The 105,344-nt window shown below is 43.8% G+C and overlaps 1 protein-coding gene across 5 annotated transcripts; it reads left to right on the forward strand.

Annotated features, from left to right (window-relative positions):
* The first annotated feature begins 50,601 nt into the window (after positions 1-50,601).
* Positions 50,602-97,852, forward strand: GLRA1 (glycine receptor alpha 1). 5 transcript variants are annotated; one of them, XM_032703113.1, is made up of 11 exons: positions 50,602-51,544; positions 66,908-67,038; positions 70,984-71,051; positions 79,573-79,796; positions 82,190-82,272; positions 82,924-83,061; positions 83,836-84,050; positions 84,711-84,857; positions 87,785-88,095; positions 88,732-88,864; positions 91,203-97,852. In XM_032703113.1, the coding sequence occupies exons 1-11, from the start codon at positions 51,489-51,491 to the stop codon at positions 91,275-91,277; spliced, it is 1,581 nt and encodes a 526-aa protein (XP_032559004.1). In that variant the 5' UTR covers positions 50,602-51,488; the 3' UTR covers positions 91,278-97,852. The 5 variants fall into 5 exon arrangements, with proteins under 5 accessions (XP_032559004.1, XP_032559000.1, XP_032559001.1 ...); XM_032703109.1 differs by having other exon boundaries at positions 88,732-97,852; XM_032703110.1 differs by having other exon boundaries at positions 87,809-88,095; positions 88,732-97,852.
* The last annotated feature ends 7,492 nt before the right edge of the window (positions 97,853-105,344 follow it).

Here is a 105,344-nt window from a genome sequence, read left to right on the forward strand (position 1 = left end):
TTGGCTCCCAGTAATACATAAGAAATGCAGCCTATCTTTCATGAGCTCATGGCACTAGCTCTCTAGAGATGAGCATGAATTTCCTGAGATACTACAAGTAAATCCATTAATTGTTTCAAAAGCTGAAATTAATTAAAATACAGCCCTTAAAAGAAATGTAGCATCTGCATGTCTTCTCTTTGTTCTGGATGATCTTGAGAGTGAAATAACAGAGTCTACAGATTTTCTATGTAATGAACCTTAATTGGAATCTTTTACATTAGATTGCAGTTGAAGAAAACCTGTAATTAAGTCAGGTTATTAATGATTTTACATTTCATTATAATAATTAGATAAGCTAGCATTAGACCCAAGCTAACTTTTCTGGGAGGGTCTGAGATATGAAAGGTAACCCGGCACATCTCAGCATCCCTGCGAGCTCTGCAATCACAGCTCCGCTGCAGAGGAGAGCAGGCTGCAGTGATCCCTCCTGGGTGTCCTGGGCTGCAGCTCTGGCTGTGGAGAGCATCTCACAGTGCTGTTTCTCACCGTGGGTACCTCTGGATTCCCTCTTCCCTCTTTTCCCTGGAGATGTGGTGCTCCCCCTCGTGATTTTGATAGCTGCAGTTCAAACCGTCCCCACTTCTCCTTAGGAAAGTATTATAGGCCGGTATTGAAACCACTGTAATTCCCACTGACATGTGCAAGTGGGCCCATGGCGTGTCACTTGGTGTTTTCCACTTCATTTGTTTCTGTTGAGTCACCTTGTTTAACAAAGTTTTGTGATCTCTTTTTTAAGGTTGGCCTCCCACATTTGTGCGCTGCTGAGAGGAGAGGTCAGGGCAGGTCACAGTGTTCCTCCCTGGAGAAAGCCACAGGAAGCACGAAGATGGAAGTGAATTTATGAAAACTTCTTTGGAAACAGAGTCATGATGAAGCAGCTCTGCAGCAGCACTTGGCGGGGGACAGTGAAGCCAATGCTTTCTGATGGGCAAGAGAAACACAAAATCTATGTATGGTTTCACTGCAACTAAAGGAAGCAACCAAACAAACTTAAAATTCAGAGCATGTAAACTCCTCATTAGTGGTAGAATTTAAAAGTTTTATTCCCTTCAGGGGACTTTTCTCATTTCAAACACAGGCAAACAAATTTAACAAATCTTTTCAATTAAATCTTGAGACAGATCCCCAAATCTCAGAGCACCTTTCTGATTTTCCCTTTAACAACAGTGACAGGTAACAGAGCATCCACATGAAAAATGGGCAAATAGCAGATAAAAGGACACATCTTTGAGCAAGTGCCCTGGGCTACGGTAGAAGCACAGAAGAGATGCTCCAGCTGCATCCTGATCCAAGAGTCCACAGCATTCTGGAACCTCATATCGCTCCAGACTGGATTATGGCTAAGGACAGGCAACTGTTAATCTCTTTGGATTGAGAGCTACTTTTTGGTTAGTACTTCATAAAAACAGTAGCCAATTTTTTTTAAACTGATCTTTGAAGAAGTTGGCACCCCTAACTCAGCTTACAGAGTCCCTGTATGGTGCAGGTCAGTTCCAAGGTCAACTGTGTTGCATTTATGACCAACCAGCTGGAAAGAGCCTTGATTCATTGGAATAAAGCTTTGTCTGGTTCTCAGATCGCCATTGCTCCCCCTGCCCCTCACACACCACTCCCCAGTGCAAACAAAGCACCAGGAGGGGATGATCAAGAGAGTGCCCTCAAAACAAGGCCCCTAAAATTTTAATGAAGGCACACCATGAAAGGGCTCTTTCAAGGTAAATTGGCCTCAGGTCTCTTGGTCTCCGATACTGAAGAACTGGTGAAATTTCAACTGGTATAAAAAAAAAGCAAAATCATTTTTCCCTCAGGAAAGAAGAGGTAATTTATGCAGGTTTCTCTCTGTTGAAACGGCACTACTGTGGACTTAAGCAAACATCCAGTTAGCAGCAGCGTACACCAAACAGTATATTACCATGTCTCTCTGGATCTTGTAAATCTGCCATACATTTCCAACAGACCTCAGCAAGTACCTTTGTTAAATGGATGGGAAAAAGTCGCACATCACTCGATGTGCTTTGGTCCTGGCTTGCAGGACCCCTTTTCTGCCAAAACAGAGCATCATTTTCTACAGCAGCTCTAGTGCACAAGACAGCCTGCAGGTTTCCATGACAGCTGCAGATACTGTTGCAGGCTCAGCCGTAAAGCACACAGCCCTGGGCTGTGTAGTCAGGGTTAGCCAGGGCACAAAAATGCTTTTTTCCTTGCTAGCAAACAGCAGCAAAGCTCTCACTGTGGCAGCCTGTCTGCCTGGCCATGCGTGGCCATCGGGGCTACAGGGTGAGCCCCGGACTCCAAAGCAAGTCAAGTCAGTAGTTACTTTCACAGCTGGATTACATCCAAGGGGATTTTAAGTCCAAGCCTATGTCTGCCCAATGCAGGATATTCAGTCATGGTTTTCTCATCCTTCCTGGCCTCATTAGCTCAGAGCTCCTGCTGTGAATGGGGTGGGGAGACAAACAGCATGTGGCAAATACAGGAGCTGTCTCTACAGACAGCAGCGTTCAGATACCCATCAGGACCTGGATGAAATAAATTTAAAGCACTTCAGTGGCATTTGACCTCAGCCCACAATGGGTGAGGATCTGCCTTCAGGATTCGCTAAGGGGATGGTTTCAGCAAGAGCCTTGAGGTGACTGATGCACTCTGTGTTTGCCACTGGCAGGAGACCATCTGTACCCAGCTTCCCTTACAACATCCCAGTTTCATAAGCACGTCACCATTGCATAAACACAACCCATAAACCAGTCTCAGAGATAAAGCTTCCCTTCTCAGGTGCTTTTATCATTCCCAATCCTGTTAAGAAAAACCATGAAAAACCATTTTACCCATCAATTTGGATTATATTCTTCTTTTATCAACATCTTTTCCTTAATGACTTTGGCCATTTACTTTGCAGGTCTGCTCAGATACCAGAGAGCTGAGCTTTCCTCACTGAAAACTTCAAAACACTACTGAGAAGAAGGAAAATTCACCAGTCACGTGCTGGACTATTGCAAGAGAGTCATCAATTATGCAGGTTTTGGAATATGTTACGCTACCCACAGCTGTTTGATAGCTGGGTGATATGATTTATGAGAACAGCCAAGATTCAATTACTGATTTCCCATAAATTAGCTATACAGTCCTTTCATCCTATGCCAGGTTATGAAGGGCTCTGATGAGCCGAGGGGGCTGAAGACGGGGGTTCTCTGACCATGAAACGAACTGGGATTTTCAAAGAGAAATCAAACGAAAAGAAACAACAAGCAAAGTAGCACCAGTGGGAGGTGTCGGACTTCAGATTCATGAAATTGGACTGTCATTCCCAGGCAGGTGGAGGAACACTTAGTACAGATGCACTGATCAAGCCAGTCTTCAGACTATCTGTCTATTCGTCCTTGACTTCTTATCGTGTACTGTGGGAGAGGCAGATACGGCTAGAAGGAAATAGTACTTCTTGCTGCATCCTATAAATCTGTAAATATTATTGAGAGGAATCACTTAAAAAGTGCCTGGGAAATTTTAGGTGCATGCACCGACTTTAGCAAGGATCTTTTCAGAAGAGAAAAAACATGACTGGTCCTTAGGAATAATAACACCAATTTGATAGAGGTTAGCATTGGAGAAGAGTTGAAATGACTGTCAATCTTGTATGAGGCAATACTGACCATGAAATACCAGAATATCTTGGGTTTAAGAAGTATTTGGGAATCTCGCCTGGAAACTGTGAACGAAATGGGAATGAAATGGGAAGGAACTGCAGGAGCAAACCTCCTTCTTGTCATCCCACTGAGCCAATGGTTCTGGCCAAGGCTCTTTCCTGCACACAGCCGGTCAAGGACACCACGATGCTGCTGTTTACATTTATTTTCCCTTTGCCTTTTCCAGTCAGCCTGAAAGGCAGTGAGCCCACATCTCTGACAGGCACCACCTGTGTTATCACCACTCTCATTTCAAATCTGAGATTTTTAATCTGCTCTGTGGCAGCTGAAAGCAGAAGTCTATCTACTTAGAAATGAAGCACACCAGCCAGAGGAGAATAAAACAATCCTTTGACCACACTTTAAAAGATTTTTAAAAAAAGGGGGGGAGGGGGAAAGAAACGTTAAATACAAAATTCTGGCAGGACTTCTCTATATACTCAGGGGTTATAAGAAATAATCTTTGCTGATGGAGAAAGACACACCTCTCAAGATCAGTATAATTACACTTGAAGCCTGGGCTCCTGCTTGTGCACCTGTTTCATTCTCTAAAGTTAGATACTTGGATTCTCCCTGTTCCCACCATTGACTTTTTTCCCCACTGAAAGTCACACTTATTCTCATCAGGAGTCCACTGTACTTAACAAACAATGGGAAACTGAGGTGAAAATATAACTATACTCTCCATTCTACAGATCTTTGATTTGTTTTCTCTCCTTTCTTGTATCCCCCTTTCCCTTACAGGCTGTCCCCATGAATATAACAGAGGCACAGCCCTATGACCCTCTGGACTCAAACTAAGGTGACACTTCATAGAGGTGTCTCTAATACTCCAGCCAACACTTTCTCATCCACAGCACTAATGAAACCAACCCTAAACAGCATCAGAAAATATGTTTCTCATTTTCACCTACAAGTGAGTCCAGTAACTCAACAGCAAAGCACTCACTCTCCATTCAACCCCATGGATCTCTTCCATGTGAGGACAGAAAAATCATCACATCAAAAGTATGCAGCAGTCATATGCTATAGGAGGCTGATATCTTTCCCTGGAAGGGTCCTAGGGCAGGGAAGAAAGCAGAGCATTGAAAACAGAGGGATTTCAAGTTTCTTAGTTCTCTTCTGTATTTCTTCTGTATTTGTCTTTTTTTCCCCATTTATTTTATTTTCTACCTCTCTGTGCCACCTCCTCCCATGGTCACAAGTGAGTGGGAGCAGGAGGCCGAAGCAAGCAGTTGTTTGTCTGCTTGTTTTAAAATAAGAGAGTGAAAATGAATGTGGTTCCTTGTTTGTGACGCAGAAGCTCAGTCTGGAGCACTGCTATAATGGAGCAGCTGAGAGAAATGACTTTTATTAGCCTGGTTACAATCCCTTTAGCTAGGGTTGGTTATTACATATCTATCCCCTTAATTGTGCAACCTGCTATACAGACAAATAACAGGTGAGGCCCATAATGACAGGTTGTTACAGTCCAGAGCACTCAACTGGCAAAGTGATTCTCACAGAAAATTGTCTCTGCTCACCTGAGTAAACCCTGTGAGGGCTCTGAGGAGCTCAGGGAGCAGCATCAGTCTGGCTGTGTGCTCAGGATGCAGCTGCCACATCAGGGATTGCTCTTGGCATTGCAACAGGTACAGCCCAAACGTCACCGTCAGCCCCCGTGAGGGACAAACCTGCCCCAAAAGAGGCTCTGATCTCTGGGAAAGGGGAGCAGAGGGGGAAATGGCCCACCCCAGCTCAGAGTGTCAGGTTTAAGCTGTGGAAAACTCTTATCTGTACTCCAGCAGCTTCATCACCACACGGTTCATGAGATACATGCTCAGGAGAGACTTCCAAGCAGTTGTTGGAGCCACAGCTCTGGGATCTGGCAAAGAACAGTGGCTGGTTCCTCAACGGGTGTAATTTTTTTCATGCACCTTCTCCTCAGGCATTGTCCTGTGGAGCATTTTACTGACCGAGGAGACTTTGGCCAGCACAGCCCAATGCTTAATTCTTAAGATTAAGATCCATGGTTAGCTGATCCAGTGCTAGTTCCCCAGGTCTCTCAGGGGAATAGCACATAACACTAAAGCCCTTGCTTGGGATCACTGGTCAGTGGACTGCTTGAATCTCCCTTATTCGCCAGCCCTTTTGTTTTCTTCCTGTAAGTGTCTGAAATAATTAATTTAAGATTTAAAGACCAAAGTTACTGTAGTGTGCCCAAAATAATAAATGTCTCAGATTTTCAATTACCCTAAATGTAGAAGTGTTGGATCCCATTTCTGTATCTAATGCGTCACACAGCACCATTACCCCACTATCCATTAATTATCACAAGGTCAGCATATTCTCTGGTGTCTCTTCACGACTGCACAATGAACAAGCACTGCCTCTGCTATGGGCAGAGTCCAGTTGTAGATATACAGCCAGACTCTGGCTACCCAAAACAGTCAAGAGAACAGTGCTAGGTTTTGGGGATAAACATATCTGGATAGAACAGGAGAAGAGGGCAGGGGAGACTAAACTGCTTGCATATCTTTGAGCTTAAACAAGAAACAGAAAAACACATTGCTCTAGGGAGATGTGCAAAAGAGCCTTAACTACACCAAAGAATGGCTCTAAAAACAGAAAATGAAAGATTGGTTTCATCTGCGGAAGGTTTCAAGAAATAGGGGGAGGGGAAAGCAGGAAAGAAAATAGCAGGGAAAACTGAAAAAGATAGTTCAGGTCAGGTCTAGTCCTCGTCTGTTCGTACCTCCCACCATCACAGCCAAGCTGTGCTGCCAGTTGGTGGGCTCTTGAGCATGGAAAACATACAAGCACCCTCCTTGAAATCACCCCTCCCACAAGGAAGAATTTACTGGACAAAGGTGGGAAGGAGATTGAGGAAGAGATACAGCTTCACTCTGAGCACCAGACCTTCCTCCACACTGTTCCCAGATATGGGATGCATTAATCCAGCTAACCCTGCCACCCCCTCCATTTTTGTCAAAGCTTTGTCTGCTTCTGTCTCTACTCCGTTTCTCCAAAGACTCTCAAGAGCTTTATATGGTCCCCAGGCTCCAGCTGCAATGTGGCCTTTCTGGCACCACAAATATGTAAACTGCACGTTCTCTCCTCCTGCCCTTTGTTTCCCCACCTTCCCTGGACTTCCTGTGCCTGGCTTTCATTTTCATAGATTCTAGAGGTAATATTTTATTGTAATGGATTTTATTATGATGATGTACAACACCCTTAAGTGCTTCGGTGAAGGAAGAAAGAAAGGTTGTGCTATAAATAAAATTCTCATCTGCCATCAAAGGCACACAAATGATGGATGCCTGTGGGTGATTGCACACATGTACCTACAGGAAAATCCTCCATTGGGTGGGAGCTGCACTGGAAAGAACCAGGGTCATTGTGAAGATGAGGGAATTTGGCAGTGGCTTGCTTCCACAAGGAGTAAGCCAACTAGTCTGGGAGCCAACAAGTAAACAGGAAGAACCAGCTACAAACAGGCTGCTTGTGGTGCCTTTTCTGCTGGGGACTGACATAAATGTTTCTGTTTCCATGGCATCTTTGACTCTGTAGTTCACTGGGTTAATTAACTCTTGTCCCCTGTCTGGGTTCTTCTGCCCATTCAAACTGGTCAATACATCTGCTAGAATCATTCCCCAATGTTACAGCTCTCAACATGTCACCAACTCTTTTTTAAAATAGGTGTAACTGGTTTAAGAGATAGAAGAAATTCCTACAGCAGGAGAGGAAGAGAGTGAAGAAACTTTCCAACTTTTGAAATTGTCCTTTGAGCTACACTGTGAATGAAGGGAATGAGGGAAAGATCATGACATGGAGAGGAAACAAAACAAAACAAAGCTAAAATAGATACTTAATAAAAAAAAGAAAGGGTACAGAGAAGAACAGAAGATGGGGAGGGTTATCTATCCTGCAGCTTTACGGACAGCATTAGCATCTTGTTGTCTAATGAGCCATAGATGTAACAGACACACCATGAAAATAAAAGAGGGAGGGAAAAGCAAGCATCAATAACACAGAAAAACAGCCACAGAGGCTGCTGTTAAGCAAATGTCACTTCCCTCACAGTCACTGAGTCTTCCCAGTCAGCTGCCCTCCTCCCTTCCCAGATGTTTGTTCTCTCTCCTCTAGCACTTTATCTCTGCAACCATTTGGTTTTCATTATGTCCTGGGGCTGGCAGCAGCCAAAAGGCAAAATTCAAGAGTAGCTCCTCAGGGATCCTTTGCAAGTGTTAACGTCTCCTTCCCACAGTGCAGAGGGATGGTCTGGCCTCACTAAAGTTGGGAAGAGGAGGGACTGGAGTGCAGGGACACAGTGATGTTGACCTCTCAGTATGTCATGGGTGGGTTTTCACGCTCAGGAAAAGCAAAACAACCCATCCCTGTCATCTTGGGTCAGCAAAACCATGTTTGGTGAGACAATCCTCTGGGTTTGCTAATTCACAGAAGCACCACCAAAGGTTCCAGAACAGCATCCACCATCCTTAGCAGTTATTTTACTGGCACAGCTTTTAGGCAAGAAGCTGGGGTGCCAGCCAGACAGAGGGCTGCCACTGTCCCATCTTCTTACCTAGAAACCTTTGCCAGTAACTTGGACGTAAAATGCAGCTGGTTCTCAGTTAAACTACCTTTGCTGTCTTTTTGGACACAAAAGGATATGCCCTAGCCTGTTTCTTTCCCTTCCCTATTTCTTTCTCCTTCGTTAACCCATCAGTCCCTACTCCTGTCTTCTTTTTCATCTGCAGCTCTTGCACCTGCCTTCAAGGTTTATTCCTTTCCTGCGGGATTATTTGGAAGTTTGCTTGTGCAGGGCGAACAGCATTTCTTTAATAAAGCCTCAGCCACATTCCATTAGTGTCATTTCCATCTGCAGAAGTGAAGTGTCAGCTAATAAAAGGTAGCACAGACCCCTTGGGCAAGATAAAATGAGAGAGTAAGAAAGGGGGGAAAAAAAAAATCTACTGTCAGAGATGGAGAAATGATAAATGTCTTTTCAGAAGCAGAAGCACCTGGAATAGGAATAAGGGAGCACTGAGGGAAGGGGAGGGGAAAGGAAGAAGGGGGGTATGTTGCCTTTGCTAAGAAAGCTTTGTTTTCAAAAGGTCTCATTAACTCAAAAATCACCTGCTACCCATCTTCTCTGTACGCCAAGGGCAACATCCAGCCTGGCTGCAGGGAGATGATGATGTTCAATTATTGTTTGCAAGCAGCAAAGGCCTGGAGGAGCCATGGGGGTAGCACGGCAGGGTCCAGCACAGCTCCCACAGAATCCACCCAGACCATGCCCAGGCAGCTCTACTGAGCCTCATCCCTCCACAGGGATGAGAGCAGACAGGGGTGTCACTGGCTGTGTCTGAGCTGTGACACCCAAAGGCATTTCTCAGCAGCCAGATACAAGTTTGTCTGTCTAAGCCGTTCCCTGACCCCACATCAGATGTCCAACAGGGTCCCCCATCCAGACGATCCGAGGACAAGCCCCTCAGGGTCCATCAGAGGGTGCACCTCCCCTGCAGCTCAGGGGCACATTTATGACCCATTTGGTCCCTGTCTGCTCCCATTAATCAGAAGGGAGGTGACTGCAATGCTTCTGTGGCCTCAGTGCTGTCCACCAGTCCTCACCAGCCCCACATGCTGTGCAGTGAAGCAGACACATCGCCTGTCTCTCCATAGCATCCTTCCCTCTGGACAAGGACAGAGAGGCCCAAATAGCACAAGAAGGGGAAAAAAAAAAGAAAAAAGAAAAAAGAGAAAAAAAATCAAGTTTAGTCAGAAACAAGGGCCCATTTTATTCCTGAGACTAGAACTCATCTCCCTGAGCTCAGATTATGTTTGTCTGGGCTCAGGCTCCAGTTCTGGAGGAGTCTCAAATCTCTACTGACCTTATCCAGAACATACAAGCTTTCCAGGACCAGATCAAGTACTACTCAATGCAAGCAGCTCCCAAATCCATTAGAGAAACACAACCATGAAAGAGCATCTCTATTTACAGTCATGCCAGTGCAGCAGCTCTTAGTGCCATAATCATGTCAGCACAGTCAAACATGATCCCAGGAAAGGGGTCAAGTGTGCCATACCCCACAGCTGCCAGGTGTCCAGATAGGCCACTGAAACTGTTGGCAGCTGGATGACAACCTTCAGGCTTTTTCCACTACCCTGAGGAACATGATCAGTCCAGACAAAGCTCAAAGGTTGTGCTCGTGAGATTTTCCTGAGCAGTGATGTGCACGTCAGCCACAGGCATTTATTTGTTCTAAAATATGCAATCCACATGCATGCACACACATGTGTAGTTTTTCTGCAAGTATTGGACATACCTTGTTCAATTCTGCCCTCAGAAAAAAAGGCTATTGCTCACTTTGTTCTTAAACCTACCAGCAGTATGTTATTGTCAACATTTTGGAAAGTAGTAACCTCAAACAAAACCACCACATGGGTAAATACAGAAAGCTGTAGTGTTTACAGGCCTCAGGTTCTCATAGTCAACCACCAAAAAAAAACCCTAATGATAAATTAGGGAGTTTCTTTTTTATTTTAAATGGAAGTGCTATCACCTGGTAGCCACTGTTCCTCTCCTCACCACTTTGACTACATATGGATGTTTTTTCTTCATCTGTATAGAAGAATCATCCCTGAGGGGCACTAGGAGGGTTTTTAAGCCTGTGACAGATAACCATGTCCCTCCAATTTCCTGGCTAAAAGCTTCCTAAATTCACATAGCTGAGCACTCCAGGGAGCCAACTGGATAGCAGTTTGCTTAATAAAAGTTGCTTTCATACAAAGATCTAAATCCTATTTTCCAAGAACTGCCAGGGGATTTTCAGGGTGTAATCCACCTACTGCTGACCCTCCACAGCAAAGAAACTTCTCTGTTCCTGGGTGGGATTTTTTTTCATTTGAGAACAAAACAGGCTTTTCCTAGTGGTGCTGGGAGAGGGGAATGTGGGAGCACCTGAGGACTCCCTCAGGCAGAGGAAAAAGGTTGGGCAGTTTTTTCTGCGTCTGCTGCGCAGCCAGTTATCAAAGACAACAGGATAGAGGAGGGATCGTTGAAGTGGCTGCAATTCTCTGAAATTTTGCTCAGGGAAATGTTTGCCAGGTTCAGCGTGGAAGTCTGAATCAAGAGACAGGTATCTGAAGGACCCTGGGAAGCCCTTTTTGCTATTTCAGAAGCATTCTCCTGTGATCCTATCACTGTACAGAGCATCTGAACTGCTCCCAAGCAAGCCCTGGGGATTCCTACCTGTACTGAGATGCCTCCATTCTGATGTGAAAGTGTCACTATCTCACCCTCCTGCCACCAGAAACAGCCACCTGGGTAAAAATGAGGCTGGTATGACAGAAATGATTAAAGCTTGGAGCAAATATCCATCAATGATTCAAAATATTTGAGGAAGATTTGCTCGTCTCTGGGGCCTAGAAAACCATCTTGTACAAGGCTCCTTTTCCCAAGAAGAAATTCACAGTGGGCCTTTAAGCCTTCAAAACCTGTGCAACAGATTATTAACAAATGTGAGTGGAAGGGTAGCTCAGTTTAATGTCACCTTTGTATATACACAGGCTTCCATCCTTTCTTCACAGAAAGATTATCCTCCCCACAGATAGATGCTGGAAGTCATCCAAGAATTTAAGAACATTCTTTCATTCACAGGTGTTTTTGGAGCTTACAGCAGCAGTGCTTATTCTGGAAGATGATGAGGGAGAGAATTGCCTTGGCCCTTCAATCAGCTTTTGCCCATTTCACATTAAATTGCTATCTGATAATACTCAGTACAAACTGGAATACTCTAATGCAAACACAAATGGCTCCAGCAGCCAGAAGAAACACTAATGACACAAATTAAATGGAAATACACTGAAGCATGCAGTGCCCATCACTGTCCTGGGGGACAAGTTGAATGTGAGCCAGCAACGTGCCCCCGTGGCAAGGCAGTCAGCGGCACCATGGGCTGTGCCAGGCAGGGATTGCCAGCAGGTCAAGGCAGATGTGGTCACTCCCTTCTGGTCAGCACTGGTGAGACACATCTGGAGTCCTGTCAGTGCTGGGCTCTCCAGAACTAGAGAACCAGGAGGGACATATTGGATAATATCCAGCAAAGTGCCAGGCAGATGACTAAGGAACCAGAGCACCTGACGTACAAGGAAAGGCTGAGGGAGCTGGATTTGTTTAGCCTGGAGAAGAGAACTCTCAGGGAGACCTTATCAGTGTGTGTCAATACCTGATGGAGGTAATGAAAGACAAGAGGGCCAAACTCTCCTTGGTGCTGCCCAGAGTCAGGACAAGAGGCAAAGGACACAAATCTAAATACAGTAAAGGAACACCTGCTGTGGCTTTTGCCTCCTCCCAAAGCAATATCCCATGTGGTAGCATGATCATGGCATTAGCACTGGAGACAACATCTCCATTTCTCACCAAGCCATTTCCCCGTGCTCAGAGACAGGGATGAGAAAGTCCCTATTCTCCTTGCTCAGAGACCCAGGGCATGAGATTGAATACACCAACAAAGCTTCAGCAACTGCAGACGGAGAGGAAGAATATTTGAAAATGCATTTAGCTGCTGACAGCAGCCTAACAAAGGATCAGTACAAAGGCATGCAGAGACTGTGACAGAGATGCAGTGAGGTAGTCGGGGACTGAGAGACCTTAGTTACCACAGTGGGGTGGAGAAGTGGAGCAGGAATCTATAGAAGGGAAAGAAAACATGACCTGACTGAGTGATATCTATTCTGGAGGGACTGAGGAAGGAAAAGAAACTACAAAGCTACTTAAAACTGTATCAAACACACAGAATGAGGACCATGAACTTAAAGATGTGGAAAGGTCATGTCACAAAGGAGCAGAGGTGGAAATCAAGAAAAGTAAAAATGAAACAAGTGCAATGGAGAGAGCAATAAGAGAGAGAAGGATAAAAAAGCTGGACAAGAATATTGACAAGTCAAAAACATTGATTTTGTGCTTCCTTAGCCAATAAGGTTGGCACCATGGGATCTGGGGAGATGGAGAAAGTTCAGAGAGGCCATCCACTGCTCCCTCTCCTCCAAACAAAGGCAAAGGATTGCTCACACATATATAAATACTGCAATGACTCTGCAAACCAACTCAGGTTTCTTACTGTCATGATGACTTTTTAATGGCAAAGAAAGATGGTCTGTGCCACCAGGCTTTTTTTTTCTTTCCTCACTTATTCAGCCCCAGCAGAGCCTTACTCAGTTCAGATACACCCTCAACACCTTTAGCAGCCCATGTTTCCCAAGCCTACACCAAACAAAGAAGAAGGAGAAGAAATCCACGAGATTTTCTTCCCTGGGACAACTGTATTGTCTTAAGCCAGTGTTGAGTAAATGACATATGCTGCCTTTTCCAGCCTGAGAGATGACCTCTTTCCTCTTCATTTATTTCATTAGCTCTAAATTATTCCTGTTGCCAAGACATCTGAAAGCAAATTGCCAAAAAGCTTCAACTGCTAACCCCGGCATCTGATTCCCCAATAGGACTCAGTGCCCAGTCTGATTCTCATCAAGACATGACTTGTAGGCACAACATCCTGACCAAGAAACAGTGAGAGGGAGAGGCAGTTCATAATCCGCAGATAGTTCAGAAAAAAAACCCAACTTAGTAGCATAAATTCTTTTCATTCAGAGGCAACTTCCATATTCATTTGGACCCAAAAAGTAGATGGGAAGCAGCAAACACAGGGTCTATGCAGGGGGTGAGAACATGTGTGACTGCTATCATCTCATGTCAGTGTCTTTGACAGGACAAAACTTTGGAGAGAGTTTTAGCCATAGCTGGAGAAAATGCTGCCCCAGCAAATCTCAGCACTGGGAAAAATTAATTAGCTACTGTTAAGTCAGCTATAAGCACACACAACTCCGTGCACATCCAACCTTCTATCATTACTACTGAATCACAGCATAATCTACCACCATAGTCTTCCCAGACCAAGGCCAGGACTGAAATAGTAGGGCCCCTGGCTGTGGCAACTGAACTGCCACTGTGAATGTGCACAAGGAGGCTGAGACAGCCAAGAGGAAACTCCACAGGCTGGTCAGAGGGATCACTGCTTCCAGAGAAGGTTTTTGACTGGAGTAGGTGCAATGGAAGGACTGTGAGGGCAAGAGGTACCCAGTGTGGAATAGCAAGGAGATGAGTTTCAGGTTGAACAGAGTATATTTTCAGGAGAGCCAAAGTCAGGAGAGCCATACATGCAGGTCAAACCCAGGGAACAGTAACTGAGCTGCAGGCTGGCTTTGACTTGCAGATGCCCCAGGCTGGAGCTGAGACATATTTGCAGACTTGATCACGAGGTCAGAGCACACTGAGAACTCGGCTCAAGCCCTTTTCAGCTAAGGGAAGATAAATCTCTCTTGCCTGTGACAGTACACTACATGCTATAGTTTTGAGCCTGACTACAGAATTGCCTCCTCTTTAGAAGAGAGAGACTGACAGTCCTTCTGATTTGGACTGCACTGTTCCCAGCCACTGACAGCCTGGACTGCACAGTACCAGGATGTGTGTCCATTCACTGTTGGGTAATGTGAATGTTGCTCTACACGGAATTACCTCCAAGATCATCATGTCCAATCTTTGATCAAACACCACCATGCCACTAAACCACAGCACTAAGTGCCACATCCAGTCACTTCTTGAACACTTCCAGGGACGATGACTCTACCACCTCCCTTGGAAACCCATTCCAATGCTTAACCACCCTCTCAGTGAAGAAATTCTTTCTGATGTCCAACCTGAACTTCCCTTGGACATCTTGACATGCATCAGGAGTCTTCCAGACTCACAGTGCATGACTGTTGGGCCCATAGACTCATAGAATCAGCTGGGTTGGAAGGAACCCCTGAGATCATCAAGTCCAACCCAAACTTCCAGCTTTTTCTTGTTGCGTTACTGAGGGCACCTAGTTGAAAAGTTGTTTGGGGGTTTTTTTAATGCTTCCTAGGCAGGTAAAGATGGGCTTCAGGAATAGCAGTTGCCTGTTCACCATTCTCTGATCTACCCCTCTTCTTCCCTTGCCATCTAACTCTGTGCACCTCCGTTGGAGGCAGCCATCCAGCTCGGCCCTCCACCAGTGTGTAAATATGCTGACACGCGAAGTGCACATTCCCCCCGCTCGCAGGAAACCTGCTGTGTAATGAAAGAGTCTCCCAGCAGGAGGAACAGAACTCGCCAATTACCTTGGCACGCACCATGGGATCAAACGGGGCAGGAGCATAGCGGTAGGTACAGCGAAGCTGAGCTCTCCTGCCAGCCCCTGTGCTCCGCTCGCTGCTGCCTTGTAATGAAGTCATTTTGGCCTGCAAGACACGCAGCAGATGGGCTGTCGTTCAGGGGCTGCCGTCTGCACCATCCGTTCCTTGGGGTTCGAGCTTATTAAGGTCGGTGTTTTACAAACGCAATCAAGGCAGCGAGCTTGAGAGGTATTATGACAGCAATAAAAGTGTGTCCTGCCTCATCAGCACTTTTGAAAAATTAGTTTAAAATGTCCTCAGCGGCAAACAGCGTTTAGTGCTGCTCAGTGCAGGGAGAGGGAGGCAGGAAAAAGAGACTACACAGGATTTTTAAAAATAAAACTCAGAGCGAGTTTGGCACAACGAGTAAATCACAAGCAACTGTCTTCCCACAGTGCCCCACTGCATGAAACTCCTTCCTGAGATAAATCAGTGCCATATCTAGGCAAATACAAAAGCTGTGCCAGCCTTGCTGCAGAGTGTACCTTACTCCAAGATATTAGAACCAGTACCTCCATCCCTTCAGAGAATTGCAGTATCTCACCTTACACTGCACCATGCAGACACACAGTGGGTTTGTTGCTTGCACCACAACCACAGCTTCCCACCATATTCCAAAGTGCCTGATATCACTGTATCATCATTCCTATTTTGCATTTTTTTTCCTGCAGTGCAAACTCCATGGTAAACCTTAAAAATCAATTCCAGTTATAGAACTTCATTCTCCCTCCACCCAAAATATTTTGTTTCCAGATAGACATTGAAATTCTGCTCCAAAGCCTTTTTTCTCTTCCTTTCTTCTTCCAAACAAAATTGTATCAGATGATTTACAAATCTATGTAAGGGTCTGGGAAAGAAGGAAAGAGGAACAATATCTATTCTCACAACTTTTCTTAAAATAGCAAAACAGACAAAAAATTAATAAACTAAATAACATCATGCAGTGAGAAAAATGCCTCGAGGCTTGAAACAAAGCAGTATGGCCACAAAATACCAGTTTGATTTGGCTGGGAAAAAAAGAGCAGCTGAAACAGAGAAAAAATAATTCTGCATCAGATCTCCAGAGCATCCTTCCACAGCAACTGATCCAGCTCCCTTCTTGCAGGGAGGAGAAATCACACCCCCATATTGACCTCACTGTACACTCTCCCTGCCAGCCCTTATAAGTTCATGGTCTACTGTCCCTGGGCTGCTGCTGGGCCAATTTGCATGAGGCAAACTGTAAATGTCACACAGAAACACTCACAATGGTATTCTCCCAAAGCAAATAAAGCATAGGACCAGTAAGCAGAGAAAATTACGTCCACAGAGTAGTCATAAATCAGCCACATTCCAGACCTTTTGCAAGTTTTATTGCCTTACAAGTATTTCACAGATTCAAAGGTTTGCTTTAGACAAAATCTAGTGTTTTCTTACCTCCCCACCATGAAGTTAAAACCCTCATGGTACAAAGGATACTGTCACCCTGATAACACAGGACAAGGGACGCATCCCTCTTGAGGTGGAAAATAAAAGGATCCCCTTCCCTCTCAGTAGTAAAAGGTTGGAAAGTTACATAATCACAGAACATTCTGAGTTGGAAGGGACCCACAAGATCACCGGGTCCATCTCTTAAGTGAATGGCCCACAAAGACTGAAACTCTCTCACAGTGGCTCAGGTACGGGAGAGTAAGATGGGAAAACTGTGTATCAGTGCCTTGTGACCAGTCTCTCAAGACCACACACAGCCAGAAAGAAAGAAGGTGTTTAATATGACCCTGTCAAGGGTCAAAACTACCTTTGATAAATCCTTTATTCACCTGCTTCCTGGAAGTTGTTCTTCCAGATCAGTGATGTTCTGAGTGAGGTTTACAGTGGATATTTTTTCCCTCTCAGTACAAGATCACCCAGCTTTGCCAGACACAACTCCAATAGAAGGCACAGAGCTAAGGAGGTGGATGCACTACAAACCTCAGCCTGGTGGTCTCAGGAACAGGCTGAGACAGTGAAAGGACAAGCTGGAGTGTGGTAGGATGTGTCCACACCATCCCTCATACAAGAGGGAAGACTAATTTCCCTCTATGCATCTGAGCAAGCCCAGAATGTTAATCAGCTTATCTTCTCACCCATTTCTTCATTAGCCTTTTTCCTCAAAAAAATCAACTCTACCTCTTTCACACCAGCCTTCCTTGCTCTGCTGTCCCAAGGCTCAGCGTGTACCTAAGCTAAAAGCCCCTGGGAGCACATAAAGGCACAGGATTAGATTTCAGCAAGCAGTAAACAGAGATTGTGACCAAGATGCTCCACTTTATGCAATATACACTGCTGTATAAGTGATCACACAAAGCCAGTCCCACACTACAGTGCATATTATGACAGTGCCATTCGGGTAATGTTGAACCATGCTCTGCTTTTGTGGCCTTTCCCTCCAGAGTATTCTGATGTCCAAGCTAAAGAAACAACACAGACAATAGGAAAGTGGATTTCAGGGTAACTGGACAGGAAAAGAAATAAAGAAGAGGGAAATACGTGAATGTGGCCTGGAAGCTACTTGCCAACCCTTCAATCTTTCTGGTGTACCTGAGGTTCCCAAATATTTATTTCAGGAAAACAAACAAACAAACAAAAAACAGAGAGCAACTAATCCATTCCATTTTCCCCAGAAATTCCCAACATATAAATTTGGCACAAACCCTCTTCATGGAGCTATTGTACTGCCTTCAGCAACCTCCTTGTGTCTCTGGAGACATTCAGCTGCACCAAGGCTCTTCCAGCACAAGAGCCTCAGCCAAGGAAAAATAATTTCCTTGTGTCCTTCCTATCCCTCACTGTCACACTCCAAGCTTGGCCCAGAAGATGTTGCTGTGAGGAAGGAGTTTAGGCAATACAAGACTGATTCAGCAGCTTGGCACCTCACAACAGAAGTGCTGGGCAAACATGATCTGTATTTGTTGGGAGAGAGGAGACTCGGAGGTGAATGGGGTAAAACAAACCTAAAGAGAATTCATGAAGTGATACAAAACTATTTAGGGCTATGTCAAATGTGGGAAGCGGGTGGCATAAGTGAAAAAGCTCAGGAAAGGTCAAGCCTGGGAGGAATTGCGCGAGAATCTCTTCACGAAGGGAAGAACTGATCTGAAACAGGCTCTTGCCAGAGGCAGCGGGGAAGGAAAACCAAGAAAACAGTTTTGAAGGAATTGGAAGATAGAATTCATCTCATTTTAAGCATCAAAAAAAAATGAAGTATGTAACCTAGGCTTGTCATCCAGCCTCTCTCAACAGTAGAGAGAGAGAAAGACACTGTAGAGGGCAAGCAATCCTGGCTACCTGTGAAAGTGCCTGTTAGCATGGATCCAGGAACTGGCTCAGAGATGAGGTGAGGAAAATCCCAACCTTAATCACTGCAGAGCTCCTGAGAAGGTGACAAACATTTACCAACATGAATTTAATGATGTGTCTCCTTGGAGTGGCACCCCACCAAGTTTTAACAGAGACTGTGTGGATGTGAGGCTGGTCACATGCCAGGTTCAGCTAACTAGGCAAAACTCAGCAAAAACAAAACAAAATGGTCTTTAGTAGCCTTTAAATACCTGGGGTTTTATTGAAAAACAGATGGAAAAATACAAGGAAAGATGATGAATGCTAATGCAATAAATGAAGAAAATATATTATCTTCGATTCCTCTTTGCCTGGATCTATAGTAATTTCAGAAGGAGATTAGGTTATGAGATAAATTTCATTTTATTCCCAATAAAAAAACAGTGCTACACTTTTTTGACAAGTGTTCTTCAATATGCCACCTGGGTAGTTCTAGTAACAGGTAATAAAAATGAAATATGATAGGATTCCTAAGAAGATCCCAGGAGTTAACAAGGGAAACAATTTCATAGCTCTTCCTTAGGAGGTACCCAGATTTCCCAGGGATAACAAGAAAGCTCTAATCAGTCCCTTTGTGAGTTGTGTGGGGTAAGTTTTCAGGATGTGGCTTTATACCTCTCTTAGCTGTAGCTATTATTTAAGAACCAGCAAAGTAAAATCAGAGCCTACAGCTGAATGAAGGCAAACTGCCTCTAGAGCTGAGCAGCAGTGGGAAGTGATGGAGAGGGGATCACAGAGGGGAAGACAGGATGACTTTTATTCTGAGCACCAAAGGCTCAGCAGCTGCAGTTATCCTGGGTCCAGTTCTAATTTAATCTACACAGACATAAGCGTGGTTTTAGCTCTCTCTGACCCATAGACTGAGCCTGGTTGTAAACCCACACTGTTCAAAAAGCAGCTTGATCTTGCACAGCCTAAATTCCCTGTTCCCTGTTCTCCACAGATTTACAGTTGTATAAGGCCTTTTATGGGATATCATGAAAGCTGACTGTGAAGAAGCAACATTCTTGTGATGCTCAACTGAACCATCCTTCTGTGTATTGACTCTACATTAAGGCATCAAGCAAATAAAATGCATCAGGTCTGCTGTTTCTTCCCCTAGATCAGTTTTTGTTGGCCTTTGCATTTTGTATGGGTTTCTCCCTGCCTTTCAAACATATTTCCACCAGCCTAACAGAGCTTCTCCATCACTAAACCCTCAGTGTAATGAGACTGCAAAGGAGCCAGGGGGAACCTCTCTTTGCTGTTGTCTGCAGCCAAGAGAATAGAAATGCTGTAGAAAGTGGCAGTGACTATGCAATGCATAAATCATAGGGAAAATATTGTCTCTCTTCCCTTTGTTCAGATCCCATATATCACCATGACTCAGTGCAGTTTTCCCAGTGGGGACTAATTCCAACTTTTAATGCACTTTCCATCTGACTCCTCCATGACAACAGATGGGTCGCTGTCCTAAGATATTGCATTTTGAAAATAACATATTAAGCATCTCTGTGTTTTAGAACAATTTGGTTTGGGGACCCACTACTAATCCTATTTCAGTGTTTTGAGTTGTGCCTTTTACCACTGATGAAAGAAAGTCCCTCCAGTCCAATGGCTGTCATCTCCTCCCCACTCTTCTAGTTTTTCTGGTTGTTTCACCAATCTTCCTAGATGTGATAAATCATGTAAATTTAATTTAGAGATTATACCCCTGGCTTTGAAGGCAGACAAGGTTAGCTCTCTGCTTGTAGCCTGTAGCCTGCTAATCTTATAAAATTCCTCAGTTCCCAGTTGGCTGGAACTGCTGTTGGGGAGTGGAGGGAGAGCAATATCCAGTCTATAAAGCGTTTTGAATTTTTGTTGGGCACTTGCAGATGGTATCCTGGCCACTGTCCAAACTCATACTGCTGCATAAGGATAAATCCTGAAGGTTTTCATAAGCCCACTGTATTACAAACTTTATCTCTCAAAGCTGGTGCTGCCATTTCCAAACTCTTCCTAGTCTTTCTGATCCATTACAAATTTCTCTCAGGTACATTTTTCCAAAGACTGAACAGTTCCCAAGTCTATTGCACTACCTCCTTGTGCATGTTTGTCTGTGATCACTGCTGCCTCCTTTCTGTATGATTGGAGGCCAATACACCTTCCCTAAAGCACTAGCAGATCTGCAGAGGAGATGTAAGAAATAGGTGAATTCCTGCCATCTACAAGAAAGCACCATTCCTTGCCTTCAAGGAGTTTTTGGCCCCAGGCTGAGGGTTGCAAACACTGACCAAGCACATTATCCATGCAATCTTTCCTTTATCTATAAATTCCCTTTCTAAGGAAACATGTAGCACCAGCAGGGGATTAAAATCAGTTGTTTCATGAGCATCCCAGGTGGTTGTCTTTCATCTCCTTTCCTAATATTTCTGTTAGGCTTGGATAGTTTTTATTGGCATTTTTCTCTTTGCTCTTTCACACGCCTGAACAGTTCTTGGCTTCGGCAGGCACAGAAACAGCAGTTTTATGACACGCATTTTTTAATGTATCAAAACATGTTCTTTTGATTCATTTTTTAAAAAGCAAACTCTGCTCACCCAAGGTTAATAACTTTCCCCCATCAGCTGGATGTAAGAGAGTTCCAGATGTTGCTGAGAATTTTTAAGTAAAAGTCTCATCTTTAGAAATCAGCAGGGTAAAAACAGCAGCTCCTCACATACTGCCTAAGCCACAAGAAATTGCTGGACCCTCTGAGAGCTGGCCCGGTGTTCCATAGTGCTGACAGTTTGGCACATCTGATAGAGGTTTATATGAAGTTATGACAGCCATATAAACTCAATAGCAGCTGCCCAGACAATTCACATTAGCAGCTTTCTTTAGCTTCCAGTGTCACACACACAGGGAACGTGCTGAAAGCAAACAGACCTCAGACAACAAGCACATAACACTCTCCTTAAGTAGCAACTCAGTATTTGCACATCCAACACAAGGAGGAAATTGTCTCCACTCAAAAGCCTGTGTTTTCCTTGTTGGGAGACTGTCTGAGGTGGCATTTATGAAAAACATAAGGGAGGGAGGGAACCATCCTTTCAGTCTGCCCTGATTCCCCAGGACTCCTCCAGGTGCCATGTCAGAGCAGTGCCCACTGCAGCTTTGCACAGATATCAGAGGAACAAGGTGATTTGCATGTTATCTTTGGTCTTTCACACAAACTGAGTAATGTCACTGGTTTTTAATCAAGTTCTTTAGAACTTTAAATGCCTGATTTTGGCATCTCAGCTTGTTTCAAGCTTTACACAGAAGAAGGTAAAAAATATCTTACTCATTATTTTTTGCCTTCAATTCAATGAAGAAAAATATTGAATGAGCAAAGTACATTTTGTTTTACTGTTCCCAAAGTGGATTTCCCTGGGATCTACCTATCTAATTTCACAGGTATCATGGCTTACTTGAATCTGAAAGGAAAGACTTACCAGACAGGACTGGAAGGACCATCCCCTGGATGGGAGAAGACTGTGATCAGAAGCAGTAGATAATTTTGCAGGTTTTTGGTAGACTGCAGAGCACCAAGGAACCCAGGTCAACAGCATCAGCAGAAGAAGGGTGGAGGGCCTAGAAAGCAAGAGGAGGGCATTTTTCATTTAAGTAACAACAAAGCAGATGGGAACTGGACACATATATCAGAGTTTTAAACCAAGCCCAGGACACCACTCATAGAATTGTTCAGGTTGGAAAACACCTTTAATATCATGAAGTCCAACTGTTAACCCAACACCGCCAGGTCCACCACTAAACCATGTCCTAAGTGCCACATCTACATGTGTTTTAAATCCTTCCAAGGATGGTGACTCCACCACTTCCCTGGGCAGCCGTTGCATCAGAAAGACAGCTCCTGACATCTTCATACTGCACAGCACACAGCACTAGTGATCCAGATGCTCCCTGAACTAGGCTAATCCCAGATTTGTTTCAGAAAAGTTTTAGGAATGTTGTAGTTTATTTACTAACAAGGGAAGGACGATGCAAAAACCCCAAAGCCAACAGAGACTGACTGGACAGTGCATTACTACCCAAGCATGCCAAGAAATAAACATGACAATTTTTATCACAGCACGTCATCACTTTTCATGGTAGTGCTTGGAATTAAGTCGGTTTTAGAGCAAAATTGCTCTCAGCTCCTGCTTTCTTGACTCAGAGCAGTTGATCTCTCACAGAATCCTTTGGAAAACCACTCAACCTTGCAGCTCTCACTGCTTCTTCTATCTTCCATCCTCCTCTCTTTTTCCAGTGAGGAAAGTAAGAGCTTTGCTATCTGGGGAGAGCTTAACCAGATCATACAACTGAGTCAAGTTGCATTCTTTTCCCTTGACTTCACATTCAGCTCACCAGCAGCTGGATATGATGTCACCCATGAGGCAAACTGAGCAACAACTGAAAAGTGGCAGCTAACTGTAAGGAGACCAACAGGGCTGGGAAAGCCACCGTGCCCCGGGCTCAAGGGAGGCTCACAGGGGACCCAGAATTCACTCATGATGCCACCATCGATGTGCAAGGAAAATAACCTCCCTTCTCCTAACAGCCTGAGACTTTTTATTGACATCAGTGTCAATAGAGACAGAGAAACGTTTAGAATCAAACCAAAGCAGCCTTGCTGCAAAACATTATGTTTTCTAACACAGCAAATCACAAACTTCACAGGGGACTAAACAAAGGAAAGGTCTCTATAAAGAAAATACTAGAAAATTGCAAAACCATCCTTTACAAAAATATTGAAAAGAAGACAGCAAATCACATTAAACAGCCCAAAATTACTTTTAGATCCCTTACAGAGAGGGTACCACGACCTCAGCACTGAAGATATCCACAAACCTGAAAGCAAAGTTAATGACTGCATGTTATCCAGTCACACTGAATTCTAAAGGATGTTTGCACAGGTAGATACAGAAGGAAGGGCAACAGCATAAGCAGAAAAGAAATTCCTTGCCTAAAAGACACTTCATATAGAAATATCATCTTGAAACTAACTCATGTTAATTTTTAAAGTGGACCTTTAAATAAGTCACTTAAAAGGTCTGGCATAAATCTGCCTCTTTCCAATTCAGCATTTAGAGGTTTTCACCTATTGGAAAGCTCTATTTTGAATAGCAGCCCCGACAGCAATGAAGTTGAATAAGGATAAATTTAAATTAGTCAGAAAACCATCATACCTAGATGAGAACAAGGTCCTCCCAGGAGGTGGTGTTTAACAGCCTCTGAGATTTCTGAAGGAAGGACACTGCTCTGCATTGTTCTTTATAGGAAAGTCAATAGCCCGAAGAAAGGCAGATTATTGTTCGTTACATGTATAAGAGTTTTTATTTTAAAAGTATCATATTCACAGGGTATTTGACGGTAAGCTGATGGTTTTAATTTCCCCTCTAACCTATTTCCAAATGCTGGTATAGTGTTTAGAGAATAGTGTACATGTGGGTGCATGAAAGTCACAGAGCAAAGGAAAGGGAGTAGCACTTTCCCCCCTCTGCCTTGAAACAACTCAGCCTTACAAAAAGCAGCCTCATCCAGAATCCTGCATATAGCCATGACTTGTCCACTTGCTATCTGATGGGAACAGAGCCTGTTCTAGGGCAAAGCCAACAGAAATTAAGAACATTTTGAAGTTGGGTGTCCAGTGTTTCACAGAAACCAGCACGTGAAAGTACCAATCTTTCATGCTGCTCATCCTTTCCAAAGAGCTCCCTGCGGCCCTTAACTCCCCTACAAGGAGGCACCAGAGGCTTTGTTTTAGCAATGACACAGACAACTCACCCAGCACAGCAGTTTCAAGCAGAGCTTCAGAGCTTAGAGCCCTCCTGGGAACTGAGAGCAAATGCTCTGGACCAGGGGGAGAACGGTACTAAGAGCCAGGTGGATGCTCAGCACAACAGCAGCGAGCAGATGGTGGGTGAGGGAAGGCAAAAGGGCTACATAAGGAAGAGATCACCTTCATTTTGATTTTATTTTCCACCCAAACCTGCTGAATTTACTGATTTGTCCCATGGTAGAAGGATGCACTGTCCAGGTACAAGCTTCCTGGAGAAGAACTTTTACTGCTGAGAGTCAATTCTGGATGAGGTTATTTAGAAGCCAGAAAAAATTGTCACCTCAGTGGCCACACACAATTCCTAAAAACCTCTACTACATACCAATGTTTTACTAACCTAACACATGATTCTTGTAACAGATCAAAATATTTATTTTGCCAAAAACAATTCCCTCAATTTCTACCCTTAAAACACTGGTATAAGGAAACAGTGCTTAAAGTACCTGTAAATGTTTTGTTGGTGGGGAAAACAAATTGCCACAGGAATGAGGTGCAAAAAAACCCTCAGATGTATAGAAAAACACAGTTCAAAACTGTGATAATTCTTAAAGATACTACAGAAATGTACAATCAAAAAAATGCATTTCTGAAGCAGCTTCTGCCCTTATGAACAGTCACAAATTGAACCCCAAAGTTAAATAGAGGAGATATTTTTATGTATTTTTACTGCTGAGGCACAAAGCAGTGAAATGCTCATCATTGTATCTTGTGTTTTCCCTTATACTCATTTCTTTCCTCTCTAGAAAACAAGGTGAGGACAAGAAACACTCTTCCCAGAGAGGCTGTGCCTCTGGATCAGTGCAGAATCAGTGAGGCAGAGATATGATGCATGGAGCACAACCAGGAGTCCCACAAGGCAGCAGTGAAAGGAAGACAGATGCCAACAGCTGTTGGGGACAAAGCTCTACATATGGGAACACACAAAAAATCTGCACAGGGCAATAAATACGACATGTTCGTTACCCTGGAACACTCTCAAGACATTGTGTTTCAGGAGGAACAAGTCCTCCTTTTTACTTTGTGTGTTGGATGAGATGGAAACAGTTCTGAGAACATAATTATCTGAATCTGGACTCCATGGTCCAGATTTATCTCCTAGCCAAGGCACATCAAAGCTCCTCTGCTCAAGTTGAGTAAGAACCAAATATTTTCATTTGAAGTTATCTTATATTCTCCTCTCTCTGATGGCACAGGTCAGTCTCTTAGCCCTCACCTCCACATTCAATGACACACAGCCCCCTAACAGCCTCCTTAAGGGATCACACCAGCTGTGGTCAGCAGCACCACATCTCATGTGAGGGTAACAACTTTGCTCTGCCTAACTGCTACAGTTCTAACTCGTGAGACAAAATAATCCCCACAAACTTCATTTTCCTCCATTCCAGGAGGAATTGATTTGGCCTGGCCTTTTTCTAGCAAATATTTAGCATCCTATGTGCACATATTTAGAAAGAATTCCTAACAAATCACTCGACTGAAAGTAATTTCCCCCGAGGAGGGATGAGAGAACAAACACGTGCCAGCTGCAAGTCACACTGTTCACTGCACTCCTGGAAGGCACAGAGCTCAGCACAGAGCTGAGAACAGTGGAGGAATCGAGGTGGGACACAATTACCCATTTACATTAAATTAATTATCATTCTGTTTTCCTATCAGGTTCACTGCTGCAAAAACAGAAGGGATGAGGTCTCATGAAGGTGGTTTACAAGGTGAGAGAGGACGGCAGGACAATCTAAAGGAAAGTACTAATACCAGTTTTGTTGTTTATATTCATCTTTGCTCTGTTTCAAAACTTTTGCATGCCAGTAGCTTTGTACCAGAATTTCTGGTCATGACTATGAAAATATTACTGCTACTTTTTCATACCTAATTTGTGGTTATCTGCTGGTCTCAGATAACATTGGCTGCAATATTTTCAACTCAACAGATTCACTACAGGAAAGCTATTTGCACTAAACTGATTTCTATGTCTCAGTAATATTGTGTTAATTTAAATTTAAAAAACACTGAATCTTTTTGGAATTTGTGCTTTTGGATTTTTTTTCATTTTGTTTTGGAGTGATGACAGTTGGTTTATATTACTTTCACTTTCCTATTTTCATATGGATATATCATGAGATCAACTACAAATAAAACTTTTGTTGAAGACGATGATTTGGGGCAAATCATGAAGTTGGATTAAAATATTGGTTTTCTGTAAATCAAAATTACAATGCAACAAATTCACCATTGGAAATACCATGGATTAATACAAAAAGGGTAAGAAAACCCAGCTGTTTAAAAAAATAAATTGAAACTCTAAAATGCCTAATTTACTATGAGGAACAATTTTAGAAATTATTTCATAGGAATTCAGATAAAAATAATGAAATGTCAACAGTTTTGAGCCTCCATGTGCACAGGAAGCTGCAAGTATGAAAGTCCTCCCTTTTCTGTAGGTGGGTTTGAAGCCCAGGACCAACATTGGTATCGCTGTTGTGCCAGAGCTAAGAAGGTTGGTGTTGGTCAGCAAACCCCCAGAGCTCTGTGGGGTTTCATTTTCCTCACATGTAGGCAGAAAGAGGAGCAACTGCTGTGAAATCAATGGCATGAAGTCAGCCAGAGACACAAATCAGACCCCCTGAGTGCTGATGGAAGGAGCAGAAGTTTCTACATGACCTTTTTAAAATCTAGTAAATATTTATTCTGTATTTAATTTCACACAGGAACACTGAATAAACTTGATTTTCAACATACAGCAGAAACAGACTCAGTCTTGCTAAAAGGGCTTTGTTATTGTATCCAGGATTCCTTTGTTCAACTAAGAAAGGAGCAGAAAGCTTAATTAAATGCATTAGTAATCACAAGGTAGTTAAATACCAATTGGTCATTAAACTACAGAGTGCAACAAAAGCCTAAATAATTTCTGAATTATAAACATAAGTGTATGCATCAGAATGGTTAAAGTATTTTCTGTTAAAAGATGTCAATTTTCTTCTGAGAAACTACCCCCATTTTATATTTTTCTGGGTTTTTTTTCTTTTCACTAGGATTTCTATAGACTTTGGCCAAAACTATTTTCAGTCTTGATTTAGCCTCTCTAACTTCAGAGATGTGGATAACTTAATGGGGGCTATGGAAGTATAGAAAGGAAGGGATTTTAATGACTGATGGACATTCTTTCCTTTACAGTTCTACTAATGACACACAGAGGGGATTCTGAGGAAAGGTAAATTAAAAAAAAAAAAAAAACACAAAAAAAACAAACCGAAAAAAACCCACCAAAACAAACCAAACCAAACAAGAAAACACCAAAACAACCAACAACCAGAAACATGCTGGCATTTTAGGTAATTTTTAGAACAGAAAAAATATTGTCAGCCTGGAATTGACCTCTTCTAGCACTCTGCAAGCAAACACAACATGGGAAATGCCAGTACAACACATAGTCCCAAAATGCCCCTTTATCCACGTGTCCAACTTCGTAGAGGACACTTTTCCTCATAAGAGGAGGTACTTGTCTGGTCTGGGTGTCCCCACATTACCTCAGAGAAAACACTCCATCCTTGTGGTGGATTTGAACAAGCTGGAGTTGGAGCAATGGTTTAGTAGCACCAGTCAATGAAGAAACCCTGTTCATGCCCTTCCATTTTTTACTTTAAATTACTTATAATCTTTTGCTGCTTTTTAGTGAATTTGCCATTTGTGAGGACTTATTCCTATTTTCAGGTAGAGTATAAATAACATCCTATTAGAAGGGGTTAAGCAAAAGAATACTTAAGGCAAAAGAATACTTAAAAGGCCAGATTAAAGGTACACAACATGCCATGATTTCTGATTCACTATCAGCTGATCTAACCACTCATGTTCACTGCCTCTGAAATACCAAACAAACCATGAAATTAAAAATCCCCTGTGCTCTACCTTTAGTACACTGAAGAAATCAAAGGATCCCGACAAGGGCTTAATTCCTTACTGATAAATGAAAAATTGCCTTTATTCAAAAATTCTTTTTGAAGAAAAAAATCCTGTATTTGGCATGAAGAGGAAAAAAAAAGAATAGTATTGCTGTTGTGATTTAGCTAAAAATATACTGACTCATAAAAGGTATAAGCTTGGCATTGCTCCTTCAAAAGTTAAATATTTCTGTCCCCAGGGGAAAAAAAAATACAATCTAAGAACATCTTGATCCCAAGGTTAGTTCTAAAGTATTTTGAAATTTAAGACTCACATAGAGGCAGTAAATTTCCAATGCTGGAAAGTGTCTAAAATGGAAACTTGAAATATGACTAAATTTTCCATCAGCCAACCCCAGGCAGTCCAGACACACTCCTTCTTTTTGACAGGGTGGCTTATCCACTTCCATCAGTCATGCCCATTTCCATGTTCAGTCTGGTCCAGTAATGAAGAACAGGTTTCCACCTTCCCACACTGTTGTTCTGTTTCCCTGCATCTGGCTTCATGCAGGAGGCCCATGTGGTGATGCTGGATGCCAAACCTGTCTAAGTGTGGGGCTGCAGCTGCTTCTATTCTCATTAAGTCAAACCTATGTCCTGGCCTCTACTGATGTGCACTGCACACGGGCAGGATGCTCAGATAAACAAAAACAGCCTTTTTTGGTACCTTCTTACATAGGAGGAAATAGAGGGGCGTTTTTCACACACACAAAAAGAAAAAAATTAACAAGGTAAACAATCTGAGTCCTTTGTGGAAGGTGGCAATAAATGCAGGTCTCCAGCATCCATCTCTGGATGAACAGGTGAAATCAACTACCCACTGAATTTGGAAGTACCTGTGACTGCTCTGCAAGCTTTGCCTTCCACATCACCACTAACAATTGACAGGTAGAGTTTCATCTAAACACCCTTTCTCTAATTTCATCTCACCCTCATCTCTGAATAACGTAGGAATCCTTAATTTCCCGAGTTCTGCTGCTATTCAGGGCTGGTTCACCACTTTGAGCCTGCAGTTCCATGAGTCTGCATTGTAGGGGCTGGACTTAACACATCTGAACGAAACCTGAAACCTGGAAAGGACAAGGCTTCAAAAATATCAGATCAAGCTGATTTAATTGGAAAAGAAAGGGGACACCACCACTAAGTTGAGAAAATTCAGGCACAGTAGCTCAGATGCTGGCAGCACACTAAGTAAGGATAAAGCAAGCAGAATGGTGGAACTGATGTTTCATAGGTGCCAAGGGAAGTACCATTATGTTGCAGATCATGCCCTGGGATAGCCCTTTCACAGCACTGCCTTATGTGCATCTGTGGGATTTAGCCTGTACATTTAACTGTTTGAAGAGCAGCTTTGGGATCTCCCGGGAAAGTTTCATGACACCAAAAGTCATTTAAAGAACTACTCAGCTCACCACATCTCAGAACTGCACAGCAAAAAGCCCAGTTGAACTATAGACAAGAAAAGAAGACTTACTACAAAATCTCAGTACGTTTTTTTTAATCATAAACACCACACAAATTTGCATGCAGACCTGGCCATTGTCTATTGCAGTTATATTTCCTCCATCCAAGTTTAGGAGATCCATCATGTGTCCATTTGACAAGTCTGCAGTTTGCTTGTAAACCAGGGTGTGTTTGTGACATGCTTATGATTGAAAAGCAAAACCATAAATCCCCTCTGCTGACCAACTCAGCGAAGCACAAACCAAGCCAAACAACAGGCTCTCCAGAGAACCCCACAGAGCTAAGGACGAGAATTAATACTGAAACAAATAACAGAAGTCTAGTTTAGCTATGTAGTGTTGAAATATTAATATTGTTGGCAGAAAGAGTACATGAACCTATTATTTTGAAAAATGTGGCTGGATATAGTGAAGGCAAACATTGAATAAGTAACTAGAAAATCCAGTTCTTTAACTGGATTTTCTGATGCCTGTAGCCAGACACACAGAGTTTATTCCATTCTGCTTCTATGGCTGGAATGGATTTTCTATTAAAAACTGCCTAACAGGTTTTTTAAGTGTAGAGAAAATGTATTTTAAAAACCTATATAATTTCATTTCCAACTATGAAGGCATATATACTGAGCTGAGAAGTAGGTGACATGGTTGGTATCATCAAGGGGAGAGATTTGACTCAAGGAATTCACTGAGAGTAAAATATGGCATAATTATTCTGAATTAACTTCTTACAACAGTAATGTCAAGAGAGTTTGAATAGAGACCCTCAAACTAAACTAGTATCAAACAGAGTAGCTCCACTGCTACCATGGCAGAGACTATTTTGCATCTTCCTGCCTGTACTGCTTGCATATAAAATCTTGCATGAAGGGAATCTCTGCAGAGTATCCAAGAAATAAGGCATGTTTGTCATTCCATTCCCATGTTTTTTGATAATCTATATTCCTTTAGAGGAGAGAAAATATCACTTGCAAGACAAGGAAAAGTAGAAAGCCAAATCTCATTATGCAAACAAGTGAAGAATATCTCGATCAATGCAACAGAGTCCTAAAAATTGTGTAGAGTTTAATATTATTCAGCATCTCAGCAACTGCAAATACTGAATTCATTGAAATTAAAAAGGATTAATGAAAGACAAGAATGGACACAACACTGGACACAGTGATGAAGGATTCAAGCCATATCCTTTAGGTAGGCTCTAAAAGCCACATACATCAGACAGTAACAGCAATATTTTCTTTTATGCCCTACACTGCAGGAAAACACTGGGATTCAGCTCCCTCTTCTACCTAATGGCATTTGAATTCACATTTCTAGAGACCTATCAAGCCACCAAACAAGCCAAAAATTCCTCAGGGCTGTTGGCCACCAGATGTGGTACCTGGCCTGCTCAGAATATGCAGGACTGCCTGACACAGGATGGAGACATGGTCTCTACCTTACTGAATATTGAAGAATTGCATATGAAGTACAACTACTGAAGTAGGAATTCTTGCCTTCATGCACACACACAAACCCTGCCTACGACCCTCATTGCCAGGGAAATGTTCTGTGAAACAATTAAAGCAGGTTTGAACCCAGTCAGACAGAGGAAAGGACTGAATTCGAGTCACGCAAATCATAGGCAGGGGGGGCTGTAACAAAAAACTGCTTTTTAAAGTAATCTCCTACAACCATGAAGATAAATCCTCAAGTAATTACATAATGATCAAAGTTGCATTTCCATTTTTTCCCCTTTTCTTACAGTGACAGTGAATAAAGGAGGATTTTTGTCAAAAGTGGAATTTCGTAAATTTGCGTAAGTCTGTAAGAGTACACAGCTGTTTGACCAGGAGGATTTGGCATTTGCTACTACAGAACAGAAGAAAGCTCACTATGTATATATTCACTGCCATATACCTTTACTTTTATTTTTATAGTTGCTGTTGACCACAGACAATACCCTGCACGGACAGACCTTCAGACTGTCTCTGTATGACCATTTTGATGTTTGTACCTCAGCAGCAAACATGACAGGCTGGGAAACACCAGGAAATTCATATTTACTACAGCTGGAAGATGGAGTTCACAGACCATGATCCTGCCACACAGTGGTAGGGTCATTTCTGCTGCTCACCCTTAATCAGGCTAGGAGTCTACAAAGCAATGTGAGTTACTTCTAAGTCTCAGAAAGCAACACAAAATGGCTATATTTGATTTTGAGAGGTACAAAGAGGATCTGTGGCTGCTGCTTTTTGAATGCAGGCCACCTACATCCCTCATTTTCACCGTGACAGAGAGGTAAATGGAGTTCCTCCCTCCCTCACAGGGGGAAACATAAAGCAGAAGATTACAGTTATTACAACCACCTCTTGTTTGAAACAAAGTTCAAAGGCTTGTCTTCTTTAACCAATCTTTCAGCAGAATAATAGGGCTGTAAATTTCACTTTCACGGAACTAAAGCACTGGGGCTAAATCAGTTTTTCCCTCTGTTCCCCCTTCTCAAAGCAAAGCACAGACAAAGGAGCTCAGCTGAGAAAGTTAACTGAGCTGCCGATACAAGCCACACCACTTTCTCTGAGGAAAGCAAAAGGCAAGAGGTAATAAAGCATCTTGGCTCCCATACCACATGCTGGCGAAGCACTTTGGGTAGTCAGATATAATGAATATTCAGCAGTCTCTGGGTATTGTGGTATAGCAAAGTGCCTCTGTCAGGGGAGCCATTTCTGTGGCTGAGGTGAGAAAATAATAGATGTCCACTTGGCAGAGGTAGCCACAGACATGTTAACTCAGAGCCCACACATCTCCCTGGGTAGTGTCCGGCTGGAGATTATTAATGAGTCCATTAATGAGCCTGTTTCCACTGCAATGGAGTAGGGAATATGTGTTTGAGTAACCCTTGGAATTAAAGATTCAAGCAAAAAAGAAAAAAAAAGGAAAAGAAAAAAAAAAAAAAAAAAACAAGAAAGAGGAAAAAAAAGGAAAGGAGCATTCACCAAAAAAAAAAAAAAGCACACTCATCCAAATATATTTTGCTATTGAACAGCATCCACAAACATGCTCAGAAATTCCTTTTTTTCCCCGAAGACCCAGGCACAGACAGCAAAGAGCTCACAAATGCACAAACAAAAGATATATTCAGAAGCACTGCTAGTGTGAAGGCATCTGAAATGTCTAATTTCCTTCACCATCTTCACAATAGTACAGACATAATTTAGTCTGGATTTCTTCCAGTCCAGATTTACTAATGATGCCATGGACTTTAAATGACCCCTGAAACACCAAGAATAATGGAAAGCACAAGATCTAGTCAAAAGGAACAGTCTGCAAACTGTTTGGGGATCTGTGTCAAATTTAAGGGCATATTGTAATAATTTTGGTCATTCACTGAAGTTTTAAAAAAAAACCACACAAGCCAAAAACCCCACAAATAAACAAACAAACAAACAAAAACACCCAAAAAACAACAACAAAACAAACCTTACCTCTATAAATTTTAAGTCAAGATGATTCTTTATTTAGTCATGATTTAACCCTCCACACTCTTTTTGTTCCTATTTTTATTTACGTACACAAGTGCCCCCCTCCCGCAAAAGGCACATATCTAGCTTTGAATTCCCCACAGCACACGGTGATGGTTCATATGTGAATGGAGGCTCAAGAGAATCTGTGTTTATCAGTCTCTGATGGCCTGCAATGGGAACTTGTTTAGAAAATAACAACTGACACAGTGTCTGGCAGAAGTTCTAACTCAGAGTCCTGTCTCCGGCAGCCAAAGCAGACAAATATCTGATACTACAGAAAATCAAAATGTTCAGAACTCAATCACCTTCTCCCCCTCTACAGTCACATCATCAGCTCAGATTTCCTGCCATCCCCCTCTGGTCCTTCCCATTCCTTTGCATGGTGACTCCATGGCAGCCCTGCCTGTACCACTGCAATGCTCCTGGTGGTGGTTCAGCCTCTCCCATTTCTGGATCACTGTTTTGAGCTACAAAACCTGTGTTTTCCAGAGGGTGACAAGCGCACTGACTATGTGACACATCCTCTCTGGATGCTTGGCCCAGTAGGTGCAAGAGCAAAAATTACAGTTTTCCAATGGACAGTCAGCTCTACTGAAGTTCAGCACCCAATTTCTGCCATCCTCTACCCCACTAGTTTGTGCAACCATCTCACAATGTGAGGACTTTTAGCCTTGCTTGGTTTTGCAAGGATTTTTTCCTTCCTCTTCCTTTCTTTTTCTATAAATCATCTCTTAACCCCGCTTTCCCCAAAGGAAATATAAGAAAGCACCGAGTCATGCTCTGCTTTCCTAAAGAAAGACATTTTTTGCATTACTCTCCTGACAGTTTGCAAGCTTTGCACAGGAACTGGACCAGCATAAACCATTCTTTCACCAGCTCAGGCACATCCCAAGAGGTTGGGCTATTTGCAGAGTTAAAGGAAGCTGTTATCAATAAGAAACTTGTCTCCCTTCCCCTTCACTGCACTCTCAGAGTATATCTGGAAAGAGCTCAGTGCTGCAGAGAGACATGACTCCGGAGAGTAAACTGATTAGAAGGAGTTTTGTGTTAAATCAAGGATGGAGAGGAGGGAGACCTGAGGCTGGAGGCAGCTGTAAGATTCTCCTGGGACCACACAGAGGGATGTCTGAGGTAGTGCTACACCCAGCCCCTGCAGCTGTGCCTCTGCAGAGCGCCAGGTGAGCTCCACAATGCAGCAAAATCCACCCTGCCAAGCCGCCTGCCCGGCAGCTCCCTGCGGCACAGACACGTCTCCAAACACAAAGATGTGTCCACCACCAGGCAAACCAGCTCCCATCAAGTCTTCCTAATGTTAAGTGGCTGAGGGGTAGAGACAGAAAGCTTTGCCTTACTTAGACATTTCCTGAGCTACAAGACATCCTGTCCACGGAAGGGGGTTGGAACTAGGTGATCCCCAAGGGCCCTTCCAACCCAAGCCATTCTAGGAAATACCTAAGCAGAGCAGAAAAGAGAGCACTGAATAGGAAGTTTATAATAATAGCAATGGAAAGAGGGAAATTGTTCACCATCTCTCCCAGCATACAAGGTGACATCAAATGGACTAGCAAGCGGCAGGTTCAAAGCTTCACACAGCATTTTGTTAAGCTGTGAAAGTGCTTGCCACAGGAGGTTCAGGATGCCAAATACTTACCAGGATTCTGAAAGCAGCTGGAGAAGTTCAGGGGAAAAAAGTTCCGTCAAGATAAAGATATTATGTTTGGTTTAAGCTGCTGCTGAGCTGCAAACTGCTGGAAATCCTTGCCCTGTTCTTCCAACTCTCCCAACAAGCATCCATTTCTGATACTGTTGGAGACCAGCATTTCACAGCTGGACCTTTGTCTGGCTCAGAACAACTACTATAGAATCAGCCAAGGAACAGAAAGCACCAGAGCTCTGCAGGGGATATCAAACCAGTCTCAGAACAGCTCCTCATGTTCAAACAGGCCAGGGAGAGCTGGCAGAGCTTTCAAACCACCCTACCCATGGCTGCCGTGGGGCCAAGGCTCTGAGGAGGTTTAAACTCGTTGGAAGTAAACACGTAGGGGTAACAAATTTCCACAGAAGGACAGTGTGAGCTAGATTTGCAGGATGAAGAGTGCAACTGCATAGTGATGTAGGCGTAGGAGAGGAGGAATGATACATACCACATTAAGTTTTTATTATATTTGCTTTAAATACATTTTAAACATACACTGCTAAACTCAAGAAGACTTAAACTAAGCTGATTATACTGTGATCAGTACCTCATATTAAAAAAAAAAAAAAAGGTCACATTTAAAGCCAGCTGTGTATTTTCACAGAGACGCTTATACATTTCTGATGAAAGCATTTTAAGTTTGCACTGTGTTTTCAAAGTCCGGGCCACATCCTGGCATGGAGAAGCCTTAAATATCTCTGATGTTTCCTCTCTGCTCAGAGATTTTTGAATTTCCAGCCCCTGCAAATACACTGCTCAGTCTCCAACTGGCCACCTGCAGCTCAAACACACAACTCCTGCCACTTGAAAGAAGCACACCAAAAAGCCTCTTTCAAAGAAACCCCTCAGGCGGCTGTGTTTGAAGAGACAGAGACAAAAGCTTTTGCAACTAGTGCAGTCTTCAGAGACTCTCCTGGGCAGGCCACAAAACAGCAGTTTTCCCTGGGGAACTCATTTTTTCTCCCTCCTGCATCAGTTCTGCAAAGGACAACTTTATTGGCAGCTCAGCCAGGACTCCTCAACACCGGCAAATGAAGCCCAAACTCCTATTCTCTGCTATGGGAGGTTCTGCCCCTCTCCTTGCTGCTCCTTACCAGGGCAGTTACCACAGGGCACTAAGCATTCAACAGAGAAAAACCTCCCTGGCAAGCCGTGTGATATCCAACAGCAGCTGCAGCTGAGGTTTGGGATCACTTCCACACAAGGCTCTTTTTCACAGAGAATGCCCAGCTCTGACCTCTGCCAGCCTGTGAATGATGCCCAGAGCTAGTGTTGCTGCTGGGTCCACATGACCCAATGAAGATGTATATGCACCTCACCAGTGCAGGTCCAGGTGTAATCAAAGTCTCAGTGTACAAATGTGTCCAGGCATCCCACCTCTGATCCATCATGCTCAAACCCCTTTAAACCACCTCCCTCGCAGCATTTCTGATCTACAGACAGCCTGCAAGCAAAGCACAGGCTCTTTAAATGAGGAAACACCATTGTGATCTTACTCCCTTCTTGGCGTAAATGTCACATCTCGACTTGAGTAATTATAAATAATTGGCTTTGAACAGACCACATTTTCTCTCAGCCCCTGCTTGTACCACACTCCATCCTGTTTTGGCCCTAATTACAGAGAATAATAAATCCAGCTAGACAGTGCTTTTCTGAAGAGCAATTTGGTTTGACTTCTCCCAGCACTAATGAGTTTGTTAATAGAGGGATTTTCCCTCTCCCTCCCTTCTTCTAATCTGTTTCCTTAAATAGCATCACAGACATCAGTAGCAATCCCACTCCGCAGCAGGTGATTCCTCTCCCTGACCCATCTTTTCCTCTCCTCCTAGGAAAACAGAAGCAGAGTATTGCACCTCCCAACCTTTTTCTTTTTTCAAAGGAGATGGAAAGCGAGGATGATTAATAACTGTTTGTTAACTAGCACCAGGAGGATCGCTCATCAGTTCACAAGCACGGCAGTCAGAAATGCAGGGCTACTACCAGCATTCTGCCTGGTTAGAACAAGCATTGGGGCTTGGAAAGCAGTTAAATGCTGGAGAACCAGTTTAGCTGCTGGCCCAAATAAAAAAAAAAAAGATAGCACACAAATCTGATCAAAACTTCACTTTTTTTTTTTTTTTTGTTCACCAAAACAAAATTTTAAAGCACCTCATTTATCTGTCAAATTAAATCTTTCAGGTGGCCTACAGGAAAAATGCTCCACTTCAGTTTCTCCTGAGAGAAGCAAAGGGTTAAAAGAGGTAAATGCTCTCAAAAGATCAACAGCTTCTGCCTGTCCCTTTTTCAATAAAAGCCCTGCCAGGAAAGGGGAAATAGAAATTTACTTTCCCCTCTATTTGGAGAAATAAGAAATGTATCATCAGTTCTAAGTAAAAATTTCCTAACAACAAGTCACAAGGTCAGTGACTTTTTGAAAATCTCACCCCCAGTTTTTGTTCCCAGCAAATTTAATCAGCATTTGCAGGGTCAGATCTTAAAATTAAGTTACTAGTTACCTGAGCCTTAGAAGAATCCCACTTCTTGGTATTGAAGGGAAATCACTACACAGGTGACTTTGCCTGCACTGTCTCTACAAAAAGAGCACCAGACCATGGAATTCCAGATTCCATTTTCTATAAAAGACAAAAAACTATTTTGTATTTTTCACCTTATAGTTGGAAGTTGTGTCAGAAACAATTCCATAAAATCAACCCAAATTCAGAGACAGCTCCAGTTCCCCCCACCTCAGAATATTCCTAGAATATTTTCATGCCTATTCTGGATCTGGAGATATGTCCACTCTGAAGAACATACAGGAGATCCCTGGGCATTTTCTCTTCTTGGATCATTTACAGTATGAATTGAATCTAAAACAGCAAGTCTGCGAGAAGGAGAGAAGGTCCTTGAGGTGATGTGTGCAGTACAGAGAGAGAACAATGATTCTGAAGATTTCATTTCTGACTTCATGCTCTGCATTTTTTCCACCCTAAGCCCCTTATTTGACAAAACTATTTTCTCATATCTCTCTGCAGCCCATTTATTATCCTCTCTATTAATAAACCCTCCTCCCCTGATGAATCCCTTCAATTTATCATTAAATTAGGAGATGAAATGGGACTTTTTCTTTAAACAAGGAGATTATCTACCATCAACAGGCTATTTCTCCATTATAAAATTCCATGTTTTTCACCAAATGCAGAAGTAACACTGTTTAAAGTAGTCCTAAGGTGATGCAAGGTGGAAGGGACAACCAGAAAGGTGACATCCTGCAATATAGATATATGGACTAAAGAACATGACTGTGGAAGAAAACACATGGCATTATGACCACAGTTTGCTCAGGAGTTTTCTAACAGTATAACTATTAAAAAAAAAAATAAAATCTTATCTTGTACATAGATGAGACTTCCAGGACCTGATATGATGAAGGACAGTCTAGATAACAAAACCCATCTCTCCATGCATACATCAGTGATGAACCACACACCAAAAGGCCAGTCAGGAAAAGCATTCAGCTAAACATGAAGCAACTTTCTGCTGGAAACCCATGCCCACCTCTCCTATCCTTTTTGAATCCTACAGCTCCCAGGAGCTGTCCCTCATCAGACTGCTGAAATTCAACCCCATTACAAGCAGAACGTATCCTCAGCTCCACTGTGGCCAGGAAAGCAGGTCTGATCCTTGCAAGCTGCTCTGCATCATTTCACCTCCTGAACACAACCTGTCTGTGAAATTAAAACTGCATTTACCATGATGCTTGGGTATGAACATCTGTGTGAGGGCAATGGCAAAGCCCCAGTGATTCCTGTCCCAGGAGTGGTGCCAGCAAGAGGCAGATCAGTGCTTGAGAGAGAGAGGGGCCCTGCACACCCTATTCTCCCCTCCAGGAAACCACTTCACTGCAAGAGCTGCATTTGGCTGCTTGCCTTTACTGTCAAAGTCAGCTTTGAGAGGGTGTAACAAAAGTCAGTCAGCACTAGACATCACAGAAAACAAAAAAATCCAGTATCATTCCCTAACAGTCCCCAGATCCAACCCCTTCACACACCTAGTGATTTGATTTCTACCTCCAGAATTACAGGAGTTATTTTCTTTCGTTCTTGGATGCTAAGAAATAATCAGTCTTCTGCCCCTACGGGTTTGCAGTACATAAAGAAGAAAAAATGAGGATTTTATGCCACTGTCACTGTTTGCCTGTGATGAACTTTCTCCCATAAGGAACACAGGCAAATCAAGGTAAAGACAACCCTACCAAGCACCTTTCCTATATGTCAGTGTAGTCCTCTCTCCAGATGTGATCTCTTCTGGAAAAGCACACTCTGGCTGGGCTATTCACAGGCCTGTGTCAGATTTCTGCAATGAAGGAATCTATTAATTCTAAGAAGAGGCTCATTCTCTAAAGAGTTGCTGATAAAATAGAGGTAATTTAAAGGTCAGATGAAATCCAGCTCATGTTCATCCTGCTTGTAATGGGACATCACCAAGATGCTTCATTGGCAATTTATATGTATTTTTATTTTTTAAGAGAAATTGCTTATCTGTAACAGAGACTCTAAACATCTGATAAGAAGACTTCTCCTATTAATCTGTCCAACAGCTGGCATCCTGCTACTCGCCTGGGTGTCCCTTTCTGGAAATTAAATCTCCTATCATCTTTTTATCACAGTTTGGAGAAGAGGAATGGGAACTAAATGCAGCACTCACATGAGCAGCAGAAGCAGGAGCTGAAACTGATAGGGCAGCATTAATTCAGGCAGGCAAGAGACAAGTCACTGCTACTCTCAGACCCATTCCCTCCCCTTTCCTCTGTTCCCATAATGCCTAGTTCCAAAGTGACTCCTGAGAGAGGGCAATAGTACCTTTCCTTGGCAAGGCTGCGTGTGTTGAGATACTCTAGAGTCTGAGTAAAAACAGGGATTGTCATGCCATGGAATCAAATCCATACACTTTTTCTCATCTTTTACACACCCTTTTACTTGCTGACTGAACTCAGCAATCTCCAATGACTGCACCAGAGATACACAGAGGAACTGGGTCTGTTTGCAACACATGAAGCTTCTCTGCTGGCAGCAGAATTCAGCTGGTAGGAGGTCCAGATAAACTTCCCCTTGCTGATGGAAGAGACAGGACTCATCTGGCTGCTCTATTTCCTACTTCTGCAAAAGACTGTTGGATTTGGCATCTCTCCTTTCCTCCAGTCTATTCTCTGCCTCCATCCTTTACATGCTCCTCCCCCATCCCTATAATTAATACTAAACGTTACAGTTTTGTCCTATTAACACAAATTGCCCTTTCCAGAGGCAGATTAAAGAGTTTCCACTGGGGATTTCTTTCCTCCTTCACAATTTTCCTTCTGTGATCTGTGCTGTCTATGTCTCTCACTAGCTCCTAGGGGGAAAGGAGTGGGAGGGAAAGAGAAGACAAACACTTATTAGCAACTCCTTTGAAGAGCTGGAGATTGTGAATTAAACTCATTATTAACTCCTATCACACCGACATGGCAAAATCCCCTTTTCTCCCTCCTGCTTCTCCTCTGGGAACAATAATTGGCAACCACACAAGTTGTGTGCATAACGTTTCACCCGAATCATTTACTGGGCAACAGAAATCAAGAGACTCTTCATTTCTTTGAGGAAGGGGTTGTTGTTGCTCAGTGAGAAATACATGCATATAACATAGCCATGCAAGTGTGAGGTGCTGGTACATTCCCATCTGCATGACCATTCCAGTGTGGTTCTTAATCCAAGAAAGAAACACATGTGTTGGCCCTGAGGCAGTTCTGGTTTCATCACTAGGTAGATCCTCAGTGATATTTTAGTCCTGAATCCTTAAGGGGCACATAGGGACAGACTTGACTCATCAGACATACATCACTTGCAGTCACCATCACCAGGGCTGGCAGAAGCACCCACACTACCAGCTCCAGCACTCACACCACCACAGCCAAACTTCTCCAAGCCCTTATTCTCGCTCATTAACACAAGCGTCCAGAGGTACAAGTTCAAGAGAGCAAGAAATTCTGATCCCTATTAAAAGCCCCCATTCACCACCAAAAATCTTCAGCCACCTATAAATTTGGTAGTCTGTCAAATATTCTCCACACCCACATCACTGGTGCTTTGCCAGAGACACCTGAGATTCTCCTTTAAGAGCACCGGCCCCAGGGAGAGTCCGACCAGCTGATATCATCGAGGGCTTTGGGCAGAAACTAAAATATTTTTGAGCCTGGCAAGCCAAGTGAAAAGGAACACACACATTATCTGGCTTATTGAAACATTTTATAAGTAAAAGACTATTTCTGGGCCTGTGACAGCAAATGGGTAACTGAATTTAGACACAACACCAAGAAAACCCGGCCAATGCCAATTCACTGTGACAGCTCATCATACTAATTAAAAAACAGTAGTATAATGAGATTTACAATCCATGAAATATGAGGCATGTTTACCATGAATAAGTGATTTATAATCAAGTTGCATTTACTTAGTATACAGCGAGTCTCATAAAATCTGAATTAGATGCAGAACTACCTGTAGACACATGGCATTTATTTAAAATGTTTTGGGATGCAGCAGCTTTTTCAGCAAAGAGAACTTAATCAGTCCCTGGAGCTTTCCCTTCCTCTGCTAGGACAAGGCAAGTGCAGCTGTATTGATTTCTAACATACAGCACTGCCACGTGAGGCCGTTTATTGGGCCAACTAACTGTTTAACAGACAAGGTCCCAGAGGTCTGAGGTTTAATCCAGGACTACAGGCACACCCCCTATGGATAGCTGATGTAGTGCTAACTGGAATTTACAACACATCATATCACATGATCCAGTGCCAGGAGCAGAGCCCAGACTGCCCGAAGTCCACTCTAACACCCTGTTTCATTTATTACTTTGTCCATCTTCTGTTGTTATGGCAACTTTTATAGTGGATTGCTCCTCAGCTTTCCACTGAAACAGTGCAGACTTTCTGAGGAATACAGGTTGTTTTACCAATGCTAAAAAAACATCCCCTCTTATAATTCATATGGATACTAACCTGTTCCTAGCATGAGACTTACCCAGTTTCAGTCAAGCTGTGAGTCCTTGGAAAGCCTCAGTTCCCATAAGTTCATAGAAGTTCTCACAAATTTCTGCTCAACTGCAATTAGGTAACTGCTTGGGCACGTTCTCAGGATAGCAAAGACTAACCCAGAGGTGGGCATTCCTGCACTGTCTTCAAGCTGTCATAGAATCTCCAAGATTTCAGGGCTTTCTCCAGGAACGTTGCTACTCACAGAACCACTTTCTTGGCTACATATCACACCACATCTACTGTTATGGTATATATGGGTTACAGACAGAATCACAGGATAATTTATGTTGGAAAAGACCTCCAAGATCACTGAGTCCAACCTTTGATCACCACTGTGTCAAGTAGACCAGAGCACTGAGTGCCACATCCAGTTATTCCTCGAACACCTCCAGGGACAGGGACTCCACCACCTCCCTCAGCAGCCCCTTCTAATCACCTTTCTGTGAAGAAATTCCTCCACACTGCCCAGGCTTTGAGAGCTATGAAGTTATACCAGGTTTCACCCAACACATGCCAGAAAGACAAAAGATGTTATTATTTCAGCTTATGTCTTCTATCACAGAAGTCCATGCAGGTATATTATATATACACACACAAAAAAAAATATATATTATTATAACAAATACATATAAATAACATAATATGTTTTGGTGATTCCTTCACAGACAATTCAGCCAGCTCCTAAATACCAAGAGAAGTACATCAGAATAGCCAGTGCCTATACAACAAAGCCCTCAAAAATTTATTTCTGTAACCAAGCTCTGGGTCTTTGACAAAGTTCTTCCACTTGAAATACTATGAGTGCAAAGAGTGCAATATCAGAAATAACTCCAATGTTTTTGTCCACACAGTCAGCTGATTGTCACCACCATTCTGTTTCTCCCTAATATTGAATTAAACTGCTTCAAACAAGGGCTACTGCCTCCTTTACTCTCCAGTCACAATCCAGGATGTCAAATAAAACTCTCTACCAGTTGAAGGGGCTGATTTCCCCATGGATAATTTATCTGGGAGGAGGAAGGAAAATTTATTTCTATGAGGACAAGTCTCTCCTAGACCATGACACATTATGTGAAGAGTTAAAAAGTTGAGTTATATTTGCACTTCCATGTGCAAGCAGAAATGTGAATGGAGAGGTTTTAGTGTCTGCTACATTTAGACAATGAGCCAAAGGAGAACAGGACATCACAAGCTTCTTCAGCTCCCATTGACAGATGCCCATTTATTTGATTTACTTCCTTTTGTTTCCAGACAGCAGCTTCATAGAGTCAGTAATCAAGCAGTAAATGCAAAGTGAGGCCAAGTCTGGTCATAGGCATGGAGATTTAATGAGATGACTGTGATTCCCCATGTCTCAGCCAAGCTGTTTCTCACCCCCAGAGTTTCCACATCTTCCCTGAAACCTAACAAAGCCTATTCTCTTTACACAGACTACATAAATCACTTTTGTCCAGTTCAATTGCCTTGGTAGAGAACTATTTTCATGGGGAGGGAAAGCTATGTAAAAGAAAATTGCCAGCATGGTGCAACATCATGAATGGGCTGCAATTTCTTTTTTCTGATTTGTCCAAAGGAAATGCAGGCTAACACTTCAATTTTTTACCATAAAGAATCATATTGATGCTTGGAAAACAAATCAGAGCTAGCATATTTTTTACCTAAAAAAATCCATTCTGTTGACATCCTGGGTTTTACACTTCCATTCCTTTCAATAAATACAGGCCACTGATACTTACAGGAATTTTCAAAGGCTTTTCAACGTTGGGCTTTACCAAGCATGCAGCACATAAAGGCGGCAATGGAACAATGCTGCAAAACTTGTAACCAGTAGCACTTTGGTGGTTTTGTGTTAGCTGAACTGTAGAGACAGAAGGTGTCTGCCTGAAGAGTCATTAGAACTCATCATGATTTAAATATTTTGAAGAGGGAAGAGAATTTTGTTTCTGGTAGAAAAAGCAATTTTGCAGGTAAAGCAAAAAAAAACAAAAAACCACACACCTGTGATCTAGGAGACTCAGTGTCCTTCTCCAACTTATGCCTTTAGGAATACTCACTGTGCAAGACAAAGGACACAAATCACTAGTGCCTTAGGAAAATCAAGAGATTCCATTCATTAATGGTGGTTGTCATTTGGAGAAAGAGCTTTGTCAAGTGCTGTGATCAAGTACAGCACATACAAGTCTGGGTCATAGAGGAGCATTCCCTCCATTCACACTTGGCAGAGGATAAGTCAATGTTGACACCTGCCAAATTCCCTTTGCTCAGCCCAGTGAGTAGCCCATGCTAATACCATTCCCGAGTGGTTGTATCAGACAAAATGTTAAAAACAGGGTTCACTGGAAAAACTTTGCAGCCCCCCGGGCGTGCGGGAGGGGGTGGGAATTTTGCCTAAGCCCTGAGCAAACACTGGGCTGAGAGAGGGCATGAAAAGAGGGCTCCTACCTGCCACAGGGTTTAGTTCAGCAAGCTGCAAAGAAATACATAGCCCAAGGCAATAACAAGCTACTTAGCAAACATGTTAAAATTGCTGTTCTGTTTTCCACCTGAGGCAAGGATTTTAGGTGAGGTAAGCGCACAACTTGCACACAATCCAGCTGAGATGTTAAAATAGCACCTTTCAGAAGGACTTTCAGGAACAGTTATCAGTAAACCAGGTGCAGAGAAGTCCTCAGTAACCCAGCCCTACATCAGTTCTCTCTGCCTGAAATACAGCAGCAAAAGCAAAACGATTTGATGAAGACCAAACAAGTAGCTCAGGTCAGTGACGCTCAAGGAAATTTCTGCAAGTGCACAGGGCCAGAGTTTCAAACAATAAAATAAAATACAGCTGGTAATAAATCATTTGCCTAATGACCCTTCAAAATCCCTGCTTACCCCACTAGAGAACAACTGCTTTGGATGGAGATGAAGCAGCCAGAGCTGCCACTCCCTGTGAGTAAAATAATCTCAAAGTGCATCAACTAACTTGGTCAAGAGGACTGTGATACTAAAGGAAGAAACACATTCTACCAGAGGGAGATCCCTACTGATACATTACACCTCAGCAGTTCTATCAAACCCGGAGGTACCTCAGGTCAGTGAAAAGCCCTTTCTTCTGCCAATGCAATGTGAAACCCACCCCACCATCAACCCTTCTGAAAACTGGGATTACTAACAAGAGCAGTTCCATACCTCCCTTCAGAGCCAAAAGGCTTCATTACAGTGGATGGAGGATCAAACCTTTTGTAATGTTTAAAAGAGGAGGGATCCTACAGGGCTTCTTTTTATCCCTTAGATGTTTGACATGCAAATATTTCTATCATCAAAAGCTAAAAAAAAAAAAAAAGGTGCAGATTGTTTCTTTCACTCCAGAAGATAATTTTTGCTATTTGCTCCTGTGAGTGAATTGGGGCATGTAAGAGGGTGTTTCAGCATCTAAGCACTTGGACACTGAGGGGCCACTTCAGCATCACTGGCAGTTGTCTCCCAATTTCCTTTCCAAGTCTGCTGTTTGCAGTCAAACTTTTCCTCTAAAGGGTTCCACATACACTCTATTAAATTCACAAGATAAATAAAGCAATGAAAGTATTCAATGTATTTATTTCCATTTATTTCCCTCCTTCTCTTCTTACGTGGCATTTTGTGTTTGGTTTGGGTTTCGGTTTTTTTGAGAGGTGTGGGGGTTTTCCTTGTTTGTTTGTTGTTTTAGTTTGTTTTTAATCTCAGACAACAGGAATGAAGAGGGTAATGTGAATAACTCTGTCTTATATTCTTCTATACCTCTGTGTAAACATTTCTCAAAACCTGGAACCTGCTCACCTCAAAACAAATAGATGGTTTCTTTCATTTACAAGCAAAACACAGAGTAGAAAAGTTCAATTTCCCACAGCACTCAAGGGCTGCTAAGGCAGGAGAAATAGGTTTCACAACATTAAAAGCTAAGATAATATTTCCAACAGCTGCTTGATGCTCAGCACCTGACAACCCTGGCAAGACTGATTGTAAAAGTAACTGGCTTATTCTTCATTCACATAGTAGTGTAGCCAAAAAGTTTTATTGGTCAAGACCTTTGAAAGAAATAGTACTTTTGGCTTCTCTGGGATTGCCTGGCAATTACTCTGTATAGGTCAGAAAATAATTAGCTTATGACCTGCAAATCATGCTTCTAGTGGAAGCAGCAGTGTTATTTTTGTAAGGCTACAGGGTCCATGCTACTTTCTTACTACAGAACACTTCATAAATTGTGACAGTGACAAGCCTATGATATGCAGCGAGACTACTCAGAGCTCAAGTGTCATTATATGACATATGAGACATGGAAATTTATCAATAAATCAGCACTTCTAGGGGGAAAACGATCATCCATTTTTCTTTATTTCCTCTTCTTCAGGTATTACTGCCTTAACCTGATTCATGCACCTGACACGGGGGAGCAGACACACATTCAGGTCAGGAAGACCAGGATGTTGCTCTTGGCAAGATCTTCACTTGGCCTCCTGCAAACTTATAGTCTGTCTTGAAGTCATCCTAGCACAGGGCTTCATTCCACTTCCAAAGAGTCCCTGATCACAGACTAAATGTCATCAGACTCATGGGGGCCATGTTTGCAATGATGAGAAATCAATGCAGTCCCTAATCTACTTGTCAAGCAATATACTGCCCAGGAGTGGGAAGGTCATGGACAATCCATATAACTGCTCTGTTTGCAGAGAAAGATGTAGGGTTGAACTTTAAACACAGTTAGAGCTATAATTTTTAAAACACATAGAGTAAAATACCATCAACAGTGATATTTGGTCTGAACTTCAGTCAAAAACCATCACCTATACCACAAATCCCTCGCCTCCGTCCCTACTAGCCTTCCAACCTTAGGCTGCAAGTTTGCTGAATTTCCTATGCAAGACATTCCAGGGGTTGTTCTCCGAAGAGCCAATGCATATCAAAACAGAATTCATCAAACTTTTCATCAGAGTTCAATTTTAAACATATTTTTTGAACTGTGGATGGAAGATGGACCTTTACACTAGTTCCAGTGAATTCTCTTTCATCTGTAAATCTTTTCAGTAAAGGATCTTGACTAAACACTTTAAAAAACATTGCAGAAGCACTTTATGGTGTTATTTTACTGGCAATTATTTTGATTAAAAAAAGTACCCCAGGTTCTCAAGTTTCTAAGAAAATTGTATTTACTTGAACCATCTCGCAGAGAAATAGCTTACTGCACATGGAAATCAGCTGAATAGGAAATTACTTTATAGAATCCTTTGCAAAATTCCCTGAACTTAACTCTAATTTAAAATTTGTTTTTCATTTGTTCAGTGTCAAAAGGCAAGTAGTGCTGCTGCAGTAATTTAAATCTCTGCCTTGAGGAGCACAATCCAAGTTCTTGGGGCACTGTTTCCTCATTAGCCATTCTCCAAAGAACAAACTGACAATAATGGATTTAGTATTCCCAAGATAGGCTGAGTGTACTTTACTGCTATGCCAGCCACTTCACCAAAAATCCTGTAATTTATTTGGTGAAGGAAGGCAGTGTGTGTGAATGGCCAACTTGAAGGCGTTTGTCCCCATGATGAATTTATTATCAGAATGTGAATTTTTAAACAGCAAGCAACAGAAACTAAAATTTACTCTACCTGCTATAAAATCCAGAGATAAAAAAGAGATCAAGAATAAAATCAACTTGCAGTTGTGAATGAGGCTTTAGGTTAATTCTCAGCGTAGGGTGCATGTTCACCTCATTACTGAGTGCTGTCCAAGGCTTTCTGTATTCTCCATGTCTTTAAGTGTTCTATCAACTATCAAAACCAAAATGAAGTCACAGACTACCAGGAATATTCATTTTCTCCACAGAGAAGAAATTCATTTGCACTCTTCAAAGGGAAAGGATCAGGGAGGAACCACCTAAAAGAAACTGGAGAAGCAGATATCCCCTGGCTTTTATCACTCCTCATGTACACCCTTTTCTTCAGATGTCCCCAAATTTCACTTGAGTGCTGAAAACAAATTAAAACTATTATCTCTGTGGTGTCTTCTGTTGAACAGAATCCATCACTCACAACCCAGAAAGACAATGACACAGAAGCTTTCCAGACAACTTCACCTACAAGTGAGTTTTACAAGACTCATCTACTCTGAAACTGAAAACAAGATGAACGCACAGCAGGTAATTCTAATTTTAGGAGCTCATTTGACATCATGGTAAGTTATCTTCAACTTTGTCATTTGTACAAGTGCTGCCAAAGAAAGACAAATGCCTTTCAGAAGCATTTGGACTCTGCTTGAAAAATGGGAGACCTGGTAAGTGAACCCTTCCCCCAAAAAAATAAATCACAAAGCACTGCAGCTAAACCAAGCAGAAAGCTAAAACCTGATCTCAGAACAAGTCAGGACAGATCCAGGAAGAGGAATACCTGATGACAAGGGTTACTTAAAGTAACAGCGATAAAATTTACTTCCAGTCATTATTAGATCTCCAGACCTATTTCCAGTTTATCTGCCCTTAGCTTCTTGGAGAACAAAAGAAAACCTAAACATCTGTCATTGCACACAACCAACGGGGGGAACTTCACCACGGATATCCCTGTCGATGGGTTGCACTGAGGACTGGTTGGTTGTTTTATGAGTCACCTGGGTTAAATCACTGGATGTGAGTTCCAAAGATCTGATGCCACCCTGACCAAGGCCTGACACATCCACAGAACATGTGCAGGGCACTGCACCAAGACAAGCAACTGAGAGGGAGATACCAGAGCACAGACAAACACATAATGCAGAAGGTGTGGTTCCTTTGGGGTCATCATGACAAGACATGCAAAACTCATACTCCTTACAGTTATATTTCTTTTGTTTTTACTCCCTGGTCTAAATCACCTTGATGCCTAGACCTGTTCCAGATATCTGTTGCAACCTGGTTTTGCCTCCATTTTCCTCAATGTCAAAGCAAACAGTGTTCCTGAGTCTCTCCATAAAGAAGTTTGAATATCAGCAGAAGAGTCCGTGGGCCCACACAAATCACTTGGTCACCATCATCACCAAGACAGATGACAGCAAAGCAAAGAAGTTCTTTCCCTGGGAAAAGCAGTTTTCAGACCCTTCAACAGGAATAGCTGTGAAGATTCTTTATCTTATATACACATAGATTCATCTGCTTTCTTGATCTTAAGCACAGTCATCCTTCTTCCCTAACCCGAAGTAGTGCCAGGAGAGCAAGTGGGGACAAAATAAGACAAGTCTAGATGCCTTTGGTATAAAAAAGATCAATCTTACAGGCAAGGGAAACACCATGTGAGAGAGTCATATCTCTTACAGAGCCCATTTCCATTTCTAAGGGAACCAGGAGGCCGACAGCCTCTAGACTTAACCCACAGATGCCAGGAGATGATTCTGCCTCCTGCTCTTTGTCCTGTTTCCAGTAAAAAAAAAAAAAAAAAAAAATCAAGGAAACACCATTGCTTTCCTGCTATGTGGGTCCTGTTAACACTCCCAGGCTGGAGCTCCTCCTCTGGTCTGTCAGCACACTGGGGGCTGGAAAAGCACAGTGACAGAGGCTCATCCATGTGGGGATAAATGTCAAGAGGGAAAGTAAAGTGTGGAGCCAGCAAGCAGCAGGCAGGAAACACTGCATGGAATCATGTCCCCAGGAATCTCCATGAGTTGAAATCAGAGCCTGTTATTAATCTAGCTAGACACTGAGACCCAGGAGCTGGAGCAAATCTGATTAAATTCCCACTGTACCAATGGCTAGAAGCCAAACAGGTCTTTCTTTTCTTCTGATTGGTAACCCAAAGGATATTTCTGTCTGCTTCACTAAGTAAACATACTGCTTTAAAACAAATAAAAACAGGAGATCGGAAACATCAGGTAAATTTTAGTATGGCAGTGAGGTCCTTTGAGATGCAACCCAAACTAAGAAAAAGTTATTTCCTAGCCTGGTGGGGTTTCAGTAGTGGTGGAGAAAGCAGTCCATTTCACCTCTACCCTTCCAACATGGGATGTGAGGAGTCCTTGAACAGATTAAAGGCAGCTTAAAAGAGGTTAAAAGTGACTCTTTGCCATGGGGAGTTTTGCAAAGCACAGGATAGATAAACAAAACAGAACCTAAAGAAGAAAAATCCCATTACACCAGGACAATAGAGAAGAAAACAATATGCTAGATCATTTAGGAGAGCTAAGTTTTCATTTCAATTCTCAGAAGCTGATGAGGAGCTGACAAAGTGCCTGAGACCATTCCTTCCCACCCCAACCACCATGCTCAGCACCCTGTGAGCACAGCTGGAGCTGCAATAGGTAACTACTAAATGCTCCTTACCTGCCCTGGCCTTGATGGCTCTGGTATTTGCCAAACCTCTTTGCGAAATCAAATGTCAAAAAATAAAAAAAAAAAAAAATCAAATAAAACAAAGATAAAAAGGAAAAAAATAATAAATCAAAGCCAAAAAAACCCAAACAAAAAAAGCCCAAAAAACACAGAGATGTTCCTTAAAAGCCAACAGCAACACATATCAACTGCCAGCCAAGCAGATCTTCCACGAGATGGAGATTTAAGTCACGTTACGCTTGCCCTGTCAAGGGAGACGATTTCAGAGACTTCTTAAAAAGACAGCAATTCGGGTTAAAAATATTGAAATAAACCAAAACGTATCAGCGCTTTAAAGGTTAACAGCCTCTGCTGAACAACATGCGTTTATCCAACCACGTCCTAGAGTAGTTTTTTCAGCCCCGAGACCAATGAGCACAGCTAAGAGGAGGGCCTTGGGATGGTGGAGAGGCTGAGTTACCCCCTCCCCTCTGCTTTCCCTCATCTCCACCTCCCCCTCTTTTTTTTTTCTTTTTCCTTTTTTTTTTTAGTTTAGTAAATTAATGCAGCAAGAAACTCCCAAGATCTGGCGAGTCCTAGCAGGGGAGAGAGGGCAGAGGGGAAATGAGATGCATTAGGAGGACAGTGAGCCACTTTCTTTCCGAGCACAATGGAAGTGCTTCCCAAGAAACTTCCCCTTCACTCCCCTCCGCTCTAGCCCTGAGCAATGGGACACCTTCCCTACAGCAGCAATAACTTATTCGGGAGGAAAAAAGCCCAGGAAGCAGGAATCAACAGCATCCAAACGGCGGGCAGGAAAGCGACACAACCGGGACTGCAGCACGGCTCCACACTGACAAATTCCTGTGGATGTAATTAGGAAGACACCCCGGCCAGCAGCGGAGATTAAACCCTGGGGTTCTTGAGGGTCTTCGCGCCCCCCCAACTCCCATCTCACCCCCGCCACCCCGATGGCAAACCTACACCCGCTGCGCCTCCCGCTCTCGCCAGCCTGATGTCCGGAGCGACATCCCGCTGAAGGGAGGTCTCGGCGCGGGCAGCCCGGTGCTCCGGCCCCAGCAGCACTGCAGTGGCGGTGGCGGGGGCCCCGGCGGAGGAGGGACGAGCCGAGGCGGCGGCGGAGCGGGGCCGCTCTCCGCGGTGCTGGGCGGGCGCGCTCCGGGCGCTGTCCGGGTGCTGAGCGGGGCCCGCCGCTCTCCGCGGTGCTGAGCGGACCCTCCCGGCCGCGCCCCGGCCCCGGCAGGGGGGGTTCGCTTCCCCCCCACCGATTCTTCCCCAAGTGCCGGGTTACTTTATTGGCCAACCCCACCGGCCCACCCCTCACGGAGTACAAAAAAAAAAAAACAACACCAAACCAAAACAACAACAACAAAAACCACCATCAACAACAGCAAACAGCGAGAGCTGGAAAAATGTGCAACGTCAACGCGCTCGGAGTCTACGTGTGGGAGACGATCGTTTTCTTCAGGTAAGGCTCGGCTTTACGTGAGGAGTGTGTACGGGCTGGAGCGCCGTGCCCAGCCCGAGCTCGGGCACAGCCCCCGGGCACAGCCTCGGCTCAGGACAGCCGCGTTCCGCCTTCCCCCAGCTGCCTTTCGGCCTCCCCCCGGTTCCCCCGAGCCTGGCTCGCGCACAGCCCCTGGGCTCGGGACTTTCCGCGGCTTTGGGAGTTACTCCGTTTAATTAGCACCGCAATCTCGCCAACCGCAGTGCTGAAAACACCGACCCCGGCTGCTTGCAAAGTGACAGCTAGTGGCGGCTGGCAATGCTGCACTTGAATTTGCCCGGGTAAATATTCCCACCTCGCCCCCTCCCCATTCTTCACATTGCAGGTGAGTTCTGTGGGATGCTTTCACTGCTCATCTGTGAGGGCTCACCCTCTATCCTCAGCTTGCTCTGTTCCAAAGTCACAGAAAGCAAAGAAATTATCTCCTTCCTTCTCAACTTTTTTTCTTTTACATTGCTTTGAGTATTCTTCCCTTGCAGAATATAAGAGAAAGCCAAAGGGGACGTGGGGAGCTTTTTGCAGTTATATTCATTATTACCCAGCTGTATTTTGACTGTGGTTTAGATGTGTTCAGTTTCTCTTTAAGGCTAAAGATAGAAGGAACAGCTTTAGTCTTAAAGAACTGTTTCATGTCCATCTATCCTTGCAGTGCTTTTATTAAATGGACAAAAAAATACTGGAAGATAGAAGCTCCTATATTTGCACAAAAGATGCAGCCTGCCTGTAGCAAGTGAGAGATGCCAAATACAATTGGAGAAAAAAACCTCTGTCACGACCTGAACTTGTTCATCAGTCTTAGACTTCATTTCAGTTGCGTGGCTCTTACTTCTGCATTTTAGCAAAGTGTCATGTTGTAGTTTAATGGGAAAACACAGGCGTTATTTGCATACACATCACCAGTATAATACTTACCTTATGATTCACAGTAGCAGACCTGCTGATACTGGCCAGACTTTTCTAGCTAGCATTCTCTTTCCTTTTGAACACTAAAGTCTTTCCAGGTATAAAAATCGAGATATCCCCACTTTTTCTGTAACTCCACAAGAAATCAGAGACAGCAAGATTGCAACATGAACCCAAAGCATTTAATGTTTAGGTAAGCCAAAAAATAAATTCTAGAAATAACTAAAATCATCAATCTCTGAAAAGCAATGTCCAACACCGGATACTTCAGAGTCATCCTTTCTCATCTTGTGACACTCAGACACAAGTGTATCACAGCACTACACAATATAGTGAGGTGGATTGAAAGGGAGAACACGTATGTGTCAATAAACTCTTAGTTAAAAACAGTGTTGAAGCACTGGGTAAAAAAAAAAAAAAAAAAAAGCCCCCAAACAAACAAACAAGATTAAACAGCACAGATGCTAGAAAGCAAAAGGAAAATAAATTAAAAGAGTCTTTTCAGGTTTGCATTTCCTATGGCCCTGGCATTGAAGCCTCTGTCCAGGTCTCCTCTGAACAGACTGAACAAGTGAAATTGATACCCACTTGTGCATCACTCAACACATGTGAGCACTTACAGGTTCTCAGCACATCAAGTACAGTCCTGGGCACTCAAAACCTTGGTAAACAAGTCACTTCAGATTCTAATGAAAAGGTTCATAATATCATGAATTATATACATGCACATGTGGTATATATGATTAGGTCATATTGCATACAAAAGGTATTTCTGGAAGTTTAGTTTTCCCCGAATTAACATTTAAGAACATTTGAAAATGCTTTAATTCAATTGTTGGGGGAGGATGAAATCAAATTGCTTTATATATTGCAATCATTTTCCAAGTAGGAAAAAAATAATAATTAAAAAAAAAATAAATCAGTAATTCCTGCTTAGAACTGACTCTACACAATGTTTTTCCTTTTTTTTTCCCTCTCCCGCTTTGTGTTACATGTTCAATTTATTACAGGCCAAAAATCTACCAGCCTTTCTGGTCCAGGAATAGCTTTGCTATTTCAGCTTCAGTAAAAGAAGTTTATTCATTAACAGTCATTCATAAATTTAGCATGCCAATTACTCAGTCATACACAATGTTTAACAAACCCAAATCTGATAATCCAATAATCCATAAGAGAAGTATGCACAGCTTTAAATGACAGAGTGCACCATGCTTTACTGTCAGCCTGTCAAAAATATTGTGGAAAGAGAATCCATTATGTGTTAGTACATGTACCACACAAATATTTAAAAAAAAAATAAGAATCCAATGTTCCAAGGAAAATTATATACAGTCAATATAGGAAATAAGACTAGATTTGCTGCTTAACAAAATCTTCCTCCACCAGCCTTTTAAAAAACAAGACCCTGTGGGAAAGAGTAACAGCTGGTGTGTGAATGCAAACATTATGGTATTGCCAATATGATATTTGTTTCTGTTACAGTTGGGATGTTTTAGAAGGAGTTTGTGATACGTGGCTTATTCCGACATGCCTTTCTTTATGGAAGAGCACTTCCCATTCTGCTACCTGCCTCCTCAGACTGCAGTCACTTGGCTGTGACTAAGGCATTTACTGAGAACCTGGATAGAGGCAGCGATGGAAGCTGGGTTGGGGTGGGAGATGAAGGCTGAGAGGTTGCTTGACCAAGCTTTCCTTACAGATATCTCAGTAGGGCAAAATCCTATTTCTTTAAAATAAATTGGACAATATTCACACAGGGATTTCCAGATGTTCTGATTGTATCTCTGGAGACATGTACCATCATTCTCCCAAAGTCACTGCACATTCAATTGTGAATTCCCTCAGGCAGAACAAAATGTTCCCCTATCCCGTGATGATCTTGCCTGAACTTTCTGTTGTACCATCACATTTTAATAGCTGTAGTGGTCCAGAAACACCACTGCATAAACTGGGGGTAGGAATGCACCTTGTACAAGTTAAGGCATAAAAGATACCCAGAACTGACTCTTTACCCAACTGGACACTGCTGAAATTTGAAGTTCTTTAGGTCTGATTTTTGTCCTAATTGCACTTCTGCACATCAGGAATCTGCAGCACGACCTTCACTGAATCAAGATCAGAGCTGGCCCCTTCTGAACAGCAATCTGTCAGCAAGCAGGAGTGATTCAAGGCTACTGCTCCAAGTGAGTCACAGGCTAAAACTTGCTGCCAGCCTCAGTCCCTACTGGATTGCTCCAACTGGCATGTTTATATTCCCTTCTGTCAGTAACAGAGTTCTTAATTTCTAGTTTTCAAAACAATAAGAAGGTGCCATTGTAAATATGATACCTCTTAACTTTTGGGAGAGGAAAGACACTCTTTCCTAAGACAGCCTTGACAAGTTAGGGTGACTGAAGAGCTGCTGGTTTCAGCCCCTCAAAAATATCACAAGAGGAAAGGCAGGTGAAGAAAAAGGAGTATAACATGCACCATATCTCTAAGGCTCCTGCTATAGCTCTGCAGTGCCAGGTAACATCTCAGAGCTGCCTGAGTGAAGCACCAACCAGAGACTTCCAGAGTCACAAGCGAAACAGCATAGCAGATATTCTCAACACTTAAAGAATATTTTCCTCATGCTTACTAAAATCTATTCGAAGTTGTGCCTTACGACCTGTTGTGCTCTGCCGAGCCTGTCATCTCCTCCACAAAATTAAAATGATTTAGCAAAGTCTTGGACTAGATGGCTCTGAGGGTACTCTTCAGTTGCTTTGGTCTGCAACCTTTAATAGGCCCATTAGAGACCCCACTAAAAGGGTTACACATCTAAGGTTTGAAAGTGTGACAATGTAGACAATTCTAGAAGCCTTTATAAATCATTCTGGAAAGAAAAATTAATTTGGTGTCATCACAGTAAAAGAACAAAATGTCTGGGACCCTGCCTTCTGCAGGGACTTTAATACATCCAGCCAGCCATCCTAATTCTCTTGCATTTTAGGCAATTAAGACAAATCAACGTAAAGTATGCAAAACATTTTCTGACAGCCTGACCTTAACCTTCTTCTCCAAACAGCTGTCTTAAACAACTCCAGAACTGCTATTTGGATAGTTCAGAACAAAAGAAAGGCTCCACAAATGTCTGGGCAAAAAACCCAGCCTCCCTCCTTCACCCCTTATGTTGGGTACAAAGAGCAGAAAAACACTAAATAATCAACTTGCTTACCAAAAACATTACAAAACAACGTTGCAGTTTCTCCCACGCACTAATAAAACACACTTTGTCTCCAAGGCGCTGGTGCTGTTGCAGATTTTAGGTAATACAAACTGTCTGTCCACCTTGGCTCACTCTGAACATTACCCTACACTGCAGCAAGTCCCACTGGCAGAACACAAACTTACTGTGCAAATATCTCAGGGGAGCTGCTTCCGGAAGGAGATTGATACGTGGAGGGAATGGGGGGATCCTACCCTTACATGTAAGGGCACTACAGAGACTTCCTTCAAGAACAAGAATTCAGACATGGGAATTTGGTCCCCCCTTATTTCTCTTCTCTCATGAAAGAGGAGTTGGAGACCCTTAGGTGTGAAGCAAGTCAGAAGCAAAGGGCCCTCTGACTCCAAGTGCCCCAGATTTAACAGCACAGCCTAAAGGCTACAAAGTTCACTGTTACTGACCAAGTGATTCCAGGTTGAGAGGAAAGAACTTGTAAGCAACAGCCCAGGGCAGTTCCCTGGTCTTGGGCAAACACATTTCTTGTTTGCTTACAAAATTCATCTCACCAAATCCTCATGAGCTGACCCGGATAGAAAAGGATCCCAGCATCTGAATTAAGAAGTTAATCAATGTCCAAAATTAAATTACTTTATTATCCCAGCCCCGACCAGCAATCATTCATCTGTAATAGAAAACCAGCAGATAGGTCTGTTCTCATTTCATCCCAGCATGCAGGTTAAAAGGACTCTCCCAATTGCAGTGTCAAGAACAAGATGTCAGACCACTTAATGAATATGATTTTTATTTAGGTACTGATGAAAGATAAGGGTCTTAAAAAGTAACTCATGCTTTAAAAATCATAACATCCAAATCAAACCCGCAACATTTAATTATGTTAAATTACATCACCTATTTTCACTTGCTCATTTCCTATAACCTGGAGCTTTTCTGAGAATCCCAAAGTGGCCAGTATTAGGACAGCAGATAAGCTGTTAACAAATTTTCACTTCCATCTGGTTTATTTCCCTGTATCAGCTCTCACTGTTGTGACACATTAAATCAGGGTCTCACTATTTCCAGTAAATTACCCCTTTGCTCTCATTACTGGGCATACTTTCTACTGACCTTTATCTATCAGCAAGAGCACAAATTATATCTATTCTTATGAATTATGGTTATACTTGTGCACATCACACCATTCAAGAAAAAGGGCTCATCAAACCCTTTCACCTGCTAAAAATGTCCTTCCAGCATACCCACCCCAACATGGTATGATTCAATTTTTTGATTGACAAAAGATGTCATTCCAAGAACTTTTTATAATTTCAGTCAAAAACAAACAAACAAAACCCCAAAACAAACAAACAAAAACTCCAAACAAAAACTGTCACCACAATAAAACCCAACACCAACCTGGGATAAATGAAGCAAAAAGGAAGAAGGGAGAAAAGCAGGAATTTTTCCTGCTGCTCCACTGCAAGGCACTGGAAGGATCGTTAGCAGCCGTGACCAGACGACTCAACACCAGACTGGCTGCTGACTCCCAGACCTGCTTGCACAGCCCAGAAAAGAGCAACTTTTACATTGAACTCAGCATAATAAAATCTTGCTAATCCAGCAGGTCAGTTCCCCTTAAAGTGACAAAAATAAAATTGACTTGTTTCCCTCACCCTTCCCCCAAAGTATCCAAACAATTTACATTTGTGTTTACAAAGCCGGACAACAGAAACCATTTCCCTCCAGCAGAGGTGGTTTGCATTGCTATTTCTTAGCCAAGATGATTGGTCGGTGCAAAATGGTGCTCCCTTCACCTCTTGGGAAACTACTGATATGCTTTAGCTGATCTAGTCCTGGAGGTCTGCATGGTTTGATCCCACTGGTGCAATAGATGACATACACATCTGCAAGCTGCTCTTAAAACTCCCTGATACTTCAGAAGACTGAGGCACAGAAACTGAAAAAACAGAAATATAGCTTCTGTCCCCCCAGTAAGACCAAAGCCCAGAGAGGGCCTGCAGAGAACAGAAATAGATAGAGACAGATGCACCCATCATTACATATGCTGAGCACTCCCCATTATGCAGACAATTGTTCCATCCATATATTGCACCATGGTAAGCTGCTGATTTGGGGGCTGCACCACATCTGGCTGGTACATAGACAAAATTGGCATCCTGTAAATACATCTCTGCTGGATCTAAGTGCCAGTGAGAAAAGCAGGGGAAATCTTAATTTACCAAACCCCATGAAATTTGGACTTTGAAAGGGAGGGGAAAACAAAAGAACACACTTTTACATCCCTGCTTTCCTCATGATTTGTCCCTCTTCATCCTTTCACTAAGGCTCATGGCCCACTAGGAAAAAAAATTGGGAAAAAAACAACAAGACAAAAAACCCCAAAGCCTGAGCAGACAGCCAGGGAACTCTCTAGTTTTCATCAGTGCCTCATTGCGAGGTGGGTGAAGAGGGAACACACTACCAAGAGGTTGCCAACACAAGGAGTGTCGCATGCCTGGAACAGCAGGGCTTGCAGTGCAATCAATCATCGCGCAGGCTGCCTTCAGAGCAGAGCCACCGACAGCAGCTCCCCTCGGTGCCTGCCCTGCCAGCAATGCCTGCGACCACTCGCCCAGAATGCAAATCCCGCCCCCCCTCCACCCCCGCCAGGGCTGGAGCAAACACACAAATCAATTAAACAGCCCCAGAAGTGGGATCGGTGGTGGATCAGACCACTATCGCGCGCGTGTGGTTCAGCAGCAAAATGCAGCTGAGCCAGGAAACGTGCAGAAAATCCAGCCAAAACCATGGATTTCTCACCTTTGCGTTATTTCCCTTTATTTCTTTTTTTATTCTTTTATTTCAGCCGATACCAGTAAAAAAATATGCATTGTACAAAGCCCGAAGCACAGACCCCCTCCTCCCCTCTTTTATGGGGCAGTTAAAAAACCTGAAAGCACAAAAGAGTCAGCTTTTATCAGTACCCTTTAAAAAATCATTAGCTCCAAATGTCCTTATTGGTGCCAAGAGTCCCCGTGCAAGATGGATTCAGTCCCCCATTACAGCAGGATCTGTTCACCACAGGTATTACCCCAGTGGCAAGTAGAGAAACTCTGGGTTTCTGGGTGAGGGACTCTTTTCTTATCTTGTAAGAATTGTGAACCCGGGCTGTGGACAGAAAAAGTGACTTTCTATGGGGTATATCCTGTCTTTTGTTTGCTCCCAGTGCTTTCAGACAAAAACGTGACTTTCTATGGGGTATATCCTGTCTTTTGTTTGCTCCCAGTGCTTTCACCCTCTGAGCAGGGCATTAGCTATTGGCATACCCACACACAACTGAGACTTTTTCGCTGCACCACATCTCCCAACATCTCATTTACAAACCAAAATGTGTTATCCCACCTCTCCTGACACCTCATGTGCCTGAGAATTGCAAGCATTGTCCAGCTTCCAGCCCCATCCATTACACCCTGACACAGAGCCCTGGGCTTTGGAATCATCTCCCAGCAGGGTGGCTGACAAAATACCAGCCTCAAACACAACGTGCTCTCCTGCACCAGGGTTGGAAAGATGGAGTTTGTTTGGTCAGGGAGCTGAACAAACCAAAGAGGGCAGCTGGAGTGGGGAGGAGAAGAGCCCTCCTGGGCAGAGGACCCAGGGCTCAGTCATTAATTCCAGAAGTTACGTTTCATTACAGTTCATGAATAAACTGATAAATGGCACAGGAATCACAGACAGTACAGAGGGAATATTCAACTCTAGCGGGGTATTTGTGTTGCAATGCCAACAACTAATTCCATCAGAAAATACCAAAATGAGCTCTCTTGTCACACAACTCATTTTACACAGCACAAAGTATGCACATCAGAGAACTCCAGTCTTACTATGAGACCTACGATTTTGTAGGTAGGTTACAGGGGTTAGCTCAGGTGGCCTTTTCAAAGGATCTGGAGCAAAAAGTTTCACTTCAGAAGATAAAACCCACTCTGCACTGCATGTCATATCTCATCTCTTTTAAAAGAATTTTATTCATATTGCTTCTGATTTAGGGAAAAAAAAGTTACAATATCCTCACCCAATCTTAACGAGTAGCATAAATCCTTAAACTAAAACTAATTTTTAAAGAGCTGCCATAGTGAGCTATTTGAACTGATGGAAATGCAACTGATAGTGAGACTGCAGAGCTATAGATAGAAGAGCATCCACGATTTCTTGTAATTCTCTGACACTTGTCTGGTCTGTGATCTAAAACCTTCTGACGTCAATTGAGGTTCCCACCACAGTTCTCTGTCCAAACACTAAATCAAGAGCACACCAGTAAAGAGAATATTGTTATCTAGATTATGAAGCCTCATCTCGTAAAGACATTTTCCCCCTTTATCTACTGCATTCAGGAGGGCTGTCTATGCATAACTTTAAGTATCTGACTAGCCCCCCTGACTATAAAAGGAATATTCAGTGTGTGTGAAGCCAGACACATGCTTTTGTCTTTGCAGGGATTTTTTTTCCCCTTTGTTTTTCAACAAAAAAAAAAAAAAATGCAATTATAACTTTCTTTTTCTCTGTAAACCCTTCAGTACATGCACAGGTAAGAGTCAATGCTGGTGTTTGCTGGGTTTATTTCTCAAGTGATTAAAACCCAAGCTTTGACTTGTGCTTCTCCGTTGTTTGAATTTTGTTTTCAAACCTGTCTCAGTGGCTTAGGATCACACATATCCAGAAAGTCACAACGTGTGCTCCAAGAGCTGTAGATGCTTCTGGAAGAGGGAATTGAGTTGAGAACGTCACTAGAGAGAATGCCTGTGGCTTGAAAACAAATTTAACAAACACTTTATTTTTTTTTTTTTAATGTGCAATAATCAAGAGCGATCACTCAACAACAATCCTTGTAAGAGCAGAGATCTGCCATGCAACTGAGCACTATTTCCATGCAATTCACTGGTCTCCCTGTGCTCTTCCCATCTCAGCTATACACATCGGGTAGATTTCTCCCCCCTCAGCCAATTGTCTAATCATTTATTATTTTCTTGTTGCTCTGTCCAGGCAGCGTCAGCAAATGTTCCAAGTGCTGGTGTCTTTCCACAGAGTTAATCAGTGTAATTGGGATGGTTTATAGTTCTGGACAGGGTGTTTTGCCATATGGCAAAGGAGCCGTGGGCTGCAGGAATGTGGCAGTGGAACACAGAGACATCAGATTGCTGCAGTCTGAAGAGATTTTTCTCACTTCAGTAAAGTTGTTGCAGCTTTCCTTGGATAGGAATGATCACAGAGGGTTAATTCCCTGAGATCTATGGAAAAGTGCCTCCCAGTTCTTCTCCTCCTGTACAGCCACAGGGACCAGTGGCAACACGGGTTGTGCTGGACATTTGAGAGTGTTCTGGGATCCTTTAAGTTAAAACTTTAACTGATTGCATCCTGTGACTACTGCAATGCAGTTACTTCTGGTGCAAGAGCTAGAATTGGTTTAAAGAGCTCACAGCAACAGAGTACAACCATCCAGGGCAGAGACATCTAACAAGCCTACTCTTCCTTTCCTGTCACCCCCTCCTGCCATGAATAGGGACAAGTAGTAGTTTACTGCCCATTTCTTTCTCAGAGTGAAATGTCCTCACAGGGTCTCGAATTCTGTAGTTCTCCAGTCTCACTGTACACAGTTATTTTCCTCTCCTATCTCAACATCCAGGCCTCTTCCATGCCTCTGTTGCATAAACACTCAGTTGAATCAGGAAAACAACCAAGTCCAAATTCCATCCCCACCTCCGAGAGTTAATTTTGCAACTTCACCCCCATAGCACACCTCATGTCCACGGGGCAGGGGCTGTAACTACCAGCAGCTGAGCATGACCACATGGACTGCAGCCACTGCTGTGCAACCAGCACATCTGTAACACTCACAGCTCCTTCTACTCAGCACCACGATGGGCCAAAAACATAGTATTGGGGCTCTCTTCTCCCACACACCCTCCACTGTTCTTTATCCTGCCCACCTCTAATGTTGTAAGCCAGGAATTCAGACAAGGTGATGGAGAAAAACATGCAGGCAATGAGTTTCATCCTTTTTAATTGAATTGCATATCAATATTGATTGTGCTATTAATTTTGATAGTAAATCTAATCATTAAAATAAAAAGTCTGCCTGCAGTCTCTGCCAAGCCTTCCCAGCCAGGGTCTGGCAGCAGTTCCCTCCAGATAACATGTTAGTGTGCAGTCATAAATAACAGTCTGGGTGCAGAGTTTAGGGCTGCCCCTTTTCATTTCACCAAGACAATCTGTCTGTCCTTCCTGCCTCTCTCCAGCTGCTGAGGACAAGATGGAGACAGGCAGCTCCAGCACTGGCAGAGGCTGAATCCAGGCTGGGCTCTGCTGAGCTCCAGTATCTGCTCAGGGACCAGGGAGATGGTTCCAGGAGAGTAAGGAGAGAGTTATCCTGGGCAACCCTAGTTAATCATGGACAGCACGATGCCTTTCTGTGCCCAACTGTCTGATGTTCTCTTTGCAACTGCACCTCTCGGAACCTGCTGAAGTCAATAAAGCTGAGCTGATGAATCCTCCTGTGTCCCCAAGTCCCCACACTGCTCTAGCCTGGCTTTAAAGGTAACAGGGGAAACAGTTACTCTGCTCACCTCCGCCCGCCTTAGACCTGATGGATATTTCCCTCCCCTGGGATATCTACTTACACAATACACAGCATTTGAAGGACAAATGTGAAGCAACTCACCTGAACACTATTCCCAACACATCCCTGCCAAGCTTTCTGGCTTGCTGCATTTCAAAAATAAAATAAACTCCCAACAAACCACATCAGAAAGCTTTGCTGAGCAGCACTGAACCAGGGTAAGGGGTTAGGTATCTCTATTTCTTCTGAGAGTCCAGCCAGAGAAATAAATCCAGTGCTGTTCTCTTGAGCCACTGATGTGGCACCGCTTTATCCTCACAGGGACCTGAGCCTTTCACACTTTGCAGAGATATTTCCTCTGCAAACACTTGTTTTGCAACAGTTTGTTTCTGCTTTCCAGACATGATTTTTTTTTTTTACATCCAGAATTAATGATTAACAATTAAATTATTTGACAAGGGAATAGAGGCCCTGTGCTAATTAAATTCCTTCATCACTTTTTTTTTTTTTTTTAGTTTGCAAAAATATATATATATATATATTTCTTAATATCAGCATTCAACCAGAACAGGGCAGTTTGCGATGTTGGACTTAATTAGATGGACAGCCATAGGCACACCCAAAAAAAAAAAAAAAGGCATGAAAATAATGCACAAGGACCATGCAAATGAGAGGAGAAGGAGGAAACAGCCAACTGGGGAGCCAGGAACTGAACAAACAGACGTGGTCAGACTGCAGAAGAGCCACTTTCTAAACCAAATAATTGTTTATAAGAATATATCATCTGTTTAGATGAAACAAAATAATGCAGAGTAAACAGTGCCTGTATAGGCTGGGAGAAACCAGTGATAGGTGTCCTGCAAAGCCTGGCTGCTCTGTTTTAAGGAATGCAATCCTGAGCAGCTGAGCTACTCATCTCCATCAGCTTTCACCTTCCTATCCTGCTCGTGGGCTGGACCTCCCGGGGGCTTGCTGGTGTCTGCTTACACGCCAGCATTAATATCACAAAAGATTATGCTAGTTCATCGACCCTTTGAAGAGATCCTTCCCATTGTAGTGGCTGTGATGATTGCCTGATGGCACTTTCTCAGCCAGATCCACTAGGGATTACACCAGCATAAATAAGATAAGCCGCTGTCTGACTGCTATTAAAATGCGCCGAGACACCCAGCTCAGACAACACTCTTAGACCAATGCAAACTACAGCCTGGTGCTTTTGTTACGTGCTTTGCCTCCCTTTGTTTATTCACAGAATCAATCTTCTCTCTGAACACCACCACAACCCACTCTAAATTTCCAATTCCCTTCTATTGTCAATAATTTTCAAGTCACTCTCCCTGCCTCTGCTGGACCAGCAGATGAACAGTCCTGTGGGACTTTCAAGGGTGCTTTTGCAAGAAGTAAAGGCATGGAGAAAATCCCAGAAAGCTCCAAAGGCAGCCCACAGCACTGGTCTAGACAGACCTGGAAGAGAACAGAAGATAGTAGTATTTTGAGTGCTGTCTGAGCTCAGCTGCCATTGCAAAGCTCAGTTGTCACAACCAGAGTGAAGATTTTTGGGGTTCTGTTAGAGAGAAACCATCCATCTAAAGTACAGTGGGGTGGACCAGCCTCTCTGTAGTTCCCAGTGGTGTTTTCTACTATTTCTTCTAAGCTAGAGAGTTGACTCATCTGCTTGCTGCTGGAAAGGCTTTGCTACTCCTTCATCCCCTGCCTTTCTTGCCTTTTCTTGTTAAATCTAGGGGGAAGCTGTTACCAGGTCGTTATAGGAAAACATCTAATAACCAAAGAGAAACTAGACAAAACTCAGAACTCATCCTTCCCAGATCACCTGGGTAACAACACACAGCAGACAAACAGATTTAAAAACACATATTAGGAGGCATTAAACCATGTTTGACAGTTCCAGCACCTCCCCAAAGGTGTTCCCAGAAACTGCTCAGAGATGGGCATGAAGTTGCAGAAAGCAGTGGGGCTGTGAGAGTCTGGTCCTCTCCCAGATGCTTCTGGGATTCAGTTATCTAAATAAATACTTCCATGTAGGAACTGAGCCCATCAAATTCATTTACTTGCAACTTTGACTGGGAAAGAATCAGAAAGTGATACCCAAAGAATACCAGCAGACTCACTCATTGTGAGTGAACACATTCAGTACAGCCTTTCACGCTGAATTTGCAGGAAAGCTCAGCACTGATTTCTTTGCCTTTTCACCTCATTTTTTAAAACAAATGCCAGGGGAATTGCAGTTTCTAATTATCTTTTTCCACTTAAAGCTTATTAGATGCTTATTAGATTTGTATTGCCTCATCCCCCCCCCCTTTTCCATTTCCATATACTTCTTCCAGTTAACAGTTAATGAGAAGAAATCAGTGTATTGCAGTATTTGGCATCTTGTTGCTGAAGTGGCAGGAGTCTTTGGTTACCAAGTCATTTGCTGCTTAATTGAAATCTTTTCTCTGGACTCATTGCCATGCAGACACTCCATTGGAATGCAGTAGTCGAGCCCAGTATTGATTGTCCTTCCACCCCCAGCTTTCTTCTGAGTTTGCAAATCAATTGCACCCCATTGCTTTCCTCCTAAAAATAATTAAATTAAAACCATCACCCATTCCACAGCCCCATTTACCCCTGAAACACATTGGTTTGGGCTTTGCATAGTTCCTTAGAGCAGAGATAGGGACAAGATAAGAAAGGGCACTGTGGCTGTGGTAAGAGTGAGATCCACAACTTGTCAGGTCAACACCAAGCATGAGTGTGCATCAGCCTGCTCAGGCATGGCCAGTGTGGCAGTGGATTGTGAATATATGAAGAGCTGGATGAAATCCTAGTTTTAGACTCTCTGTGGAAGTGGCCTGGAATTCATCTCCCCTCTTCATTGTGGAAATTAATCAATTTTTAACTGTTAAAAACCCAGTAATCAGAGTACCCTGTTGCAGCTCACAAAGGAAGCCAGACTGCAGCTGTGAGTTTGCAGGATTGAAAACCAACGCTTGGCAAGCCATCACTGCTGACACTAGAAAAGAAAGTCAATGCAATGCAGGGTACTAGATTCCTGATTTTGAAATTATGGCACCCAAGCACTGTTGAATTCTGTCAGTTTTAAAATTCCTGAGGACCTCAATGGCTCAAAATATTCTTATCAAGACCTTTGTGTCTTTGGAGCCTCAGTTCAAACTTGCATTGGATGAACAGGTCTTTGAGGGCAGGATCACATTCATACAATGCACAGTCACTGTCCCAAGTTCTTCCCAGAAGACCTTGTGTCAGTACTTAGCACTACTCTTCAAAAAACATCAGGATTAGCTACTGCAAAATTTCCCAAGGTCAGGCCCTCCTGCTGTCACTTGTGAGGACACATGTAGCTAAATATCTCGTACCTGTTGCAAACATTCTCAGGCCTCCCAGCTGCTCTGTCAGTGGCTTCTCACTGTTCCCACACAGCCTTTGTACTTTAAAAAATTCAGGAGTTTTGCAAAGTGTGAAGCAACGAGCCTCACTTCCTCCTGAGCAGCTTCCTTTGGCTCATGATACATTTGCCTTGCAATCCTGCCTGCAGGCTCTAACCAGCATCAGGCACCTGAGCCCACAGGCAGAGACAGCTCTCGCCCTAAGCACAATGCTAGGGTTGTTTTTCCTTTGGCTAATCTAGGCAATTTTACACCACACTTTCAGCATGGGAACAGACTGGTGTTCAAGTAAAAGCCACATAACCAAAGGGAGGGAACTGTCTTGGAAGTCAAAACATCCTCAAAATTGAGAATGAGAACGTAGTACCAGGAGTCACTTCTTCCTGTGTAGATGGCAACAACAGACTTCATCAGCCCAAATCATCACCCTGCAGACTCCCACTGAGCCAGAAGGAACATTGCCAGTCACAGGTTTTCATCTTCTACAGATAAATTGGTTATTTCACTCTTTCTGCCCCAGAGGTCATATGGGTCCCAAAATCACCCCATTTGCTTTCATCCTCAACCCAACACAAGTGTGATTTCAGGATCACCGTCCAGACATCTCCCAGCCCAGAGACAGTGTTGCTGAGCTGAACTCAGACCCTGCATTGCAGGTACCAATAGCAAATGCTGGACTGATCAGCAAGTGGGAAGCACAACCACCTCTCTCCCCTACAGTCCCAAAGGCTCTGCACGAGCTGTACCATCACGTGACGCTCATTTAAACCTCAAATTCCAGGTTGCTCTGATCCTACCTGCCTTTTGGAAAATCGGGCTGTCAGAGTACCGAATATACTCCTTGCTATTTGCCATGTAATTAAGCAGTAATTGCAGCCCAAGGCTAATCTCAGAGTGTATTTTACCCGTGGAGCTCAGCACCAGAGTTCACATTTGTAATTTAGTGGCATGCCAAGGAGCTGTACCTAAACTTACAAAAGGATTTTCACTACTCATCATCTCTCTTCTACTTTGGTGGCAGCTGGGATTCTGTATTTGGAGATGTTTGGGCTGGGCAAACAAATTAGCCGAGACCAGCCTCATTAGGAATTCACATGGGTGCCCATCCTGCCTCAGCAGGAATAAGATGCTGACTGCTCTGTTTCTGGACCCCAAACCCTCCTCAGTATGGGATGCACACTAAAACCTCCTCTTTCTTTCTATTCACACAGCCTGGCAGCCTCCAAAGAAGCTGAAGCAGCAGCACGGTCTGCCCCCAAACCCATGTCTCCTTCTGATTTCTTGGATAAGTTGATGGGGCGAACTTCAGGATACGATGCCAGGATCAGACCAAATTTTAAAGGTATGCAAAAACCCAGCTTTGTTTCATTTTGGGACTGAAAGCTGTATGCAATCCTCCCAAATACCTCCCTAATTGTATATGGAATATGAACAATCTTTGTGTTCTTAATGATAATTGGCACATGGATCCCTTGTAGATATCTGGGAAGACATGGAGAGATGTCCACTTGGAGTAGAAACGACCTTGTAAAAACTTTACACACAGGGAGTGCACACTGAAGTAGGGATTGGGGATCCTGCCAAAGCAAGCAGTGACTGGCAGGGAGCTGAACATCTTACAGATTAAGAGAAAAACTTTCCCCTGAAGTCACTGCCCACAGCACCTTCTAATAGCAGGCAATGCTCCCCCCTTACACCCACCACAGGCAAGAGGAGTCTCTCCCATCAGCTCCAAAGAAATTCAGTAAGATCCAGGGGCAGCTCAGACCCACCCCTGTCCCCCACAGTAATAGAACTCTTAAGCCCAACACACCTCCAGTTTCACACCCAATTTTTCCAATCCACCCCATATTTACTGGTAGCCAGTCAGCACTGAATCAGGCCCTGGCAGAGGCAACAGATCCTCTCTTTGCTCCTCAAAACACCTCTTCTAACAGGGGCGGGGGTTGTGTCTCTTGTTTGTTTGCGTTATTTTGATTGGTTGGTTTTTGTGGTTTGTTTGGTTTGGTTTTGGGGTTTCTTTGTTGGGTTTTCCAGCCTGGCCTAGTGGAAGGTGTCCCCACACACAGCAGAGAAGTTGGCACTAGAGGGTCTTTAAGGACCTTCCAACTCAAACCATTCTATGATTTTTTCGTTTTCTTTTTAACTGAGCTCACTTTCCCTGCTTGGTCTTGAATCACACACAGAGATAAAGCAGGATCTGCCCCCCACCCCCAGCCACTGTCCAGCCCTTTTCAATGCTCAGTTCTTTTGTTTCCTGCCACCAGTTCCCCCTCTCCCTGGAGTCACTGGCAGTGCTAACACAGGACTCCCAGGATCCATTAATCACAGTGACAGCACCTGCCACCCAGCTCCAAACAATTAGTTCTGTATTGGGCTTTTCAACCCAAAAAAGGTGAGAACCTTATGTCCCAGTAATCAACCAGGCAACAGAGAGCACTGCTGTTCCTACCCAAATCACAAAGAGTTAAAACACCACCCTGTAAACCTGCCTACCACTAAATTATGCACACACACAAATTAAACTTTAATATTTAATGAAATGTATACATTAACTTCCTGCTAGAGGCAGCTGTATTGCATTTCTATTTGAGATAATTTAATTTCGGTTTTATTTCAACGAACTACACCTTCCCCCCAGGGCAGTTTTGCTGGCTTAGCCTCCCACACATAAATCAGGCTCCAATTTATATGGGAGGGATAGGAGGTGTTTTACAGAGCTTGGGGTTGTAGCTCTCAAAGCACATCATTTAAATTAACTGCAGTAACTCATAAGGACATTTTAATTGCTTAGATCTAAATGAAAATAATACCAAAGATCCATATCAGATTGATTTTTGGGGAGGGGAAGATTAACAAAAAGAAGATTGCAGCTTTTCCATAAACACCGTGGACTTAGCTGTGGATTCACATTCTGAGAACAAGGAAGAAGCTTCTGGAGTTTGGCTGAAGTTGGAGAATGAAGTGAGCAACTCAGGTAGGGACAGAGCAGAATGAGGCACTGGGACAAGGGACCCTCACCTAGGCTGTACCCTCAACCCTGCTGCTGGAAAACTGTATTCCTTCACAGCTGCATCCCACTGCAGAGGTGGCACGTTTCAGTGGTAGTCAGCACAGATTTGGCTCCCCCTGGACATGGTGGGGAGAGCTCAGTGCCTCGACAAGAGCTGCCCCAAGGAGAGTCTTCACATGCACTGGTCTAAACTAACTCCACACTCAGCTTCACATCAGCACTGGATCAGGAACAGGAGAACCAAAATACTCCATACCTGACAGTCATGAACACATTCAGTCATCCAGAAGATCAGCTCAGTATTTTCCTTATAATGTGCCCTTTGGGAGGGGAATCACATGCACAGGAACCTTCCTTGGGGTTCATGAGATGGATCCAAAATAGAAAACCAATGCTCCTGAGCTCAACAGGAGCACTACAGAAGGGATAAAACAAGTGCTAAAGCCTGATAAACTGTGTGCTTTCAGCTGTTGGCTAAGCTTTCAGATAAAAAGGGTTGGTGAAGGGAAAAAAAAAAAAATAATTTTGTGTCTGATAGTTTAACCCATGCCAAAGTTTAATAGTCTGGAGAAAGAGCTGCACAGATTGAACAGTGTGAGATGCTGCTGATCTGGCAGTGGTTGTCTGGGAGCTGGTTAGGCAGGAGCCTGCCCGGATTGCCTGGGACTTGTACCAAGGAAATCCCACCCACAGAGCATTACTGCCAAGTGGCTGCAATCCTAATCCCAGGGGGACAGGCACAAAGTTTCAGAAGAGGCTGAAGTGGAAGAGGAGAAAAGGGAAATGAGGACGAGAAAACCAAACTCCAAATGTTACTTAGTAATCAGGAAAATCCATTAATTGCCACACAGGAGGGCATTTGCACTGATTAGAGGCACAAGCCTCTCATTAAAGCCATTCCTCCCCCTCCAGTATTTCATCTTGCAGTGAGTGCCAGACTGCAGATGTGACCTTAACAGGAGCATCACTCCCCCAGCAGGCTGAGCCACCAGGCAGTGTTTGAAATGCAGACACCATCCCTGACTCCATAAAGAATGGGGGAACAATCTAAAAATCCACACTCTCCACTTTCACAGATCTTATCTTTCCAGAAGCATCTGTCACAGGGATGGATGATATGAGATTAATTCCTCCAGTGTTAGATGGGGATCTTGGTCCCTGGGGGAGTGTCTGTTCTCTGCCTGAGCTGCCTTTCCCCACTGCACACCAGGCAGCACCTGCAGCAGGTCCTTTGGGAGCTCCCAGAGCAGAGGCCCCTTTTCTTTCTCCCCTCCCCTTATTAAGGTTTTACAGAAATCCTTTTATTACATGTGGGCAAGCCACTGGTTTTCCAGGCACCAGGTATGCTCTGGTTCCAAAATATCCTCCAGCTTTTTGCTTTGTCCCAAACTGGAGCTCTTGGCATCTTCCTCGGTGTAAGTGCAACATTTCCACTTCAGATTTGCCAGGCAATATCATGAAACACTTCCAAGTCATACTGATACCTTTGAGCACCAGTATCACACAGATTGACCCCCATGGCCTCTAACCACAATTTTTTCACCCCTTTAACCCCCACTCACTTCTTTGGTGGCCCCCTACCTTTTCCAATATGAGCAGCTAAGCAAAGCTTCAGTCTAAAAGCAAATCAAGCCCAGGAGAGGCACAGCTCAGAGTCAGGGAGTACCCTCTACCAAATCAGGACAGCCAGAGAATTTCTGCTGGCAGAGCCCTGAAGTCTCCTATTCAGCTGTGAGCCTTAGCAGACACCACCATCATCTCATGGGGTACTTGTTCCTTCAGCCAGCCTGGCCCTTACAGCACACTGTGCTGCACTGCCTTTGTAGGGAGCACATCATCCTAGTTCAGCAACATTTAGGTACTTCATATGAATATTTCATCAGTAAGCTTTAAATGAAAGTCAATAGTCTCTCAGCTCTTTTCTGGGTTACTTTACTATCATGTTCAAGGTGAGCTTGCCACCCATACAGCCAGGTCAAGCTATCTGGAAAGCTGTCCTGCCTGGCTCTGATCTATTCCCTTTCATCTGAACAGTCCACAGCTGAGATATATAAACATTTTTCCAAACAGGGGAACAGAGGTGAAGCAAAAACACTGTCTGGTGTCAAACTGGCTCAGAACCAAGACCAGACCAAGCCAGGTCATCCAGACCTTACTCCCCTACTTCCCCCTCAGCCACCCAGTTCCCACAATAGGTTTTAACTCCACAGAGTGGAAATACCCTGTCTTACAGCACACACTGAACTGCTGTTCCAATCTGTACTTGTCATGCAGGACCGCCAGTGAACGTCAGCTGCAACATTTTCATCAACAGCTTTGGCTCGATTGCAGAAACAACCATGGTAAGTAAAAATCACAGCACAGCTGCTCAGCTACTGGCTCAGCCTCGCTGCACTCCCAGAAAACGCTGCATCACCCTCCTCTTCAGTGTGACCAGGGAAAAATACTGTCTCAGTGCCCCCAGGCTTACCTAAGGTTTGAGCACATTAATGGTCAACACACAAGACTCACACTGCATGTAGCTGAAGATCACACAGCCTCTGTCTGCCTCTTACAAAAACACTGCACAGGCAAAGGACAATGGTCAGAAAGGGAAGCAAACAGTCTTTTTCCAAAGACTTGCCTGAGGCTCCAAGCTCAGAGGCAGTTGCAGATACTTTGTGTTTAAGTGGGCATAAACCCAGAATGAATCTGGATTCAAAGAGAAGGAAAATCAGCTGAACTCAAATTTAGTTTCTACCATAGTTCAGATTCCCAAAGTTTATGAGAATTATTAGACTAAAGATTAAGATGATTATTTTCTTGGAGACATACTTCTGGTAGAAAATGATTTTTAATGGAAAATCAAAACCAATATTTGTGAGTTAAAGCTCACTTCATACAAAATTAGTGAGCATGGCTGAAGGCTGTATGTAATTGGCAAGGCACTAGGAGCAGAGGATCACTAGAACAGGAGATAATTGCTCCATCTGAAAACTATTAAAGATTGGTTGTGACATAATCAGTGAACAGCAAAGGAAAACTCTGGAGGTACAATGCCTTACTGCTGTGCTAATTAAAGATAATCCAGAAATATGGTGTTTAATTACCCTTCGGTAATTCTTTTTCTAGAAAAATGCTGAATGAAGAATGTCAGGCTCCAGCTTCAGGCACTCTGTGCATTCAGGCAGGAGTTTATAGGCTTTACACCCCTTGACTTGAACAAATTACTTGGCATGCACACCACTGTTAGAGGAGATCCACAGCCATTCACCTGGGGTTATAAGTCTCTTCTGCCACTATACCATTCTACTGGAAGTGTTTGTATTTGGGATACTTCAGTTCTGGTAGTAGGGAAAAAAAAAAAAGCTGTTGTTCTGTCCAAGCGCAAGGAAACAGATTTCCTACTTGGATTGCAGAATTTATCAGAGTTCATAGGCAAGAAGTGTATCGTGGATTCATTTGTATATAAAGCAATAGAGGAAGAACTAGAATTGAAATACACATCTGCTGCTAATTTACTATTTTATTAGATATCTCCTTTGGCCTTACAGACAAGAAATACTGCTCCTACACAACCAGCAGAGACAATCCAGAGTGCAAGGGAGCAGGGCAGGCCCACAAAGGATCCTTGTGGGATGTACAGAGCACATTCCATTGACATGTTTTTCAGTGTATATGTCCTACATTGTGAGATGCACTGGAGCAGTCATACAAATGTGCCCCATGATCTCTGTAAGCAGGATGCTCCATAAAATTAGCATAGACTAGCATGAGAGAGAGCCAGAGATGCAGTTCACCTCCAAGACAGGCTGCAGGGACTTGCTATCCTCTCCAGATGCCACTCATTTCATAGTCTGTCTTCCATAGGAAAAAAAAATTCCCATGGGAACCCAAGAACACCCTCTGGGCACATTGCTTTGTCTAGAAATATCCAAGGCAGCTCTGACAAGCTAGTCCAGATGTCAGGCTGACACAGCATTGCACACAGCCTGGTATAATGCACTTCTTGGGGAACAGCAATTCTGCTTGTAAACACCAACCAGAACACAAGCAACACAGGTACTGAAACATTTAAAAAGGAGCTCTCAGCAAGCTAGAGGGGTCCTTGGGATTCATAACCTGGGATTTACTCTGCAGAGAAGCCAGTCCCTCCCTGCTGTTTGAGGATGCAGCAGGTCAAACAGGCAGTGTGAGCTCCCCAGTGCAGTTTCTGGAAACAACAGACGGTCCTGTTGTGAAGGGATTTGGGGACAGACTTGGCTACTTTGAATTCAAACAAGTGGAACTTGTGGTCAAGTATCAGGGGAAGGAGAGGAGGGGTGGAAGTTTGCAGAGGAGGGCAAATCAATGTTTTACCGTAAAGAAAGCTGTAGTCTAACATTGACCCCTGTGACTGATGATGACAAAACTCCCCCAGCTGCTTCACTGGTCAAAAAGAGAAAGAACATTATGGTTTAAACCCCCATCATTAGGGCTGGTCAGGTTCAGGTCTGAGTATTATGCCAGCTTATATTTAACTGTTGCACTGCTACCTGCAAGAGAAGTCACAGGTTTTTATGGATACCGCCAGTTGGAGAAGGCTTTCAAATATCTCCTTAGTGGGCTGTTACATCCTATAGAAAATATCACTGCTATCATTTTAGTTTATAATGCCTGAATATCACAAAGCAGTGTAAACTATGAGGTCACCATGCAGAGGATTAGAGAAACTGGAGGTCAGTGCTCACTCACAGCTTAAGGCATGATGGAAGGTAGAGGAAGAGGAGAAAATACAGAAAAATAGAACAAACCAGGTATTTGACTCAGCCACTTGAGTTGACAAACCTCAGAAGGAAGGAAAATGAGTTGGGGCCAAGAGAAAGCACAGACTCCACTGAGGGGGCAGAAAGCCCCAGAAAGGTTTAAGAGGTACAAGGCAAGAAATGGAGATCTGAAAACTGCTGTAAAGTTAAGGGAAATTAAAAAAAAAAAAAAAAAAGAAGGAAAAGTCATCCAGCAAACGCAACTCCTAAAGCAGACCTGACTTAGAGAAGGGAAGTAACTCCTTTAAGAATCCTGGAGAACTGGAAACTTCACATAAAAGCCTCTAGTGGTGCACATAATTGATTGGACATTTATGTTAGATTGCAGCTCATAGCTTATATCCATCAGCCTCACTTGCCATGAGTTTTAAGGACAAGGGAACCTGTGACTGGGAACACACCCCTGTGAACCCAACCAGTGCTTCCAGGGGAAAGATATGACCAACCACAACAGCCAGATAAGTGCAGACTCCTGTCCTAAAGCATTACTGCAATAGTGCATCCAACAGCAAGGGATTCCCAAGGACAAGTGCCAGATGCATCCACTCTTTCCAACTATTTGTATTAAAAACACCAAACAACCCTCAATCGCAAGATGTTAAATCCCTTTTCGCTCTTCAAAAGTATAAACTAACCCCCCCCCCCCCCCCAAGTCATACCAGACCACGAAATCTATAGCAGACATACAAATTCCTCATTCAAAACAAACAGAAGTCAATCATCTCAGGAACAGGTCTCGGTTTTAAGTGAATAAACTGCACCAGCTCTGGCTTTTCCTTGCAGCATGAAACAACTGGTAGGATTATCTGAGCATTTAATTAACAAATCCCCTACTATAACAGCAAACTTGAAATTAAAGTGATACCCTTGGCTCTCTCTTTCAGTGGAAGCCCCAATTTTATGTCCTCTCACTGACTCAGGCAGTTGGGAGCATTTTGTACACAGTGAATGCAGATGGAGAAGGAGGAATATTTTGTTAGATCATCACCTAGAGTGCAAGCTGGACTCAAGATCCAGTCCCATGTTTTAAAAAGGACCAACCTGCAGCAAAGTAGAGAGTGAAAAAGAAAGAAAATCACTAAACAGTCAGTACAGGCTCCCCTAGACACAGCATATATATGCAAATTTATTTTTGCTGCTTTCATGCCATAGTTATCTCATCTGAAAAGAGCAAATCAAATGTGACCTTCCAGCTGCAACACAGCCACAGTTGGGCTCCCAGAATCTCCTAAGGACAAGAGAAGCTGGAGGCTGCAACTGTCCAAGTTTTAAGTATGTGCTCAGAGGCAACTGAACATGAGATTTCCAACAAGAAAATAAACCATCCTGCAAAGCAGACCAAAAAATTCATTCCAGCCTCACAAGCCACAGTGCAGCAGATATGTCTGATGAAGTGTATGGGTCACTCATTTAATACCTGCCCCACTCACCCCAAGATCAGCAAAAGATGTAAGTATCAACGCACAAAGCCTGTAGCAAAAGTTAGGTTTTGAGCAAAGTTTTCTGCAGTCAGTCAGTCTTAAACCCAACCATCAGTCCCACAGAGATGATAAGCATATAACAAGTCATGCAGCACAAAATGAAAAGGTTTTCACAACAACACACAGCCAGCTGCCATTTCACTGTTGGAGCTGCAGTGTTTCAGCTCTGTGTGTGGCTGGAGTTTGTCTTTGCATTGAATAAAGAAGGGAGGGGAGAAAAAAAAAAAAAAAGAAGCCATGAAATGGGACCATGCAACTCAAATCCAAGGACACAAAAAACCCTCAAGCTGAAGAACAAGACTTCATAACTAAACACACTTGAAATTCAGGATGCTGGATATAACTCACTCACCAGCAACTCCATCCTTGGCTCGCAGAGATAAACTTTCCCCTCCTTTTGTAGGAAGACACAGAAAAACTTTCTGCTTCGGGTTCCAGCACAAAAAAAGTCCCACACCTATTAAGCACCAGGGTACTGCTCCCACCCCTCACCAGGCGCTGCACTCTTCTGACTTCCTCCCCAGAGGCACCTCCTCCCTTTAGCCTAGGTGTGGTGTGGTTTCACAGCTGGCTTCAATTTGGCTACTTTGCTACAGCTCTGATAAAGTAAGGAGGTTATTAACCTTATTAGCCATATTAACCCTTCCAAGGGCAGCTCCTGGTGTGCTCATTGTTTTTGTGGACAGCTATAGTGCTTCTTTTGCAAGGCAAGTACCCTTAAAGGTGTTTGCTCATTCCCTTTCTAGAAAATGAACTCGATGCTACTAAAACCCCTTATGCTCTGCCCAGGTGGGATCACAGAATCCCCTTCTGAGGGAGTTCAGTCTCCACCCTAATTATTCCATCAGCAAAATGTAAATTTATCAAAGGGAAGCCTCTCACCAAAACTGCTCAGTGCAGAGGCTGCTCTGACAGAACTCTTGAGTCAGGGGCTAAAACCCACTGAGTTCCCTGACAGCCTCCATCCCTTCCTCACAGCACTGCCTCCAGCCTGCCACTGCTTTCAGCAGCAGATGCCAAGGCTGTGGGATCTTGGGAAGGAAAGGTCTCAAATGATCTTCTGTTTCCTTGTCTCCTTGCGAGGTCACTGAGCAGAATTTCATTTCAGCATTATCAAATTGAACTACTTTGATCACTTCAGTTATTTTTTTCTTCCTGCCTTGTGTCGTTTTCCCCTTGGGAGTAAAATGCCTTTTGTGCCAAATCGCAAAGCTCCTGAATGCCTTCACTGCACAGAGCTGCTGCTCCCCACTCCCAAGACAGCCAGAGGAGCAGGCTGCACAAGATAATCAATGCCTGGATGTGATTGGCACACAAATGAGGAACTCCAGTCATAAGAATGATATGGAAAAAGAGATTTTTTTTTTTTTTTTTTTGGCTGAGTTTGCAGCCCCAGTCAAACCTCTTTTTCCTTTGCTTGAAAGTTCACATCATAAATTGGTCCATTGTGTCCATCATTTAGGAATAACTGTGGATATCTTGGTGATGCTAATTAAGATCTCATACAGCAGCATCCAGGAGAAATGCTGCATATCTCAAGGTAGCCAGCAAATGAGTGTTGTTTGGCTCATCACCCCTCAGCTTCACTGCAGTGCCCAGGACAAAGCTTTCAGCACACAGGGTTCTTTAGATGGTGCAGAGTTCTGTAACCCACAGACATACCCCAATTGCTCTCCATGCCTTCTGCTGGCTCCTCAGGCACTGTCATGTCCAGTTTGCAGCCACAGTGCTTGGTGTTACATTTATGTTCAAATAAGGCTGGACACAAGGAACCTAAAAGGCTGCTCAGAACCTTCCATACCCCAGTGTGATGCAGCTGCCTGACACAAGGGAAAAGGCATCTGTGAGAAAACAACATTCTCAGTGGCCAGGCCAGAATTGTGAACTCACTGAGTAGGAAGACCTTCATAAAATCACACAGAGAGGTGAAATATTAATGCCATAAAATGGCAAAGCCACAGAATTGCATTCAGCCCATGTATTATATTTCTTTGTCATTGCCTTTTTTTATATCATATATATGATATATATACATAAATGCTTGGTTATCTGTATTCCAAAACAAAAATATCCACTGTAAACATGTGTCTCCAAAGGAGGAGCACAGGGTAGCACAACCCTGAGTTACTACACTGCTGCTTATCCCCTGGAGGGAGGTGGTGCAAGCTCTCACACCACACATTCACTACATGGCCCTGCACTGTTTCCACAAAGGACATGAGTACAGGACACCTTGACTCTGGAGATGAGTTAGGAGAGACCTTCTCACAGCCATCTACTGTAAGAAGTTAATTTTCATTTGGCCCATGGCACTTAATTAAGATACCTCTTCATGGTGACAAAGACTGTGGCTGTCATTCTGCCTGTGGTCTCTCATGCCTGCTGTGGTGGCAACATAAACCACACTACACCTCTTGTCTCACCCTTTCATTACCTTTTGGCAAGTTTTGAAGCTGATTCAGTGAATTTACTCCAGCAACAAAGCTTATCCACAGTGACACAGACTGTTGCAGCGAGATTGGCTCCATTCCCCCCCCGCCTTCCACCACTCCATCAGGCTGAGCACACTTCTGGGCAGCTACCGCTGAAGTTTCTTCCAAACATGAGTTTAATTTGTGTTGTACATGACATAAGTCCCAAACTGGAGCTGACCTGCTTGCATCTACCTTATTTGTAGCTGAATAAGCAAAACAACCTTTTGCTTTCTACCTATTAGGTCAGTGACATTGATTTCCCCTGACTGCAATGGCTGCAGATCTTTACACATAGAAAAGGGAGAACTGAAAACATACATGTTGTTCTGGGAGCTGCTGTGTGCCATGGAAAATGGAAATTCAGGGTTACTCTCCCCTTCCAGGCTTGCGTCATTGGCTGGTCCTGCACTTAGACCCTGGCTCTGAGCTGTCCTCAGCTCTTCACATTTTCTCAAGACACATTATCCAGGGTCGACAGAGATGAATAATTAAGTCAGAGGGATGCACTAGGACTTGCGAAGGTGACATTTGGGATATCAGCAGAAAGAAAGAGTTGTTGCAAGTCTTTTTCATGTTCAGAGGTCTGCTCCTTTTAGCGTCAAGTGCTTGGTTCATTTGCTGTTGTCACAATTGTTAATGTCATTAGCAGCTTCTGTGCTCTGAGGACGCAGATGGCACTAAGTGGCCTGAAACAGATTCTAGACCATGTGCTTGGCTATGAATTGCCTCATCCAAAACACAAGGCATCCAACACAATCCTCTCCCAACCCTCCAGTGTGACTGGACACACAGGAGTCGTGTCCTCCTGGACAACAGGCTGTAGGTTCATAGTCAGGTGAGCAACATCAGAAAGACTCTCCTACACGTGCACCCTTCAACTCCAGAGCTTTGTGCTCTCCAGATGGAAAGAACAGGCACGCTGGCAGAGTCAGGGAGATTCTCCCACCAAGTGCCTGAAGCAGGTAATAGATACCAGCAAGCATATCAGACACAACCCCCATTAATTGTCTCTTAATAAAAGTCTTCAAAGTACATTAGTACTAGAAAGGCACCCAAGAAACCTTAATCATGAGAGCAACTATTTGTTTGGGCCAGGGCAGTGAAATGGGTTTATTGTAGACTGTTCTTCAGACTCAGTCTGCCTCTATACTTAGAAAATGTCAATTAATTTATGGACATGGAGCTTTTATTCCTCTCCTGATAGCTGACACATCCTCTCCCCGTTTCAATTTGTTGGCTCACTTTCTCATGTGAAAGTCAGAAGAAAAGGAGCATGCAGATCACCCAGGGAAGCTATTGGTCAGACAGGGAGAACAGAAACTGCCTTTAATTGTCCAGGAAAGGATCTGAGCTCAGCCTCAGTAACCAGCCTTGGCCTAGGGAACTTAGGGGAGCTGTAAGGCTCGTGGTTATGAAGCAGGTATAATTTTGCATAGTGATGAGGGACTAGTTACAATTAAAGAAGATGATCGTCCTATAAAATCTGCAGCATTTATGGCATTTTGAAATTAGAGAGGGGAACCCAGAACACTCACTGAGCATTAGGAGAGCAGACTTCAGGCACATCTTTCTCATGTTCACATAATCTCACCAAAGGCAGCTGCTCCCCTCAGTTCATCCGAGTTACCCTCATATTATTGGACACACAGGAATTTCCCTTCCATGGACTGCCTGTCTCACAGAGCCTTTTCCTTTCCCAAGTCTGGGGAAACCACAGATAGTCACAATATGGGAAGGTTCAGCACTGAAAGGAAGCTGGCTTCAGTTTCCCCCTCCCTCTTAATCCTCTGCAACATCATCCTGCTGACAGGGGCCATTGTGACCTCCACAAGTGCCTCTGCAGCCCCAGGGTCCAGACAAGAGGTCCTGACACTTCACACACAGCTGACAATTGCTGTAACAGAGGGTTGCAAGGACAGGCAGCTGCTCATGCTATGAAATAGCCGTAAGTTACAAAGCTAAAAATTGATAACAGTTCCTTGAGAAATAATGCCAAAAATGCTTGGCATAGCTAGGCCTGGACATGGTTTGGTTTTTAGAACGATTTTAATAGGTGCTCCCCAGTTCTCAGCGCTTTCAGCCTGCTCTGAGCACTGATTGTGTCTCTCTGTTCACGCCGTGCAGGATTACAGGGTGAACATCTTCCTGCGACAGCAGTGGAACGACCCACGGCTGGCGTACAACGAGTACCCCGACGACTCCCTGGACCTGGACCCCTCCATGCTGGACTCCATCTGGAAGCCTGACTTGTTCTTTGCTAATGAGAAAGGGGCCCACTTCCATGAGATCACCACAGACAACAAGCTGCTGAGGATCTCCCGAAATGGCAACGTCCTCTACAGCATCAGGTGAGGTGACGCCGTGGGAAGAGTCCCACAAAGGTAGGGGAAGACAGAGCTGAACTCCCACTGTTCAAGCCTAGAGCATGATGATGGATTAAAGAAGTTTAGGGTTTCTTAAGGTGGGAGGTCACACAATTAGCAGTGCCATAGCAATGTGTTGGGAAGGGACCTCTGCCAAAGCATATTGAGACAGAGGGTTGGTCTGGGAAGCAATCTAGCTGATCTTTACATTTCCCAGTCCAAGAACTTGGGCTGCTCTCTAGATTCCATAGAGTCCATAACATCCCTAATGTAAAATTACTTGAGATATTTTATACTAGCACAAGCCTAAAACCAGCTGTACTGTGTGAAAACTAGTAGAAGCTCATGAAAACTCTGCTTTCAAAGCTGCAGCATTTCCAGACAAAAAAAAAAAAATAGGGAAAATGCTAAGTAGGGCTCCATGGCTTTGTCTCAACTCAACAGTTATCCCTTTATCACTAGACCCAAGAATCCATCAGTGGAGTTGAACTAATTGCACTGAATTTCCTGCAGGAAATCCATCTGATCCCCCACCTTCACTTCCAACCCAATCCACTCTTTATTTGAAACCCGTGAAACTAAGATCAAACTTCATGAGCATAAACAGAGAAAGTTAAACTCAATATTGAAGACTTTTTCACCTCATGTGTAATGTAAATTTGCCTACAGTTCACACACCCCATCTCACACTGCAACTCTCAGTGGCAGCCATGGGGAAAAAAAAGCACCACGGAGCTGTAAAATGGAAAATAAACACCTTAATGCTGCAATTTAGACAACCTCCATCAAACATCAAGGTGGTTCCAGCCCAAAGACCAGCTCCCTGATGGCCAAAACAATAAGAGAATTGCCATGTGTGTTGGCTGAAAATGGAAACTTCACATTTCTTAATTTCTAAAACCAGGCAGGGAGTAAAACTGCCACCAGCGACCTGGCAGTGAGCATGGCACAGAGTCCTGTTCCATGTGGGTCTGCAGGAGTACAGAGAGGAAATATGGATCAGCCCAGCCTTAGGGTTTGCTCTGCAAAACAGAGCAATGGCTCAGCAGGGGACATGGCTGAATTGATCGCTGTTTCCAAGGCAAAAACTTGAAAACAGCTTCAGTTCTTGTTTAAAAAAACCCACACTTTGCTATCTCACTCATCTCCAAATGAAAATATAGGTTTCTTTATATGTAAATTTTTCTATGAAAATAAAAAAGAAAGAGCACAATGTAAATGCAAATTTTCCAAAAGGAGAAATAGTCTTTCCCTGTAAAAAAAAAAAAAAAACTCTCTTAAGTGCTCTGCCATTCTCTAACTGGCTCTTGGCTACTGGTACTTGCAATAATCAAACTCTAGGCAAGGCATTTACAAGAAGATGGACTTTGTCACATCTTCTGCCCCAACATGCCTCTAAACTCAAGCAGAGAATTTCTTCCACCATAAGGTTTTAAATTAAAGTATCTTTCCCTTCTGATAAGTTTCTTGTAGGTCTGATAGAAAAATTCAATTTCTGTCCCCCGGGGTAGTTCTGCTATTTCTACATCAAGGCAAAAAGCTGAAAACCCTAAACACTTCAGGGAACAGCATTTTCAACATTATCAAACCAAATAACACAAGTCTAACTATCTGAAGCAAATCATTCAGTATCAGCTTGTTGAACCAAAGAAACATTTTAAGCATAGATCATGGTACAGGGCAGCACAGCAATATACCACAGAAAATGCAGCCTGCACCTAGTGGAAAATGAAGACAGAAGTAGAGGTCTCAAGGGGCTCAGCAGGAATTCAGGAAGACACAGAAGTTCATATTGACTTAGCACAGGGCATTTTCCCTGCAGAAAATCCCACTGAAGTCTCTCTTTCCCCCCACAGAAGCATATGATCTTGAACAAATTTCTTTTTGGTTGGGTCTTTTTTGTTTGTTTGTTTGTTTGTTTTGGACACAAATGTTCTATTCAGATATTTACAAACAGTCCCAGTCTCTACAAATGTATCTGGGGGCCCATATATTGGGCTTGAGCTTGCTGCTAATCCAGGCTGTTGTGAACCTGAGGCAAGAACTGAAAACCGAAGCAGCAGAACTGTTTGGTGTGGGAACTCTTTGTTCTGCACAGTCTAAAACAATATTGCAATGAAACACCATCTGCAGCAGGCGACTCTGCTGGGAATCATATCACAGACCCAAATGTTCAGCATTTCTGATGCTTTCCAACACCACGTGTGAGAAGAGACAGGCAGGGAAGCGGCGAATGATCAGTCATTCCCCCCAGCACACCACTGAGTCTCGGGCAAGGTCCCAGCCTGTTTGCAGCACTGGATGTCTGAGGAGGGGGTTCACTCCTCAGCAGTACCACAAACTGTTTGGCATTCCCTTGTGCTCTCTTCTCTCCCCAGGATCACACTGACTCTGGCCTGCCCCATGGACCTGAAGAACTTCCCCATGGACGTACAGACGTGCATCATGCAGTTAGAAAGCTGTGAGTCCTGTGCACATCTCCATTTCAGAGAGGAGACCACTTGTTTTCCCTCTCCCTCTCCCCTGCCATCTCCTTTCCCAGGTGCAACCCATTCCCAGCCCAGCCTTCACTGGAGTCTTGTTCAAGAACCTCTTGCTCAGGATTTTCCATTCATTCAGCATATGTGACATTTTCTAGAGAAGCCAAAACTTAAAAGATCCCATGCAAGGAGCCCTGGCTTGCTTGTATTTACATTGGCCTTTAACTTCGGAGGAGAGAGGTGAAAGTGCTTTCAGCTGCATTTTGTGTCTCTGGATGAACATCTGCCCCTTGTACATGTTGCTTATACCAAAGGAGGGAAAGACGAGGAGCTTCTTCCAGAGAAAGAGGTCAAGTTGGAAAAAGTAGAAAACAAATTCAACAAAGCCCAATTCAAGAAAAAATGTGATTTATTACAGACAATTCATTGCAAACCATTGCAGCTCCACTGCAGCTCATCACCTTGGTTCTCATCACATGCACAAGCAGTTTTGCCTCAACCCATATCCCACTCATGACAGCATTGCCAAGGAAGGCCAGGACACACCCCTGCCTGCAAACATAGATCTCTTCTGCAACACTGTCCCTTTATTTAATGTGTTTCACATGGTATTTGTCCCCTCTTCTCAACAGTTGGCTACACAATGAATGATCTCATATTTGAGTGGCAAGAAAAAGGAGCAGTACAAGTTGCTGACGGGCTGACATTGCCTCAGTTTATCCTCAAAGAAGAAAAAGACTTGAGATACTGCACAAAGCACTACAACACAGGTCAGTGCTGTTTACCCTCATCTGCTGGGTTCTGTAGAGAGGTAGTCAGATTGTGCATTTGCCAGAGTCTCTTGCTGTGTGTGATGTCACTCAGCTGATATAGGGCTTGTCCTACACATCTGGGGACAACAGACATACAAATACACATAGGTATTTTGCCAGTAAATGTACACATATACAGCTAGTGAAAAGCTAATGGACACAAATGTGTGGAATCCTCTTGTCCCCAGTAACATCTGTATCAATTCAAGGGTGTTTGGTCTGGACTTTCTATCCCAGAATCTTCTTTTGTCTTTGAAATTGAAGTGACAAAGGATACAGTGCCAAGAGCTTTCCTTGCTATGTTGATATCCATAGAATCACAGAATGTTTGGAGTTGGAAGGGACCTTAAAGATCATCTGGTTCCAACTCCCCTGCAGAGACACCTTCCACTAGCCCAGGTTGCTCCAAGCCTCATCCAACCTGGCGTTGAACAATTCCAGCAATGGGGCAGCCACAGCTTCTCTGGGCAACCTGTGCCGGGGCCTCACCACCCTCACAGGGAAGAATTTCTTCCTAATATCTAATATAAACCTTCTCTTTTTCAGTTTGAAGCCATTTTCCTTTGTCCTGTCACCACATGCCCTTGCAGAACTGGGCAGCAGCTGTTCATTTCCTCCTCTAACAAGACTCTGGTTCTAGGCAATGCAAGGAAAATCCTCAGACACTGGCTGAAAACAGGAGGCTCACCTTGCCTTACCAGTAATCTTCCATGTATCTCCTGTCCTCCTCAGGCAAGTTCACCTGTATAGAAGCTCGTTTCCACCTGGAGAGACAGATGGGCTATTACTTGATCCAGATGTACATCCCCAGCCTCCTTATTGTCATTCTGTCCTGGATCTCGTTCTGGATCAACATGGATGCTGCACCAGCTCGTGTTGGCCTGGGGATCACCACAGTGCTCACTATGACCACACAGAGCTCTGGTTCCCGAGCATCACTGCCCAAGGTAGGGAACAAACTTATCTTCACCAGGGGCAAAACATGCACCTTCTGGGGATAGCATATAAGTAAATGACCATGCAAATCCTCCTGCTCAACACAAGAGGCATTCTGCTGCCATTGCACTATTCCATCATAAGGGCAAACAGAAAAAATCCCAATCCCATCCTGAAAAGTTCTAGATTCTCTATGACTAGCAGTAAAACTTCCCCTCGAGATTCAGCACTCACCACAGCTCCCAGTAGCCAGGAGCACTGTACCATACAAACCCCTGCAACAAGCCACATGGATATGCCCTGTACATTTTAGCTTTTTAGTCAGTTGACCATCATACTTTTATAATAGTACTGAATATCCTTTTATGAAGGGCCTCCAGTATGATCAGATTGGATTACTAATTTCCTTGCACATAAAAAAGCACAATCAAAACATGGATAAATTAAAAACTGTAGAATTATTGCTGCCTAAGAGACCAGGAGCAGTTTCAGTGAACTGATAATACGTTCATGTTAAATGAACTAGATTCTGGTATCCAAGAGCAGATGTCAACCTTATCATGGCTTGGTCAACTCCTTCCAAAGACCTTAAGAGTAACATGTAAAATTGCAACAAAAAGGCATTTGGGTGAAGGAGCCATCCCATCTCAGTCTCTTTTTCTGACTCCCAGGTGTCCTACGTGAAGGCCATAGACATCTGGATGGCTGTGTGCTTGCTGTTTGTGTTCTCTGCACTTCTAGAATATGCTGCCGTCAACTTCGTGTCTCGGCAGCACAAAGAGCTGCTCAGGTTCAGAAGGAAGAGGAGGCATCATAAGGTAATACATAAAGCATGAAGGACACAGCTGAAATCTCACGAGCTCCCAGGGAAGTCCTCAGTGTGTGATCAGATGTTAGGGGGGGCTCACACATCAAAAACCAGGGTTACCTCAGTGAATTGTGTCTGTTCTAACAGCCTGCTGACCCCAGGGGTCCAGCAGGCTGGTTTTTGTTAGCCAGCCAAGTGGTCTAAGCCAAACGAGTTGTTCACAACAGAACAATTCACACAGCAACGTTCTGGTCTGAGTTCTCCTCTTCAGAAGCTGCAGCCAGGGCTGGGGGGAGGCAGGTAGGGAGGTGTGAGGGATGTCTATCAGAGAACAGCATCCCCCCAACAAGACAGCCTGCTTTAGCCTGGAGGTAAGTGACACCTCTTTTGTCTCTGCCATCTCCGTGTTCAAAAGCATCTGCTTCTCAGACTGACTGCAAATTCCTCTTGGAAGGAAATAGCTTTATTCTCAGCCTTAGCCTCGCTCCATGCTTACCTGCCATGGCTGATGCCAATCTGAGTGTGCATTGCAGTGACATGCATCTCCTGCAGCCCGGGCTCTACTGGCTTTTAGGCTGAGGTGCCACAGCAAAGACTTCACCTCACAGAATACACTAGAAAGAAACACAAAGGTGGCTGTGATCAAAGGCCAAAAACTTAAAGTTGTCCTTAATTAACTGGTAGAATCAGGAAGGCATTAGCAAATTTTCAGCCTGAGAGGCTGTCCTCAGGTTATCATTAAAAAACAGTATGTTTACTAGGAAAGAAAAAAACAAAGAAAATTTTGCTGATGAAAATCTCAAGTGAGCCCCTAGGTGACCACCAAGGTCTGCCTTAAATATTCCTCGTAGGTAACAAGGAATATTGTTTATACCTCGTAGGTAAATTTGTCCACCCTCTATTTTAAAGAGTCCCCATGATCCATCCCATCCAGAGACCTCCCCCCATTTCATTGCTTCACTGTCCCAGTCTTTAAAAGTCTTTCCCAAGGTCTAACCTGTCCTGTAGTAGTTCACAGTGTATGCTTGGAGAACTGCCCCCATTCCATGAGGAACTGAGGGCTGAGGAGCAGAAATCCCTGTATTGTTGTAGGTTTTCCTCTCTCTGCCTCAGTCGTCTGATATATAAAACAGGACATAATTGTTCACTTGTGTCCAACACAGTCAGTCCAGGGAGGAAAAATGTGGGACAAATGCATGGGAAAAGAAGTAACAGATGAGACCACCAGCACCCATTGAATTTGACCAGAACAAGGCCCTGCCATCCCAAAATCAATGGAGATAGTTTTGGTTCAGAAGGTGCAGCCCATTTAATTGAGCCAAAGCTAAATCCACCCACATGGGTGCCTCATAGTGCTTTTATCTCTTCATCTGAATTCAGGCATCCTGTCCCTGGATCTGTGCTGTTGTATGCAGATCAGTCTGTTGATAAAACAATAAAGAGAAAAAAAGCCACTAATACACAGACGAGTTAAAGAGACACTTGCCAGAACTGTTCCATTGAACACAAGGCTGCTAGTACACTCCCTGCCCAATCTCACAGCAATTTAATTGGAACAAAGCATAAACAAAAACATTTGCAAAATCGAAATGAACAAGATTTGCAGGCTCATCAGAAAACTAAAATCTGACTGCTAATATGCAAATGGGTTAGTGCAGCTGCCAAAGAGCCTAATTGCTCTGTCCTGATGTCCTGACTTGTCTGGGTAGCTGTGCTTGGTTTAGGCGTGACATGCCAGGCTAAAAACAAGTGAGATGTTGTAGTGGTCCATGCTGGTGGAGGCAGCTGGGGAGAGGACAAGCCTATGCCCGTACTTATTAGGTCTGCATCAAAACCTACTGGCTATTCTTCACAGCTCAGTGTGCCAGACACAGTGCCATGGTCTGGCATTAATACCAGAGAATCCAGAAAAATCTGTTTCTGACTTTTGCCAGTTAGATGCAAGGTGTTTCCTTATCCTCATCATTAGGAGTCTTTCTTCCTCTCTAAAAAAAGCCCAAAAAAACAAATCAACCTGTTACCAGGTTTCACTTGGCCCTTTCCATTTTTGAGCCACCTCTTAACTTTTTCCCTCTGGATTAGACTAGAGAGATCAGATAGACAGCTCTCTCCAAACTCATTATGCTGTCTGTATTTACTGGGGCACACAGGGAGACATAGGTCCTGGCACATAGGGACTGTAATGGTTACATCCCTGTGTTCAATAAAATAGGGCTAAATCATTCTGAGACACCAGCAAGATTTTCACCAAAAAAAACCCAGCAATGACATTCGCCTTTAAATTGGAAAATAAATTATTTTTTTTCTCAGTAATTGGCATTACCACAAGCAGCCACATCTTAACATCAACCCACAGAAGGGCACTTCTGTTCCTCACCTAAAAGTTGGCTTGTGGGAAGGGCTGTGGGGCTGGAGGGGTCCCGTGGGCAGGCAAGCAGAGGGCTGGTTGCACGCTGGCTGCAGAGCTCTTTTCCTGGTCAGGTCTTGGCTCCTGCACATCCATGTAACTCTGTAGGAAGTCTCACACTGTAGCTTCAACTACGTGAGTTACATGGAGCCCACTCCTTCTGGGCAAGCTGCAACTGCATAGGCAAAGCAAAGAAGGTGCTGATAGGAGGGGGGGGAGGGAGAGGCAGAAGCAAAACAGGGGATGCAATTGGAAAAATTAAAGCAGTACAATAAACCCTTCAATATGTCAAAGAGCTCGATGGGTTGGAAGTCAGTCCTGTTCTCCACGGGGTGCCTGGATCCCCTGATTTGCATCTGTGCATCACACAGCTGGCACCCCTCTATAAGGCTGAACTCCCAAGAGCAGGGGGTTTGTCCAAGGGTGCTGAGGCCAGGGCATGGTGGGAGCATCTTTCCCATGCAGAGCAGGAACCTGTCAGCGGAGAGCCTTATAGCGAGGGTGCACTGTCTATATCTCATTTTAAGTAGAGTCCCATGCTGAATCTGTTTCAGGAGGACGAAGCTGGTGAGGGCAGGTTCAACTTCACCGCCTACGGGATGGGACCAGCTTGCCTACAAGCCAAGGATGGCATCTCTGTCAAGGGGGCCAACAACAACAACACGGCCAACCCGGTGCCGCCGCCGTCCCGCTCGCCCGAGGAGATGCGGAAGCTCTTCATCCAGCGAGCCAAGAAGATCGACAAGATCTCCCGCATCGGCTTCCCCATGGCATTCCTCATCTTCAACATTTTCTACTGGATCATCTACAAGATCGTCCGCAGAGAGGACGTGCACAACCAGTGAGGGGAGGGGAGCAGCTGGGAGGGAGCGAGCGATCCTTTATATATGTGCAATAGCAATGCAGCAATGCATGAATTTAAGAATGCGGCAATATCTACTAAAAAAAAAAACAAAACATGGGGAGGGGGGCTGGGAGGGACTTTTAATCATGTGAACTGAGGACAACTGGCACAGGGAGGAGAAAAGAAACTCTTGATCTTGGGAGTGCAGGGTGGGGGTTAGTTTTACAGCATAGGAAGGTTTGGATTGCTCCAGCAATCCAAGCAGTGTAATATAGTAATATATATTCGTGCTTAATTATAATGCAAAAAGAAAACAATAGAAAAAAAAAAGAAGATGAACAAAAAAAAAATCCTTTTTTTTAGCCTATTAACAGCTTAGATTCTCAAGTCACTGGAATGATTCATAATTCCATGTGCAGAAACGACTGCAATTATGCTTTATCTGACTTTTGCTATCGAAAGGCCATACCAGTCAGGCACGTGGGGGAAAAAAGCCCTAACAAAAGGGGAAAAACACCTCAAGAAAATAATTCTATGCTTCTCTAGGTTTTGCACTTTGAAAACTAGATAGATGGGGAAACTTAAGAAAGAGGCTGCGGGTTGTTGTTTATTTTATATATTTACTTTTTTTAGTCATGGGTTTGCCGATCAAACACTTTGTGACTTTTGCATAGAGGAAAGCAAATACATTATCTCTCTCATCCCCATCAGAGAGCTTCCTAAGGAAACACAGGAAGGACATCAGGGCCTTCATCAGAAATCACAGGTACCTTATGTCCTTTCAAACAACCTGGCAGAATTCGAGTCCCAGGAGGCAGAAATGCTATTCAGAATGCTAGAAATTACGAAGAGTTTTTAAAATAGGATTTCTTTCATTTGTTTTGGTTGGGTTTGGTGGGGTTTTTTTCCAAACCCCTTTCTGCCATGTTTGTTTGCAATGGGGGGATGGAAGTGATTGTATTTAAAATATAGAGAAAACAGGCATCTTCTTGCCTCGTTGTGACAGGACCGGGCATGTGGCAATACTGTCAGTAAGGGGGGGGGAAGGTGTGTATAGAGAGAGCAGCTCTTATTTTCAGACATTTCATAGCAGTAATATTAATAGTGAAGCTGGGTCAATGGACCCAAAACTATATTTTTGTATCTATTTTGGTGCTGCATTTACCTTTAACGAGGATGGGAAGATGGAGCAGGCTGCTTTGCCCCTCTCTGCTACCTGGCAGAGGCTGGCACAGCTTGGTGGGGATGGGGAAAGGGTGGAGGGAGGTGGGAATGGGTGAGCAAAGGGGTTTCCCTTTGGCCAAGTGGTAGCACACGTTTGTGTTGGTGTTTGGGGTAGGGGAGAATGTGCCAAACACCTCTAGGGTATGACTTGAAAGCCTGGCTTGGGGCCAGTGGGCAAGTTAAGGGTTTGGTGTCCCACTTGCCTCTCTGGGACCCTGGGTGTGAGCTGGCTGCAGCACCCAGGGTGACTCAGCTGTGTTTGTTTGCACTTTAGTAAGGCAGATAAAAGAGAGCACGAAGGAAGAGACAATCAGTCTGCACTGAAGCACTTGGGGTCTGGTCTGGGTTAGGCACTAAATGAAGGCAAAGAGACAAGTGGCACCCAAGGGAGGCTGGAGTCATGTTCAGCCATAGGTGTCCCAGCCAGCACAGCAAGAGGCAGGCATGGGAGAGGGTAGGGGAGCCAGGGACCTGTGAGCTGTCCTACACAGGGGTGGTGCCAAGTGGACAAAGCCCAGAGAAAGCCCCAGAGCTCTCTTGGGCAGGATAGGGGGACACCCATCTTTGAGGCTGCCAATTCAGCATCTTTCACCAGCACTAAATACACTTTATTTAAAGAGAGAAAAAAAAATAAAAAAGAAAGAAATGAAGAAACAAAGGATAAGAATAACAAGGGGGAAAAGGGAGAAAAAAGATAAAAACCGTGGTGGTTACTGTGTGGACTAGGGCAAACGGCAGCATTTCCTAATATTTTGGCAAAAGCCAGCCAGCTTTCTGAGTCCCTTTGTGCTGCTGAGATAGGGAAAGGTCACACCACACGAGTGTGAATCAGTACATGAGCCCCTTCCCTCCACTGGAGCAGCAGGAAACCCGTGGGCTGAGGATTTCTGCTTCCCCTGGCAGACGGTGCTTTCCCAAGCAGAGAGATCTCAAGCTGTCAAGCAGAGGCGTTTTTTGATGCTAGGACAACATCCCTAGCCTTGGCTGGAGCCCAAGTTTGCTGCTGGCTCTGGGTTTGCTTGCTGAATTATTGAACTCTCCCGGGTGCGCCGGCCGGCCGTGCCAGCTGCGGTTTGCGCGATCGCTTCAAACGCCGTGTCCTTGTCTGAGATGAAAGGCAAATCCAGGGAATTTCCTCTCCTGCCCGGCAGCAGGGCAGAGTCTTGGCAGCCCACGCGCCACGGCTCCTTCCTCACGCAGGTGAATGACTGCAAATTGCTGTCGTTTGGGAAAAAAAGAGGTCCTGCCTGGATGCCCAGACCTCGCGCTTTGGCGTCGGGTAATCTGGCCGTGGTTCACACACCTTCAGTCTCCCCTGGCTACGCGGGGTGGCTCCCAGGGCACAGCCAGCTGCAGTGCTGTGGGTTTCCTTCCTGACTGCAGCTGCCCTCAGGAGTTGCCTGTAGGTTAAGAAATCCCATGCACCATCCTCCCACCCAACCGAGTTTTGATCCTACATCCCGAGGGCAAGAGCAGAGCAAGGAGAAGGAAGACATTTCCACCTCACTTCACCCTGCTCCAGCTCAAGACTGAAGCACCCCGTGTTCATCCTACACCTACTGTTGCAGATGCAGTTACACTCACAGTTGCTGCTTCACTAGAGCTCCAGTGCCACTTCTTGGCACGGAGTAAGGCCAGAGGATGGCAATTAGGGACTAAAAATCATCAGAAAGATACTTATGTTTCCTGCCCATACAGAAGCACTTCAGCTGCTAGTAGAGCCCAGGGAGTTTAGGGACTAAAATAAGAAGGCTTACCAGCCTGCCTTTGCTTCCAGTTCAGCTCTGCCAAACACTGGGCACATTTGATGCCCACCACAAGCAGCATTATTTTCTCTTCTTAAGCAGCCAGTTTCCATTTGAGCCATCTTCCAGCTCCAGGGCTGCCTGCGCAGTGACAGCCAGCAGCACTCACATCCCAACAGGAAACATGCAGGGATCTTGGTAAAGGTGTGACTGTGCTGAGATAACTGTCCCAGGGATGTCCTGCCAGAGAGTTTCACCACATAGGCAAGACTTTAGACTGTCCTAGGAGCCCCTGGCAAGTCTGTGCAGTTTTCAAAATCAAATGCTTTTCTCCATTTGTACTAGGTTGTGTTTAGTCTCTGTATTGCAAAAGAACTCACTTTGATAACCTATGTCATCTTCAAAGTAGGCTGCTTGGATAGTGCCAGCAATTATATTTATTAGTTAGAATGCAGAGTAGCTTCCAGGAATATTGATGGAATTTAACTTCGCAATTATTATCTCTTCTTAAGAACAAGGCTCAGAAGAAAAACCTCTGAATAAAACAGAGGTTTGATCTGGCAGTAAAGAGACAAAATCGGGTCCTAATTCAGTTGGATTCTTTGGAAAAAGAGAGCTTTATCCCAAATAATATTACTTCCAGATGTTGCTGGAGGTTTATCGCTTCATGAGCAGGAATTCTTTTTCCTTAGACATAAATATAAATTATTGAGAATAAATAAAAAAAAAAAAAAGTTGGATAAACTTACTATTTTTTGATCAGGTAGAAGAGTTTTCCCCACTTTAATTCCTGATCAAAGTGGCTTTCCATCTGGAATCAAGGTACCATGGAAATCAGAGAGGAGCTGAACAGGGTCCAGGGCAGAGCAGGGAGCACGTGGGCTGCTGCAGATTGAAGGGCTTGGCCTTGACCCTGGCCAAGCACCAGCTGCCTGTGAGCAGCTGCTCCGTGGCTCTGGTAGTGCTCTAATTCTCCTGTCCTAGAGGCCTTTGCTGGTCAGGGCTGGGGGACTTTGCTCCTAAAAACATCAAACAATTTCAAATGCTGAATATTCTCACAGCCTCTAAACAGGAACATTTTTTGTTTTGTTTTCCTCAGACTTTTCTGGAAGTTTTTTCTTATTCTTCTGCCCCTTCTAAGATCTTTAGTTTTAAAGCAAATCAAAGACAATTCAAATTACACTGTTGGTTGCTTATCTTGACTGCGATTTAAAGACCTTGGTTTCCTAATGCTGATGGAAAAAAGGTTAGAAACATTTAGAGTGTATATTTTTAAAAAGAAAGGAACATATGAAAGGAGAAAAAGCTATTTTCAAAGGTGCCATATTTTTCACAGATTGTATAGAATCATATTTTTGTACTGTACTACCATTGCTTAATAAAACATAGTTCTTATCCCTGTGCCAAAGACAGACAATCTCTTTCAATACCCCATTCTTTACTCCAAAACCTTGCTACTGGCAGCAGTGGGTAACACAACACGGACCTCTGGTACCAAAAGCCCCAATCCTACCAGTGCAGCTGCAGGTCTGGGTCATTGCCTCCCACATGGACATTGTGCATCTCCTGTCTGGGTGACTGCAGGCAGCACGTCCTGCCCTGCTGCAGCATCCCACAGAGCTCAGCAAGGGAAGTATCTAATCCATTCTCTGCTTGGAAGCACTCACACACTCCTATCTTCTTCTCAAAAGGAGATGGATGGAAGGGCCATCTTGTGCTGCTCCTACTTCAATAGATTTCCATCATTTGTATGGAGACAGTACATTAGTAGCTAAATAGAAAATTGAGATACAGGATTGTTCTTCAGGGTGCTAGGATGGGCACCAAAGCAGAAACTCATTAATTTTAGCATCTTAAATTATTTCAGGTTCTTTAAGTCTTCCCATTCCCTTCTCTCTCTCTCCTTAACAATTATTTCTTAAGGGCAGTTACACATCTCTTGCTCAAATGAACCTACACAAGCCTCTCACTTCATTCAAGTCTATTGTACTTTTCTGCATTCATCTCCTCTCGTTTACCACCTGAATGTTCACTCCTATGGGGCTCAGTTCCTCAGCACTGCAACCTTTGAAGGGCCTGACACAGATCAGTGTCTTGGGAAATGCAGAGCAAAATATAGGACTAAAACCATTCCCCCTAAGCAGGCAGGGTAACAGCTACCAGGGAAGTGCTTTCACAGCCAAGCATGAGGAGGACTCCAGGGGAATGTGAGGGTGGCCAGTAAGGGCTTTTTTGACTGTGCTCTTTAAAAGCAAAGCAGCATAAGTCAGAGAGAATGCAGTCTTTTGGGCTATCATCCCTCTAGGGCTCCATGTTTTACAGTGATCCAGCTACACAGCAGCTGTTTATTGGAAATCGGGTTCTTGTATTCCCAGTCTCCTTCTACCATGGTGTGTAGCAAAGAGCCCCACAGGAAATGAGCTGCAGTGAACCAGGTGAGGTGTAAGGAGCTGTTGCACATTTTGCACAGAGCATCCACTCCGAGCTTCTCCAGGCTCTGCCTGCAGATGTTTGCACTGGATGAGACATTCTCCTCTGAGAACTGCTGGGATGAGCAGCCCTTGGGTGATACCACCGTGCAGGACCATTGAAGTGCACAGCCCAGGCTAGGGGTACTGGAGGTAGCTTAATAGTGGAAAGCACAGGCTGAACAAGGTGAGGACTCCCAACCTGTGAGCTGCCTTGCAGCAGGCATCCCATGCACTGGAATTATGACCCTTTTGTTTGCAGGTTCTACAGCCTTCCTTGTTCATCTTTTCCCTCACTCACCCTGCCACGTTGTCCCAGCATCACGCTGCCTGCTGCTGTAACATGGGAAAGGACACAAATCACATGGCAGGCTACAAGGAGAAGGATTACTTCAGTCCCTAGCAGAGGATATTACTGGTTAAATTGCCAAATGAGGATCCTGGCAAAGACCAGCAGAGAAGAGAAAGGAAAAGGAAAAGCAATAGGAGAGGTTTGTTTGCATGCCACATCGCTCCTGGCATTCAAGGCAGACAGTGGTAACAGGTGTGGTGCAAGGCAGCAGGAATTATGAGACTGTATTAAGTAATAAGACCATCAAGTTTAGCAAACCCAAGTTGCAGTCCTCATGCACTTTACTGCCAGGTTTCTGAGCAGAAATTATAAGGGAGTCTTATGTTTGTGATATTCCTCCTCCTGGGTCTATTAGAGAGAGAGTGCTGAAGCCCACCCTGGGATAGAGCTGGCTCCCAGCAGTGCTGGAGATGGGTCAGCCATGGTTTGACCCAGACCACGCACAGAGAGAGTGAACAGATGGAACAGATTCAGCACAAGGGGATGTTGCCACTTTGGGGAAAGGCAGGAATTGCTTCATGTTGGCTTAACAATCCCTGCAGCACTCAAAACATTGCTGCTGGGGCTCACAGGCTCTGCTTAGTGCTGCCACAAAAAGCACATGGGAGAGGGACCTTAGCAGTCTCCTGAGAGCAGCAGTTCCAGCAAGAGGATACAAATGCTGTTCCCAGCCTGAGGGTCAAACACGTCAGCACTTCCAGTATAAAATCATCCATGTTTTTCTGGGAAGGGGACAACACCAGCATAAATAAGCCATCAGTCTGGTCTGAAATTAGCTTTTATTTATAGATTTGCCACTTGAATTGCATAAGTAGCTCAAGCCAAACAAGGACACCCTCCTCACCTACCCAGGGAACTGGGGCATGAGGTACTGTCATTAACTACGTGCTCAGGCTGCGAGTGTGTCACTGCTGTGGCAGGTGAGTCAAGCTTGGCAGGGACAAGTAGAGCTGCCTGGAGCTGCCAAGTCTGAGGGGCACAGAGCTTGCAGGTAGTTTTTGCTGCTAAGGCTTTTGGGAAGCTGGTCCCAGGACTGTTAGCACTGTAGCAAACCCCCTTCCCCAGAGGATCTGTGGGAAGACGTGTCTGCCTTATCCAGGCACTTGGTGACACTGAGGCACTGCTGGGTTACCTGTGTGACAAAACCATGAATTAAGCTTGAGGCTGCAGACCAGCTGAGCCAGTTGGCCTGGGTTAAATACACCACAGAATTTGGGCACTAAATTACAGCTCCAGGTTCAAGCCTGAATCAACCTTGCAGTGATGACACCCTCACGGTCACAATTACAGTGGACGCCTGATAATTGCTTAAGTCAGCATTGCCCTGTCCTAACCCTGCAGAGATCAACAGGGCATGACTTCCAGTGATAAAAGAACTGGGGCCAGGGCTCCAGTGTTTCTTGCTGGACACCTAGTCCCCAAACACTGACTTTTACTGAACTAAAACTATGCAACATTGAAGAGATTGTGCCACGGGCGGTGCCTTAGCCACCTCTCCTGGATATGCACGTACACGTGTTCAGAAGTATCCTCATGACAGTTACTTGTGATGGGCTAAAGAACCAACACGAGTTTCTGAAGAGCAGGACCAGCTCTGGAGCTTGTGATGTGCCACAGGAGGACACAGCTGTGTTGTGACCATAGCTTCTCAGCCAGGTCTGCTCTGCTGAGGCTGCAGTGTTAGAGAGCAGAGGAGTCCCGACAGTTCAACTCCCTAGCCAAGAGTAGAGTGAAGGCAGGGATCTGAAATGAGAAAGGAAGAGCATATCATGGCTTCTGTAAGGCAGAGGAGCCTGTAGTACTTACTCCTTGCTGTAGTTAAGTGCAGTCACAATTGCCACCTGTCCATATGGTCTTCCTGGGAGTCAAGGCTTTAAATACTGCTGCTTATTCCTTGAGGAGCTGGAAAGAATTCATGAGGCTTGACTTGTCCCATGGAGGAAGAGATATGGTACAGCATGGGCAGTGTCACCTCTAAAAACAGAGCTTGAGAGACCAGTAAATAAAGACAGGAAGTGGAGAAGGGGTAGCCTCTGTAACATAAAAATGGTGCTGGAAATGCATCTCACTGAACAACTGCACACCAGGGTACATCCCTCACAGGCAGGAGTACAATGAACAATCCTGGCAAGTCCTTGATCAGATGCATGCCTCCACTTGCCATCAATCCCACTTTTGATCAGGAAATAGAATAAATTTAAAACCCCAAACAAATAAAAACCCATCACTAATGAATTAGCTATTGATACATCCCCTCCTTACCATTTTGTTTAAGTGACCAAGGCCAGTCCTACTGGTCACAGCAGTAGAGCTCAGCTGTACAAAAGATGCTCAGCTAGAGGCTGACTCAACAAAATCCTAGCAGAAGGGAGCAGAAGTTTCTTTGCCTTGTGCTTGTCTAGTCCAGGAAACAACTGAACCAGGGCTTTGAAACACTCTGCCCTGCCTACATTGAATTAATATCTTTCCTTTCTGTCCCACTCTTCCCAAATCTGCTTATGTTTCTATTCAAAACACTTGCATTCTTCCAATTCCAGGGTTAGATCAGAAGAGAAAATAAGCTCAGAAACAGCATGGACCAAGCTGACAAATCCCCAAGTTAACCTACTTGGAAAACTGTAAAAACAGCATCTCCATCGCCAGGCTGATGTTCCACACTCCTCCACCCCCTTCACAGCCCTCCAGCCCTGAGCAAGGTAACTAAACTTGACAGGGCTGTTGGAGAAACACACAGTTCAGAACCATAATTGATACATCCCTCCTTAAATCAGCTCACAGCAGCAGGTTAATCTGGGGATCTGTCAGCTTTGGGAGTGCCCAAATTGTAACTTTTGGGAAGCAAACATTAAGGTCCAACAGTGATGTTGTGTGAGAATTTGAGAAACAGGTAAGCAATTCCTTCCCCTGGCTGGGAGGAGTGACCTGAGTGACCTGTTGTGCTTGAACTCTGCCTCTGAGCTCCATCTCGCTGCTCGGTGCAAGGTCAGAGCATCTCACTGTACAAGCAGCACGGCGCTCCCTGGGACTGGGGCGGGAGGTCAGGGGACACCAGCAGCTCCAGAGGCACGGGAGATGGTATTAAGGCACAAAGGCCAAGGGACTTAACTCACCACATGCATGTGGATTTAATTATCCTGAAAAATGCACTGCTTGGAGCATCTCAAGCCTACTGTGAAATAGAATTCGTACACAAAAAGATAAGTCTGTGTGGTTCCCAAGTCTGGTCACGACACGCTGCCAGCACTAATCATGGCCAGAGCTCACCTCTTCTTTATGGACTTACCAAGCTGCAGCAAAGAGATGGCTGTTTCAAAAGAACTGAAACAGAAGGCAACTGTGCTAAAGCCATTCACATGTCTGTGTGTGAGATACAGCGAAACTTCAGCCAATTAAGAGACTAAAAGAGAGATGTAAAGGCGAAGCAACACACTACGGACTTCAGCCAAAAATGGCCTGACATGCAAAGGTCACTGCATTTCATCGCAGTTTACCATCCCTGCAGCATTGGTGACACCATCCTGGAAGCAGCCTTTAAATCCTGATGATGCACAAGCCTGTCTGAAGCAGCTGTTTGTGACCACCCACCCGAGATCAAACCACAGCCATGGGCAGGCTAAACACCATCGTGGACAGGGACATTTTATGGACTGTTCTCCCTCACATTCTACCACAGTGTACAGCATATCATGCTTATTATATTACAAGTGATGAGTAATGAAAAACTTACATTTAAGTGATATAAAAAAAGAGGGGAGGACCCAGGAATTTCTCCCGTCCAACTATAAACGCACATCCATTTACATTGTTTTGTAAATGAATTTAGAAGAAAAATAAAAATACTAAGATATTTCCCTTCAGGACAACCATTGCACATTTGGTTTTACTTTGGAGGGGAGATACAAACACACACAGTAGGAATACTTTCCAGTTGAAAACATGCAAAATAAATAGAAGTGGGAACAGTTCAGCACCTAGAGAGTGTTTTCCTTGTGTCCTTGCTAAACATTTTCTCAGCTTCTCTCAGCATTCACCTTAGAAGTCCAACCCTCAAAATCTGCTATCTAGGAAGAACATCTCCCAAAAATACCTTTTGAAAGAAAGCCTATTAAGCAGTGGCATTGTTCTGCCCCGTTTTCTGTATCGCTCCCATCTGCAAGCCATTTGTATGAAGAAAATCTTTGTTTCCAAAGCTTGGCTTACTGAAGCTCATTTGTTCCAAAACACAACAGCGCCTTGACCCTGTTTATACCAGGGGCAGCCAAGGGCTGGGCTGGCTCAGTGTGAGACGTTACTGGGTGCCCCATCCCTCTGCCAGCAGTCACTGTCCCCCCCGGGAGAGCAATGCCAGTCACCCTCCACTCAGGGTAAGAACGTGGGGTTTGCCAGCACAGACCCAGTCGTGGGCTGTGGGACAGACCCTCCTGCAAAGGGGCAGGACAGACCACTGAGGATTAGACCCTCTTGACAAGCCCATCATGGCTCGTTTATCAGTGCTCTTTTGTAAATACCAGATCCACATTTGAACGATTTATGTGGGGTTTTGTGTGCTTGCTAAAAAAAGATGAATCAGGATACAGATATTTTCTCAAGCTTGTTCATAATCAGGAAAGGATGGCAACAAGGTCAGAGTGTTTTCTCTTCCTTCTTCAATCTTATCAAGACCTCAGAAGGAAGCGGTGGCACTAAACTGGCCCAGTTTGATCAACTTTTTGGCATAGAAAAAAGGAGCAGCTGCTGTTAATAGAACAAAACTCATCTCCCCCTAACTTCACATAAGCCTCTTTAAAACAGACAATGAAATAGTTGATATTCAGCTGTTTTCATCTTCTGCCTTGCAAGATGGGTGCCAAAATATCCACATCTCACAGGAGATAATCAGAAAAGTATTCACAGAGTAAGAATTAATCCTTGGAGTTAGGGAGAAGGGAGAGAGAAGTGGGCAATGCAAGTGCTCTCTGAGTGCCTTTATTAGTTCACTAACACAGGTTTCAAAAAAGAATGGAAAAGTCAATGCTTATTAATTTTCATGCTACTCTCCCTTCAAGAATAGAGGAGAGACTAGAGAAATACAAAATATAAAGTGCACCCATGCTTAAAACTTAAGATGTAAAATTCTTCAAAAGGAATAAACCAGATTAATCATGAAGTACTTACATGTCTTCTCCCTGTCCACCTTAAAAAGGGACCTCCCTGTCTTTTCTATATGGGTTTATTATATATAGCTACATATAAATATATACATACATAAAATTGGTATGGCCTTACACTCCATTTAAGGATATTTTGCTACACTGGTCAGAGTGCAGAGCAATTGCTTCCTTCAAATCAGTATTTTTACATCATGATGAAATAAACCTGTAACTTAGACCATTTGCATGACCACACAGACACTGTGGCAGATTATTTTTCTGGCTTGTAAAAAAAGATTTTAAAACAGAAGTTCTATTTCAGCAGTTTGAAGATGGAATGTAAAGTTTCTGCCATTAAATGTATATAAAATATATTTATTGAATCATACATTCATGCTGATTCTAATAAAAAAAAATTAAAGATTTTTCTGAAATTCTCTCCATGGATTTTTAGTGCTGGAGGTTCCACATTGCAGCCCACATTGCTGCTACATTAGTGCTCACACATTTCATGAAAATAAGGCAGAAGACCAGTTTTACCATTAAGCCTTTTATTTTGAAGAATAATCTCTCCAATCTGTGACCTCCTGAGCTCCACCCCATAGAGGAATTCTTCCAGCAGCAGCCACAGCAGCCAGGCTCCTGCACTGCTCCTTGCTGTTTCAGACTTGCAGGGCTAACCCAGTTGCCAACACACAGTTGTTCTTCCTTTCTCGGGATTCCAGGTCAACTCCAGGTAGCAGAAGCAAGTTTTCCACGAGGGACATATCACAACTCTGGTCTTTCACACAGCAAAGACAGGTACCCAACAGAAAGTTCACAGAACCACAGAATAGTTAGGGTTGGAAGGGACTGGACTAGATGATCTCCAGAGGTCCATGTTTGTCTTGTTTTGACAATATCCTGGATTTTAAAGTCAGGTCCAAAGGAACAGTATGTTCAATAGAGACAAAATATGCCTTAAATACTCCTGCAAGTTGAAACAGCTTCTAGCCAGGAGTTTAACTGGGACTAAGGTCCATATAAGATAAAAAAAACAAATTTCTCGTACCATTTTGCAAGCTAGGACGTGGCATTATCTTTACTTAGCCATAAAATTCTTTGGTAGATGAACTGACCTTAGTGCAGACACAGAAAATGACATTTCAGAATGCTAAAGGGACTGCCTCTCACACTGAATCTTAAAGATGGACACGATAAAAGTATTTTTCCTTCCACAGTCAGGTGCTTTGTCAGGTTTGAAATATCATCAGTGGAACAGCAGATCCCTCTTGGCGTGGCAGGTGGCATTTTGTGACAGAAAACAGAAGGGCAACATCCTGCCCTTCAAATCTATTCTGAGAACATGCCATTACTCTAAAATCTGCTGTCTTTAAGGAATGATGGGAGTTTGAAAGAATTTTACACAGTTGTTTCACGTCTCAAAACCAGATAAGCTGTTAACAACCCCCTTGCCCCATTCTTCCATATAATATGTAAATGATGATAAAGATCCTAGGAGAGCAGGTTTTCAAGTTACCAGCCAAGGTAATAATGGCATTGCTGGGAAATGAAATCATCACCAAGATAATTCCTTCCTGCTAGAGCACACACAGCTTAAAACTGGTCGTGTGTGCTGTGTGCTCCCAGCCCCAGGCAGCACTTTTGTAAGGGACGAGAGAAACAATTAAAATACAGTTTGTTCAAAAATATGTCCCTTCATGATGTGTAGAATAAGCAGCTGCAGAGATCAGCTCCAAACCCTCATATCTGCACCCAGAACCGTCCTTTTCACCCAGGAAAGCGAAATCCCCGGTCTAAAGGACATTCCTGCCATGTGGCCCCACCGAGGAAGTACCGACAGACTTGTGTGGGGCTGTTGTGCAAAACCGAACCGAAATTTCGGTGTGTTCGGGACTGTGGATGTTGGTTTTGCAGTGCAGGATTGGGATCAGGATCACCCACTCTGCAGCACCCCCGGGTTCTGTTTTTCTTTCTTTTTTTTTAATTTTATTTTTAAATTTAACATATTCGTAAATATCACAAATTACTCATTTCAACACCCACATTCGCGTAAAGAAACTCAAACGCCAGAGAAACCCTGAGAGTTGCAATCAACTCTATTTCTCCGACTGCACAAGCGCCAAGTTCACCGCTCCGCCTGCTTTCCTTTCCCAGAAATATACGGGGAAAACGACATGAAATTGCCGCTTAATTCTGCTTGAAGTCAGCTGGAAGCACTGGGTCCAGAAGGTCTGTTCTGAGCTCCAGGCTGGGCGGGCACAGGCTGAGGCCAAGCCGCCGCCTTTCCCCGCCGCCCTCCCTCAGCCCCCCCTCCCGCAGCCGCCCCTTCTGCGCCAGCACCGGGCGGAGCTCCCCTCACAGCCCGCCCTGCCCGCGCCATGGTAGAGGTTGCGGGTGTCGCTCCCGCAGTACCGGCAGCGCTGTCCATCCTCCCCCCCGAAGAACACCTCGGCGGCGCTCGGGGACCCGCCGTCCCCGCGGTGCCCGCCCGCCTCAGGCAGGAACCGGCCGCCGCCGCCATCTCTGCGCGCAGGAAGCGGCGCCGCCGCCATGTTTCCGGCGCGGCGCCTCCTCCGCGCTGTGTCTGCGATAAAACATCACGCGTGGTTCTGTTTCGGGGCTCACGCTCTTTGTTTTCGCACACCCTCGTGGCCCGAGCAGCCTCTCACCCCTAGACAGACACTCTAAAGGGTGCCAGGAGCAGGGCAGCTGCCGAAAGGATGGAAGGAACCCCGAACGCTCCAGGGACAGTGCTGCTCCACACAGCGTTTTCTGGAAGTGGAGCTAGACTTTTCTTATTGTCACTGAAATCGTGTCCTGGCGTCTTACAGCTGGCCTGCCCGAGTTGCCAAACCAAATACAGGTGATGCACTTTGGAAGGGGGAATGGCATAGCTGAGCCCAGCGATGGAGCACTTCTCTTAGGAGGACTCCTCGAGGGCTTCAGTGGGCTGGAAATCGGTGAAGCAGCAGGAGAGAGGAAAAAAAAAAAAAGCATCATCAGTCAGGCAATTAAACCTGATAGTGTATCGGTTCTAAAGCAAGTTCTCTTACACAGGATTCACACTTTCAACACCACATTTTCCAAGTGATTCTTCTTGCGACTGTTAATGTTATGTTCGTATAACAAGTTAGAAAGAGAAGGTATTCTATCTATAATGAACATAAGCATCATAGGAGAGTTTTAAATTTAGGAATCTTTCATGTTATCGACACCGGATACACTTTCTATTACAGAAAAGGCATTGGGATGAAGTATTTCGTAATTTTAATAAAAAGTAAGAGTCATTTTATTAAGAGGGTAGATCATCAACAACGAAACCACTGTTACTTGCACTGATGAATCCCAGATTTTTTAAAAGAACACATAAAATAGCAGGGATTTCCATCTCCCCCGAGCCCAAAAACACCATCATCTTTTCTTCATAGTGCATGTCATTCAATACCAAATTTTCTTACACATTCATAATTTAGTAGAACATTAATCCAGAGGTTTGTTGGGTTCTCCTGAGAACTTAACATGCTTGTGAAATCTAAATGCAAGACTTGAAGCAAGTTGCTACAGTTAATATGAAACTTTTTGCACAGAACCTCTGATCCGTGCAAAGATACTGTCTATCAAAATGAATTCCTTGTGTCAATCCACTGACTCAACAAAACTATCCTAAAGGATTATTTTAACCAAATATGTTGTTTCAAAGACAACAGATGCTACTTAATATAACTCCAACTTATCAATATAAAAGTTTTATTATACTACATTATTAGAATATCAATATAGTACATTAGAAGTTGATTTCTAGGCACTTTCCTAATGACATATTAAAATCATATCTTTTCATTGCAAGGCGTCTAGGAATGTATTTGCAGCTTTTACTGCTTAATTTTCAAATTCAAGTTCAAATTCTGAAAAATATAAAAAATATTTAAATAAAAATATACATAAAATTCTGAAAAATATAAATCCTAACACTTCATTGTGTGATTAATAGTATTGTGTTTCTCTAATTATTGTGGTGGTTTTTAAAAGTATTTTTAGCAGTATTTTCTAAAACATCTTCATAGATCAGCTTGATTCTACAGCTGTGGATCTTCTTTGGCTTCCCCAAACCCAAACTTCAGCTGCAACTATGCATAAGCTCTCTTTTGAAATATATGTTTAAAATAATTAATTCTTGAGTAGAAAATTAATGAATTATATTTGGACCCTTGAACAATTTTCTATTCTTACGCTTTGTGTGACTGGCAGAGCGCTGTCACATTTGCCTTGCAAATTCAATATGAGTAATTCGCTTTTGGATGATGAAACAAAAAGGCTCAAGAGAGGATCCAAACGAGACTGGGGCCCATTGTACAATGCAGTGCACCAACATATAGTAAGAAATATTCCCTGTTCCACAGACTTTGCAATGCAGTGCAAAATGCCTCCCACCCAGCTCCCACTGAGCTGGGTGGGAGGCAGAAGGGGCAATATTCGGTGAAAGATTTAATCTCTCGCTGAGGAAATCCTGTTGTATCCAGTCTCATAAAAGACACTAATCTTGCATTTCTCAAGGTGATGGTGCTTCCTAAAAACCTCTGATGTTTCTTGGTGCTTAGACAAGCAGGGCCTTTTTTACTCAACAGGTTCAAGACCAAAATATCCCACAGACTGCTCTTTGTCTCAAATATACAGTATAGTAGCACAAAGCAATCTTAAAGAGGCAAGCCACATTGCCCAAAAATTAAACACAAAATAGCACAGTAGTACAACAAAACCCCATGCAGCATATAAATTCACTTTTAAAAAGTATTGTGCACTGTAAAAGAATTTCAACAATTCCTGTCATGTTCCTACAGTGGCTTGTATTTGTATGGGAACAGCCACTGCACATAGAGAAGTAGAGTTTAATCTGGTTTCAGTTTTCAGTTTCATCACAAAAACCTCTTTTACTGGAGCTACACACGTCACTGGAAGCAGTAGGAATGACAGGGAAAGCCTGCTCCTGCTGTTCCTGTGCACCAATCTCACAGCACACACCACACAGCTGTGTGTGAGACAGAAGGGGGGATGCTGCCAGGACTCCCAGTTCCTATTATTCCATCTGGTTGCAGGGAACAGAGTGGCAGTGTCAGGCACCATAACCAAGTGTCATGTCATTGGGGGTCATCTGGAGAAACTGCATCTGGGAGCAGGGAGTGTAAAGGTGTAATTGCATCTTTCTGCAAGAGGGTGGAATTTCAGGGGTGAGAGCATCAGCCAGCACAACCCTCTTGTGACAGGAGGGTGACACAGAGCCACTGTGCCAGCACTGGTTATCCTGCATGGAGGTGGGCACAGACCTCCCCCCGACCTGCCTTTGATCTACAGAGATACCTCAGTTCTGGACTCCTGTTGATTTCCACAGGAAGAAGTGCCTAAGTTGTGCAGTAACTAGATCTCTAGTTTTTCCAGCTCTTACTGTAACAGTTGCCCATAAACTGTCTTACTGAGTGAATGACTTTCGACCTGTGCTGGAGCAGTGTTGTGGGAAGAGCAGGATGAGCTAAACTAAACCCAGTGTTTCAGGCCATAGGACAGGTGTGAGGAACTCTTACCTGTCTCAGCCGTAGCAAGAGCACAGCATGTGTTACTCAAGAGGATTTGCAGCAGTGTTCCCCTCCTATTCAGTGATATGGCATCCCAATGACAATTATTTTCTTAGGAAAACATGAGCAGATTCTACAGCAAGCCAATTTTCAAATAGTGTAACATCTAGAAGCCAGAAGCAGCATCATGCAACCAGCAGGTTCTCTCTCCTATGCCACTCTAAGAATTAAAATACCCATTATTTATCTGAAAATTAAATTTACAGGCAGTATCACCTCTCATGTCCCCAACCCTTCCTGTCAGCTGACCCACAACACACAGCTTCAGAAAAAGGAGAAATACAGGGGAATAGTGTTAAAAAACTACTCTATGTCATTAATGGCTGTAGAATTTCTCCTCCCCGTGAGTCCAAATGTCAGGATGCAAATACAGGTTTAACAAACATGAGCTATGCAACTACAGTGGGTTTGGGGGTTGGTTTTTTTTGGTTTGTTGGTTATGGGTTGTTGCTGATTATTTTTAAAGTTTTTTTTGGATGGGGGAACGGGAGTTATATCAAGAAAGTTTTTTTTTTTGCTCCCCCCGAACAAAACTTCAGAAGACATAATTATGTTTTTACTTAGGATCACGTTAGTTTGTACAGTAACATCTTCACTAAAAGTAAGCACATAGGGGCAGGAAAGTAATAGTCAATTTAGTGATATCTGTTATAATGGAGCAGTTTAGTCAATTAATTAAATCATGGAGCTAACTGAGG

This window comes from Chiroxiphia lanceolata, chromosome 15 (genome assembly GCF_009829145.1).
Source record: "Chiroxiphia lanceolata isolate bChiLan1 chromosome 15, bChiLan1.pri, whole genome shotgun sequence".
NCBI lineage: Eukaryota > Metazoa > Chordata > Aves > Passeriformes > Pipridae > Chiroxiphia > Chiroxiphia lanceolata.

Bases quoted from the DNA above. Each gene is read 5' to 3' on its own strand.
- GLRA1 (XM_032703109.1), top strand. From the start codon at position 51,489: ATGTGCAACGTCAACGCGCTCGGAGTCTACGTGTGGGAGACGATCGTT. The intron at 51,545-66,907 runs GTAAGGCTCGGC...CTATTCACACAG, and splicing joins GAGACGATCGTTTTCTTCAG to CCTGGCAGCCTCCAAAGAAG. The intron at 83,062-83,835 runs GTCAGTGCTGTT...TGTCCTCCTCAG, and splicing joins CACAAAGCACTACAACACAG to GCAAGTTCACCTGTATAGAA.